Source organism: Aquarana catesbeiana, linkage group LG07 (genome assembly GCF_042186555.1).
Source record: "Aquarana catesbeiana isolate 2022-GZ linkage group LG07, ASM4218655v1, whole genome shotgun sequence".
NCBI classification, from domain to species: domain Eukaryota; kingdom Metazoa; phylum Chordata; class Amphibia; order Anura; family Ranidae; genus Aquarana; species Aquarana catesbeiana.
This window is the reverse complement of record NC_133330.1, coordinates 161,804,430-161,948,608: the sequence shown is the minus strand read 5'-3', so window position 1 is coordinate 161,948,608 and position 144,179 is coordinate 161,804,430. Positions and strand designations below refer to the sequence as shown.

The following is a 144,179-nucleotide window of genomic DNA, read 5'->3' as shown; positions in this document are numbered from 1 at the left end:
CTTTTGGTTCGAGTTACGCCAGCTGCATGTGTTTACAAGCCAGTTGAGTGCAGTGAACTATTGGCCAGCACAACATTGTTCATTTTTAATTTCTGATAGTAGTAAAAGTTATTAAAAAGTGGGAATGGCTACCTTTAAGCCATACCTATGCTTGTGTATTCTAGTCCTTTGTGTGCATTATAACACAACCAGGGCTGATCCTAGGGTCACAGGCGCCTGGGTGCAGAAATATTTCTGGCGCCCCCACATGGGCGTGGTCATTTTAGTAACTCCTCCCCTTTACAAATATTTCTATGGCAGCGACTCAACCACAGAGATGCTCCACCACGAAGTCTTCATTACCCTGGGATCCTTACAGGTACAATAAACAAATTACAGGAAGAGAAGCAAGAGTACTTTATTGGGACCTGGAGGGGGGCCTCTCTGATGGAGACAGAGAGCGCTTCTGTTAGAGAGTCTGTTAGAAAAAGCCCCCAAAAATACTACAGACATCATACAGGAGATGATCAGAGACTGCAGACATAGTACAGGAGATGATCAGAGACTACAGACATAGTACAGGAGATGATCAGAGACTGCAGACATAGTACAGGAAATGGTCAGAGACTGCAGACATAGTACAGGAGATGATCAGAGACTGCAGACATAGTACAGGAGATGATCAGAGACTGCAGACATAGCACAGGAGATGGACAGAGACTGCAGACATAATATAGGAGATGATCAGAGACTGCAGACATAGTACAGGAGATGGTCAGAGACTGCAGACATAATACAGGAGATGATCAGAGACTGCAGACATAATACAGAAGATGATCAGAGACTGCAGACATAGTACAGGAGATGATCAGAGACTGCAGACATAATACAGGAGATGATCAGAGACTGCAGACATAATAGAGGAGATGATCAGAGACTGCAGAAATAGTACAGGAGATGATCAGAGACTGCAGACATAGTACACTAGAAGATCAGAGACTGCAGACATAGTACAGGAGATGGTCAGAGACTGCAGACATGGTACAGGAGATGGTCAGAGACTGCAGACATAGTACAGGAGATGATCAGAGACTGCAGACATAGTACAGGAGATGATCAGAGACTGCAGACATAGTACAGGAGATGATCAGAGACTGCAGACATGTTACAAGAGATGGTCAGAGACTGCAGACATGGTACAGGAGATGGTCAGAGACTGCAGACATGGTACAGGAGATGGTCAGAGACTGCAGACATGGTACAGGAGATGGTCAGAGACTGCAGACATAGTACAGGAGAGGGCCAGAGACTGCAGACATAGTACAGGAGATGGTCAGAGACTGCAGACATTATATAGGAGACGTTAGAGACTGCAGACATAGTACAGGAGATGGTGAGAGACTGCAGACATAGTACAAGAGATGGTCAGAGACCGCATACATAGTACAGGAGATGGTCAGAGACTGCAGACATGGTACAGGAGATGTTCAGAGACTGCAGACATAGTACAGGAGAGGGTCAGAGACTGCAGACATAGTACAGGAGATGGTCAGAGACTGCAGACATTATATAGGAGATGGTTAGAGACTGCAGACATAGTACAGGAGATGGTCAGAGACTGCAGACATAGTACAGGAGATGGTCAGAGACTGCAGACATTATATAGGAGATGGTTAGAGACTGCAGACATAGTACAGGAGATGGTCAGAGACTGCAGACATGATATAGGAGATGGTCCGAGACTACAGACATAGTACAGGAGATGATCTGAGACTGCAGACATAATACAGGAGATGGTCAGAGACTGCAGACATAGTACAGGAGATGATCAGAAACTGCAGACATAATACAGGAGATGGTCAGAGACTGCAGACATAGTACAGGAGATGATCTGAGACTGCAGACATAGTACAGGAGATGGTCAGAGACTGCAGACATAATACAGGAGATGATCAGAGACTGCAGACATAGTACAGGAGATGATCAGAGACCGCAGACATAATACAGGAGATGATCAGAGACTGCAGACATAGTACAGGAGATGATCAGAGACTGCAGACATAGTACAGGAGATGGTCAGAGACTGCAGACATAATACAGGAGATGATCAGAGACTGCAGACATAGTACAGGAGATGATCAGAGACTGCAGACATAATACCGGAGATGGTCAGAGACTGCAGACTAAGGGTGAGCTCCGGCGTGTTCGCAAGCTGCACGCGCCAGGAAGTCGGCAATGCGCTGCGCTAATCACAAGCAGTGAGACATTTCCCGATCTCTGCAGCCGCCCCTTAGGAAATGTCTCACTGCTTGTGATTAGCGCTGTGCAGTGCCCAGTTCCTGGCGGGCTCGGCACGTGCAGCTTGCGAACACGCCGGAGCTCATCCTTACTGCAGACATAGTACAGGAGATGGTCCATTAGACCCCTTTCACACTGGAGGCGTTTTTCAGGTGCTTTAGTGTTAAAAATAGCACCTGGAAAAAGCCTTATCTGCAATCCCACTGTGAGAGCCCGAATGCTTTCACACTGGAGCAGAGCACTGGCAGGACGTCCAAAAAATTGCTGCAAGTAGCTTCTTTGAGGTGCTTTAGGAGCGGTGTATACACCACTCCTAAAGCGCCCTTGCTCATTGAAATCAATGGGCAGCGCCTGCAAAGCGCCTCAGCAGTTGCGCCTTTGAACCCTTTAGTGGGGGTTAAATGTACCTCTAAAGTGACGGTAAAACGCCACTAAAAGTAGCAGCGCATTACCACCGATGCCCCTGCACTGTCAGTGTGAAAGGGCTCTTAGTACATCTCATTAAACATCACATCTGTAAATAAACTACTGAGGTGCAGGAAGGGACAGGGTCTGTGTATCCTATGTAATCTATCATTCCATAAAACATCTCCTAGCAGGGGCAGCCCAGAGCACATCTAAAGGTGTGTAGGGGATGCCATTCCTACACACAGCACACTGACTCACCTCAGTTCTCTCTCCGTGCAGCCCGAGATAGAGATGGGAGGGGGAGGCATTCCAACTGGAGTTGGTAGAGACAGTGCGGGATCCCAGTGTGAGGAATTTATTCCAGCACATCAGCATCCACTGACTAGAACCCTCATGTCAGGAAGAGGAGCGCCCTTCCCCCGAGCACTGCCAGGCTGGACGGGCTGCCCTACGCTCACACTGGAGTTCTGGACGGACACTCACAAGGAGAGAAGGAGGGAGGGGAGAAGTCTGGCTCTTCGGCGCCCCCACCTCTGCAGGCGCCTGGGTGCAAAGCACCCTTCGCACCCTGGGTAGGATCGGCCCTGAACACAACAGTCAAATCTGTGCTTTTCCTGGTGTAATCTGCAAAGGGGGTCCTGTTTTAAGTATGGCCTCATTCATTACTGTAATGTTTCAGAATTTATTTTGTGTTTTTTTCCTTAGCATCCCCTGAGGGCAGCAGGCAGATGGATAGCCCAGAGGAGGTCTAGTCCAGTGTACCATGGCAGAGAGTGTCTCCTGTCTAGAATTTGTCACCTTTTGGCACAGTCAAAAACTGCGTTTTTCACCAGGCATCACTTACATTTGCATGGGAATGTAGGCTGTACAAAAATAAAACTATCCAGTAAAATATATAAAGAAATAATTCAAAGACACATACAATTATGAATTTATATATTTATTTAAATATTTATTAATTGTATTTATTTATTTATTTGGTAATACAAATGGCCACGGCACCTTTATTGGTATAAATAAATTAATTAATTAATCTTACTTTATTAAATTCATAAATAATAGAAACTCCAAAACTTTAAAATATCAATCAATATCTCGCTCAGTCATAGAACTCGAGCTAGTACACTAAATAAAAAACATTCAAAAGTCCCCCCTTGATCCAAGGGTGACAAACCACATAAAAGTGCTACGACAGGGTGGGAGGGAGGGGAGCTTGCCAAATCACTCTGGGTCACACTCTGACAGGAGCCTAACTGCGGGGGTCTTATATAGCCCTCACTCACATGTAATTCTTTTAAAAAACATGTGTTTTTCCCACCCGAAGTCACGTTGTTCCTGCCCGAAAAACTCGTGTCCTGTCATGGCTACAATTAAAGGGACAGTAACACAAATTTTTTTTTTTTTTATTATTTTTAACCGCCACAATCCCATGCTGTGGGCATCTAATAAAATGCCCACTTTTCTCATGGGAATGTAGGCTGTACAAAAATAAAACTATCCAGTAAAATATATAAAGAAATAATTCAAAGACACATACAATTATTAATTTATATATATTTATTTAAATATTTATTAATTTTATTTATTTATTTATTTATTTATTTTGGTAATACAAATGGCCGCGGCACCTTTATTGGTATAAATTAATTAATTAATTAATCTTACTTTATTAAATTCATAAATAATTGAAACTTCAAAACTTTAAAATATCAATCAATATCTTGCTCAGTCATAGAACTCGAGCGAGTACACTAATTAAAAAACATTCAAAAGTCCCCACCAGCCGCTTTTTGTTAATAAAACAAAAAACGGCCTATCCCATAACCGCGGCCATTTCAATCATATTTTGCAGACCCAGATTAAAAATATCTAAGCCAACATCAGACAAGTGAACTCCATCTTGTCTATAAAGGCCAGAAAAACCACCTTCTAAATCTACATGTCAAAATGAAAAGCCATTTAAAAGAGGCATGAATTCCTCAATAGAATGGTTCACACGTCTTCTCATCTATTCCAAAGGTTTTTTCCCTGAAGAGGATAACCAAACAAGACGCGGAACCATTTCTGAAAAAATTACACGAGTACCTGGAAAAGAAAGCTGTATGCGATGTAAATCATTTTTAAACATAAAAAGTAAATCCAACGTTTTAAGTTTACCTACATCATTACCACCTAAATGGATAATTAAAACTGCAGGAGTAGGCCACAGCTGAGCCAAACTGGAAAGGTGAAGATTTAGATTCATCCATTGGAGCCCACGAATGCCTTTCCAAAGAACTTGAAAAGATTCAGGAGATAAAGATAAGTTGGAAGTATAACAGCATCGGCATGCTCTTTTATGGGCCCAATGAACAAACGAGTGTCCAATTATCCAAACGTAAAACTTGGAACCTAAAGGATCAGAGAGATAAATTAGGACGAACATAAATATTAAATCGTTTTGATTCCCACCTCCCCAAAGGCATAATAACTGCATTATTAAGGTCCAATCTAGCTGCTTCTGTGGCAGCTCCAATACGGAATGAATGGGTCGAAAATTTTAGGTGAGAAAGGCCTAAATAAGACAAGCATCGTTTAAAAATGGCTGAAAATTTAAATTTAGTGAGGGGAGAAAAGTCTAAATGAACAAAAAAATTATCCGAACATGAAGGCCTGGAAGATAGATATTTTGAAAGTATCCCATAAGGGCAGCTAATGGAATCACCACAGGCATGTAACGTCAGCCAATGCCATTTACCAGTAAAGTCGGTCTTGGATCTGCTGATAAAAACCCCCACATCACCCAATGAAAATGAAACCTCCTCAAATTTTAAACCTGAATTACCACTCTTATTATTTGGAACTAATTCTGAAATACGAACTATCTGAACTGCACAGAAAAGGAGTTGCTAAACAAAGCCTTTTTAAGAGATCCAAGGAAACTGGCCTACGTAGATCAGGTGTAAACGTTTTTTTTCTATATCCTTTTAGCTCTTGACGGACAGAGAAAAAACTTTTACAAACTGATAATTTATAAAATTTCAAGAAAAAGGAAATTCCTGCTAAACTCTTAGGCCTCTTTCACACGGATGATCCGTATGTCCGTTTTTCATCCATCCGTTTTCGGATGAAAAACGGACATACAGTCATCCCTATGGAGCGTCGGATGTCAGCGGTGACATGTCCGCTGACATCCGACCCGCTCCGATCCGAAAAGTGTAACGGAGGAAAAACCTACTTTTTCCTCCGTTTTCGGATCGGATCGGATGACGACGGACACTACGGACCGTCATCATCCGATCCCCCCATAGGGGAGAGCGGCGCTCTGACAGGTCCGTCGCTGCACAGTGTGCAGCGATGCACCTGTCATCTTCCTGCTCAGCGGGGATCGGCGGAGCTATCCCCGCTGAGCAAGCGGATGTTCACGGGGCGGATCATGACTGATCTGCCCCGTGTGAAAGAGGCCTTATTAATATGGTGAAAAGAGAGCTTTTGTTGCATGAGTGAACAAAGGAAAGCCAAAACCGTTTGTTCTGTAGGATCATAACCACAGAAACCCAGTTCTTCATGAAATAAAAGCCACCTTTTCCATGCAACCGTATACTTGGTCCATGTTTTAGGTGCAATAGAATATTTAATAGCTGAAAAAACCGGGGCTAGACCAAATCCCACAGATGACTCGGGCAAGAGTGACCAACTAGATCCGCTTCCGGAAAAAAATGCCTGAAACAAGCCATCTGGAAACGAGATAATGCGTCAGCTATTACATTATGTTTACCAGGAACATATTTTGCTTTAACCCAAATATTGAATTTTAAGCATAATAAGACAAAATAACGCAGAAGCTTTATTACACATACCGATTTTGAAGAGAGACAATTCAATGCAAAAAGCACTCCTTTGTAGTTTGAGTGTACTAAAATCCTTTTGTTAGCAAAAAATTCACCCCATAGCTCAAAGGCTACTACGATGGGGAACAATTCCAACAAAACAACATTTTTTGTTGCTTTGCTGGAAACCCAAAAATGAGGCCAAGAGCCACAGCACTGACATTGACAATGACAATCTCCTAGAAAAAATTCCGCCGACGGGCAAATCCGGAGGGCCTATAAAAAGGAAATCATCCAAATAATGGATGATGCCCTCACATCCAGATTCATGCATAACTACCCACTGCAGAAAGGTAGTAAAGTCTCAAAATGCCTGCAGGATAATGAGCATCCCATAGGTAAACACATGTCATAGAAAAAAGCACCTTCAAAACAAAAACCCAGGGAATTAAAAGATTCTGGTGCAATAGGCAATAACCCGAATGCAGATTGAATGTCAGATTTTGCTAATAAAGCGCAGATTCCAAACCGTCTTATAATCGCAATCGCATCATCAAATGTAGCATATGTCACAGATGATAATGAATGATCAATTTCATCATTCAGGGAATTGCCTTTTGGAAAAGAAAGATGGTGAATCACTCGATAAGAATTAGGTTCCTTCTTTGGAACCAATCCTAAAGGTGATATGCGAAAATTTTTGAAAGGAGGAGATAAGAAAGGACCCACCGCTCGACCAGCTGAAATCTCTTTAATCAATTTATTTCTAACCACCTGACTATGGGCCTGAACTGATTTAAGATTATCTACTATATTGCAACCAGAACCAGAAAAAACTGGGAGCTTAAAACCTAAAGAAAAACCTTTAATTAAAATTTCCGCTTTCACTCTGTCTGGATATAAGAAGTAGCCAAGGGTACATTTTTTCCAACTTCACTGGTGTGAACACTTTTGGAATTGTCCCTGTTTTGGGTATGGGAATAGGTCCTTTTAAAACATTTAGATAAGGGATGAGTCCCAAAACAAAAAGAACACTCATGTTTATAACGACACGACGTAGACCATTTGCACTGGGACTCATTAAAGGCATAACACACACTCTTCTTATAAACTGAAGAAACATTTTGATTACCAGTCGGTTGTTTAGTGAAAACTGGTTTTGGGGGAAGGATAAGGTTCAACCATAATCCAACATCTTTCATTCCCCATTTGAGCATAGGATAAATAGCCATTTTTTGACGGAATGACTCGTCATAACTATACCAGCCAAAACCGCCAAAATTCCTATAAGCTTCTAGAATATGCTCAAGATGTTGAAATAAACCACTACATTTATCAGGGAACTCCCCCCCCCCCATTATAGCTGAAAAAATACAAAAGGCTTGTAACCAATTGTAAAAAGATTTAGGTGCTGTACGACGCCTGTCTTCAACATCCTCAGATCGTTTGTTATTTTTAAGTGGAAAATCCTTTGTGTTAGGAAGCAATGTTAAGAAATCAACAAACTCACCTTTCCAAATTTTGTCTTTTACAGTGGACGCTAAATGAAAACCCAAAGGTGAAATATCACATGGTAGAACTTCCTTATAACATATTTCAGGAACATGAGATAAAACAGGCGATACACCAATATGTTCTGGAATATTACTAACAATAGCAGTATTAACAGAAGCAATTGGATTCACAGGCATCGTATGGTTAACCGTAGTAGAACAAACATTAGCAGGAGAAGAAACAGGGACTAAGAACTGAGGGTTATTTAAAGAATCAGTGAATTTAGAAAATGAATGAAGTAACTGTGTAAAAAAATGCTGTTGTGTTGACTCACCAGTCTTAATGAATCCACTAGGTGACTGATCGCTGAGTGTACTACTGCTCTGTGTTTGTGCACCTGAAGCAGCTGCAGGAAATTCTGACGTCTGAGGAGCCATCGCAGTGTCCAGCTGTGACAGCCTAGATACTTGCGACGCTGTTGGCATGGCAACTGCCGATGCTGACCCCTGATTCACCTGTAACGAAAGAGGAAAACTGCTATCTGTAGGCGGAGACTGCCGCGCTCGCTCCCGCCCATCTCTGACGTGAATAGGGGAAGGAGAGAATGCCCTCTTCTTTCTTCGCACATGCTGCCCACTGCGCAGCTGTGTCGAGCCGACATCAGCCTCTTCGTCACGTGGGCGGGACTCTTCTTGTTCACGCGAGGCACTAGCAGATCTCGGACGCTCTGGAGGTAAGCTGCGCTGTATCTTTCGGGGTTGAGAGTTCTGGCTGAGAGTGGGTGGAATAGGTAGCGGTAAGACCGGCTCCCCATCCCTTCCAACATTAGAAGGATATGCCGATAGATATTCTGCTCTGGCATCCGGCGCTGACTCCAGTTCCAATTCGGACAGGCATCTCTTCAGCCACTCCTCCCCTCCTCCCGATGCCGCTCTATCCAGGACCCATCTTACGAGAGTCTTCATGACCTCACGCGATAGGCGAGCTCCCGTATTATAGCTCTTGTATTATAGCCTGTGGAGCTCGCCAAATCACTCTGGGTCACACTCTGACAGGAGCCTAACTGCTGGGGTCTTATATAGCCCTCACTCACGTGTAATTCTTTTAAAAAACATGCCTGTCATGCCTACAATTAAAGGGACAGTAACACAATTTTTTTTTTTTTAATTATTTTTAACCGCCACAATCCCATGCTATGGGCATCTAATAAAATGCCCACTTTTCTCACTGGTGTTTGTTTATCAATGGAATATAAAAAGAGAAAAAGGACTCACAAGAAGCGGGAGGAATGCTGCTCACCCCTGATATTAACAAAGGAAAAAGAGAGAAAAATCCCCCAAGGTGGGGTTTTATGGCAGCATAAATGAAAATATAAAGTCAAAGTATGTAAACAATTGAAAAAGTTTATTATACAATGAATCACATATCATGAAAATTAAGAAATGAGCTCCAGTACGAAGTATTTTGAACCTTTAAAAACAACATACACTATACAGACATATTTCCATAATAGCATTAGACAAAAATGTCAGCAATATGAGAAAATAAACCTGACGCGTTTCAACCCATATACTAGGGGTCTTCTTCAGAGGGTCAGTCTGTTGAGAGATATATGATATAAGTACACATGTAACAGGGCACTTGCATACGATGACAGTAATATACAACGTATACACCTGATATAATAACCCAACAGTGTATGTCCAGTAAGGAAAGAGGAGACTTCCTACATATAGGTTCCTTTAAAAGCTGCTCACTCTCTCACCCTCAGAGAGTCCCAGGGCTCCTCCACCGGCACCACAACCAGAAAGAGGGGGCAGTAGTCCGCCGATGTGGCTTACGAGAAGTCACACTAAGGGGTCGCCCCTCATAGGGCCAAGTGATCGGTCAAGGGGAAAAAGCCACACCTGCAGCGGAGATCCAAAAAGAACAAACTAAACAATATGTCCCTATATATAAAAAAGGATTATTTAAAAAAATATATATATATAGTTAGCCAAAGAAGTGGTCAATTGACCGGCTACCAGGTACCAATCTAACTGCATTCCGTATATGCAGCTAGCAGCCTCTAGGTATTTAGCAACTATATTTATGCTAAACAATAATAAATAAATATAGAAGAATAAATAGGTAGGTAAATTTGATGCTTAAACGAGGTAATGGATTGAAGGGTCCTAATAAAATGCCCACTTTTCTCATTGGTATTTGTTTATCAATGGAATAGAGGCAGCTTACTTTGTAAAGTGAAAAAACAAATAGATTAGTGCATAAGGTCAAGCTATGTGTGGATTTTAGGTGGCTAAGTGTACTACCTAGACTTCTTTCTTATAATAACACAAATGTTAGGCAGTATTGTAACCTTAACCCCAGCACTGGTTAGGTTGAAAGTGAGAATAATAATATGTTATGATAATATATTAATAATATTTAATACTTGTAATGTCCTTTTTTAAATTTCCCAAACATATTTGCTAAATTGACTCCTCACGAGCTTTTGGAGTGTATCCTGTGGCAGCACCGCTGGATCTCTGACCTGGAAGGAAGGCTAGGGATTGGGCCTTCTCGTCACCTGTTGACATTCATTTTCTTTAGATTTTCTTATGTATTTTTTCGTGATGCAAATCATCACCTTATTCACTAAGTTCAGTAAAAATTCCCTTGCAAAGCAAAATTACCTTTGCAAAGTGAAGATACTCAACTGTTTTAGTAAACAGTAGGTCTGTCATAACTCTATTAAGTACTGCAAACAAAGGATGAAAGAGTGCCCCACTGCAAAGTAATCACAGGATATAGAATTATTAGATAACACCGTACACCTAACAAATCAAACATTGAAATAACTAGTTTCGGTCCAATGTTCCTTCCTAGGTTACCTACACTTGTCTCACACAGACCATAGGATAACATCCGCATTCTTCCAGCTACATCCAGAGCACATTGATGTTACCTCATCTTCCACCAAGCTTATTAAGGACAGAGTGGGAGTGTTTTGCATTTTTGGAAAATATTTGGGAGCCATTAGCAGTTCTGGGATATGGCTTGAAGAACTATGATATCACAAAGCACTGATGACAGCACATGGATGTATTTTGTTTTAGGGGTACAAATCCAGGCTTAAAATAAATGTCATACAATTTTTTTTTTCTTTTTTTGCAGTGGAGCAGGAAAGGTCTTTAAGTCCTCTGTGCCTTTTACTGATATGGCTTAGTTAGCAAGATTTCCCATCTCTTCCTGTTTTGCAATGTTCTTAACAGGACATGGGTCACACAGACAGCAAACAAAATCTGATAGGATTTCTGCCTTTCCCTACCTACCGGTAATTTAAAAATATATAACTTTATTTCTGTGTTTTACTGTTAGAAAAGTGTCTAATAAAAGTAAAAGCCTGGGAAGGAGCGGGGAAGTTGGGTAGTGCACCAACCAGAGAGAGGATAGGAGTAGAAGTGCTAAACTGTGTCAAACTGTGCTGTGTTTTGCTGGATCCTGAACCAGGTGGCTGGATCAAACTGAGTCCACTGCACCATATGCCTTCTTTGAAATGCCAGTCTGTGACCCAGGCTGCCACCCCCAGCCCGCTGGGGAAACGCAGGGAGTAAAACGTCAAGGCACTCGCCATTTCTCCTGCCATCCGTGATGTTCATTTGCAAAAAGGGTGGCCCCCCTCCGTTCATCCAACCAACTGCCACAAAATAATTACAGAAGTAGAGAGAGAGAGAGAGAGAGAGAGAGAGAGAGAGAGAGAGAATGGTGAGTGGGTAACAGACCCACAGTTAAGAGGAACCCTTTTTGATGTTGTCAGTCCTCATTTGCAAGGAACTGCAGATATAACCCTGCACCCATTGTTGTACTCAAACAGTTGCTAGGCTAGGTCAGCCGAGTTCCCTCTTCTGCCCAACAGGGTGCTGAAACACTCTACCATCAAACTACTGCCACTGCGCACACCCTACCACTTAACTGCTGCAACTGTGCACATCCTAACATCCAATCGCTGCTATTGGGTCTGCCTCTGTGTAAAGTAATAATCTGCAACCCCCCCTTTGCTAAGCCAATCTCTCGGTTATAATACTGTAACAGTATTATAGTCTAAAGACGCACCCCTTATTTCACTGCATGCCAACACTTTTAAAGGGCCCCAACATAGTCTGCAGAAGATTCACCTCAAAGACTATACCCAGATTACTTTTTCCTGAGGACAGATCTGTGTTCAACTTTAAACTTTAATCTCTCAGATCTTGAGAGCTCTCAAGTGGCATAGCTGATCCACACTGAAACTTTGTTGGCCACTTGGGGCGTTTCATCTAATATGAAGAGCTATCGTTTATGCCCTTGGGGGTCACAGTATATGCTGGAATCTGAAGCCCCTGTAAGGGACCTGGTGAGGCTAATTGTGTATTCATTATTGTGTCCATAGTGGTTGACTTTAGCATGCCAATATAATCTGTGATACTGGTATAACTTTAAACTGCTGTAAGGGTCCAGGGCTTACTACGCATGCACCAATGGTACGTTGCCGCAAGAGGAAATCCATGCCAAATGAGCATGCACCAAAGACGCCTCAGGGCGCCAACCCGCACCTGCGCAGAAGACTTGATGGAGAAGGGCAGGAAAATGCCCAGGACGCGCACAGGAAGTGACCTCAACCTGATGGAAAAAGCTGGGAAAATACCCAGGAGGCGCACAGTAAGTGACCTCAAACTTCCCTATATAAGCCCAGCCCAGAAACTGCCAAATTGCTGGATTATCTTCAGTCCCCCTTGTTCCTGTGCTAGTGTGTGATTTGTCTGAACCTGTTGTGACCTGGAAACCTGTTTGACTACTCTTGATTGCTGCTTGCCTTTGACCTCGGATTTGTACCTTAACCATTCTACTTCTTTGCCCCTTTTGTACTCAGCTGCCAGATTGGAACCGCCCCCTGCTTGGATCCCGACCATTCTTCTTGTGATTAACCCTTTTATGCTTCGTTGCCCAACTGGACTTGGCCTGGGCTCGGATCCCGGACTAAGGCTTGCACGGTTCTCTGCACCCTTGGCACCCCTGCCACTAAGTGTCCCCACCAAGTCTCTGTCTCCATCTTCAGAGGCTTTAAGGACCCGAGGTGCAAGGAAGGCCTCCCCACTACTTTGGTCTCACATCAGGTACGTGGCCCTTATGACACCTGCCAATATAGTCTGTTATTCTTTTATAGAGTTGTGAGTCTAATTCTTGTATGCCTGTTGAGGGTTAAATAAAGGTATACTAGTGGTGTCAGTGATGTTGAGGCCTCACATAGGGCTGGACAAGAATAGAGGACCCAAATCTGCTAGTGGCTCCTGTGGGCGTAACGCTGCATGTGGGGGCTCGTCTGGGATTCCTCTGTTCCAAGTGCCAGTGAGTCAGTTAACGAGCCAGAAGAAGGTGTAATGGACCCCAAGGTAGCTGCTTAGTGGTGCCAAGAACAAAATTACCAACCTGAACTAAAATGTGTGATGCTTGATATACCTAGGAGCACCTGGTCTGAAGAGAAATTGAGACAGACATTTGTAGCATTGGTTTCAGGCCACTTGGTGTTTATCCTTGATGCAAAGACAAATCCAGATACCCTTTGTATGACGCGTTTCTTCACGATAGGACATCGTCGGGGGATTGGCTGCTGCTTTGTTTGTCTAATATTTTTTCCTGTTTTAAAAATTTTTTGTTTTTGCATTTGAACAATCCATATGAGTGATTCTTTGTGCAAATTTTGGGATCACTTTTTTGGTGTGTATTACCTCATATTTTGTGACACCTCATCTTAATATTTGTGACCTATATTATTCATTATTGTTATTTATAGTATTTGATTCTTCCATTTTTATTCATATCACTTTTTACTTTTTCATATGATTTGATTCACTGGACTGCTTTTGTCATTTTCCCTGTTTTGAGATGTAGGGACTTTGCCTTAGTTTTCCATTTACACTTTTCACCACTACTGAATGGTAATTTATTTAGTTTTTGTCTTTTCACTTTTTGATCAACATATTTAGCGCTGCACCCACCCCATGTTTTTCACTGATTTGAGTTTTGTATTTAGGACTTCTGGTGTCGGCAGCTTTACATAGCTTTTCATTTTGCATTTTTTCATATATATTGTTTTCTAGTGCAGCGTTAACCATTTGTTTTTTTTACAGAGGAACACTGATCGGTCTCCTCCCCTTGTGAATCCCCTCCCCCTACAGTTAGAATCAACTCCCTAGGTAACGCATTTAACCCCTTGATCACGCCTAGTGTTAACCCCTTCCCTGCCAGTGACATTTATACAGTAATCAGCGCATTTTTATAGCACTGATTGCTGTATAAATGTGAATAGTCCCAAAATAGTGTCAAAAGTGTCCCATGTGTCACTGACTGGACTCGGTGTGACCAAGCACAAACAGCCTGGGGATTTCCTTCAGCTGTGACCCCTTCCGATGCTGAAGAATCCACCGTCCGACCTTTTGTCATGATGTGTCGTCTTTACCTTCTGATTTTGTAAGTGTTTTTAATCCCGCTGGGGATATTAAACTTTTTCAACTTCTACACTTAGAGGCGCCTTTTTTTTTTTTGCTAGAGGAGACCCCAGCTCCAGGCTGGGCTCAGGCTAGGGTGACCACGTGTCCCAGATTTCCCAGGACAGTCCCACATTTTGCAGGTCTGTCCTGGGTCCCAGGCACCAGTGTCCCGGAATGAAACTGACTCAGCCACCCTGCACAGTGTATTCTGTGCCCTGATTGCGCAAAGCTTTGCCCGATCAGGGTGCCGTAAAACTGGTTGTTAAGGTGCGGGACCGGGAAGCTGGCTGCAGTGTCCTTAACAACCAATGAGTCTTCCCTGCAGACAGCTGTACAATGCCTCAACAATGGCCAGTGGTTGTGATGGTCTGCCCCCAGATCCCTCCCCCCATGTGAATAGAATACATTGTACCCCTACTCATTCACAAAAAAATTTAAAAGTGAATAAAGACAGGAGGCAGTTTTTGGCAATTCCTTTATTAAAAATCAAAAAATAAATGTCGCCCGATGTAGATCCATCGTCAATCATGACGTCGGCCAAACTGAAAAAAAGGACAAAAAAAAAGTCCGCTCCCGACGAACGGTCCCGTGGTCTGCCTGCTCCAGCGTGTGACAGATCTTATATAGGGAAGGGGCGAGGCCACCCGGCGACATCACCTGGTGGCCCCCTTGTGACGTCACAGACCAGTGCATGCAGGGTTGGTGACGTCACAAGGGGGTTGAGGGCATGTGGCCTGGTATGGCTCAGGAGGGGGGGGCGTGTGCTTGCCCCCCCCCTTTCCGGACCTGCTGGGCTGCATGCTGGGATAGGGGTCTGGTATGGATTTTGTGGGGCCCCATGTTTGGGGTTCCCCTTAAAATTCATACCAAGGGTTGTCATTTTTTTTTACATTCAGCTGTCAGCGGCTTCACAGCTCGCTCCTTAGCCACCAGCTATTTGTCAAAAAACGCCCCCACGCTGTTTTTTGACAAATACCGCATGTGAGCACCCAGCAAAACACTGGTGGTAAATTTCACATTTTTTTTTTACTCTCTGGTCCGTTTGTAAATTGGAGTTAAGAGCTTTTTAAATGATATTTACTGACACATTTTTTTTCAATTGTTATTTTTTTTTTTCAAGAATTGGACCTAATTTTCCGCATTCGATAATTTCTGCAAATGATTCCCGTGAGCATGTTTTTGCATGCGGTAAACGTTAGTGAATTGACCCCTTAGTTAAAGCAGGTGCACATTGTATACCATCTGTCTAAACTAGTGACCACTGTTTTCTTTCATTTTTCCAAAAATTGGCAAAAAAAGGTATCAAAAATCATCTTTTTTTGGGAAGGGGGGGGGTCCCTGAATGGCAGTTTGGAAATGTGGTCACCCAAGCTTAGGATGGCTCAGGGGGACCCATTCAGCAGAGTAGTTTGACATGGTGGATCTGGGAGCAGAGGATGTACTCCTGCATGCAGTTTGCCTCACTAGTGTGCTATTTCCAAGAGGGGCTAGGAGCTCCTAGTCTGTAATGGACTTTTGCTATTGATCCACAAAAGACTGTGTGTGTGCAGGAAGGAAAGCAGCCAGGAGGGCTGGTAGTTTCTGCAGGCAGTAGAGCTGGGATCAGTGTCTACAGTGAAGTGGGAGATACTCCTGTATGCAGCTTACAACTCAATGTGCTACTTTCTAAAGGGACTGAGAGTTCCTAGTCGTTAAAGTGATTTTAAACGATCAACTTGTAAAACAACCCATTCAATTTAAAATATAAAAAAAGGCTCAACATTTTTGTATAGATATAAAAATACATTATAAATACCTTTTTTCCATTTTTTATAAATGATTCTATTCCCTCTGTTCCCAGCTGTATAAGAGCTGGGGGAGGAGCAGCACACTGAGCTTGCCAGTGAATGGCTGTGTAGCTGGGGCGTGTCAGGACAAGTCTGATCATTGGAGGAGAGTACATTGAGTTCCCAGGAGAACTGACCACGGTGTGTTCCCCTGCTTAGTGTGATCAGTTTTTAATAGGAAAGCAGAGGGACTGGCAGGAACACCAGGGATTTCCCAAAAAGGAAGCAATACAAAAAAGAACAGGATACTTTCTCATACAAGTATATGGTACAGCAGGCACATATCAGGAATATGAAGTCTTGGGAGACTGATAGTGTCCGGAAAGAGGACAGTTCAAGATCTTTTATGGAGGGAAGAAATTCAAGTTGGGAATCCCATAAATCCCTTCACCCCATCCAAGTTGTTAGCCCTAATAAAACATAAAAACAAAGCCAAGGGACTGACTTCTTGTGTTTGGATGCAAGTGGAGAATGTGTATTGCATGGCTGCGCAGGAGTAGGGGAGCCAGTAACCAGCAGCCCTTGGGGGGGGTAGTGCTACACTTATTGATGATTTCAATCGCTGGTTGATTTCTAATCATTGTGAACTTCATTTTGAACTATTTCTGTGTGAATGAAGGCATAACTTCCAATTCAGAAAATGTTGGTATATGTCAGGGGTCTTCAAACTTCCTAAACAAAGGGCCAGTTTACTATCCTTAAGACTTTAGAGGGGCCAGACTGTGGCTAGTGAGAGTAAAAAATGTCCTGGCATCAGTAACAATGCCCCATCATTGGTGTCAGCGGAAGGAATAGTGCCCCATCGTTGGTGTCAGTGGAAGGAATAGTGCCCCATTGCTGGTGTCAGGTGGAGGATTAGTGCCCCATTATTGGTGTTGGTGGGAGGAATAGTGCCCCATTATTGGTGTCGGTGGGAGGACACAGATCCCCATAAACGTTTACTGTTCAAAATAAGGTCCGTTGGCATGGACCATAGGGTGAGTACATGGATTGAAAACTGGCTACAAGGGCGAGTTCAGAGGGTGGTGATAAATGGGGAGTACTCGGAATGGTAAGGGGTGGGTAGTGGGGTCCCCCAGGGTTATGTGCTGGGACCAATCCTTATAAATTAGTTCATAAACGACCCGGAGGATGGGATAAACAGTTCAATCTCTGTATTTGCGGACGATACTAAGTTAAGCAGAGCAATAACTTCTCCGCAGGATGTGGAAACCTTGCGAAAAGATCTGAACAAATTAATGGGGTGGGCAACTACATGGCAAATGAGGTTTGATGTAGTAAAATGTAAAATAATGCATTTGGGTGGCAAAAATATTAACGCAATCTACACACTGGGGGGAGAACCTCTGGGGGAATCTAGGATGGAAAAGGACCTGGGAGTCCTAGTAGATGATAGGCTCAGAAAAAATATTAACGCAATCTACACACTGGGGGGGAACCTCTGGGGGAATCTAGGATGGAAAAGGACCTGGGAGTCCTAGTAGATGATAGGCTCAGCAATGGCATGCAATGCCAAGCTGCTGCTAACAAAGCAAACAGAATATTGGCATGCATTAAAAAGGGGATCAACTCCAGAAATAAAACGATAATTCTCCCGCTCTACAAGACTCTGGTTCAGCCGCACCTAGAGTATGCTGTCCAGTTCTGGGCACCAGTCCTCAGGAAGGATGTAATGGAAATGGAGCGAGTACAAAGAAGGGCAAAAAAGCTAATAAAGGGTCTGGAAGATATTAGTTATGAGGAAAGGTTGCGAGCACTGAACTTATTCTCTCTGGAGAAGAGACGCTTGAGAGGGGATATGATTTCAATATACAAATACCATACTGGTGACCCCACAATAGGGATAAAACTTTTTCACAGAAGGGAGTTTAACAAGACTCGTGGCCACTCATTAAAATTAGAAGAAAAGAAGTTTAACCTTAAACTATGTAGAGGGTTCTTTACTGTAATGCCCCGTACACACGGTCGGATTTTCCGACGGAAAATGTGTGATAGGACCTTGTTGTCGGAAATTCCGACCGTGTGTAGGCCCCATCACACATTTTCCATCGGATTTTCCGACACACAAAGTTTGAGAGCAGGATATAAAATTTTCCGACAACAAAATCTGTTGTCGGAAATTCCGATCGTGTGTACACAAATCCGACGGACAAAGTGCCACGCATGCTCAGAATAAATAAAGAGATGAAAGCTATTGGCCACTGCCCCGTTTATAGTCCCGACATACGTGTTTTACGTCACCACGTTTAGAATGATCGGATTTTCCGACAACTTTGTGTGACCGTGTGTATGCAAGACAAGTTTGAGCCAACATCTGTCGGAAAAAATCCTAGGATTTTGTTGTCGGAATGTCCGAACAAAGTCCGACCGTGTGTACGGGGCATAAGAGCGGCAAGGATGTGGAATTCCCTTCTATAGGCGGTGGTCTCAGCGGGGGGCATCGATAGTTTCAAGAAACTATTAGATAAGCACCTGAGCGACCGCAACATACAGGGATATACAATGTAATACTGACGTATAATCACACACATGGGTTGGACTTGATGGACGCGTGTCTTTTTTCAACCTCACCTACTATGTAATAGTGCCCCGTTATTGGTGTCAGCGGAAGGGATAGTGCCCCATTATTGGTGTAGCGCCCCAAGGGCTGGATAATTACAAACAAAGAGCCACACTTTGGAGACCACTGGTATATGGCACACATCTTCAAAGGAACATTTTCACATTCTATTTGCAGCTCCATGAGAGTGTGACCATTACACAGCACATTTTTACTGAGCTGAGACTGAGAAAAGCTGGAGTGACTCAGCATTAACATCTGCTTAATGAGACATGAGTTGATTTATTGGCTTCCTGTTGAAATGTTGATATCAGTTTAGCTCCTTGGGAACAGTAATGTGTATGCATACTCAGCCCTTTACTGCAAAACTGTGGGAGGTTGAAAAGAGAAATCTGAGCAGACACACACTGCAAAGTAAAATAAAATCTCAAAATGAAAGCATGACAATGCAGATGGTTGAAGAAAGAGTCTGTACAAGCTTTAGACATCTGAAGATCTTGTTTCTCTGCAGAGTTTTAGCAAAACTTTTTTCCCTTATCAGTCTCAGAAGAATCATGTAGTGTTTAGCTTTACTCAACTACAAAACAGCACTGGGATTCAAACGCTAAAAAGGAAGAGGTCGAAAGCTGACCATACACTGATAAATTATTTCTTTTTTCAGCCTACAGACTGATCAACAACTTTCTCCATCCATGCTATAAAACGCAGATGGTGAATCTCCTGCTGCGCCTATTGTATTCTGACAGCTGCCGACTGATTGAATGCAACCACTGCTTGGCCAAATATTTTCCATCCGGCTCCTCTGAGTTTTTCAATTGGAGGGTGTTGGGTGGGAGGGAAGCGACAGGGCCACCCACTGGGTGAATTTTGGTCATTTCATTTCAAACCAAAGGAAATTTGCATAGTGTATGGCCATCCTTACCCACGGTGCATGTGGCTAAGGCCCCGTTCACATCTAGTGATTTGGGATCGTGGGCGGAATCGCCATGATTCTGCCTGCGATTCCAGATCGCACTGCAATGCTGGCAAAACACAGCACATGATTGTCACACAATTTATTGCCCAGCAAACCGTATTGCTCTAACCTTGTCGCTTCAAAAGGAGCAGGAGCTTCTTTTGGGAGACAAGCTTTGCCACGAATGCCGCCTGATAAATCGCACAACAATTGCAGCAGAACGGCACTGCATTTTGGTGGCATTAAAAATGAATGTCACACAAACACGCGTGATGTGTTTTGCCAGCTTTGAAGTGCGATTTGAAATCGCTGGCAGAATTCTGCCAGTGATCTCAAATCGTTAGATGTGAACAGGGCTTTATAGGCTACATATTGGCCACACACTATTAGACATTACATTACGTGATAAGTAAATATTGTCTGAATACAAGAGGCATGTGTATTCTGGTGTGCATTGTGCATTGTGCATTACTTCCAATCCACATATGTAGTAATCCAGTGTAAAACCTTGCCTCTGTTTAGGAGCTTCCAGTGAGGCCCGGAGTGAGACTGACTAAAAGGAGGGGTAGTGTAGGACCGGGCATGACAGTGTGTCTAATGGAGACACTGAAGGGGTTAAAAGTTAGGTAAAAGGTAATATGGGAAAAGGGGAGGTAAGAAAGTTAACTTGGAGAGAAAAGGGGAGTGATATTTAAGGGGGGGGGGAGTAAGAGAGGTCAGTGTGAGGAAGAATTGATCAGAGGAGGCAGTTTTTTCACTACTGCTCCTCCATAATGGCCGCCGTGGAAGAAATCCTGGAGAGACTGAGAAGGGCGGCAGCGCAGAAGGGACCCCAATGGTTGCAGCAGCAAGTAGGGGATATTGGAGTGGAAAAACCGAGCGGTTCGGCGGCGGGTGAGGTGTCCTGGTGTTTTTCGCCAGGGCCTGCATCTAGGCCCGTTCAGAGCACCAGGAGCCCGAGGGAGGTGCGGTCGGTCCCCCGGTGAAGCGAAGGCAAGATTCTGCGGCCCCCGGGCAGTCCACACGCCGCCGGCCGAACTCGGGGGGGGCAGGGCCACAGGCCAATATGGCGCCGGTTCCCTGCCTGGGGAGCGCAACAGATGGGATAGTCCGGCCAGGGCGAGGAGCGGAACTCCGGAGGGGACTGTGAGGAGAGAGGGCGAGCCGAGAAGAGCCATAGGAGATGGCCCCAGGCATTCAGAACGGAGCGGGAGGGGGCGGAGCCTAACGGAAGAATGTGTGACCGGAGTGAGTAGCAGAAAGGGTCGGGGGAAGACCAACCAGCAGACAAGCGTGCAGAGTGGAGAAAAGGTCAAGACTGCCGGTGCACAGGCTGTCAGGACAGGTCAGCGACGCCTGTCTGATAGCAGCAGTGCTTCGGAAGTGAGAATGGCCCCATCGCTATCTCGCATCACGGCCTCTGGGGCTGCACCACTCGGGCAGCTTAACAGTCCAGAAAGTGGAGCGCGGGATGATCGGTCGGAAGGGGAGCTGTCGGAGGAGGACGAGCCAGTACTACCAGCGAGAGTGAACACCGCGACGGCTGTGGGGAGAGTTCCTGGTCAGCCCGGTAAGACGATCACTTCAGTTTCATTGTCTGGGGCAGTACAGGGCTTATCAGGGGGGGTTACAGGGGGTACTGTAGCGCCAGTGGGTCAGGGGACGCAGTCGGGAGGGGACAGGCCGGAACTGCAGCTGGCGGGGATCACTCCTGCCAGTGCGGGGTCCGGCCAGCAGATGACGGAATTCTTACAGGGACTGCGGAATTTAATCGGTAGATTTGAAGGGGGACATGGGCAGCTCCCCCAGGTGGCCCCGTGGACAGCACCGGTGATAGAGTCCGGGGAGGTGAGTAATGGGGCGGGGGGGTAGGGGTGCCCCCGGCAATCCCGCCCCCTGGACAATCAGGGGTCGGAGGAATGGCAGATGAGGCGGAAAAATCAGGGTCCGCAGAAAAGGCAGAAAGGTCCGATTTGGTCAGGTTGGCGGATGCCGCGAGGTGTGAGGTTTACGTCTGCTTTGAGGGCCCCTTGGGAGCACATCTGAAGCAGGAGGTCCGGGAGAAGATTCAAAAAGGTGAGTACGTGGAAATTTTTTCTCTGCTACCATTGGAAAAATTTAACTTGGACAAGGTAAAACCCGATTCTTCCAAGAAGGAAGATGAGGAAAAAAGGAGATACTGGCTGATCCCGCGTACATTTGTAAACTGGCTTCAAGCGTTTGCCATCATGGCGAGCGTAATTGGTGAGAAGAGCCCCGAGCATTGCTCGGCGTTATTCTGTTACATGGACGCTATTGGAGAGGCACATAGGGTTTACGGGGCTTCTGCTTGGCTGAGATATGACGAGCAGTTCAGACAGCGGATGGCGGTTCGCCCGTCCTTGCTTTGGGACCATAAGGATATTAGCTTATGGATGAGGCTTATGTCATCGGCGAAGGCCCCGTCTCAGCCTTTTCAAGGGGGGGCCGGGGTGCGAACTCCTCAGGACTGCCGGCCGGAAAAAAGTGGGGAATGTGCTGGCAGTATAATGACGGTGCCTGTAAATTTGGGGGGACATGTAAGTTTAGACATGAATGCTCAGGGTGTGGGGGAGCTCACCCGTTGTCAAAATGTTTTAAACGAGGAAAGCGTGCCAGTGACGCTGTGCCGAAGAGGGATGACGCGGGTGAGAGTGGAAAGAATGCTCCCTTTTCTAAGTAAGTATCCGGATCGGGGAGCAGCAAGGTTGTTGGAGTCGGGTTTCACGGAGGGGTTTAAGATTCCTTGCTCATTGGCGATTGTTCCCCCTATAGCAAGGAATCTCAAATCGCCATGACAACATCAGGAGGTAGTTGGGGAAAAATTGAAGAAGGAAGTGGCGTTAGGACGCATGGGAGGGCCATTTGCCGACAAACCTTGGCCGGACTTAGTGGTATCACCTTTGGGGGTAGTGCCCAAGAAGGAACCTAACAAGTTCCGATTGATACACCACTTATCTTTACTTAGGCAGTTATTGGCAGGGGGCTGGGACTCAGTGGCTTGTGCTCTGAGCTTCCTCGTGGGGCTGTGACTCACCTCCCTGGAGGCCTGGGCAGTGGAGGGTGCCTTCGGCGCTCGGGACCGAAAGATCTCCGGAATGCTGCCGGTAAGCTGTGTGTCAGTGTCCCGTGGCGAGCGGGAGTGGGTGCCGATGGATCCCGATCCGTTTTACCCATGTTGGTGGGGTATGAACTCCCTTTGAGGCTAATGGAAGGACTGCGGAGTAGCGGAGCAGGAGGTTTAAGCTGCCATCTTCATCCGCGTCCAGGCCACGCCCCTATTTACTGTTTATTTCATTTAAGTGCAACATACTTGTTCATCTATTTAATTTTTGTGATAATATCTCACTTGATTGTTGCAGCTGCAATTTTTGTTTTTGTTTATCATAAGCGCAGTTTATTTTAGATTCTTTAAAGGTGTACACATGCTGCAGCAGGAATTAAACCCTGTGTTGTTTTGGTGGGTGCTACCGCCTGCCAATCGCGACCAATTCAAGTAAATGGGGCCACTCTGCAAGCGCCACGCAACTGCATGCTTCTGTGGGGTCCAAGGGGTTAAAGCAGGGGGTGAGAAAGCAACACAACACTGCCTTCTTTAACTCCTTATTTGCTGTACTGCACAAGGTTGCAGGGTATTTGCAGAGTGGTCTCAGTCACTTGAATGGGTCATGTTTGGCAGGTGCTACACCCACCAACCATGACAGGTCTGTATAACTCCTGCTGCAGCTGCGACATGTGTACACCCCTGGCCACTACAGCTAAAGGGAGTGCAGTTGGGGCGGGGGATTGTAAAAACACCACCCCCAAACTGAAAATGTAAATGAACCCTTACTGTTCTGAGCCCCTTATAACGCTGCTGGGTTAGCTGCGCTTTGCCATAGACTTCTATTATATCCTGTTGGTGTGGTGCCAGTGGTGGTGCATCCATTAAGGGCGCACGGTCCGCAGCCTCTAACCATCTCTTGTCTTATATCATGTCTGCAGTCTCTGAGAGAGTCTGGAGAGGAGTCAAGAGTGGGAGTGCCGCCAGGATAGGGGTCATGGGAGAAGTCAGACGTGTGTGGACTATGGAGAAGAGACTATAGGATAAAACCAGAGCCACCAAGCTGGAGTCGACTGACTAGGCCCTGCATGGTGCACCTGAGAGGAGGTCAGTGACAGCACCACCGGGCCAGTCTGAAGGGGGGGCACTGATGTAAGGGGGGGTGAATACAATAATGTAAGGGGGTACTAATATGAAGGTTCCCCCCTTAGATCAGTAACCCACCCCCCCTTACCTTAGTGTATTCTTTCTGCGGTGGTCTCTTGTCAACAGAGCCCCCCCCCCCCCCCCACGTTCCCAGAGTTCCTGGGGTCCCCCTTGATGATTGACCACTTTTACCACTTTTAACTGGAATTTTCTTTTTTGTATATAATGCCCTATATGCTTTCATATCTGTCTTTGTATATAATACACTCTTCAAATGTGCTTGGTTAAAATGCATGGTTTTCTCTTTCATGAACAAGAAAATAATGACACTATGATGTTGGGCTGGTATAGTGATGCTATGGGGCTGGTATGAAATTTTTTCCAGGGCTGGTTTTTATTCCCAGTCTGGCCCTGTGTAGCCATGGTCAGGTAAAAAAATATTGGTTCTGCATTGCATGATATTTCTCCTTAAAGCGGAGCTCCACCCAAAAGTGGAAATTCCGCTTTGAGGCCTCCTTCCCCCCCTTCTCTTTTCTCTTTACGAAATGGCACATTTTTTTGAGGGGGCGGTGAGAGTGGAAGTGGGAGCTGGGTACCTGTCAAAACTAGGTACCTGCCCCCCCCCCCCCCCCAAAAAAATGACATGCCAGAGAGCGAGGAGTGCTTAAAGCTGAACTTCCACTTTTGGGTGGAACTCCGCTACAAGCATTTCCAGATTTTTCATAATATTTATACATCTGTTTTAAATTGTAATAATGATGTGATAAACGCCCTTAGCTTCCTAAATTAGTATGTCTCCATCTAGTGACAAAAAGTAAAAATCACGTATAAAGTCCTAGGTTAAAGGCCAACTCCTGGAATGATAAAAGAGCTTCCTTGCATTAGGAACTGCTCGTTTCTGTCTAGGGATGGAAAAACAGTTTTACTTCCCCAGCAAAAGACACTTTCCCATTGCTCCAGCAGTGGACTCTTCTTAAGTGTGTTCATGTCCAATACAGGGCTATGAGCTCTAAATCAGCCTTGATGAATGATGCAGTGCCGGGGGGTGAAGGGGAAAGGAGGCTGTGGGGACTGGAAGAGCTAGGATTGGGTAAGTAAAGATACTTTTCCAAGTCTCCTAGACAGAAATTAGCAGTTAACACTTACAGTGCAGGCAATGTTCAATTCTATCCAATATTTGAATATATTTATACATTACAAATATGGTTTTAGTTAATAAATTAAGTTCAGGGATGTGATTCTGACTCCTATTATTCACATGATTTCAAAACGTAACATGGATAGGCAAAGATTAGACAGACCGACAATAATGTTCACACAACTTTATTTTTATCAGTAATGCCAAACAGAGATATGTACTGACAATGCTGCTATTATTAGATCTCAGAAAAGCATTTGACTCTCTTTCATACTCACATACTATACCAATGAGGCTTTGCACCAGACTACTCCCCTCGTGCTTACCTTAAAGAATATGTAAATCCAACATTTCATATAACTGATATGTACCTGTTGTACCATATACTTGTATGAAAAAAAATAATATCTTGTTCTCTTTCCGTGTGAGATACCCGGCGCTCCTGCCAGTTTCTTTGCTTTCCTAATAAAAACTTACCACACTAGGCATGATATTGGTCAATTTTCTGGCTGTGCTGATATACACGCTCTAAAGCTCCATTCACACCAATGCGTTTTTTGATGCATTTTGCAGAAATGTATGGGAATTTTTTAACATGGGTTCCTATGGAACATGTTCACATCAATGCTTTTTTGTGCCTCTGCATTTTTGGAAAGGGTCGGGGACTTTTTTTCATGCAAAATGCAGCATTTTGTATGTAATAGAATTCAATGGACCCGCATCCAAAAACGCAAGTACCGCGTTTTTACCGCGTTTTTGCGTTTTGCGGTTTTTTTCCTTTAATTTTTTTTAACACTGTATACAGTATAAAAAAATGTAAAAAAAAAAAAAAACGCAAAACGCGGCAAAAACGCGGGAAAAGCGCATGTTCAAAAACACGGCAAGCACCGCAAAAAACACTGCAGAAATGCTCAAAAGCAACTTGCATAGATGTGAATCGAGCCTTAAACATGCCAGCACCAGGGGCTCAAAGATCAACATAGGGTGAGGATGGAGCTAGATCCCTGGACAGGTAAGTGTCCTTTTATTAAAAGTCAGCAGCTACTGTATTTGTAGCAGCTGACTTTTATTTTATTTTGGGGGAGGGGGGTGGGGACTGAAGATCCCTACTGCCAAATTGAGTAGTTTGGGGATTTATACCGGCACCATGGCTGCATCTACTCTCCCATTACACCGGGGAGCCTGGGACTCAAGCTGGCTGTTGCACCGGTTTAGCATAGAGGTGATCAGGGACAGGTACTTTCTCGATCGTCTCTATGATATAGGAAACTGTAAACGATGAGTATTTTGTCACTTCCGGGTTCGCCAGATGTAAACATCTGATCACAATGATCTTGGTGTGAACAGATGCTTTTAAGGGCAGATAGTCTAATAGACCGCAGATGTCTCAGTAAAAAGGACCTGTCATGCTTTATTGCGATCACAAAGGATGTTTACATCCCTTGTGATCGCAATAAAAGTGATGAAAAAAAAATGAAAGAGGCAGTGTAAAATTTCTTTTTAAAGTGCTCCCATCCCATTGTGCTTACACACAAAGGCGAACACACACGTCTGTCCCTGTTGGTACGAAACGGCAATCGCACCACACATGTGAGAATCGAGGGCGGTAATTCTAGCACCAGACCTCCTATGTAAAACTAAATTGGTAACCTGTAAAGGCTTTTAAAGTGTCACAAATGGATAATATAATGTACGTAGTTTATCGCCGTTCCACGGGCACGGTTTTAAAGCAGGACATGTTTGGTATCTATTTACTCTGTGTAACATCATCTTTTTTATTTGATCAGACAATTACATATTACATTGTGTTTTTGTGCATTGAAATGAATTCAAGTGTATTTTTTAAAACAAAATTGCTTTTGAAAACAGCTGCGTAAGTAAGCTAAGTAACGTGTGACATAAAAAAATGCAAAACCCACCATTTTATTCTCTAGGTAGGGCGTCTGGTTAAAAAAATAAATAATGTTTTCTAGCAAAAAAAAAAATACAGATTTTTACATGTAGGAGAGAAGTCTCATACTAGGCCTGGTCTTCAAAGTGGTTAAGTAGGTGGGTATTCGTGCTGCCTTTAAAACATAGCAGGTTCCAGCACATTGCCCTGTGCTTGCCATGGGAGTGGTGAGCACAGTTTACATCTGGGGTTAATAAATAATGTGTAAGTAAAGGCTGCTGTGTGTGTGAGAGGCAACCTAAGGTTGGGTATGGATAATTATTTAGCTTGCTGTGGGCAGTAGTCTTGGCTGCTGAATGTCTGAACAAAACTCCATCTGGCAGATAGAAATGCGGCAAAACTGCCTGATCAGCTGACAGCTTCACCAGGGTTGCCAACCATCAGTAAATTTACAGACAGTTTGTGAAAATTTTTTACAACTGTCTGTAAATATTAGGGGCTGACAATTTGTCATGCTGTGTTGACTTTTTAGTGTAAACCAGACAAATAACTTGTTATGGGCAGGGCAATGTAAGTGTTTTCATACTGTGTTTATACTGTTTAAATATCGGTTGTGATAGTTTTTGATAGGAGGTCTGTTATGTTTCAGGTTTTCAGTAAAAAATGTGCTCCATCTGTAAATTCTCCATGTTTTCTGTTCTGTATTAGTGTGTTATACTGCTCTCCATCCAGCAGGGGGAAGCATTGTAAATATGTTCACTTGTGTATATTTCTGGTAGAGCTATGTATTTCTTTAGCATCTATGGTTCCTGTATCCCTGTGTGGATTAAGTAAAGAAGTCCTGTGAATGTCTGTACGTGTCTATGCTTCAAATTCATTTTAAATACACAAAACTGGCGATGAGAATAGGATTTCAGTGAATGGACACTGAAGAAACTCATGAAATCAGCTTGAGTGAGGAATTGAAACTTGTGTTTTAGATACACATCTATAAATATCTCCAGCATGGCTTCTCTGGGACATATGGAGGATTTTGATGTGGCTAACCCATCCTCATGGGACTATTATGCTGACAGGTTAGAGTTTTTCCTGGAAGCTAATAAGGTGGCCGATGCTGTGCAGAAAAGAGCTGTGTAACTGAGTGTTATTGGATCTAAGACTTTTGATCGTGTCCGCTCCTGCTAAACCAAAAGACTGCCCATATGAGGAAATACTGGCCCTGTTAAAAAATCATTTTTTACCCACTGCATCTGAAACAGTGAGGCTTTTCTTTTTCAACATACAAAATCAACAACCGGGTTAGTGCATTGCATCATATATTGCAGAACTGCGCAAACTATCCAAAAATTGCAATTTTGGTGCCAGTTTAGAATCCTTGCTAAGGGACAGGCTAGTGTTTGGAGTACAAGATGAAGCACTGCAGAGGAGCCTTCTAGCTAAACAGAACTTAACTTTTATTACTACACTTACAGCACTTGCATATGAGGTTGCATACCTTCATTCAAAAGAATCTTCCTCCAGCCAAGTTAATTCACCAGATTTAAATCAAGTGGCAAAGGTAAATGTTAAATCAAAGGACTTTGCACCACACACTGATGTCGCAGTTCCATATACAGGATAGTGTTACAGCTGCGGCGGGAAACACAGGCGTAATACATGTCGTTTTAGAAATGCAGTTTGTCACACATGCAAACGTAGAGATCACATACAAACAGTCTATCAGACTAAAGATCAGTCTACAAATGTGAATACAATACCAACGGCAGCACACTCCATTAATGTGCCAATTGTTGTTCCGAATGATGAAACCTCTATAGGTGTTTATACAAATGACTATGTGTATAAAGTGGAAAACTCTTCATCAGGACTGAAGATTTACACCGAGATTGTGTTACAAGATGTTTCATGCAAGATGGAAGTAGATTCAGGGTGTGCATATTCCTTGATTTCAGAAGAAACATTTACCACATTATGGCCTCACAATGCGCATCCGGTGCTATCCAGTTGGTAGACTACAACAAACAAGTTGTGGAAGTTGAGGGTGCTTGCTTTGTTCCAGTGAAATATGGAAATTTCAGAGGATGCTTACGCTTAAATAATTACTAACGGACAAAGAGCAAGTTTGTTGGGTAGAGAGTGGTTTGAACCCCTTGGAATTTCATTATCGGGAGATCATAATGTATCTCCAGTTACTCTGCAGAATGTGATAGAGGACTTTAGTGCAGTTTTTGAAGAAGGCCTTGGCATGTATAAATCTGCGCTATACCTTGCCATGCACCATAGTAGCTGCTCCACGTGTACACTGCATGGAGGACGACACCACACCAGCCCTGCCTGTCTTTCCTACTCCGTCGACTGACCCGGACCTCTTCCCAGGAACATCGACTGCCTTTAGCTCGGACATGGCTGGGCCCTCTCAATACTCCGGCAGCCTTACTGAGGACCTCCATACCATGCTGCAGGCCCTCCCTACCAAATCGGACATCGAGGCCCTTATCCTCCGCATTGAGGAAGCTCATACCTGGGACATACAGGAAGTGAAAGCGGAGATACACTCACTTTCTGACCGAGTGGACTCCGATGAGACCTCGCTTTCCTCCTTGGAACACCGGGTGCCATCCCTGGAGTGCTCTGACCTCCCATGTAGCCACGGCCGTGGACATGCAGCTCCACCTGGAGGATTTGGAGGACCGCAGTCGCCACAACAACTTGCAGTTGCAGGGCCTCCCAGAGGCTACCGGAACGGAGGACTTAGCGGCGACAGTTACAGCCATTTTCCAGGATGTACTGGGGGAACCACCACCATCACTGGAGCTTGACCGGGTCCACAGAACCCTCTGGCCTAAAACATCTGACCCCTACAGGCCCCGGGATGTACTCTGCAGGCTGCATCGTTACTCCCAAAAAGAGCTTATCCTCCGCAGAGCCTGGGAACATGATGCTGTAGGATTCGATGGGGCCACTATCAAGATCCTCCCTGATCTCTCCAGAGCTACACTACAGAGAAGAGCCCTATTGAGACCTGTCCTGGATCTGGCCAGGAGACAAGGCTGCACTTACCGATCCACTAGCGGTCACGTTCCGCAAAGCAATGGCTTCCTTTACCCTACGCACCCCAGCAAACCTGCCTGCCCTCTTTACCTTCCTGGAGGCGGATCCCATACAGGTGCCGAATTGGCTCCAAATCATCCCTCGCCCAGCGGGCCACTCAGGACTCTCCGCTACCTGGAACAACCAGCCAGCCCGCCCGCAGAGGTCCAGAAGGAGATCCCGGGCCCCCTCCGCTGAAGGGTCACATGAGTCATAACTGTTCTGCCTTGTGACTGTCTCACCTTAATGCACCACACAGGTTGACTATTTATTTCAAAATATTTATTGGTTTTCCAACAAAAAGGTTGAACAAAACATAAGTCATGAAGATAGTTTAGTCATAACAGGTACAGTTGGACCACAATGGGGTTAAGCTATTCAATAAACAACAATTGTTAGGAATCAGGCTCCGGTCTGTGACTATAACAAATTTTCATAGAGATTATGACCATTGGCCTAATAGGGGAAATCCCTAGACCATCCTTGGAGAAGTTGGAGGAGACCTGAGAGAATCCGTCGGCACCCCAAGAGGGAACAAACTGTGACCGGCAAGCTCTCAATCAGCTCCCCCCAACCCCCCCAAAATTATGGCTGGAAATGTAGGTATTCCTAGTAGGGAATCACTACCTGTGTAAATTTAACCCCTGAGGCTATCTACCCTCTGAGGTCTCAAGTGTAACTAAAACCATCAAACTGTATGCGACTAAAAACGAAAGGTAGACAAAGAGGAAGGTGGGAGAGAGAAGTTGAGAGGGGGGGGAGAAGAAGGAAGGAGAGGGGTATAGAGAAAAGAGCCATCCCGCGGGAGGGAACCCCGCACCCCTACAACAGCCATATGTATTATGTCTGCATTCCCGGAATCAAGGAAATACCAATGAATTTTGCCCAAGGCTCCCAAATAGCTTCAAATTGTTCTTTTGTGTTGTTAAGGATGCTGGCGAGCTTCTCTTGGGCCATAATCCAGGATACTTTCCGGATCGCCGCCTTGAGGGACACTTTGGGTTTTTTCCAGGCCTTGGCCATGGTGAGTTTAGCGCCCAAAAAAATAAAGTGAATTCGTTTACGGGCAAATTTCGGAGCCTTGGGCAAATTATCATTTAGGAGCGCCATAGCTGGGGTTTTCGGGATTTGGACATTAGTGATTTTCCTGATCAGGAGGAAAATCCTATTCCAGAATGTCCTCACTCTCGGGCATTCCCAAAATATGTGGGTCAGCGAGCCCCTAAGTAAACAACCCCTATAACACCTAGGGTCAGCCGAGGTGAACATTTTGGTTAGTCTGTCCGGGGATAGATACCACCTGGTAATAACCTTGAGACTAGACTCTATCATGGATATATTCCTAATGCCCCTGTAGGCCCTAAAAAAGGCAACCCTCCATTTATCTAGGTCCCACTGTATGGACAGGTCCGACTCCCATGCAAGCATGTAAGGAGTCTTGGTAGACTGATTAGCGAGTGACTGATAGATGATGGTGATGCCACCCCTCTGCTCTGTAGACCGCCCACACCATAGTTCGTATGGCGTGAATGTGTGGGGAGCGGATTTTGCCTCCCCAATATGGGCGAGGAAATGACGTATTTGCTGAAATCTGAATCGCTCAGAGCTTGGCATCTCCAAGTGGCTCACACAACAGCCAGGGTAATAGGGCCTACGTTCGTATAAAAGTGTCCGATCCGGTACATCCCCTTATCCAACCACCATCGAAATGCTTTGATGTCTAGACCCGGGACAAAGTCCGGATTGTTAAAAATGTGAGCAAGTGGGTGGCAATTGGAAGTTAAGGCCCGGTTATTTCGTAATGAGTCCCATATTTTGAAGGATTGTGAGAGAGTCGGTGAAAGAATCGGGGGGTGCTTTCTGGGAGGGACCCACAATAGGAAGTCTATAGTGTGAGAGGGTACAGCCTGTCTCTCTATTTGGATCCAATCTGGCTTCTCTGTCTTCACATACACTACCGATATCTGGGCAAGTCTGGCAGCTTGATAATACCAGAAGAGCTGAGGGAGACCCAAGCCCCCCTGAGATCTGGATAAGAATAAGGTGTTTTGCTGGATTCTGTGTCCCTTACCCCCCCAGATGAATTTTATGACTTTTCTTTGGAATGCAGATAGGTGAACTTTTACGATATGTATTGGGAGGGCTCTGAAGAGGTAAAGGAGTCTAGGGAGCAATGTCATCTTGACTGCATGAATTCTTCCTAACCAGGAAATTCCGCCCTTTGCCCAGTTGCCTAAGTCTGCCTCTAGTTTGCGGTATGTGTGAGGGAAGTTGGCCGAATAAAGTAGCTCCGTTTTTGCAGTGAGCTTGATTCCTAAATAGTCAATAGAAGTGTCGCTCCATTTAAATTCAAAGGCATTCTGGAGGGAAGAGACCACATTTGATTTGAGGGAGATGTTCAAGGCCAACGATTTTGAGTAGTTTACCTTTAAACCCGAGATCCATGAGAATTCCTTCAGGAGTCTACACAGGTTTGGGAGGGAAGTAGTTGGGGAAGTGATGAATAGGAGCATGTCATCGGCAAATAGCCCGCATTTGTGGACTTGATCGCCGCATGTCACTCCTAGAATATTGGGATCCGATCTGACTGCAATTGCTAGGGTTTCGATCGCGATAGCAAAAATTAAAGGGGAGAGAGGGCATCCCTGCCTAGTGCCTCTTGCTATAGGAAGAGGTTAAGAGTATTGGCCTTGTAAACGAATTACCGCTTGTGGTGTGGAGTATAGAGATCTGAGGGTCCCTAGAAAACTAGGTCCAAATCCCCATTTCTCCAATAAGGAGAAGAGGTAAATCCATTCGATGGAGTCGAAGGCCTTATGGAGGTCTAACGAGAGGAGCATTCCTTCCTGTTTGGGCCCCCCTTCCCAGTTTGATTGGAGAATGTAAACAATATCTATTGCTCTCCTGATTTGGTCCGGGCCTTGTCTACCCGGTATAAAACCGACCTGATCCTTGTGTACGTAAAGATTAATAAATGATGAGAGACGATTGGCAAGGATTTTGGTAAGAATTTTGAGGTCATTATTAATCAGAGAGATTGGCCTATAATTTTCCACTTCCTCGTGATTTTTGTTGGGTTTGGGGATCACAGAGATAAATGCAGTATTTAGTTGTGTGTCCAGAGGGGAGCCTAATTTTATGGAATTAAAAAATTTAGCCATATAAGGAGCTAAAATTTCACAGAATTCTTTGTAGTAGGGAACTGAAAGACCATCTGGCCCTGGGGCTGAGCCGGGCTTCAGGCCTTTTATAACCTCCCTGACCTCTTCTGCTGTAAATGCTCCTTCCATTAAATCTCTGCAATCTTTTGAGATCGAGGGAATCTGCTAATTCTGCAGGAACGCACTGGTAACGGGGCCTTTTTCTGATTGGGGGGGTTTATAGAGATTTTCATAAAAGTCATGAAAGGCGGACATTATTTTGTTCGGGTTAGCTGTTGGGGGTTGTCCTGCTATCCTTAGTTTAGGGAAGGAAGAAGAGCGGAACCTTGGGGTAAGTTTAGAGGCTAACATTGAGCCGAATCTATCTTTATGACAGTAAAATTTGGCTCCACTCCACCTAATGTTTTTCTCTGCTTTGGCCGTTAAAGCAAGATTCAGCTCTAGTCTAGTCGCGTCTATCCTTTCTAAAATAGTCCTATCTGGATGTTTTTTGTGTTCTACTTTTAAGGAAAGGAATGATTTTTCAAGGCGTTGAATATCAATCATGCGCTCCTTTTTATACTGGGTCGCAATCCTGATTAGAACACCTCTAATGGTAGCCTTGTGGGCGGCCCAAAGGGTCTCTGGGGAGATATTATCGATGTCATTCAGGCTAAAGTATTCTTTAATGGAGTTTGCTATCTCCTTAATATAGCAATGGTCAGATAGAAGGGACTCATTTAAACGCCATAATGAACCTCCTTGCCCCGAGAGCACATTTCTCAGGGTGAGGAGGACTAGTGAATGGTCTGACCATGCTGTATCCAACATTGCGGCTTTTTTGGAGAGGGGTATGAGGGAAGAGGGAATAAGTATGTGGTCAATTCTTGCATATGATTGGTGGGGGGAGGAGAAGTGTGTGTAGTCCCTGCTTTTGGGGTTCAGTTCCCTCCAGATGTCAATAAATCCATGGGAGTGGAGAAGTTTGGCTATTCTGGTGCTTAATTTCGTGGGGCGTGTGAGCTGATCCTTGGGGGGCTTAGTTTTGTCCAAACCTTGGTCAAACGCCAGGTTTGAATTGCCTCCCATAATAACCTTCCCTTCCAATAGCGGCTCTAGTGTAGTGAGGAGTCCCTGGAAAAAGGCTGCTTGACCCTTATTCGGGGCGTAATACGAAACAATCGTGTATAAGACTCCTTCTAGGGTACCCTTCACCAAAATGAATCTACTCTCTGGATCTTTATAGTCCGAGATATAGGAAAATTTGCTGTTTTTGGAAAATAGAATTGCCACTCCTTTAGTTTTGTTAGGGGCATTCGCTAAGAAGAAGGATGGGTAGTAAGAGTGAAGGAACTTGGAGGTGTACCGGATCGGAAAGTGAGTCTCCTGAAGAAGCACTACATCAAGTCTTAAAGATTTGTAGTGGTCTAGAGCTAGTCTCCTTTTCTTAGGGGAGTTCAGGCCCTGAACATTATGAGAAGCCACCTTGAGATCATTTCCTAGCATATGTGAGTCAGTCATGAGAGCAGAGGGGAGGGAGGCCAACGATCAAGCAGTCACTTACCATTTGAAGTCTTCTATAGCTTGCCTGGCATGATAAGTAATGGGTATCTTCTGAGTCTATCCCAGAGGAGTGCGGGGCCCCTCCCTGCCGGATGGCTAGAAAAAAGAGAAGGGATGAGCGGGAGCAGAAAGTAGTAAAGGACAAACAAACATAGAAGAACAAAAATAGCGACATGGGTCTCCAAATAGGACCCTTGGGTTATTGCGGAGTAATTTCCGCAATATTCCCAAATTTTAACCTTCAGTCCACCTGAGAGGTCGACTGAAGTCCCAAATCCAAAGGACACTAACGGTTCTTCGGAAATGAGTGGAGGCACGAGGGTTCCACCCCGGACCCTATCTATGTCAAGATAGTACATTAACACTTACACACTAATGTAAAAAACTATAGTAAGGTTCAAACAGCCCTATACTCACGGCACTTCGTGCCAAGTTAACTAATTAGACACAGTTATACTGTAAACATTAACGAAAACTCCCCACCCGCCGTAGTTCCCCCTCCCCCTACCTACATTCTGGCTTGGTGGTCCTCCTAAACGACCCGGGCTCGAAAGGATAGAGGTGATGAAACCCCTACTATCTAAACATATCCTAAACAAAGTGGGTCATTGGTAGCTAGAAATACAGGTGACCCCAACCTATACTAGAGCGGGGCTAGATATCGAAGTCTCAGTAAATCTAGACCAAGTTCAGCCCTCCTAAATGGGAAAAAAGCTTGTCACTCAAAAAGGGCTACTGTCGTTAGAATCCAGGCCTCTGCGGGAGGGCATCTGAATCCGCTGAACAGTTCCGCTATAGGGAGGGATGAGGATATTCTGTTCATAGACGGTTGCACCCCTCCCCCCATGGAGGGGGTTTTCGTCGGGGGAAACTGTAGTAACAAGGTGTGCGGGAAAGAGTGTCTCGGGTAGTGGGTTCAGCAAGCCATTTGTTTACGAGGGGGTATGGAGCTCCAGCTCCAACAACTGTTGGGACTACCGCCCCAAAAAAGAGTCCCTGAGGGGACAGAGAAAAGTGGAGATACCAGCCGACCCTTATGGTGGTCTACCGTCTTTGCTCCTCTTGGAAGTGCTCTTATTCCACAGGGGGGACACAGGGCTGCCCGGAGGGGGACGTTTGGTCGAGCCTGATGAAGATGCAGAAAAGTCCATTGGCGCTTCCTGAGAAATAAACTTGAGAGACAGTAACAGTCTTTCCCCCTCTGGGAGACTGGAGAATGAATGGGATTTGCCCTGAGATGTAAATTTTACCGCAAAAGGAAAGGACCAGCGGTATTTGATGTCCCTTTGTGAGAGGACCGTGAGAAGGGGTTTTAGAGTTCTGCGTCTTTGAATGGTGGAAGGAGCTAAATACGCAAATATCTGAATCTGATGCCCCCTGTGTTGCAGATTGGGGATCTGACGAGATTGTCGCATGACCTCCTCCTTGATCGCAAAAAAATGCGGTTTCACAATTATGTCTCTGGGTGCACCATCTTGTCTGGGGGGTCCGAGAGCTCTGTGTGCCCTGTCTAATTCGAGGCGTTGAGGGGGGATATTAGGTATGAGCTCAGATATAATGTCCTGTACCGTGGAGGGGATATCTGTGAAGGTTTCTGGGAGGCCTCTGATTCTAACATTATACCTCCTGGACCTGTTCTCGAGTTCGTCAATCCTGGAAAGGGCCACGTCGAGCTGTTCTTGAATAGTCTGGAGGTGGGCTGCATTTTGGTTTGTTCTGGAGACTGTGTTCTCAACTTTATCCTCTATTGCTTCTATTCTCGAGCCTATACTCGACAGATCTGCTTTGATTGTATTGGTGATCTGCTGTACTGTGCTGGCCAGACCTTTCTCCAGTAAAGAGGAAAATTTAATAAACATGTCTTCTTGCATCTGTGTGAAGTCAGTGACTGAGAAGCCTGAGGACAGGTTTGCAGCCCCTGGGAGTTGGGCCTGTATTGAAAAGGCCTGGGGAGACACCTCCTGGTGTGCATGGCTCGAGGGGCCTGTGGAGGCCTTAGCAGAGGCCTGGTGCTTTAGGGAGCCTTGATGGGGGTTCTGAGGGAGGATTGGGGGCCCCTGTGCTGCCTGGGCATAAGTAAGTGTCGGGGGGGTTAATACCGGCCTGTGTTCTGGAGCCTTGGGATGCTGGGCTGCATGTGGCTGTGAGAGGTCCGTGCTGGCGGCCATCTTGGGACTCCCGTCCGTTCCCGCAGTCTCAAATTGCGGGCCGAGGTCTCGTCTTACCGGGGGACCGGACATCTCCGCTGTGTCCCCCGAAGGTCCCAGGCTCGGATGGAGTAGCGGGGTGCCGCGTTGTGGGCTATAGCGGCTGTAGTGCGGCTCTGCGGTCCGGGGTGGAGCGGAGCTCCTGGCTCAGGCAGCCATATTCGAACTCTCGCGCATGCGCACTGTCACAGGTTGACTATTTTTTCCCCCAAGTTGCTTGTTCTACTTGTCCCCCCTCACCGATCTGCCGATGGATTATGCATGACTTTCTCACTGGCATCACTTTCGCACTGTGCTCCTCTAGCCTGCTAAACAAGTGTGCCCACTTTCCTGATGAACACTGTTGATCTTGGGTCTTTCCCTGCCAGCCTGGATATTTGGCTTGTCTGAACAATCCGCCTACAGATGCCTGAGGGGGTTTTGCTCCCTAATGAGTGTGCGCCTACCTGTGTTACCATCTGATCAGAACTCTGTGATGCTGTTCTAGCAAGACATATTCACAGATGATTTTCTTATGATACGGTACTCTGACCCTAACCATGATGATAAAAGTCCTCTACTTTTTGTTTACAGGGCTACTGTTCACTACTTGTTTCTAATTAATCGTTATCTGGCTGGGATAATGTCAGAAACCATGAATGAGACCGAGACAGAAGTACAGTTAATCACACTTGTTTAATAATAATAAAAAGGGGCGTCAGCAGCAGCAGATGCCACCGCGGCACATCTGAGGAGGTTCTCTTCCCTGTGTAAAGCACCATATTTTGCTGCGGATGGTCTCTGCCGGAGGAGACAGAGGAGCATACCTCCTCCACCACCCCGGTGGGGAGAGGGTGCAATCCCCGGGAGCGGACAGACCCTCTGCTCGGTGGTTTCTGTACCCTATTGTTTTTATTTTATTTAATTGATAATATGTTTATACATTTATTCCCTCTGTTTTTCACATTCCCAGTTCATCTGATTTTGTTTTGTCAGTTTCATTTTTATTTTTATTTTCATGTCACATATTAGAGACATCTTTTGTGCCTGCTGTATATAATGTTTGTGACTACCTCCGGAGTTTTAGATTACTTCCGGCTGGATAATTAAGCATCTCCCTTTATTAGGTTTGCTTCCTTTTTCCGTCGTCTCCTTGATACACGGAGGTTATATATTTTTTTGCCCTTGTGTGAGTTCGGATGACCGATCATTTTTTCGGCTGTTCCGATCCTCACATGTTTTATAGATTTATAGTCCTCTTGCTTTGTGTTATATTTTGATTTCTTTTTAGCCTCGGACATGTGACATCGTGTGACCTTAGAGCTCGTCACGTGACCCCAGGGCCCGCTTTCGCGGGCTTTGTGTGGTGGATTCTTTCCTGTGCGGTCATGTGTCGTGCTCTTCGTTTGTCACGTGACTCGTGACCCGCATTTTTGCGCGCTTTTTGGTATGACGCTCCTAACCTAGTCTGTCAGGTGACCGCTCGGTCACATTAGTGTGTATTCTTTTGGTTGGGTAACACCAACATGTCTTCCGAGCTCCTGATCTCTTATTGGACTCCATAGTGAGGCTTGGTTTGTGTCTGTCATGTTTCCCTGTAGCCATTTTCACTGATTGGTCTTGCATTGCAAATTTGATTTAATATTATTTATATATATAGGCAGTGTGGAAGAGTGATTTATGCCCCTGTTGAAGGACCATTGGTTGAAGCGCGTAGGGCCGTTATCACTCTCTACATTGCCTTCCATTTTTATCTTTTTGTGATCACTTTTATCTGTATGGTGGTTTTTAGCAATAAACAACCTTTTTGACCTGCACTATGTGGAAGCACATTATTTTTTCTCCACATATCATCTGGATGTGAGTGGATGTTTGTTCTCTGAACTGACTTGGTTAAATTGATGATAGGCAACTCCTATCCTCATATTGATTAGTGGTTCCAAATTAATAATAACTACTGCAGTAGGGAACAGACACAAAAGATACGCTCAGCATCTTTCCAAATAACTGTTCTGCTTTATTATGACGCAATTGAAGGTTTTTATGCACATGATTACGTAGGTATCACATTAATATTACAATTGTACGTTTATGGTAACAAGGGGCGTTACATAGGCAGGCTAATTCTAATCAGGACTCGAAAGAATGTAAACATTTACTGAAAACATTATTAGTGCTGTGTGCACAGTGAGGGAAGTGTGCAATACATACAAAATACAATACAATTATATACAGAACGTACAAATTTCCATTACAGTCTCCCCTCTTTTGATCAATATTTTGATCACTAACCATACCTGCTATAACCTTTAACCTGGAACCTCCACACGCTTAGGTGGAGGTAGTCCTGGCCAAAGAGGCAAAAAAACTCCATTGTGGAGAAAATAATAGCTGAGCAACTTTTTTCATTACCAAATGACTTTTCATTGTTAAAAACAAATGATTTATAGGACATATTTACAGAGTACTGGCTGTACACTCCTGTGGCCAGAATGGCCTTCTAGCTGAATTGTTGGCATGCTGACTTATTAGCATATGTAAACACAGACAATTCTACATAAAATGGAAGACAAACAAAAGACAAATATGACTTCAACATGGCTAAACTACTTTTCAAATATATATATCCCTTATAATTAAAGTAATTGAATCAAAAAGTACCATAGACTGTGATCACAAGAGGGAAACAAATCAAACACAGAGATTTCTTTAATTTAGTCATTTTTGCAGTGTCTGGTGTGGATCCAGGTGACTTTTCCTTCAAGTTTTGCAAAAACTGTACATGAAATAGATGCTGTATTGAGTCTCCAAACATTTCCTTATATATAAATGTCTCTTAACAATCCACAAGTCACCTGGCTTTAGTTTTAGATCCTTCCAAACTTTTAGGAACTGGAATTGGGGAAAAAACACATAAATGAGTTTGTCAAAAACCTTAAAAGATCAACAACATTCTCTGTGAGATCTGAATGAAGGACTTCAGCTGCCGAGACAAAGTATAAGCAAGTGAGTAACACACTCCCAAACCAAATCTCATAGGGAGAGAGTCCAATATCCCCTTTAGGGGCTTCATAAAATATAAGAAAACATTCAGGCAAAAGTTTTCTAGTTTCTTACTCTACTTTGCCCACTACATTGTTCTTCCTCTGTTACTCTCTGTACTTTCTGGCACTCTGTACTTACAAACTACTTCTGATAACACTTTTTACTGTGGCCTTTGCCAGGAGCATTTGCCACTGGACATCAAAAAAACATGTCCATACAGACAAAATGCATACTCGTAAAATCCTAACTTGGGCATCTGGATATATCTTTTTGTAATCTCTGGAAGGGATGTTCAGCTTTTGATAACACCTTTGGTAACAGGTAAAACAAGAAGTGGTATGTTATTAAAACAACTGTGGAGAACCCTGGCTCTATCCCATGCTCATTTACTAAGGCAGCCATAAATGCTTGTGACTGGTGACACGGCCCATGTGTCAAGCTGGAGGGAAAAGAGTGGCTGACAGACATAAATGATCACCTTTTCCAAAGTCCTGTTTCATAAGAAGTTGCCCCCTGTGGACCACTTGTTCTTCTCGTTCTGGGGTCCTTAAAGTTGAATTATTAATCCCAGCTATACTGGGCCAGAACTAGGGTGGAATCCGTGAGTTGCACAGACCTATCAAGTGTCCGGGGCTGTAAATGCAGCATCCTTAGTGCATCCTGGTCTGCTTCCATGTGTGAAAGTTAATATGGCTACCTCAGTAAGAACCTGGAAGGCTGAAAACAGCCAATCAAATTAACTTGGCATGCTTTATTGGTTTACCTGCCGAAGTAAAAACAAACTTCTGGCCCTTCAAATGGAAGCAAAAGCTCTCTATATCTCGACTATCTATATAAATATACACTCTTTTTATAGCTCACAGGCTTTGCTAAAACATGGAGCTCTGCTTCATGAGCTGGGGAAAAAAGATCCAATGACTTTGAATACAGAGTATCCTTCTGGTTGATGAACTACATACTCAAATCTACAAAAAATGTAATATCTGGGTCTTCAGGGAGTGTGTCCCGCACTGGGCTCACAGCAGCTGATTCCTACACCATCAATTTAACACACGTGTCTTCCTTTGTCTCCAGCCTCCTCCAATAGAGGCAATAAGGTGGCTGGATTCAAATGTACGCATTTTTCATTGTTAGATATGTACATAAACAAACTCATATTTTAAACCTTTCATTAGACAAACATTTAGTTAGCTGTATATTTGCTGCACAGAATGTCGGACCATTAAAAATTAAATGTTTGACCAAAACAATATCTAAATTTGTCTAATAGCACTTTTGCATAAAAGCTACAGCTCTGATATATCAGGATGAACCCTTCATTACTGGGTCCAGCTTGCATAAATATATTACAATGGCTTGTTTTCTATCACGCTGTTTGTGTAAGAACTCCAGTTTCATGTTTCAAAAGACAACTTTTTCCTGGCAATATTATGATAAATGATAACAATACCCTGCGGTCATGCAGAGATGCCCATAAATCCAAAATATTCTTCTGCTTATACCACGGCACTTACAAGGAAAAGGGGCACATCATTTCACAATCCACACATTCTGCTTTGGATTTCAAAAATAAAAAAAAATAAAAACAAAAGGATCAACAATCTGTATGATGGACAAGAAAGCATCAAAAACTATAAAACAACTTGCTGCAGGTGGCATCTATCCTAACAGGGTGTGTGGACTTGATGTGATGGGTCTGTTATATTTAAATTGTATTTATTATAACTCTCACATCATGGACCGCACATCAAGTTATTATCAAGAACCTTGAAATTTCATTTTTGTAGAAAAACTTCTTATGTATCCCATCCATCTTGGCTTTGTTAAATATTATGGCAGCTGTATTTCAAATAACAACCTCATCTTAATCTTTTTTTCTCTCAATAAGGGCTTATTGTATAAACGTAAAATTACAAAAATTGTTATCTTAATCTAAACTAATCCCATTTTTACAAATTTCCCCAATAACCTGGATTTCATTTCCAACCAAAGGTTGTCTAAACCAGTTTCAATATATCTATATTATTAATAAAATTGTTAAACTCATATTAGAAATGAATACTCATTACTTAATTTTATTTAATTTCCCTTTTTTTAATGCACTGTTTCCACTCTCAAAAGATTTTCAATTTGTATAATACACGGTTAAATGTAACCTTCATTTTACAATGTTTGGAAAACAGATTCAAAATAATTGTGATCATATTGTTTACCATTAGATTCGTTAACCCGGCACATTTTGTTATAAATGTTTTGTCTAAAAAACTGGAATTGGCATGGTGTCCTTCCAGCTTATCACTGACCTCTCATCCCAGCCACATTTCTTTCATGAGAGCGCAAAGGAGGGGGTCACATCTGCGTACATGAAACACACAAGCAATAGAACTAAAGGTCCCAGCAATCGCACACACATACACCAATATCTCTCTAAAATCGCTTACTTTTTCCCATTTGTACACAACACATGCATATCATTTTCTCACTTTCTTTTAACTTTTTAATATTTACCTGCCTAAATTCTGCTTTCCTTATTTTGTTCAGATATCTTTTATTTCTAGCTTCTATGATCAGACAGGGAGCCAGAGTACTCATCCCATCTTCCCTCTCTGACAACATATAAAGTATTCTGTTTTACCTCTCATTTCTCTGTTTCTGATTTTTACAAGTTGTAATGCCTGACCCCAAATTCATCCCACAACTTAACATGAAAATGTCCCTTTCTGTCTAGTGTTAATGTCACCCTTGATCCATCCTGCTCACATAGATAACTGTTTCTTTAGCTATTTACTCTGCATGACTCTTAGTCCCTGTGGACCTTGGTAACCCAGTTACCCATTGTGGATCCATGTCCACCTTAACCATTAATCTAGGGGCTCAGCATAGGCGGAACCGCACCTTCGGTTCATATATAGCGCTCCTCTTGCGCTGGGCATTTTTGAGGGTCTCTTACCCTTCATTCCCTTACTTAATTCAATGCCCATAATGACTGGCCAGTCTTCTCTCTTCTCTACGTGTGCCTATACCCTCTTGCCTCTAAAATACTTTATCTAGCAGATTTACTATGTATACCTGTGAACAGCACTATTCTTCCCTTTCTTATCTATAACACTCTGATGGACAATAGACAGGGACAACATAACATATAACCACCAATCAATACAGTTCGATTAAGGGGAGTAAAATAGGTACCCTTTGTCCTGAAAATGCCTTACCGATCAAGGAAGTCTGATAACTCAAATGTAAGCAACAGGCTTACCTCAGCCGGCTGATTATCAGAAATTCCCGGATCGTCTCAAGCTCCTCGTTTCGGATACTCAGGGTCACCTGGAATCCCCTCCTAAGGCAAAGCTCGCCATGCTGACTTGGTTAAATTGATGATAGGCAACTCCTATCCTCATATTGATTAGTGGTTCCAAATTAATAATAACTACTGCAGTAGGGAACAGACACAAAAGATACGCTCAGCATCTTTCCAAATAACTGTTCTGCTTTATTATGACGCAATTGAAGGTTTTTATGCACATGATTACGTAGGTATCACATTAATATTACAATTGTACGTTTATGGTAACAAGGGGCGTTACATAGGCAGGCTAATTCTAATCAGGACTCGAAAGAATGTAAACATTTACTGAAAACATTATTAGTGCTGTGTGCACAGTGAGGGAAGTGTGCAATACATACAAAATACAATACAATTATATACAGAACGTACAAATTTCCATTACAGAACCTACCATCAAGATCCAGCCCTGACGGTCTGGAGATTGGGCTGACCCGGAAGCTATCTTTAGTCCCCCTGGATCCTTCTCTGGAGGCTTCAACCACCTGGCTACACACTTGCCCCATGTGGCACACTGCCTGTATGACTCTATGTCGCCGACATTAGAGTCCACCTTTTCCAGTAAGAGTGCCCATATCCTATTCAGTGTTTGATGATCCTCTTATTTGATGTTTGAGTTGTGTTCCCGTTTCACCACTCCTGCACCTACACCATTATATTGGACTTTCCGTTTCTACTTTTGGACACTATTTATTTAATTACATTCTTATTTGAGGTTTATACCATATACATTTTTTGGTTTATTGTTTTTTTTGCAGATGGACTTCTTTACAAATTATTCATTCATTCATACACACGGTGTTCATTATTTGTGTACATTTGTCAGCGCTACATTTTGCAGTTTTCTGTATTTACATGTTTGTCGCATTTGTATGTAGCTGCTTTTTGCCTTTTCTTTTTTGTTTTGGGGTTTAGCGCAGTAATCATTTCCTATTTCACACTGGTTAGTACCTGGATGGGAGACCGCCTGAGAATACCAGGTGCCGTAGGCTACTTTTTTTTTTTTGGAGTTGACTTCTTTTTTTTTCTTGTTTCCCATGGTGACCATCTTGGCGTTTCTCAAGAGGCCTGAGGGTGTTAAAGGAGGTCGCCTACATCACATCACCCTGAAAGCGCCCAATCTCATCTGGTCTCGGAGGATAAGCAGGGTCGGGCCTGGTTAGTATACCTGGATGGGAGATTGCCTGGGAATACCATGTGCCGAAGGCTTCTTTTTTTTTTTTTTTTTTTTTGGAGTTGACCTATTTTTTTTTTCTTTTTTCCCATGGTGACCATCTTGGCGTTTCTCAAAAGGCTTGAGGATGCCAAAGGAAATTGCCTACGGCCACATCACCCTGAAAGCGCCTGAACTCGGAGGCTAAGCAGAGTCGGACTGATTAGTACCTGGATGGGAGAACGAATAGAAATACAGGGGCCGTAGGCTTCTATATTTTTTCGGAGTTGACCTATTTTTTTTTCTTGTTTCCCATGGTGACCATCTTAGCGTTTCTCAAGAGGCTTGAGGGTGTCATAGTAGATTGCCTAAGGCCATACCACACTGAAAGTGTCTGATCTCGGAGACTAAGCAGGGTCAAGCCTGGTTAGTACCTGAATGGGAGATCCCCTGGGAATACCAGGTGCCATAGGCTTCTTTTTTTTTTGGAGTTGACCTTTTTTTTTTCTTTTTTCCAAAGGCGACCAGCTCGGCGTTTCTCAAAAGGGTTGAGGGTGCCAAAAGAGATTGCCTATGGCTACCTTACCCTGAAAGCACTCAATCTTATCTGGTCTTGGAGGCTAAGTAGGGCCAGGCCTGGTTTGTACCTCGATGGGAGACCACCTAAGAATACCAGGTGCCGTAGGCTACTTTTTTTTTTGGAGTTGACTTCTTTTTTTTTTCTTGTTTCCCATGGTGACCATCTTAGCGTTTCTCAAGAGGCTTGAGGGTGCTAAAGGAGATCGCCCTACGCCACATCATCCTGAAAGCGCCCAATCTCGTCTGATCTCGGAGAATAAGCAGGGTCAGGCTTGGTTAGTACTTGGATGGGAAACCGCCTGGGAATACCATGTGCCGTAGGCTTTTTTTTTTTTTTTTTTTTTTGGAGTTGGCCAATATTTTTTTCTTGTTTCCCATGGTGACCATCTTGGCGTTTCTCAAGAGGCTTGAGGGTGCCATAGTAGATTGCCTAAGGTCACATCACACTGAAAGTGCCCAATCTCATCTGATTCTCGGAGGCTAAGCAGGGTCTGCCTGGTTAGTACCTGAATGGGAGATCGCCCGGGAATACCAGGTGCCATAGGCTTCTTTTTTTTTTTTTTTTGGAGTTGACCTTTTTTTTTTCTTGTTTCCCAAGGCGACCATCTTGGCGTTTCTCAAGAGGGTTGAGGGTGCCAAAAGAGATTGCCTACGGCCACATCACCCTGGAATCACCTGATCTTGGAGGCTAAGCAGGGTCATGCCTTGTTAGTACCTGGATGGCAGACCGCCTGGGAATACCAGGAGCCATAGGCTTTTTTTTTTTTGGAGTTGACCTGTTTTTTTTCCTTGTTTCCCAAGGTGACTATGTTGACGTTTCTCAAGAGGTTTGAGGGTGCCAAAAGAGATTGCCTATGGCCACATCACCCTGGAATCACCTGATCTCGGAGGCTAAGCAGGGTCGGGTCTGGTCTGGCTAGTACCTGGATGAAAGACCACCTGGGAATACCAGGTGCCATAGGCTTTTTTTTTGGAGTTGACCTTTTTTTTTTCTTGTTTCCCAAGGCAACCATCTTGGCGTTTCTCAAGAGAGTTGAGGGTGCCAAAATAGATTGCCTACGGCCACATCACCCTGAAACTGCCCGATTTCGTCTGATCTCAGAGGCTAAGCAGGGTCGGGCCTCGATGGGAGACCGCTTGGGAATACCAGGTGCCATTGGCTTTTTTTTTTTTTTTTTTTTGGAGTTGACCTGTTTTTTTTTCTTGTTTCCCAAGGTGACCATCTTGGCGTTTCTAAGAGGGTTGAGGGTGCGAGAAGAGATTGCCTACAGCCACATCACCCTGAAAGTGCCCGATCTCGTCTGATCTAGGAGGCTAAGCAGAGTCGGGCCTGGTTAGTACCTGGATGAAAGACCACCTGGGAATACCAGGTGCCATAGGCTTTTTTTTTTTTTGGAGTTGACCTTTTTTTTTCTTGTTTCCCAAGGCGACCATCTTGGCGTTTCTCAAGTGAGTTGAGGGTGCCAAAATAGACTGCCTATGGCCACATCACCCTGAAAGCGCCCGATTTCTTCTGATCTCAGAGGTTAAGCAGGGTCGGGCCTGGATGGGAGACCGCTTGGGAATACCAGGTGCCGTTGGCTTTATTTTTTTTTGGAGTTGTCTTGTTTTTTTTTCTTGTTTCCCAAGGTGACCATCTTGGTGTTTCTCAAGAGGTTTGAGGGTGCCAAAAAAGATTACCTACAGCCATATCACCCTGAAAGCGCCCAATCTCATCTGACCTCGGAGGATAAGCAGGGTCGGGCCTGGATGGGAGACTGCTTGGGAATACCAGGTGCCATTGGTTTTTTTTTTTTTTGGAGTTGACCTGTTTATTTTTCTTATTTCCCAAGGTGACCATCTTGGCGTTTCTCAAAAGGGTTGAGGGTGCCAAAGGCACTCACCTATGGCCACATCACCCTGAAAGCGCCCAATATCATCTGATCTCAGAGGCTAAGCAGGGTCAGGCCTGGTTAGTACATGGATGGGAGACCACCAGGGAGCACCAGGCGTTGTAGGCTTTTTTTTTGGAGTTGACCTGTTTTTTTTTTTTTGTTTCCCAAGGTGACCATCTTGGCGTTTCTCAAGTGGGTTGAGGGTACCAAAAGAGTTTGCCTACAGTCACATTGCCCTGTAAATATCTGATCTCAGAGGCTAAGCAAGGTCGGGCCTGGTTAGTATCTTGATGGGAGACCGCCTGGGAATACCAGGTGCCGTAGGTTTTTTTTTTTTTTTTTTTTGGAGTTGACCTGATTTTTTCTGGTTTCCCTACGTGACCATCTTGGCATTTCTCAAGAGGATTGAGGGTGCCAAAGAAGATTGCCTATGGCCACATCACCCTGACAGCGCGCGATGTCCTCTGATCTCAGATGCTAAGCAGGGTCTGGATGAAAGTCCGCCTGGGACTACCAGGTGCCATAGGCTACTATTTGTTTTTGGAGTTGACCTCTTTTTTTTTTCCTTGTTTCCCAAGGTGACCATCTTGGCATTTCTCAAGAGGCTTGAGGGTGCCAAAGGAGATTGCCTATGGCCACATCACTCTGAAAGCACTTGATCTCGGAGGCTCAGCAGGGTTGGGTCTGGTTAGTATGTGGATGGGAGACCACCTGGGAATACCAGGTGCCGTAGGCTACTTTTTTTTTGGAATTGATCTATATTTTTTTCTTGTTTCCCAAGGTGACCATCTTGGCATTTCTCAAGAGGCTTGAGGGTGCCAAGGAAGATTGCCTATGGCCACGTCACCCTGACAGCGCCCGATGTCTGATCTTGGATGCTAATCAGGGTCGAGCCTGGATGGGAGTCCGCCTGGGAATACCAGGTGCCATAGGCTACTTTTTTTTTTTGGAGTCGACCTCTTTTTTTTTCTTGAAAGCGCCTGATCTCATCTCATCTCGGAGGCTAAGCGGGGTCGGGCCTGGTTAGTACCTTTATCGGAGACTGCCTAGGAATACCAGGTGCCATAGGCTTCTTTTTTTTTTTTCTTCAGAGTTAACCTATTTTTTTTCTTGTTTCCCATGGTGACCATCTTGGCGTTTCTCAAGAGGCTTGAGGGTGCCAAAGGAGATTGCCTATGGCCACATCACCCTGAAAGCGCCTGATCTCATTTGATCTCGGAGGCTAAGCGGGGTCGGGCCTGTTTAATACCTGGATGGGAGACTGCCTGGGAATACCAGGTGCTGTAGCCTTGTTTTTTTTTTTTTTTGGAGTTCGACAATTTTTTTTCTTGTTTCCCATGGTGATCATCTTGACGTTTCTCAAGAGGCTTGAGGGTGCCAAAGGCAATTGCCTATGGCAACATCACTCTGAAAGCGCCCAATCTCGTCTGCTCTTGGGGGCTAAGCAAAGTAAGGCTTGGTTAGTACCTGGATGGGAGATAGCATCGGATTACCAGGTGCCGTAGGCTTCTTTTTTTTTGGAGTTGACCTATTTTTTTTCTTGTTTCCCATGGTGACCATCTTGGCGTTTCTCAAGAGGCTTGAGGGTGCCAAGGAAGGTTGCCTATGGCCACATCACCCTGACAGCGCCTGATGTCATCTGATCTCGGATGCTAAGCAGGATCGAGCCTGGATGGGAGTCTGCCTGGGAATACCAGGTGCCATAGGCTACAATTTTTTTTTGAAGTTGACCTCTTTTTCTTGTTTCCCAAGGTGACCATCTTGGAGTTTCTCAAGAGGCTTAAGAGTGCCAAAGGAGATTGCCTATGGCCACATCACCCTGAAAGCGCCCGATCTCGTCTGATTTCGGAGGCTAAGCGGGGTCAGGCCTGGTTAGTACCTTTATCGGAGTCCGCCTGGGAATACCAGGTGCCGTAGGCTTCTTTTTTTTTTTGTTGGAGTTCACCTATTTTTTTTTCTTGTTCCCCATGGTGACCATCTTGGCATTTCTCAAGAGGCTTGATGGTGCCAAAGGCAAATGCCTACGTTCACATCACCCTAAAAGCGCCCGATCTCATCTGACCTCAGAGGCTAAGCAGGGTCGGGCCTGGTTAGTACCTGGATGGGCAACTGCCTGGGAATACCAGGTGGCATGGCCTTCTTTTTCTTTTTTTGGAGTTCACCTATTTTTTTTCTTGTTTCTCATGGTGACCATCTTGGCATTTCTCAAGAGGCTTGACGGTGCCAAAGGCAATTTCCTATGCCCACATCACCTTGAAAGCGTCCGATCTCATTTGATCTCGGAGGCCAAGCAGGATTGTGCCTAGTTAGTACCTGAATGGGAGACCGCCTGGGATTATCAGGTGCCGTAGGCTTTTTTTTTTTTTTGGAGTTGACCTGTTTTTTTTTCTTGTTTCCCAAGGTGACCATCTTGGCGTTTCTCAAGAGGGTTGAGGGTGCCAAAAGAGACTGTGGCCACATCACCCTGAAAGCGCCCAATCTCGTCTGATCCTGGAGGCTAAGCAGGGTTGTACCTGGATGGGAGACTGCCTGGGAATACCAAGTGCCGTAGGCTTTTTTTTTTGGAGTTGACCTGTTTTTTTTTCTTGTTTCCCTAGGCGACCATCTTGGCGTTTCTCAAGAGGGTTGAGGGTGCCAAAATAGATGTCATACAGCCACATTGTGACGGGAGGGCCCGTGGAACTCAGAATACATCTTATGTCTAAGTCACCCTGTGCTATCCTGGCACAGGGTGAGTGAGAAAATATATCTTGGACTACTTAAAATGGGACAGTAATATTTGTCCACAATATCTCCCAGGATGTATGTAGAGACTATTATTGGTTTGGTTGATTCTGAACTCAATCTGTTAATTGAGTGAGCTGATCACATTAGCCTCCAGGGCTGGCTAGGAGCCGAACTGTTGATGAATAGGCTGAGGAGGGGGGAGATTGTTGTTTGTATTGTTAATTGTAATTAGCTCCAGCTATTGTGTTTATACTACTGTGTGAAGTTTGGTGCCCACAAGTCTGTCATCTGGTCTAGGTAAATTTTTTAGTTAATTAGCTCATGTTAATTATGTTAATTAGGTTACAGATGTATTGTTAGAGGAGGTTCCAACGGCATATAAAGTCTTGTAATTTTGATTCTAAATAAAAAACAGTTCATGGTAGCAACAAGCAAGTGTCGCCTTGTTTTGTGCTCAGAGAGGTTGGAATATCTGATATCTGTATACAGACTGGGAGGAAGTGGTATATGACGGAAGCACTCAAGCGGAGTGTGGGACGTTCCGTGACATTGGTGGCAAGCAGCGGGAAAGCTTCCTGCAGTCTGGGACATCCAAACTTCCATCTGGATCCAAGGTCCAGATAGCAGGAGAGGAGAGGTACAGATACCAGCCGCCATGGATGAGGAATTCAGAAGGAGGTTGCGAGAGATACAGATACAGCACAGAGGACCAGTATCGGAGCAGGTCCTGCTGGGATGGTGTGATTCTATTCGCTGCAAACTCTGGAAGGAAGCGCTAGCCCGTGAGCAGCGACACCAGGGAAAAGTTCTCCCCTCCATCGAGGAAAGGTACTGGTCGCAGTACGGACTGTGGGTGCGGTTTTTGGGAGAAAAACCACACAAGAAGCAGACAGCTGAATTAAGCAGGCTGGTCTGGGCAGAGATAAAGCTGGATGAGAGCTACAGAGCCCTCCGGTGGTATGTATCCCAAGCATGTCCCTGGATAGCGGATGACAGCCCAACGGAAGGCTTAAGCTACGGCGGCTTGGGACTGTTGTATGTGAAGCTGACAGGGGACTCTAACTTTGGGAGTGATTTGGAGTGGTGGGTGGACGAAATCATGGATTTCAGAGAAGGGCTACTGAACATTTCGGAAGTGCACTGGGCACAGGAAGATTTGGAGTTTCTGGCCGTTCAGGAATGGGAGCTAGAGATCGCTTACAGACGGCTGCTAGACATTGCTCAGTGCCAGGGCTGGGCTCCCTTTGCCTGGGACTATCAGGAAATACCAGCTGACAACCCGGAAATCCTGGCTGAAGAGTCGGCAATGTGGCAGAGCAATAGAGTGCCCCCACAGCTAGGGAGGCAAAGGTCTTATGGCGGATGCAGCAAGTGCTGACTGACCTTGATGATCCTGTTTCTGCATGGGATGATCTTGGATGGAGGAATGTGCCTGTCCAGCAGCATGTCAGAGAATCTGCAGCGGAAAATCTGGAGATTGCCATCCCCAAACCTGAAGTGTGGACAACCGGGCAGAGCTCTGCTAACCTCTGCCCAGCACTGATAGCATCTTCTGGATTCCATGGACAGGAGATGGTGAACCTCCATCCCCAGACACCAGTTGCAGAGACAGGGGATTTGATAGACTTTTCTGCTGAGGAAGAACCATCGGGTGAGCCCCCAGCAGAAGAGTTGGGATTAGGGCCAAACTTCATTGCGCTCTGCTCAGCACTGATGGCATCTTCTGAGTTCCACGGACAGGAGATGGTGAACCTCTATCCACAGACACCAGTTATAGAGGTAGGGGATTTAATAGACTTTTCTGCTGAGGAAGAACAACCTGATGAGCCTCCAGCAGAAGAGCTGCTATTGGGGCCAAACTTCACTGTGCTCTGCCCAGCACCAACAGCAGTATCTGTGGAGTTACAACAAACTTCTCCAGCTGAAGATCTGACAACCGGACAGAGGGTCCAAGACCTCTGCCCCACACCTGTGGCAGTTTCGGAGGCCCAGGGTGAGAAGGTGGCAATCACTTCCCAGCAGCAGATACAGGGGGAGAAGGGAGAGGGGGTGTGTGTTGTCCCTGTCCAACAGTTGGTCAGGGTGGAGGAAGCGGCCTTCCCTCCCCAGCAAAGATCAGTGCACCTGGGAGACAGTACCATAGACATGTTGTCCAAGCAACCAGATGAGGGAATGGAAAAGGAAGCAGCCGGCTCACCTCCCCAATGGCAGCTACACAGTTTGGGAGTGGAGGAAGCCAGCCTCCTGCCCCAACGGTTAGCCGGAGCGGAGGATGCGGAGTCCCCAGCAGAAGTGCTGGCAACAGGGCAGAGTGTTACCAACCTCTGCCCAGCACCGCCAACAACTACAGAGTTCCAGGGAGGCGGGGCAGTCGGTTTCCCTCCCCAACAGTTAGCCGGAACAGATGGTGTGGGGTTTCCAGCAGAAGGGCTGGCAACAGGGCCGAGGACTACTGGAGAGGATGGATTTCCTGTGAAGGTGGATGGGACTTCAGTCTCCACCTGTATACTCCAGGGATGCTGGGCAGTGGGCCCAGATCCCCAACAGCATGACAGAGTGAGCCCAGACACCCTGTCTTCTCTCCAGCGGCAGAAAGGATTCCAGGTAGAAGGGCCAGTCCAGGCCTCTCCCCAGCGGCAGATATGTTCTCTGAGAGAGGCAGAGGTTGGCTGGGTGAGTAATGCTTTGTTTGGAACAATTTATTTGGGGTACTGTGTGGGTACAGGCAGTAGAGGACTGGAACTACTTACTAACTTCGGAGTCAACCCGTCTGGGGTCTCCTCCTGTGTTAGTCTTCTGCCGAAAGAGGAAAGATGTGACGGGAGGGCCCGTGGAACTCAGAATACATCTTTTGTCTAAGTCACCCTGTGCTATCCTGGCACAGGGTGAGTGAGAAAATATATCTTGGACTACTTAAAATGGGACAGTAATATTTGTCCACAATATCTCCCAGGATGTATGTAGAGACTATTATTGGTTTGGTTGATTCTGAACTCAACCTGTTAATTGAGTGAGCTGATCACATTAGCCTCCAGGACTGGCTAGGAGCCGAACTGTTGATGAATAGGCTGAGGAGGGGGGAGATTGTTGTTTGTATTGTTAATTGTAATTAGCTCCAGCTATTGTGTTTATACTACTATGTGAAGCTCGGTGCCCACAAGTCTGTCATCTGGTCTGGGTAAATTTTTTAGTTAATTAGCTCATGTTAATTATGTTAATTAGGTTACAGTTGTATTGTTAGAGGAGGTTCCAACGGCATACAAAGTCTTGTAATTTTGATTCTAAATAAAAAACAGTTCATGGTAGCAACAAGCAAGTGTCGCCTTGTTTTGTGCTCAGAAAGGTTAGAATATCTGATATCTGTATACAGACTGGGAGGAAGTGGTATATGACGGAAGCACTCAAGCGGAGTGTGGGACGTTCCGTGACACACATCATCCTGAAAGCGCTCGATCTTGTCTGATCTTGGAGGCTAAGCAGAGTCGTGCCTGGTTAGTATCTGGATGGGAGTCCGCCCGGGAATACCTGGTGCTGTAGGCTTTTTTTATGGAGTTGACCTGTTTTTTTTTTGTTTTCCTAGGCGACCATCTTGGCATTTCTCAAGAGGGTTGAGGGTTCCATAAACAATTTCCTACGGCCACATCCTAGGCGACCATCTTGGCATTTCTCAAGAGGGTTGAGGGTTCCATAAACAATTTCCTACGGCCAATCACAAGAGGATTGAGAGTGCCAAGGAAGCATGCCTTTGGCCACATCACCCTGACAGCCCTGATGTCGTCTGATCTTGGATGCTAAGCAGGGTCGAGCCTGCATAGGAGTCCGCTTGGGAATACCAGCAGGTGCCATAGGCTATTTTTTTTTTTGAGTTGACCTCTTTTTTTTTCTTGTTTCCCAAGGTGACAATCTTAGCATTTCTCAAGAGGCTTGAGGGAGCCAAAGGAGGATGCCAAAGAAGATTGCCTACAGCCACATCACCCTGAAAGCGTCCCATCTTGTTTGATCTCGGAGGCTCAGCAGCGTCGGGTCTGGTTAGTATGTGGATGGGAGACCGCCTGGGAATACCAGGTGCCGTAGGCTTCTTTTTTTTTTTTTTGGAGTTGACCTATTTTTTTTTCTTGATTCGCCCGATGTCATCTGATCTCCGATACTAAGCAGGGTCGAGCCTGGATGGGAGTCCGCCTGGGAATATCAGGTGTCATGGGCTACTTTTTTTTATTGGAGTTGACCTCTTTTTTTTTTCTTGTTTCTCAAAGCGACCATCTTGGCATTTCTCAAGAGGCTTGAGGGTGCCAAAGGAGATTGCCTATGGCCACATCACCCTGGAAGCGCCAATCTCATCTGACCTCATAGGATAAGCAGCATCGGGCCTGGTTAATACCTGGATGGGAGACTGCCTGGGAATACCAGGTGCCGTAGCCTTCTTTTTTTTTTTTGGAGTTCACTTATTTTTTTTCTTGTTTGCCACGGTGACCATCTTGGCGTTTCTCAAGAGGCTAGAGGGTGCCAAAGGCAATTGCTTACGCCCTCTTCACAGTGAAAATGCCCAATCTCATCTGATCTTGGAGACTAAGCAGGGTCGGGCCTGGTTAGTACCTGAGAGACCGCCTGGGAATACCAGATGCTGTAGGCTTTTTTTTTTGGAGTTGACCTGTTTTTTTTTTTCTTGTTTCCCAAGGTGACCATCTTGGCATTACTCAAGTGGGTTGAGGGTGCAAGAAAAGACTGCCTATGGCCACATCACCCTGAAAGCGCCCGATCTCGTCTGATTCTTGGAGGCTAAGCAGGGTCGTGCCTTGTTAGTACCTGGTTGGGAGACCGCCTAGGAATACCAAGTGTCGTAGGCTTTTTTTTTTTTTTTTTTGGAGTTGACCTTTTTTTTTTCTTCTTGTTTCCCAAGGCGACCATCTTGGCGTTTCTCAAGAGGATTGAGGGTGTCAAAATAGAATGCCTACAGCCACATCACCCTGAATGCGCCCAATCTCATCTGATCTTGGAGGCTAAACAGGGTCGTGCATTGTTAGTACCTGGATGGGAGACCACCTGAGAATACCAGGTGCCGTGGACTTTTTTTTTGACTTGACATGTTTTTTTTCTTGTTTCCCAAGGTGACCATCTTGGCGTTTCTCATGAAGGTTGAGGGTGCCAATAGAGTTTGCCTGTGGTCACATTGGCACATCTGATTCTCGGAAGCTAAGCAGAGTTGGGCCTGGTTAGTACCTTGATGGGAGACCTCATGGGAATACCAGGTGCCGTAGACTTTTTTTTTTGGAGTTCAGCGATTTTTTTTTCTTGTTTTCCATGGTGACCACCTTGCGTTTCTCAAGACTCTTGAGGGTGCCATAGGCAATTGCCTAAGGCCACATCACCCTGAAAGCGCCCAATCTCAACTATCCTCGGAGGCTAAGCAGGGTCAGGCCTTCTTAATACCTGTATGGGAGACTGCCTGGGAATAACAGGTGCCGTAGCCTTGTTTTTTTTTTTGGAGTCTCAGAATTTTTTTTCTTGTTTTCCATGGTGACCATCTTGGCGTTTCTCAAGGGTCTTGAGGGTGCCAAAGGCAATTGCCTATGGCAACATCACTCTGAAAGCGTCTGATCTTGGGGACTAAGCAAAGTAAGGCTTGGTTAGTACCTGGATGGGAGACAGCATCGGAATACCAGGTGCCATAGGCTTCTATTTTTTTTCTTGGAGTTGACCTATTTTTTTCTTGTTTCCCATGGTGACCATCTTTGTGTTTCTCAAGAGGCTTGAGGGTGCAATAGTAGATTGCCAAAGCTACATCTCACTGAAAGCATCTGATCTTGGAGGCTAAGCAGGGTCAGGCCTGCTTACTAGCTGGATGGGAGACTGCCTGGGAATACCAGGTACCGTAGGCTATTTTTTTTTGGCGTTGACCTATATTTTTCTCTTGTTTCCCAAGGTGAGCATCTTGGCGTTTCTCAAGAGGCTTGAGGCTGCCAAGAAAGATCGCCTATGGCCACATCACCCTGACAGCGCCTGATGTCATCTGATCTTGGATGCTAAGCAGGATCGAGCCTGGATGGGAGTCCACCTGGGAATACCAGGTGCCATAGGCTACAATTTTTTTTTTTTGGAGTTGACCTGTTTTTTTTTTTGTTTCCCAAGGTGACCATCTTGGCGTTTCTCAAGTAGCTTGAGGGTGCCAAAAGAGTCTGCCTACCCTCACATCACTCTTAAAGCATCTGATCTCGGAGGCTAAACAGGGTTGGGCCTGGTTAACACCTGGATGAAAGACCACCTGGAATACCAGGTGCCGTAGGCTTTTTTTGGGGGGTTGACCTTTTTTTTCTTGTTTCCGAAGGCGACCGTCTTGGCGTATCTCAAGAGGGTTGAGGGTGCCAAAAGGTAGTGCCCACGGCCACATCACCCTGAAAGTGCACAATCTCGGAGGCTTAGCTTGTTGGGCCTGGTTAGTACCTGAATGGGAGACCTCCTGGGAATACCAGGTGACGAACGCTTTTTTTTGGAGTTGACCTGTTTTTTTTTTTGTTTCCCAAGGTGACTCAAGACTTGACTTGGCGTTTCTCAAGAGGGTTGAGGATGCCAAAAGAGATTTCCTCAGGCCACGTCACCCTGAAAGCACCTGATCTTGTTGGATCTCTGAAGCTAAGCAGAGTCGTACCTGGATGGGGGACTGCCTGGGATTACCAGGTGCCGTGAGGTTTTTTTTTTTTTTTGAGTTGACCTGTTTCGTTTTTCTTATTTCCCTAGGCGACCATCTTGGTGTTTCTCAAGAGGGTTGAGGGTGCCAAAATAGTTTGCCTACACTCACATCGCCCTGAAAATGTCTGATTTCAGAGGCTAAGCAGGGTCGTGCCTGGTTAGTACCTTGATGGGAGATCGCCTGGCAATAATAGGTGCTGTAGGCTTTTTTTTTTTTGGAGTTGACCTGTTTTTTTTTCTTGTTTCCCTAGGCGACCACCTTGGTGTTTCTCAAGAGGGTTGAGGGTGGCCAAAGAGACTTCCTACGGCCAAGTCACCCTGAAAGCACCTGATCTTGTCTGATCTCTGAGGCTAAGCAGAGTCCAGAGTCCTGCCTGGTTAGTACCTGGATGGGAGTCTGTCTGGGAATCCTATCTGCCGTAGGCTTTTTTTTTTTTCTTTGAGTTGACCTGTTTCTTTTTTTTGTTTTACAAGGCGACCATCTTGGCGTTTCTCAAAAGGGTTGAGGATGGCATAAGTGATCGCCTAAGGCCACATCACCCTGAAAGTGTCAAATCTCGTCTGATCTCAGAGGCTAAGCAGGGTCAGGCCTGTTTAGTACCTGGGTGGGAGACCACATGGGAATTCTAGGTGCAGTAGGCTTTCTTTTTTTTGGAGTTGACCTTTTTTTTTTTTCTTGTTTCCCAAGGCCACCATCTTGGCATTTCTTAAGAGGGTTGAGGGTGCAAAAAATAGATTGCCTACAGCCACATCACCATGAAAGCTCCCCATCTCATCTGACCTTGGAGGCTAAGCTGGGTCGAGCCTGGTTAGTACCTGGATGGGAGACTGCCTAGGAATACCAGGTGCCGTTCAATATTTTTTGGAGTTGACCTATTTTTTTTTTTTGTTTCCCAAGGTGACCATCTTGGCATTTCTCAAGAGGGTTGAGGGTGCCAAAAGAGCTTTCCTATGGCCACATCACCTTGAAAGCACCTGATCTTGTCGGATCTCTGAGGCTTAGCAGAGTCCTGCCTGGTTAGTACCTAGATGGGAGACCTCCTGGGAATACCAGGTGCTGTAGGTTTTTTTTTTTTGGAGTTGCCCTGTTTTTTTTTTTCTTGTTTCCCTAGGCGACTATCTTGGTGTTTCTCAAGAGGGTTGAGAGTGCCAAAATAGTTTGCCTACACTCACATTGCCCTAAAAATGTCTGGTTTTGGAGGCTAAGCAGGGCCGTGCCTGGTTAGTACCTTGATGGGAGACTGCCTGGAAAAAATAGGTCCAGTTTTTTTTTTTTTTTTTTTTTGGAGTTGACCTGTTTTTTTTTTCTTGTTTCCCTATCCGACCATCTTGGTGTTTCTCAAGAGGTTTGAGGGTGCCAAAAGAGACTTCCTATGGCCAAGTCACCCTGAAAGCACCCGATCTTGTCTGATCTCTGAGATTAAGCAGAGTTCTGCCTGGTTAGTACCTGGATAGGAGACCGCCTGGGAATACCAGGTGCCATAGGCTTTTTTTTTTTTTGGAGTTGACCTTTTTTCTTTTTCTTGTTTCCAAAGGTGACTATCTTGGCGTTTCTCAAGAGTGATGAGGTCTCCAGCAGCAGTTGCCAACATAACCCTGAAGCTGTTTGTTTTCAGAATCTAAGCAGGGTCGGGCCTGGTTAGTACCTGGATGGGAGCCCGCCTGGGAATGCCAGGTGCCGTAAGGTTGACCTGTTTTTTTTTCTTGTTTCCCAAGGTGACCATCTTGTTGTTTCTCAAGAGGGTTGAGGGTGCCAAAATAGTTTGCCTATGCTCACATCGTCCTGAAAACGTCACATCTCAGAAGCTTAGCAGGGTCAGGCCTCATTAGTACCTTGATGGGAGACCGCCTGGGAATACCAGATGCTGTAGACTTTTTTTGGAGTTGACCTATTTTTTTTCTTGTTTCCCAAGGAGACCATCTTGGCGTTTCTCAAGAGGGTTGAGGGTACCAAAAGAGATTGCCTATGGCCACATCACCCTGAAAGCGCCCTGACTTGTCTGATCTCAGATGCTAAACAGAGTTGGGCCTGGTTAGTACCTGGATGGAAAACTGCCTGGGAATACCAGGTGCCGTAGGCTTTTTTTTTTCTTTTAGTTGACCTGTTTTTTTTTCTTGTTTCCCAAGGTGACTATCTTGGCATTTCTCAAGAGGGTTGAGGGTTGAGGGTTCCAGAAGCAACAGCCTACGGCCACATCACCCCGAAAGCACCTGATCTCAGAGACTTAGTAGGGTTGGTCCTGGTTTTTGGAGTTGACCTTTTTTTTTTTTTTTTTTTTTTCAAGTTTCCCAAGGCGACCATCTTGGCGTTTCTCAAGAGTGTCGAGGGTGCCAAAAGAGATTGCCTACGGCTACATCACCCTGAAAGTGCCCAATCTCGGCTAAGCAGGGTCTGGCCTAGTTAGTACCTAGATGGAAGACTGCCTGGGAATGCCAGGTGCCATAGGTTTCTTGTTTTTTTTTTTTTGGAGTTGACCTGTTTTTTTTCTTGTTTCCATTGTGACCATCTTGGCTTTTCTCAAGAGGCTTGAGGGTGCCAAATGAGTTTACCTACGCCACATTACCCTGAAAGTGCCTGATCTGTTTGATCTTTGTGGCTAAGTGGGGTCTGGCCCAGTTAGTACCTGGATGGGAGACCGCCTGGGAATCCCAGGTGCTGTAGACTTTTTTTTTTGTGTTGACCTGTTTTTTTTTCTTATTTCCCAAGGTGACCATCTTGGCGTTTCTCAAGAGGATGAGGGTGCCGAAATAGATTGGCTATGGCCACATCACACTGAAAGCATCTGATCTCGGAGGCTAAGCAGGGTTGGGCTCTTTTTTTCTTGTTTCCCAAGGTGACCATCTTGGCGTTTCTGAAGAGGCTTGAGAGTGCTGTAGTAGATTGTCTAAGGCCACATCACACTGAAAGCATCTGATCTCGGAGACTAAGCAGGGTTGGGCCCGGTTAGTTCCCAGTATGGGAGACCGCCTGGGAATACCAGTTGCCATAGCCTTCTTTTTTTTTTTGGAGTTGACCTCTTTTTTTTCTTGTTTCCCAAGGTGACCATCTTGGCGTTTCTGAAGAGGCTTGAGAGTGCTATAGTAGATTGTCTAAGGCCACATCACACTGAAAGCATCTGATCTCGGAGGCTAAGCAGGGTTGGGCCTGGTTAGTACCTGAATAGGAGACCGCCTGGGAATACCAGTTGCCATAGGCTTCTTTTTTTTTTTTTTGGAGTTGACCTCTTTTTTTTCTTGTTTCCCAAGGTGACCATCTTGGCGTTTCTCAAGAGGGTTGAGGGTGTGTGTTGCATTTGTTAAAAATATGATTTTTTTATATTAATCAGACATAAGATACATGGGACAATATTACAATAGTGAGTTGATCAGATTACTGTCAGTTTTTTTGGCTTGAGTAGATTTCTCAAACAAATGCTGTTTCATACAATGGGGTTGAAAACGATTGTTGTATTCAATTGACAGTTTTCAACAGGCTATTGTCTCTATAGCTGCAGTAAGCAAGTAAGACATTACTCGTTTGAGATTCTTTCAGCTCTCAAACTGAAAGAATGACTGTTAGTCGGTTGTTATGGAAACAAGTTTGTAACCATGAATTTTTGGTAACAAACTTGTACAAATAAAAAGGGATGAGTAGAGACTGGGACACATCATCATGCTTTGTAAGATCAGAAGCCACTCATGATAGAAGAAAGGTGCCTGATGCTCCAGGAGTAACGTTGCCAATGGAGGTCACGAACATACAGTAACAGAAGATAAGTAACCTTTAAATGTATTTGTACTGGTATAGACCATAGGCTGTTCATTTGCTAGGCATTTTGCTTGTTATAGATATCTGTCAGTCTTGTATTGTATTCCTAATATTGTAATAGTTTTGTATGTACAGCATCTATGTATAGTAAAAGCACATTTACACACTGCAGAAATCTCAGCTTCCTTGCTTATACCACAGAGTAACCTTGGTAGATAGACGCAAGCAAAACATTTGGGGGCTCGTGCCACGATCTGTGCTATAATTCAATTGAAGAAGATCTGTTTTTCTGTAGTGTGTTGTGTAGCTTGTGATAGGTAAAATGCTCTGTAAGCTGTTTAGGAAAAGCAAGGCTGCAGAGGGTTCTGGTGGCCAGAAGGAAGTGTGCAGCTTACCTATCTGGGCCAGAGACAATGAGTGGGAGCCTCTTGCTAAAGAATTTGTGAAGTATGCTTCTCCCTTGAACCTGACTTGGGGTTATAAAGTCTCAGATCATTTTGTAGATTTTAGCCTTAAGGGGTAGGATTTAAGTAAAAAAGAGAAGAGGACAGTGTCCACAGTGGGCTGGTATTTTCTTCATGCTATTTACACCGAATCACATAGAAGGGAGAAGGCAGAGGCAGAAGTTAAGGTATTAAAAGACCAGCTAGCAGTTGTTTCAGAGTTTGTACGTTCAACTGCTGGTCGGGCTGATGATTTGCAAGAGCGGTGTGCAGCCCTCATGACCAAATCAATCAATGCCTTAAGAAAAAGGAAGCGCCGTAAACCTGTTAGTAAAGCCAGGGTACGTGCCACTATCACATCACAAAATTGGGATTGTGAGGATGTGTTCTCCTCAAATGATAGTGGGGATGAGGAGACAGAGTTTGATATTTTGCATGATGATCTGCTAGTGGGAAAGAAGAAGTATGCCAGACCTCTCATTACTAAGCATAGGAAACGGCAACAAGATAGAGAGGATATGGCAGATAGGGAGGTGCATTATCACAACCCCAGAGATGTTGAATTTGAAGAAGTACGGGAGTTTACACAAACTGAACTCCATGAGCTGGCAAAACAATACAAAAAAAGGTCTGGGGTGCCTCTATTGAGTTGGCTCCTACGCTTATGGGAGGAAGGGGCGGACAGTGTTGTTTTGTCAGGTAAGGAAGCAGTGACTATGGGAGTGTTGACCTGAGAGTTTAGCATGAATTTTTCACTGTTAGACCTCGTGAGAGATGGAATAGTCCGAGTATACGCTAGTCCTACTGACCTGTAAAATACCTACTCCTGGAGATCAATAGGAGAGGGTATTTCCAGGTTACGTGAGATGGGTTGTATAACCGGATTAAATACATTTACAGAATGGATGGGTCCAGAGATGGAACCCTTTACGTCTGCTCTGCGCTCTAAGCTGATGAAGTCTGCGCCATTTAATCTCAGGGCTCCATTATTGTCCTTTTTGGGAGGCCTGGGATTAAACAGCAAGATTCATGAAGCCACAACCCTTTTAAGCCAGTTGGGGGAGCTAGAGGAGGCTAAAACAAAACCTGTCAGGCAGTAGATAAGGTTAAGGCCAGACAGGAAGAATACAAGCAGAAAAGAACAGAAAAGACAGGGAATGGGGTAGCGAAGACAGGAGGTGAAGAGAAAACCGGGCTAGTTATTTCTAGGAAAGAAATGTGGGTGGACCTATTAAAGGCAGGAGTACCTAAAGATGAGATAGATGGGATTTCTACTGCAAGAAATGCTGAAGAGGTGGAAACTATTAGTAGGGAAAACTGTCAGGGTTAGAAACACTACTCCTAGTGAAGATAACATCAGTCTAGACTTAGAGGAAACAGAACAGACCCCTCCTGTTAGCCCCAAACCAATCCCCAAAACTGAACATGAACCCAAACCCAAATCCCTTTATCCCGGGGAGGAGTTAGAGAGAATCAGAAAAGGGGATTGGGAGGTTCCTTATCCTTTATGAAGAGAAGGTGAGTCTCCTGTAATAGCCGTGAGAGCAGTGACAGCAGGAGACCGACGCCCATATGCACCTGTCACTGTATGGTGGGTGAAGTCATTTACTCCTACACATGTAATGGCTTTAGTTGATAGCGGAGCCGACGTTACAATTTTGCAAGGAAATCCTTCCCATCACAAAGGAGAATTGATTTATGTAGAAGGTTTGGGAGGGTAAACTACACCAACAGTTAGGATATGGGTGAAATTGGCTATTGGCAAGGGTTCATGATTTATGACAAATGTTTTATCAGAGTTACCCGAAAATATTCTTGGGATGGATGTACTTCAAGGTCAGTCAGTTCAGACTGAAAGAGGTACATTCACATTTGGGTATCCTGATAAAGCGTATCTGGTAAGGGCGGTGAAGGCTGTGGTCAGAGGACATGCGAAATGGACCCCTGTCTACATTCCTCCACCAGAGAAGCCAGTCTGTCTCAAGCAGTACAGACTTCCTCGAGGCCACAAATAAATTGGGGAGACCATTCAAGAACTGTTGAGAGTAGGGATCCTTAGACCTACTGTAAGTCCTTTCTCGTCTCCGGTGTTCCCAGTAAAAAAACCCGATGGAACATATAGAATGACTGTGGATTACAGAGGTCTAAACAAAGTGGCACCTCCATTGAAGTCAGCTGTACCAGATATAATCTCAATTGTTGAGAAAATTGCTAAAAATGCAGGAGAATATCATGCTGTGATAGACCTGGCTAATGCTTTCTTTTCAATTTTGATAGACCCAGAGTGTCAAGACCAGTTTGCTATGGTGTGGGACGGCCACCAGTATACTTTCACTGTCCTTCCGCAAGGCTATCTTCATTCTCCAACGATTTGTCATGGACTGATTGCTCAAGATTTAAGTACCCTGAATTTGAAAGTCGCTGTGTTTCACTACATTGATGACATCATTATCTCTGGGACAAAAGAAGATGTAACTAAAGCACTGCACCTGCTGATAGAGCACTTGGAGAAGAGAGGGTAGGCTATCAACAGAGACAAAGCCCAAGGACCTGCCACAGAAGTGAAATTCCTAGGAATGATGTGGACTGGGCAACAGAGGAAAATTCCAGAGACAGTTGTGCAAACTATCCAGGCGCTGTCGCCCCCTACTACCAAAAAGGAGGCACAGAAGTTCATTGGAGTTGTGGGGTTCTGGAGATCATTCATCCCACATCTTGGACTGATTCTGAGGCCTATATATAATGTCACCAGAAAAAAGACTGAGTTCTCATGGGGTACAGAGCAGCGGACTGCATTCCTGGCTGCTAAAGAAGCTATTTTGCAGCATCAGGGATTAGGACCCGTGAGACAAGGAGTACCATTTCACCTGGATGTAGTGGAGCAGAATGGTACCATATCTTGGAGTCTATGGCAGCCAAATGAAAAGAAAGAACTGAGGGTAATACCCATTGGATTTTGGTCCAAACAACTGACAGGGGCACAGAAGAGATACACGCCCCTAGAGAAGTACCTGTTTGGGGCCTACACAGCACTTCAACATGTAGAGACTGTCACGGAACGTCCCACACTCCGCTTGAGTGCTTCCGTCATATACCACTTCCTCCCAGTCTGTATACAGATATCCCAACCTCTCTGAGCACAAAACAAGGCGACACTTGCTTGTTGCTACCAAGAACTCACTTTATTCAGAACCAGAATACAGTCTTATATACACAGGAGAAGATTACTCTAACAATACAAACGTAACCTAAGTAACATGAGCTAATTATCTAATCCTTTATACAGCCTAGGTGACTGAGACATGACCTTTCGCCCAGACTTGTGGTCACCGAGCTTCACACAGTTATATCAACACAATATCAGTCGTCCCGTCTCCTACATTGTATAGAGGACAATGTCATTAGCTCATTCAATTAACATAAACACAGGTTGATGACACCAGCATCTCCTCACAGGATGTGTCCCAACAGAATGAATCAGTCTTATCAGCAGGGGGCTGCTGGAGGAACCCCCCCTCCCTCTTCAGGGACACAGATCCACAGCAAGGAGTCCCCAACAGAATCAAACAACAAACAATATATACATATATACACGACTGAGTCCGATTAATACAGTTCAAACCGGACCTCCAATTCACCCCACAAAGAGCACCGTTCCATTGAAAATCCAGGGCCCATAATCAAAAGGCAACAGGCTAGCGTTCAGTCCCCTCCAATAGCCTCTGTCTCGGGTGAGTCTGTCACATTTCTCCCCCATCAAAGGTTGACTAACAAGGTCCCAGACCTCCACCTGGTCTGGACATACGTTAGTCAGGCAGAGTGAACTCACATAGTCTTCCCGCATGATTTCCATTCTTGGCTGCAAGGAATAGTTGACCTCAGTAGGTGTGGGGCAGAGGTCATTTACTCTCTGTCTGGCTGCCAGGGCTTCAGCTGGATTGTTTTTAACATTCCTGGGCTCGGTCTGCTGCTGGGCAGAGGGGCCAATCACCCCTGCTTCTTGAAGCTGTAGAGGGACACTAGGTGCTAGGCAGAGCCCAGCGGTGCTCTGCCCTGTTGCCAGCGATTCAGCTGGGAGTAGCAGCTCCACTACACCAGCTTGTCGTCGGAGAGAGGGGCCAACTGCCCCGGCTCCCTGGAACTCCACAGTGGTTGCTGGTGCTGGGAAGAGGTTGGTAGCACTCTGCTCTGTTGCCAGCACTTCTGCTGGGGACTCTGCTTCCTCCGCTCCAGCTAACCGTTGGGGCAGGAGGCTGGCTTCCTCCACTCCCAAACTGTGTAGCTGCCATTGGAAAAGGGAGCCAGCTGCTTCCTTTTCTATTCCCTCATCTAGCTGCTGGGACGACATGTCGATGGTACTGTCTCCCAGGTACACGGATCTTTGCTGGGGAGGAAAGCCCTCTTCCTCCACCCTGGCCAACTGTTGGGGAGGGACAACACACACCTCCTCTCCCTTCTCCCCCTGTATCTGCTGCTGGGAAGTGATTGCCATCTTCTCACCCTGAGCCTCCACAATTGCTGCAGGTGTGGGGCAGAGATCTTGGACCCTCTGTCCGGTTGCCAGCACTTCTGCTTGGGGTTTGCCAGGTGGTTCCTCCTCTACAGAAACGTCTATTAAATCCCCAGTCTCTGGAAGTGGTAAAAGTGTGGGACAGAGGTCTTGGACCCTCTGTTCAGTTACCAGATCTTCAGCTGGAGAAGTTTGTTTTAACTCCATAGATGCTGCTGGCAGAAAATCACATGTCCCTGTCAGTGTTGTGGGAGAAAGGCCGACTACCTCTTCTCTCAAGAAGGCTGAAGCCACTGTTGGTGCTGGGCAGAACACAGTGAACTTTGGCCCTGATAGCAGCTCTTCTGCTGGAGGCTCATCAGGTTGTTTTTCCTCAGCAGAAAAGTCTATCAAATCCCATGTCTCTGCAACTGATGTCTGGGGATAGAGGTTCACCATCTCCTGTCCATGGAACCCAGAAGATGCTATCATTTCTGGGCAGAGGTTAGCAGAGCTCTGCCCTGTTGTCAGCACTTCAGGTTTGGGGACGGCAATCTCCGGATTTTACACTGCCGATTCTCTGGCATGCTGCTGAACTTGTTCTAGCAGTTTCCTGTATGCCCTTTCCAGATGCTGTTCCTTCCTTAGCAAATGGTCCAGATCAGGTTTGAGCTCTGAGACCCCTGCAAGACCGAGCATAGACTCTCTATATTCTCTCAGGTCCTCAAGGTCAGGTTCCCCTTCATCGCCAAACATAAAAAGATCTGTAAGGTTCTCCCACAGCAATCCAGGGCCGCCAAAGTCATATCCCTCCGGAGAGCATTCTGTCGTCTCCCCTAAATATCCCTCCTCTGCGTGCCATTGCAGAGCCCGATAACGATTGTCCAGCTCTATCTCCTGCTGGACCAACCTGTCCAACTCAGTCACCCATTGCTCCTGGGGCTGCTCTCCCAGGAATGCCATCCGCAATGCCCGTTGGTCACTGGCCCGTTGCTCTTGGGTTGGAAAGCACTTGCCCTGTTTTATACCAGCGAGACGGAGGGCTGCAATCCAGAGCTCCACCCGAATTTGCTGCCTAAGCTCCAGGTATTCATCCTCAGACACAGTCCTGGTGTATGTTGAAAGGATGATTCGCAGCAGCCCCGGGAATTCTGATGCCAGGTCCATATCTCCGCTGGGGTGACTGAAGTCTGCTATCCTGATCTTGGATCCAGGTGGAGGTTTAAATTTCCCAGACTGCAGGAAGCTTTCCCGCTGCTTGCCACCAATGTCACGGAACGTCCCACACTCCGCTTGAGTGCTTCCGTCATATACCACTTCCTCCCAGTCTGTATACAGATATCCCAACCTCTCTGAGCACAAAACAAGGCGACACTTGCTTGTTGCTACCAAGAACTCACTTTATTCAGAACCAGAATACAGTCTTATATACACAGGAGAAGATGACTCTAACAATACAAACGTAACCTAATTAACATGAGCTAATTATCTAATCCTTTATACAGCCTAGGTGACTGAGACATGACCTTTCGCCCAGACTTGTGGTCACCGAGCTTCACACAGTTATATCAACACAATATCAGTCGTCCCGTCTCCTACATTGTATAGAGGACAATGTCATTAGCTCATTCAATTAACATAAACACAGGTTGATGACACCAGCATCTCCTCACAGGATGTGTCCCAACAGAATGAATCAGTCTTATCAGCAGGGGGCTGCTGGAGGAACCCCCCCTCCCTCTTCAGGGACACAGATCCACAGCAAGGAGTCCCCAACAGAATCAAACAACAAACAATATATACATATATACACGACTGAGTCCGATTAATACAGTTCAAACCGGACCTCCAATTCACCCCACAAAGAGCACCGTTCCATTGAAAATCCAGGGCCCATAATCAAAAGGCAACAGGCTAGCGTTCAGTCCCCTCCAATAGCCTCTGTCTCGGGTGAGTCTGTCACAGAGACCATTACAGGAAAGGACACAGTCACCATCCATACTGCATTGCCAATAGCAGGATGGGTGAGAGATAATGGACTGACCACTAGGGCAGCTGTAGCCCAGAACCAGACACTGATGAAATGGAAGTGGTACCTTTGAGAAAGAGGGGGTATTGCAGCTGGGGATGTTAGAGACATTTCAAATTTGTCATTTATCTGGATTTCAAAACAGTTGGCAGGGCTTGTTACTTTTACCAGCACCTGGCCAGAAGAAGAAAATCCTGTGCTGCAATCATCCCCCATTCAAGAGGCTCCACCCTTTGAGTCTCTGTCAGAAGACATGAAGGAGTCAGCGTGGTTCACTGATGGTTCAGCCATAATCGCCTCGTCTGGGAGTAAATGGACAGCAGCAACCTACAACCCAAGTACCGACACAGTCCTGCAGGAGACCGGAATTGGAGGGTCCAGTCAGTATGCAGAGTTGAAAGCTGTAGTGATGACTCTTCAGGAGGATCCTTCTTCCCATGTCACTATCTACACTGACAGCTGGGCGGTTTTTAAAGGACTGACAACTTGGATACCCACGTGGAAGTCCAATGAATGGATGATTCATGGAAAGGTTATGTGGGGAGGCAAGGAAGTCTGGGACTACATCTGGAAAGAAGCTCACTCCCGCACCATAAAAGTGGGGCATGTTGATGCACATGTGCCCCTAGTCCCAGACTTTGAGAACTATAACAGAGCTGCAGATGAAATCGCCAAAGTGAAGGCAGTTGTGCCAATCGATCCTGTCTTGATGAACTTGGCCAACTGGGCCCACAAGCAATCTGGACATTTGGGGCAGAAAGCAACATATCAATGGGCACAGCAGAGAGGATTGCCTATATCCATTGACATGATAAAGACTGTAATAGGGAACTGTACACTATGTGGAGAAGTGCAACAATGGCCATTGCAAAAGTACTCCACTGGGTCGATTAAGAGGGGTGAGAGGCCTGCAGAGATCTGGCAGATTGACTTCATCAGTCCCCTGCCCCGGGGAAACAATGGACTGAAATATTGTTGCACTGCAGTGGACACCTATTCAGGATTTATGCTTGATCATCCTTGCAAATGTGCAGATCAAGCCGCAACGCTTCAACTGCTCCAGAAACTTTTCGTTGCTTATGGTTGTCCGAAACAAGTCCAAAGTGATAACGGCTCACACTTCACCGGATCAACAGTACAGCAGTGGGCCAAAGATTCTGGAGTGTACTGGTTGTGCCATATCCCATACCATCCACAGGCAGCTGGTTTGATTGAAAGATACAACGGCTTTTGAAGGACCAGATACGCAAACTTACACCAACACATACACTAAGGGGGTGGGATCGTGTCCTCACACAGTCAGTCATGTTGTTAAATTCCAGGCCAATAGCCAAAAGCACACCATATGAGAGGATGGTAGGGGCTGGGGCACAGATTCCACAGCCGGAGTGCAGAGTTCAGTATTTATGTAAGGTTCCTGAAAGAACAGGGCTAAAAAGATACCATGTTACTGCTTGGCATGACATAGAAACCAAGAGTGACGTATCTGAAGCTGAAGCCTATCTTGGAATGAGAGGGAATCTGGCAGGAAGGTTTGCAGTTATATTTGCATTGGCAGATGAGCTCAAGACAGTGGCTGGGACTCTGACTGGTTAGTGGACACTTCTCAGCAAGAGTGTAAAGTGAGGCTACATAACATCAAACCTTCCAAAATAAACAGCAGTGATCTTCTGGGAAATATCACTATATTTCCTCTCCTCCCTATTGATGTTCTTTGAGAGGGTCAGAAGTGGGTACAGGCAGGGGGCAAAGTGTTAGTCAGATATCCAGGCAAGAAGACATTTAGAGGAGAGAGTGTAGCTGAAGGGCTTGGATCTACTGTTTATGTATTATTAGAAGGAACAGATAATCCGCTTTGTTTTCCACTCCACAGGCTGAATCCGATTTGATCCATAGGACATGATGGAAAGAATGACGGAAGATCGCAAGAGCTGTGGAGAGCAAGGCCTTTGATGTATTACAAGCCTGGACTTGTTTCTAAAGAACTTTAGAATGGACTTTCTAATGAACAATTAGTTAAAGACTGAAAACCTTCTGAATGACAGAAATATGGGAAGTGTTGCATTCAAGGAAAATGAATGTTTAGAATGAGTTTTCTTAGTAATGAATGATTTTATGTATGGAGTGTGAAAGAAAAAAAATCTAGGGCGGAATGTGTTGTGTTTGTTAAAAATATGATTTTTTTTATATTAATCAGACATAAGATACATGGGACAATGTTACAATAGTGAGTTGATCAGATTACTGTCAGTTTTTTTGAGTTGAGTAGATTTCTCAAACAAATGCTGTTTCATACAATGGGGTTAAATACCATTGTTGTATTCAATTGACAGTTTTCAACAGGCTATTGTCTCTATAGCTACAGTAAACAAGTAAGACATTACTTGTTTGAGATTCTTTTAGCTCTCAAACTGAAAGAATGACTGTTAGATTACTGTCTTAGATTGAGTATACAATGGTTTACATAGATGCCATTGTTGTATTCAACTGACAGTTTTCAACAGTCCATTGTTTCTACAGCTACAGTAAACAACTTGTTTGAGATTCTTTCAGCTCTCAAACTGAAAGAATGACTGTTAGTCAGTTGTTATGGAAACAAGTTTGCAACCATGAATTTTTGGTAACAAACTTGTACAAATGAAAAGGGATGAGTAGAGACTGGGACACATCATCATGCTTTGTAAGATCAGAAGCCACTCATGATAGAAGAAAGGTGCCTGATGCTCCAGGAGAATCGTTGCCAATGGAGATCACGAACATACAGTAACAGAAGATAAGTAACCTTTAAGTGTATTTGTACTGGTATAGACCATAGGCTAGGCATTTTGCTTTTTATAGATATCTGTCAATCTGTCAGTCTTGTATTGTATTCCTAATATTGTAATAGTTTTGTATGTACAGCATCTTTGTATAGTAAAAGCACATTTATACACTGCAGAAATCTCAGCTTCCTTGCTTATACCACAGAGTAACCTTGCTAGATAGACGCAAGCAAAACAGGGTGCCAAAGGTGATTTTCTATGACCACATCACCCTGAAAGCGCCCGATCTCATCTGATCTCGGAGGCTTAGCAGGGTTGGACCTGGTTAGTACCTGCCTGGGAATACCAGGTGTTGTAGGCCTTTTTTTTTTTTTTTTTGAGTTGACCTGTTATTTTTTCTTGTTTCCCAAGGCGACCATCTTGCCATTTCTCAAGAGGGTTGAGGGTGCCTGAAGAGATTGCCTATAACCACATCACCCTGAAAGCACCCAACACGTTGTCTGATCTCATAGGCTAAGCAGGGTCAGGCCTGGTTGGGAGAACGCCTGGGAATACCAGGTGCCGTAGGCTTTTTTTTTTTTTTTTGGAGTTGACCTGTTTTTTTTTCTTGTTTCCCAAGGTGACCATCTTGGCGTTTCTCAAGAGTGTTGGGGGTGCCAAAAGAGTTTTCTTACGGCTACATCACTCAAAAAGCACCTCATCTTGTCTGATCTCGGAGGCTAAGCAGGGTCGGGCCTGGTTAGTACCTGGATGGGTGACAGCCTGTGAATACCAGGTGCCGTAGGCTTTTTTTTTGGAGTTAACCTGTTTTTTTTTCTTGTTTCCCAAGATGACCATCTTGGCGTTCCTCAAGAGGGTTGAGGGTGCCAAAACAGATTCCCTATGGTCACATCACCCTGAAAGCATCTGATCTTGGAGGCTAAGCAAGGTCAGGCCTGGTTAATATCTGGTTGAGAGACCCCCTGGGAATAGCAGGTGCCGTAGGCTTTTTTGTTTTTTTTTTAGGAGTTGATCTGTTTTTTTTTCTTGTTTCCCAAGGTGACCATCTTGGCGTTCCTCAAAAGGTTTGAGGGTGGCAATAGGGCTTGCATACGGCCACATCACTCTAAAAGCACCCGATCTCATCTGATCTCGGAGCCTAAGCAGGGTCGGGCCTGGTTGATATCAGGATGGGAGACTATCTAGGAATACCAGGTGCTGTAGGCTTTTTTCTTTGGAGTTGACCTTTTTTTTTTCTTGTTTCCCAAGGCGACCATCTTAGCGTTTCTCAAGAGGGTTGAGGGTGCCGGAATAGATTTCCTACAGCCACATCACCCTGAAAGCACCCAATCTCGTCTGATCTCAGAGGCTAAGCAAGGTCGTGCCTGGTTAGTACCTGGATGGGAAGCCGCCTGGGAATACCAGGTGCAGTAGCCCTTTTTTTAATTTTTTGCAGTTGACCTGTTTTTTTTTGTTTCCCAACATGGCCATCTTGGTGTTTCTCAAGAGGGTTGAGGGTGCCAAAGGAGATTGCCTACGGCCACATCACCCTGAAAGTACCCGATCTTGTCTGATCTCGGAGGCTAAGCGGGTCTGGGCCTGTTAAGTACCCGGATGGGAGACTGCCTAGGAATACCAGGTGCCGTAGGCTTTTTTTTTTGGAGTTGACCTGTTTTTTTTTTCTTGTTTCCCAAGGCGACCATCTTGGCGTTTCTCAAGAAGTTTGAGGGTGCCAAAAGAGATTACCTACGGCCATGTCAACCTGAACGCGCCCGATCTCATCTGCTCTCAGAGGCTAAGCAGGGTTGGTCCTGGTTAGTACCTGGATGGGGGACCGCCTGGGAATGCAGTGTTTTCTCCAGGAAGGGTCATTTCTCCTGTAGCACCCTCCTAGGTTAGGTTGCTAGTGAGAGCTAGAGAGTTACTGTGTCAGGCTTAATTTCGCACCCCTGTGAACCGCCTCACGGCCGATCCTAGGGTCACAGACGCCTGGGTGCAGAAATATTTCTGGCGCCCCCACATGGGCGTGGTCATCTTACCAACTCCTCCCGTTTACTAATGATTCTATGGCAACGACTCAAACACAGAGCTGCTCCCCTAAGAAGTCTTCGTTACCCTAGGATCCTCCCACGATCTCTTAACAATAAACAAAATACAGGAAGAGAGAATACTAATGAGACCTGGAGGGGAGTCTCTCTGGTGAACACAGAGAGAGCTGTCTGTTAGAAAGAGTCCCCATACATAATAGAGGATGTGGTCAAAGACTGCAGACATGATACAAGAGACAGTCAGAGACTGCAATCATAGTATAGGAGATGGTCAGAGACTGCAGACATGATACAGGAGATGGTCAGAGACTGCAGACATGGTACAGGAGATGATCAGAGACTGCAGACATGGTACAAGAGGTGATCAGAGATATCAGACATGGTAAAGGAGATGGTCAGAGACTGCAGACATGATACAGGAGATGATCAGAGACTGCAGACATGGTACAGGAGGTGATCAGAGACTGCAGACATAGCACAGGAGATGGTCAGAGACTGAAGACATAATACAGGAAATGGTCAGAGACTGCAGACATAGTGCAGGAGATGGTCAGAAACTGCAGACATGATACAGGAGATGGTCAGAGACTGCAGACATGATACAGGAGATGATCAGAGACTGCAGACATAGTGCAGGAGATGATCAGAGACTGCAGACATGATACAGGAGATGGTCAGAGACTGCAGACATGATACAGGAGATGGTCAGAGACTGCAGACATAGTGCAGGAGATGGTCAGAGACTGCAGACATAATACAGGAGATGGTCAGAGACTGCAGACATAATACAGGAGATGGTCAGAGACTACAGACAAGATAGAATAGATGGTCAGAGACTGTAGACATGATACAAGAGACAGTCAGACACTGCAGACATGGTACAGACACTGGTTAGAGATTGCAGACATGATACAAGAGATGGTCAGAGACTGCAGATATACTACAAGAGATGGTCAGAGACTGCAGACATGATACAAGAGATGGTCAGAGACTGCAGACATGATACAAGAGATGGTCAGAGACTGCAGACATGATACAAGAGATGGTCAGAGACTGCAGACATTATACAAGAGATGGTCAGAGACTGCAGACATGATACAGGAGATGGTCAGAGACTGCAGACATAGTGCAGGAGATTGTCAGAGACTGCAGACATAATACAGGAGATGGTCAGAGACTGCAGACATTATACAAGAGATGGTCAGAACAAGAAGATGGTCAGAGACTGCAGTTCCTATGGACGTTAGTAGATAATGGCCGATCGGCCCTCTCACCTGACCCAGCAATACAGCAACGGTTCCTCTGATCAGGAGTCAGCTCACTCTGAATTGCCCGTGGCGACTCCGCTGGGTAGCACCCAGATCTGTATTCCGGCAATGACTCCATTCCTTTCCCCACCAGGGATGGCGCTAGGCTGTGTGTCTTTCCTTCTGGTGGTGCAGGGCAGTGGGGTTCCCTCTCTGATGGTGTTCCCTCAGCACTGCCCTCTCCCTCTGGAATCCAGGGTGTACTTCCCTGAAAGCTTTCCCAGGCTCCTGTCTCTCTCTCTCCCATTCAGCTGAGCATGCTGTGTGGGCTGCAGTTTCCGTGTTACAGTGGGGCTGTCAGTCCTCGGGACTACATGTCCCACAATCCTCTTCTATGCTCCTTTTTCTATTCTATTTTTTCCCTGTCTGATATGAAGGCAGGGGAAAAAACATAGTGGGAGGCTGTGCCGGCCAGCACCGCTCACTAGTATAGCAGTGCACGTGCGGAGGAGAGGGAGGGGAAGGAGAAAAAGAAGAGCCCGCAGCTGCAGTGACGTCACTAAGCCCCCTCCATTAGTACAGACCCCCCCAGGAGAACCCCCCCTCCACTAGTACAGACCCCCACAGGACAAACCCCCCCTCAATTAGTACAGACCCCCCACCAGGACAAACCCCCCTCTATTAGTACAGACCCCCCAGGACAAACCCCCCTCCATTAGTACAGACCCCCCCGGACAAACACCCCCCCTCCATTAGTACAGACCCCCCAGGACAAACCCCCTCCATTAGTACAGACCCCCCAGGACAAACCCCCCCTCCATTAGTACAGACCACCCCCCAGGAGAAACCCCCCTGCATTAGTACAGACCCCCCCAGGACAAATCCCCCATTCATTAGCACAGACCCCCCAGGACAATCCCCCTTCATTAGTACAGACCCCCCAGGACAACCCCCCTCTATTAGTACAGACCCCCCCCAGGACAACCCCCCCTCCATTAGTACAAACCCCAACAGGACAAACCCCCCCTCCATTAGTACAGACCATCCAGGACAAACCTCCCCTCCATTAGTTCAAACCCCAACAGGACAAACCCCCCCTCCATTAGTACAGACCCCCCAGGACAAACCCCCCCTCCATTAGTACAGACCCCCCTAGGACAAATCCCCGCCATTAGTACAGAGCCCCCAGGACAATTCCCCCTCTTCATTAGTACAGACCCCCCCCAGGACAACCCCCCTCCATTAGTACAGACCCCCACCAGGACAAAGCCCCCTCCATTAGTACAGACCCCCCCAGGACAACCCCCTCAGTAAGTGCAGACCCCCCCAGGACAAGATCCCTCCATTAGTACAGCCACCCCCAGGACAAATCCCCCTTCATTAGTACAGACCCCCCCAGGACAACCCCCCCTCCATTAGTACAGACCCCCCAGGACAAACCCCCATTATTAGTACAGACCCCCCAGGACAACCCCCCTCCATTAGTACAGACCCCCCCAGGACAACCCCCCCATTAGTACAGACCCCCCCAGGACAACCCCCCCATTAGTACAGACCCCCCACCAGGACAAACCCCCCTCCTTTAGTACAGCCCCCCAGGACAACCCCCCCATTAGCACAGACTCCCCCAGGACAACCCCCCCCATTAGTACAGACCCCCCCAGGACAACCCCCCCTCGATTAGTACAGACCGCCCCAGAGACAAACCTCCCTCTATTAGTACTCTAGCTAGAGACCCATTAAAACCCGGGCGGCAGCTAGAGAGGACAGTGTGCAGCCGTGCCGCCTGGGTGAAGAGCAGTTGTCTAGACAGGCTTGGGCGGGCCGCGGGAGTGAGAGACAGAGGAGGAGAACCTGTGTGTGTCAGCCTGTCAGGCTGCAGGCACGGACCGCTCTCCCCTCAGCGAAGTCACTGAGCGGCTGGTCTCTCTCCACACAGAGACCAGCCGCTCCGATCTCCGACGGCTGCTCTCCTTCTCTGACAGGAGAAGGAGGGAGGGGGGAGGAGGGACGGGCTCTAGCAGCAGCGAAAAATACAGCGGCCGCTCGGCGGCCGTGACCTGCGGAGAGAGCCTGCTCTGGACACGGAGAGCAGGAGGAGGAGGGAGGGGAGCTCTCTGGCGCTACAGCGCCCCCACCTCTCTGGCGCCCGGGTGCACTGCACCCTGTGCACCCGCCTGGGATCGGCCCTGGCCTCTACTCACCATCCAAAGCAAACAGGAGAGCGAGGACACCAGACGTTTCATCAGTCCCCCACAGAGGGTTAATTTGTCTGACTGTATGGCCCTGCGCTGGAAGGGGTCCACCTTTTCTGGTAAGGGTTACTACATACAGAGTTTCACCTCGAGATTGTGATCCGTCTCTCCATCATCTATGATTCAGGGAGGTGGAGACAGGGACTCCCGAACCTCACCTGTATTGACCCCTACTGTCAAATACATCCATCTGTGCACACATCTATTTATGTTATATTTGTGCCACATTGAGGACATTGGTTTATGTTTGGTTTACTTTACCTTCGGTGTGGATAGATTTTTCATGTTTATTCGTTCATGATTTATTGTTCAACACATCTTATTTATGCACTTCAGGTTTATTTGTGTATACATAATTTTTTTTTTTTCTATTTATGATTTTTCATTGGAATATCATATTTGCAATTTAGCGCAACTTTATTTATTTATTTATGTTTTTCACCATAGAGATATTAGATGTTTTTTTTGTTGCTGCTTCCATATACAATTTAGCGCGGTATTTCTTCTATTTATATTTATATGACCGCCTGGGAATACCAGGTGACATATGTTTTTTTTTTTTTTTTTTTTTTTGGAGTTGACCTGTTTTTTTTTTTCTTGTTTCCCAAGATGACCATCTTGGCGTTTCTCAAGAGGGTTGAGGGTGCTAAAGCCAATTGCCTACGGCCACATCACCCTGAAAGCACCTGATCTTGGAGGCTGAGGTAGTTTGGGTCTGGTTAGTACCTGGATGGGAGACCGCCTGGGAATACCAGGTGCCGTAGGCTTCTGTTTTATTTTGGAGTTGACCTTTTTTTTTTTTTTTTTGTTTCCCATGGTGACCATCTTGGCGTTTCTCAACAGGGTTGAGGGTACCAAATAAGATTGTCTACGGCCTCATCATCCTGAAAGCATCCGATCTTGTCTGATTCTCGGAGGCAAAGCAGGGTTGGGCCTGGTTAGTACCTGGATGGGAGACTGCCTGGGAATACAGGTGCCGTCGGTTTCTTTTTTTTTTGGAGTTTACCTTTTTTGACCTAGATCTCGGGCGCAGGGACTATTGTTATATATTGCTATACTTTGCTATATATTGTTATATATTAACAGAATTACAGTAGGGGGTTTTCCGTTTACCATTGTTAATGTTTGTTTCAACCTGTGTGTCCCATATGACATTTGTTCTGTTCTCATACATGCCAGATAATAGAACCTGTCGTTATTATACCCGCTATTTCATTAAGCGTCGTGGTCAGGGGTAGCAGATGAGTCCCTTCCTGGCTATTTCTTTCCACATCCTCAAGTAGGCCAGCGCTCGATTACCAGTGAAGAACTGGTGAGCATGTTAGAATTCTTGTGCTAGCACTCTAGTCTCTGCAGGTTGCACCCTCTAGGAGCAACCTACTTTTCTGATCTTTCCCTTCTGAGAATACCCTCTCCCGAGGTGTTCCTTCTCCCCTGTCCTCACACTTCTACATCCTCTCTTTCTCTTCTATCATACTGACCTTTCCTCCTTCCTTCTTACCCAGCTTCCCTTCTCCCCTCTCCTCTTCCCCCCCTTTCGAAACCTTTCCTCTTATTCCCTTCTAGCACTCCCTTGTTCCCATTCCCTTTCCCCTCCCCCCCTTTTTCTTCCCCTCCTATATTCCCGCTTGGCCTCCCTACCTTTTCTCCCCTTCCCTTTTCACCTAGGGGCCATGGAGGTGGTAAATGTGCTCTCGATAAATGTGAAAGGCCTTAATGTCCTTGAAAAGAGACGCATGCTGTTACAAGATCTATGTCGCCTTAAGACAGATGTAGCGTTCGTTCAGAAGACTCATTTTAGAGAGGGCAATCCCAAATACAGAATGAAATATCTTCCCAACATTTTTTTTGTTCACCACCATGTATTGACCTGGCATACAAAGGACATCATGGTCATGCTTCTGACCAAGGGAAGTATCAACCTGCCTCCATCTTCCAGCTTCTTTGATCATATGTGGGCAATTAGCCTCAAACGCAAGAAGATAAGAATCCCCAGTCAGTAAGCCCATTAATGCCACCAAATATACAGACCGAGTCTGCACTTCTGTATTTGAGATCATACAGCATAACACCTTTCACAACCCAAACTGGTACAGCCCATCCAGGCAATCGACCACCACTTTGAATCAGTGTAAGCGACATGTTTGGCAAAGTCTTACTGAGCGGTGATGCTAACTCATAAGGCCTCTGTCCCTCATATGGAGACTGTACATTCAGCTCAATGCTGGTTGACACCTCCACCTGCCACTTCATGCACGCAAGAGCCAATGACAGATTCCTGTCCTATACCATCACATTCTCTACCAACCTCTCAACATGCTTGACAAAATCTTGAGCCACTTTAACCTGGGTATTTATGTGACTTTGTTGAATGTTATTAAGGATGCCACCAATCTCTCTGAGTAACAAAGCCCCGCTTATTCTCTGAAGCTATGGCTGCGAGTTTGTTCCTCAGGAGGCCGATGTCCACCCCATTAACAACACCCATCCCAGCTCCTATTCCCCCAATATAGTGCTGAATACATCCCTCCTCTTTCGGGTTACTCCTCAGAAATACAAGCCCTGCATGAACCTCATTCTTTGTCCACACATCTCTGTGAGCAAGTCACTGGTATACTGACCGAACTTGATTCAGTGTATATTCAGCACTAGGGATGAGCCGAACACCCCCCTGTTCGGTTCGCACCAGAACATGCGAACAGGAAAAAAGTTCGTTCGAACATGCGAACACCGTTAAAGTCTATGGGACACGAACATGAATAATCAAAAGTGCTAATTTTCAAGGCTTATATGCAAGTTATTGTCATAAAAAGTGTTTGGGGACCTGGGTCCTGCCCCAGGGGACATGGATCAATGCAAAAAAAAGTTTTAAAAACGGCCGTTTTTTCAGGAGCAGTGATTTTAATAATGCTTAAAGTCAAACAATAAAAGTGTAATATCCCTTTAAAGTTCGTACCTGGGGGGTGTCTATAGTGTGCCTGTAAAGGGGCGCATGTTTCCTGTGTTTAGAACAGTCTGACAGCAAAATGACATTTTGAAGGAAAAAACTCATTTAAAACTACCCGCGGCTATTGCATTGCCGACAATACACATAGAAGTTCATTGATAAAAACAGCATGGGAATTCCCCAAAGGGGAACCCCGAACCAAAATTAAAAAAAAAAAATGACGTGGGGGTCCCCCTAAATTCCATACCAGGCCCTTCAGGTCTGGTATGGATATTAAGGGGAACCCCGGCCAAAATTTAAAAAAAAAAATGACGTGGGGTTCCCCCTAAATTCCATACCAGACCCTTCAGGTCTGGTATGGATTTTAAGGGGAACCCCGCGCCAAAAAAAAAAAAAAAACGGCGTGGGGTCCCCCCAAAAATCCATACCAGACCCTTATCCGAGCACGCAACCTGGCAGGCCGCAGGAAAAGCGGGGGGGACGAGAGTGCGGCCCCCCCTCCCTCCTGAACCGTACCAGGCCACATGCCCTCAACATTGGGAGGGTGCTTTGGGGTAGCCCCCCAAAACACCTTGTCCCCATGTTGATGAGGACAAGGGCCTCATCCCCACAACCCTGGCCGGTGGTTGTGGGGGTCTGCGGGCGGGGGGCTTATCGGAATCTGGAAGCCCCCTTTAACAAGGTGACCCCCAGATCCCGGCCCCCCCCCTGTGTGAAATGGTAAGGGGGTACATAAGTACCCCTACCATTTCACGAAAAAAGTGTCAAAAATGTTAAAAATGACAAGAGACAGTTTTTGACAATTCCTTTATTTAAATGCTTCTTCTTTCTTCTATCTTCCTTCATCTTCTGGTTCTTCTGGCTCTTCTGGTTCTTCTGGTTCTTCCTCCGGCGTTCTCGTCCAGCATCTCCTCCGCGGCGTCTTCTGTCTTCTTCTCCTCTGGCCGCTCCGCACCCATGGCATGGGGGGGAGGCTCCCGCTCTTCTCTTCTTCTCTTCTTCTTTTCTTCTTTTCTTCTCTTCTTCTCTTCTTCTTCATTTTCTTCTCCGGGCCGCTCCGCAATCCATGCTGGCATGGAGGGAGGCTCCCGCTGTGTGACGGCGCTCCTCGTCTGACAGTTCTTAAATAAGGGGCGGGGCGGGGCCACCCGGTGACCCCGCCCCCCTCTGACGCACGGTGACTTGACGGGACTTCCCTGTGACGTCACGGGGAATGCCACAGGGAAGTCCCGTCAAGTCACCGTGCGTCAGAGGGGGGCGGGGTCACCGGGTGGCCCCGCCCCCCCGTTATTTAAGAACTGTCAGACGAGGAGCGCCGTCACACAGCGGGAGCCTCCCTCCATGCCAGCATGGATTGCGGAGCGGCCCGGAGAAGAAAATGAAGAAGAAGAGAAGAAGAGAAGAAAAGAAGAAAAGAAGAAAAGAAGAAGAGAAGAAGAGAAGAGCGGGAGCCTCCCCCCCATGCCATGGGTGCGGAGCGGCCCGAGGAGAAGAAGACAGAAGACGCCGCGGAGGAGATGCTGGACGAGAACGCCGGAGGAAGAACCAGAAGAACCAGAAGAGCCAGAAGAACCAGAAGATGAAGGAAGATAGAAGAAAGAAGAAGCATTTAAATAAAGGAATTGTCAAAAACTGTCTCTTGTCATTTTTAACATTTTTGACACTTTTTTCGTGAAATGGTAGGGGTACTTATGTACCCCCTTACCATTTCACACAGGGGGGGGGCCGGGATCTGGGGGTCACCTTGTTAAAGGGGGCTTCCAGATTCCGATAAGCCCCCCGCCCGCAGACCCCCACAACCACCGGCCAGGGTTGTGGGGATGAGGCCCTTGTCCTCATCAACATGGGGACAAGGTGTTTTGGGGGGCTACCCCAAAGCACCCTCCCAATGTTGAGGGCATGTGGCCTGGTACGGTTCAGGAGGGAGGGGGGGCCGCACTCTTGTCCCCCCCTCTTTTCCTGCGGCCTGCCAGGTTGCGTGCTCGGATAAGGGTCTGGTATGGATTTTTGGGGGGACCCCACGCCGTTTTTTTTTTTTTTTTTTGGCGCGGGGTTCCCCTTAAAATCCATACCAGACCTGAAGGGTCTGGTATGGAATTTAGGGGGAACCCCACGTCATTTTTTTTTTTAAATTTTGGCCGGGGTTCCCCTTAATATCCATACCAGACCTGAAGGGCCTGGTATGGAATTTAGGGGGACCCCCACGTCATTTTTTTTTTTTAATTTTGGTTCGGGGTTCCCCTTTGGGGAATTCCCATGCCGTTTTTATCAATGAACTTCTATGTGTATTGTCGGCAATGCAATAGCCGCGGGTAGTTTTAAATGAGTTTTTTCCTTCAAAATGTCATTTTGCTGTCAGACTGTTCTAAACACAGGAAACATGCGCCCCTTTACAGGCACACTATAGACACCCCCCAGGTACGAAATTTAAAGGGATATTACACTTTTATTGATTGACTTTAAGTATTATTAAAATCACTGCTCCTGAAAAAACGGCCGTTTTTAAAACTTTTTTTTGCATTGATCCATGTCCCCTGGGGCAGGACCCAGGTCCCCAAACACTTTTTATGACAATAACTTGCATATTAGCCTTTAAAATTAGCACTTTTGATTTCTCCCATAGACTTTTAAAGGGTGTTCCGCGGCATTCGAATTTGCCGCGAACACCCCAAATTGTTCGCTGTTCGGTGAACTTGCGAACAGCCAATGTTCGAGTCGAACATGAGTTCGACTCGAACTCGAAGCTCATCCCTATTCAGCACATATAGGGTAATGGAATTTTACCAACCATTGTGAGACATTGAAGTGCCATGTGGTGAAGGCATACTGTGCCCTGGTAGCCAGCGTTTTGTTCCCTTTATCTAACGGAGCATGCTCCTGTGTGTATTCACTGGCCTTCCCTGTGCCGGGTTTCAAACTCTCAGGTGAGACATCAGCCAGGCGTATCTCCCCATACAAGGACATTTTCACCCCATTGATGTGTCACCTGGCCAACCTCTAGTCTGGCCAACCAACACCTTATTATGTATAAGCGCCAGTCTCCTGGGTACCTGCACCATATTACTTCCGTTATGTCAATACATGTCATACATTAAAAACCTTTTCTTTCAATTCCTCCCTTCAACAAAAAAAACATATTTTACATTTCAGGTTCTGACAGATTGGATGTGTATATTACTTCCCCAACCTCCAACCCATCGCACATGTATTAATAGCACGTTTGTATTCATCAGGAGTGAATCCGGCAAAAATGTCTCACAAGTGTCTTTGATAGGCACAGTCCTTCAGATTCAGGATTAGGATTAAATTGTCCATAAGCAAAAACAAGTATTAAACTGAATCTTTTTGTTTGTCCTTTCTCTACTGATGTTTATCAGAACAAATTTGCAGTGTGGTACGGCACAGTCAAACTGCCAACCAGATGAACATCTGTCATCCATGTTCCAGAGACCCCTCCAATCTCGCTCCACCAGGACTCTGGAATTGAAACACAAGAGCAGAATCAAATTCTTATCCATAATATCTGCTCGCTTACTACGTTTACTTATAGTTCCTTCCTTGGAACCCAGGAACTTAGTGTTCCTGGTTTCTGCAACTCTGACCAACCTATCAAAACAACCATGACCTCTTTAGGCTGAACCCACTCTAAAATGGATCCCCATGGTATGATCAAAAATTTTAAAAACATGAACTTGAACGTTGCTTCTCAAAAATTCAAAATTTTAAGCATTAAAAAGACAATGCATTATCTGTACTTTCAGACCTATGCACCAACCCCCCTTTCAGGTGGTCAAAAAATGAACTCTAGAAGCTAGAATGGCCTCCTACCAACAACTCTTGTCTTAAATCAACAAAATGTATTCAGCTGCAGGACATATCCCATGACCATCTATTCAGCTGTTAATTGATGGGCTGGCAAATTACCCCCCTTTCAGGTGGACTAAACAATAATTTCTCCACCTGAACAAACAAAAATAAAATGGATGACTATACAAATACCAAAAATATTAAAAAAATTTAAAAACTTAACAAAAAAATTAAAATTCTGGCCATTATTACACAAAAACAACATGACAAGACAACCACCATAAGACAATGACAAACACTCAACTTTTAACTAAAGACATCCATGGATTTTCCTCCTGAGAAGAGTAAGTGCTCATTTCCATCTGAAAGACAATTAGTTAATGGGAAAAACAAAAAAACAAAAATTCTGTACCTCATCACAACATTTGTAACTTCACTTGTAACACTTGAAACCCTTAATGCCTGACCATTGTTTATCTTAGTTTTTCATTGTTTGCAAACAATTACTAATTAATGAGCTCATGGTACCATTTGATAATCGATTATGCCTTTCCATAACCTAACCCAGGTTTTGCTAAATGTGCCCACTGTTGTTCTCTCTTTGAAGAACCTGCAACCAAACACAGACATTAGTTTTCAAACCAGTTTTATCTTCTTCCAAGGTCTCTGAAAAAGGAACACAAAGACAGTGATTACACACAATTATCATGACAATTGACTTTTTGAGTCCCCCAAGCCTTTTCCCATTAATTGCAATGCCAGGGGAACAATTGTTATGAATACGGTTTAGATGTGAGCGTCATATTTAAATAAAATATCGCAAGGAAACATTGACCATAAAATTCTTAGCAACCATGCAGCTCACTAAGTGCTGCTAACATTGTTTTCCCCAGTGCTACATTTGAATAACCATGCGGCTACCTCCATTTTGACTTTACGTAACTGTTCTCCATACTGACGATTCTCAGTCTGTAGTCTCCGCATTTGGGTCTTTAAAGGGAAATGGGTTTGATTACTATGGCCTCCATGCTTTGGGTTGCCACCCCATCAGGCAGAATACACTTCATAATGCCTTGGGGTCGTTTTGGGGTACTGCGATCTTCTTTTGATACCATTATTCACCGCCCAACAATATTTGACGATGTGACCCCCCCTTTTACACAAAAAACATTTGAGGGCTGGTCTCTCTGTATAGGCCCTTCTTTGAGCATACGGCAGTGGAAACTCACATTGCTGGACATTATTACTACGATTACTATGCTTGGAATAAGCAAAATTTATACTTTCATCGTCTGAGGAGTCATCAGAAGTTTAAACTCCTGAATCACTTTCAAGCACAGTTATCGCACTTTTATTTACATCTCCACCATTGATTTCTGTCATAGCAACATCACTTGCAGCAATAAGAGCGTCTGTTTTTTCTGCATGCTTGACTTCTATCTTTGCTGAGCACTGTGCATGTGCGGAGGGTACCTCCACCATTGCACACTCGGCTATTGCATGTTTGGAGGATAACTCCGTTAAGGCTGCCTGTGCACCCTGTAATTCTGGAGTTTCCTGCTCCATGCTAGCAATGTTAAGGTCTTTACAAAATCTATGTTCATGCCTATTCCATTTAGAACGTCTGAACTCTGATACACCTGCCTTTGACCCATATTCCCTATCACTGGACTCTTGACAGAAGTCTCGCAGGATATTGACAAAATTTTCGTAGAATCTAGCATTCCTCAGAGCCATTCTAGTGGGATAGCTAACATAACACTTATTGGCCATTGAGTATATGAAACTTGTATCATCCTCCAATAAGTCAGGACAGTTGAACACTTTTGTATACAATGCAAGATACTCACTGCAGAACAAAATTGGGTCATCTCCTCTCCTAAATCTCATTCGTTGTAAATCACTCATACCATTATCACGACTGTCCACAATACGCTGCAACTCTTTCCTCCGCACCTCTGCATCTGCTAAGTTATCATTAAGAGCCCTTGCACACTGGGGCGGGGGGCGGCGTCGGCGGTAAAACGCCGCTATTATTAGCGGCGTTTTACCGTCGGTATGCGACCGCTAGCGGGGCGGTTTTACCCCCCGCTAGCGGCCCGAGAAAGGGTTAAATACCACCTCTGGAGAGGCGCATTGCCGGCGGTATAGCCGCGCCATCCCATTGATTTCAATGGGCAGGAGCGGTATACACACCGCTCCTTCACCGCTCCGAAGATGCTGCTGCAGGACTTTTTTTACCGTCCTGTCAGCGCATCGCTCCAGTGTGCAAGCCCTCGGCACTTTCGGGGTGGTTTGCAGGCACTATTATTAGCGCAATAGCGCCTGCAAACCGCCCCAGTGTGCAAGGGCTCTAACCTGTGCAAACAACTGGCCTGCCAAAGGTCCTGGTAGCCATGCTCTCAGAAGAGAACATGCATCCTCATTACTCAAATGAAATTTAAGGACTAGAGCCTCAAATTTATTGGACAGACTCACTGGTGATTCCAGGGCATTAAATTCACCCAGAATCTGGCACAAAGTAAGTCTCTCTTGGATTGTAATCAAACTGTTATTCTGCTTCGAAGCTATGGGTGCAATAGCAGAATGTGTTTCATCACAGCCCTTCTCCTCATTGACTGTGCAGATATTGGCCAATTGGCATGTTCCTTTGTGCTCATTGAGCGATACTATACATTGCTCTTTAGTAAGAAGCTGGGAGTGTGCATTTGCTAAGTTTCTCTCTAAAGACATAACCAACTCTTCCATCTCTGACAACTTTATTCGCACTGAATCTAAAAGTTTGCTCTTCATATCACAGTCCATGCTGCACCTCTGAAGCTGTTCTTGTAGCTCACTGTTTCTTTCTGGCAAATTGCCTGCTTTTGTCCGCCATTCATCCATCTCACTACTGGAGGCTGTTGCAATCTTTAGAAGGTTTTCACAGATTTTCTCTATGTCCTCCCCGAGACGTCTCCTCTCTGCTTCCCACTTCCCCTCCATTTTCTCAGATATAAATTTGATTCTGAGCAACACTGCAATTTCATTTGCCAACCTTTCTTTTTTAACTTTCTTTTTTAGCTGTTTACCCAATAATCTGCTATTATGTTGGTGACACTGAGACAATATTACATTACACTGGCTTTTAAGAGGTTCATCTGCACATGAATGATAATTGGCAGAAGCGTACTTTTTAACATATGTATACACAAGTTCCATTTTACAACCATACAATCCACACAATACACAATTCTATTTGTACTAGCGGTCCAAACACTGCACTGAGTAATAAACCAAACTTAATTATCGTTAGCTCTTACAACTCACGAAAAAAAAACTGAATCGCTCTTCTAGCATTCAATATTCTTCATTCATTATCACTTTTACCTGATATCCTTCAAAACCATTAAACTTTTGCATATCCATAGAAAAGACCCACTACACTTACTGTGGCATTATCAGCTGCCTTGTATATGAGCACTTCTGTCCTGTAGGTTCTATGTGGCTTTTAGGATTACCACATGCTTACTGGGGAATATCCATTGATATGCTAATTAGCCTACCCCCACTGAAGCTCGTCTGACCTGCTTTTACCAGAGTTGCTTACCATGCAAAGATAAACAAACAAAAAAAAAACTGATACAAAGCCATTTAAACCTAACAGTGACTTGTAGTTCTACAGCCTACCAGACACAAGGCACATTCTAAGACACAAGGCAGACTCTCAATCAATGCCTTCCCGTTAGGTTTCAGGCCACATTGATCTCCTATTGGAACCAAGCTATTTCACTCTCACGTGGGTAAAAAAAAAAAGTAAAAAATTAAAAATTAAAAATAACAATCTATATTTCTCCCACTTTTTCCTCAAAGATGTATGGTAATTCCTGTCAATCTCTAACCAAGGGTGATCAGCCCTTTTACTCGCCAGCACCTTTGGCTGGTTACAGGCCTAAAGCATATTAATGATACAAACGTTTAACATATATACATATATCAGCGAAAGATCTCACCAGGTTCTACGTTTCCCTGATGAAATATTTCACAGAATCTTCATGACCATCCAAGTGTGGTTTCAGAATTCGCAAGCCAGCGCCAATCTTGTCCACACTAGAGATGATTTTGAGTTCTGGGTGTAGTTTAGGATTAATACTTACAGGGACTCAAGACAAAAATACATTAGGTTTTTGTGGATTCTGTGTAAAAATAAAATTCACACTCTCTCTGGGTGCCAATTGTAATAATCGATATAATTATTAATATTATATCTGTGTATTAATTTATCTAGTCCCTATAATTAGTTGGTCTATTAAACTCTGAGCATATGCTATTGTTAATATCACAATAATACAAGGTTAGCTATGAAACCAAACACACGGTGCTGCTAGTAAAACAATATCTTATTTTATTTCCCAAGGAGTTAGGAAACTATCATAAAAGTACTAAAAGGGTATTACAATGTTACATAGCTTACAATCAGAACACACTTTACTAACAGCACATCTCTACAACATATAACAACAATGAAATATCAAAGATACTTATCACACATGGCTTCCTCTGCGGGTTCTGGATGATAAAAGGGGTCTGGGCCTCATGGAATATAGGCCCAAGCCCTCGGTCAGAGCAAGGTCCCAAGATAGCAGAGGGACAACCTTACAGCAGGCTTCTCAGCAACCAAGAGAAAAAAACAAAAGCCTGTGTGCTCCTTTCATTCAAACATACACGCCCACTCGTAGCCACCCCCATTTGCCTTTTATCCAATATACATTTCCGAGAGGTATCCCTCCCACATGTCTGCCCATTCTCCAGGAAGCATGCTATATTGTCCATCAGGGCCAGCGTCTCTATTAGCCCTGTGTCAGATCTTCAATAGACATCTTGGCAGCAGTGGTCTCTTTGAAACTTTGTACTCACACATGTCACAGCAGGTGGGCTTCAGCCAAGGCATTGTTCTTCTGATCACAAAGCTTTGATGTGTTTCATTCCTACCTGGCTGTGTCAAACAGGAAGTGAAATACCAGAAGTAAGATATTAAACCATGTTGCTATCCAACACCTGGCCAAGTCCCTGAAAGAACAGGTGCTCGTGAACTACATACAACACATAATATCACCCTCAGGCTAGAAGATTTCCCTTCCCAAAAACATAGCAAGGGAATTTCAAGGGTTCTATGCATCCCTTTATAACCTCCAGAAAGACTCTCCCTCACAGACCCAAGTTCTGGATTACTTAGCCAACTCTCACATGCCAAAGTTATCCACCGAGGTAAGCAAACTGCTGGATGAGCCTATCACACTAGATGAGATCTAAAGCGTGATAGGTACCACTAAACTAGGGAAAGGCCCATACGGTCTTACTATTCAATACTACAAGACCCTGCTGCCATCCCTCTGTAAATTCATGCATACATTTTTCAATGCCTTCGGATCCGTTACAACGTTCCCCCGGGACACCCTCTCGACACACATAGCAGTGATCCCCAAAGAAGGCAAAGACCCCTCCTCCTGCGGGAGCTACAGACCGATCTCGCTGCTCAACACTGACCTTAAACCGCCATGAAAAACCACCCTCTGGTGGTTCTAACTACGCAGATTTGCTCGTCCCTTTTCCTCCGATCATCTCTTACATCAGTTCACTCCCCTCTTCACCCGATACTTGGAAACCCATTGTTCACCCCCAGATCTCAGAACCTGTCTTTCGTTCCTTGAGGAATTCTGGTTGCTTCCAAGCATCCCATTTCCTCACTTATGTTAGGTGGCCGTCCCTATCCAAACTCATAAACTCATAAACCCAGACGGTTTGTTTTGATTGGACTACAGGAGGGCCCTCCAAAATAACCATTTCCTCAAGTCATTACCCCCCCCAGACAGTTTCTGCCAAACCCCTACCACTTTCAAGACTTATGCCACGTACACACGATCGGAATTTCCTCAAACAAAACCGTGGATTTTTGTTTGAAGGCTGTTGGCTCCAACTTGTCTTGCATACACACGGTCACACAAATGTTGACCATATATATTTAACATATATTGCAGGTATTATTGTATTTTCGTATGACAGTTTGAACAATAAACAGTACATGCCTCCCTACGGGAGATCTGGCATTGCTTGGACTGGTTTTGGATGCAAGGGAATGGGGACATTCAGGAAATTTTTCCAATTGAACTTACTCCCATGCCTAATCATGAGGTAGGGAGTTTTTGCTTTTGGGCTTTTGGTGTGTGTGGGGGGTTAACTCGTTTTGTGGGTGACTTATGGCCATGTATGTGCAAGATGTACTGTGTTAACTTGTTGATATGTTACATACTAATATTCTCTCTCTCTTTTTTGTTCACACCTAAGGTTGAGTGAATCATGCTCCTTTATACTTAATAATTAAGTCCTTACGTCCTTTTTCCTGACGAAGCCACTTCGGCGAAACATGTTGAAACATTTGGACGTGATACCATTCTGTATGTGATTACAGTATTTCGTTGTCAGTGATAAGAAGTGTGTGTATACCTATGACTGTGATTAAATTGTATTACTTACATTTTTTTTAATGTTTTCTTAAATAAATTATTTATATATATATATCTTTATATTAAACTTGAGTGATCTTCTATGCGATGTAACTTTAAAGTCCCATATCTCTAATCTATTTGTCTCATAGATGCTGAAGAAATACATAGCTCTACCAAAAATATACACAAGTGAACATATTTACAATGTTTTCCCCTACTGGATGGAGAGCAGTATAACACACTAATACATAACATTACTTCCCCGTAGACCTCAAAGTCTTTGAGATAACTGGGAGGGTGAATATTTCTCCTTGGATGCCTAAGGACCACTGTTTGAGACAGTTCCCTGGGACCTTCGTTTGGGTGCAGTTCTTCTTCTTGTGCTGTGTCAGATGGACTGAGGGAAACTGGCAATGCAACATTTCCTGGAGGAATACCACCTGTATCAACCAATGGTTCACCATGATCTGGCATCACTGGAATCCCAGTACCACTAGAACCAGCAGCAAGTACAATTTCACCACTTCTTTCTCGGATCTGATCAATGTGCCTTCATAATATTCTACCATCAGTAATTTTTACTTTGTATGGCAAAGGTCCTGTAGCTACAAGCACCTTTGCCGGTATCCAACGAGGCCCAGCAGCATAGTTTATGACATAGACAGCACTGTCAGGCTCACTCTCACAGAAACATTAGCATCCTTTTTAAAATGCAGTTCTTGTTTTTCTTGTAACTCCGATGTCAGATCAGGGTGTAAGCGATCCAAAAACGTTTTTAGACGACAGTTCATTAAGAGCTCTGCTGGGCTACAACCAGTGCTTGAGCATAGTGTCACATACTGTTGCAGAAGGAAATTTGCAAGTCCCTGATTCCAAACTCCTTGAACAATTCTCTTCAATGAGTCTTTGGTGGTCTGAACCATATGTTCAGCTTGATGATGGGTGGAATGGTGCAATCGTAACATGTTGAATAAGATTGTTTGCCGTAAAGGTTTTGCATTCCAAGGAGGTAAATTGCGTTCCATTATCAGACACGATTGTATCTGGCAACCCATGTGTAGCAAACAGCCTCCTTAAAACTCTCATGGCAGTGGCTGAGGTGGGGGATGTAACTGATACAACTTCCAGCCATTTTGAGAAGGAATCGACAACTAAAAAAAACATCTGTTCTTGAAAAGGCTCTGCAAAATCTATATGCAACTGTGACCAAGGTGACCTATTCACTTCCTAGTGATGTACTGAGGCTTTAGGTGGAGCATAATGGGTGGATTGACATGGTACACAGTTCTGTACCCACTTCTCAATAACTTCATCCATGTTAGGCCACCAAACATAACTTCTGGCTAACACTTTCATGCGGACTATTCCAGGATGTCCTTCGTGGAGAGCATGCAGTACTTGAGCTTGTCCTGCCTTTGGAATTACCACTCTGTTTCCCCATAATAGGCAACCTTTATAGGCAGACAGTTCATGTTGGTGCACTAAAAATGGTTTGAACTTCTCTTCAACTTTTGATTTGGGCCATCCCCTCCACACCCAGTTGAGCACACGGGCCAGCACAGGATCTTTAGCAGTCATACCAGCAATGTCTCCAGCATGTAATGGAGGGTTTGGAATGGATTCCAGCATGAGAACCTCAGGCACAGGAGGGACAAGGAAATCAGGAGAACACAAAGGCAACCGGCTCAACCCCTCAGCATGAGTGATATTCTTACCAGGACGATATTCGAAATCACAGTCATAAGCATTCAGCATGAGTGACCATCTGAACATTCGTGGGGAAAGAATTTGAGGAGTGGGAGTACTTCCGGTGAACAGACCCAGCAAAGGCTTATGGTCTGTTACAATGGTATTCCTCCGCCCATACAAATAGCCATGAAACTTTTTACCCCGGACACAATAGCTAAAGCCTCCTTGTCAATTTGAGCATAATTCCTCTCTTTTGTAGATAAGGTCCTTGATTAGACTGCAATAGGAGCCTCAACACCAGTTTCCAAAACATGACTCAAAATAGCTCCAATGCCATATGGAGAAGCATTGCAGGTAAGAATGAGTGTTTTTTGTAAATCATAGTGTACAAGTACACTGACAGAAGGTAACAGTTTTTTTGCAGCATTGAAAGCTGTAGACTGAACGTCAGTCCACTTCCATGGAACATCTTTATCTAGTAAACACTGCAGGGGTTCAGCAACAGTGGCTTTGTCAGGCAGAAAAGAATGGTAAAAATGAAGTAACCCTAGGAAAGCTTGCAGCTCTTGTTTGTTTGTTGGGCCTAGAGCTTTATGGATGGCTTCAACCTTAGCATCAGTTGGATGAATTCCATGTTCATCAATTCTGTATCCAAGGAAATCCACGCTGTTTACCCCAAAAACACACTCTTCTTTTTTTTCAAATCTTTTATTTATTTAAAGAGTCAAAGAAACACGAAACACAGCATCCACACTTACATAAAAGAGGTACAGTGGTATAGGATGAGGTTAATCAACATAGTGGGGGTTATTTACGAAAGGCAAATCTACTTTGCACTACAAGTGCAAAGTTCACTTGAAATTGCATTGAAAGTGCACTTGGAATTGCAGTCACTGTGCATCTGAGGGGTAGATCTGAAATGAGGGGAAGCTCTGCTGATTTTATGATCCAATCACGTGCAAGCTAAAATGCTGTTTATTTATTTTCCTTGCATGTCTCCCTCGGATCTACATCGACTGCACTTCCAAGTGCACTTTCAGTGCAATTTCAAGTGCACTTTGCACTTGTAGTGCAAAGTGGATTTGCCTTTCGTAAATAACCCCCATTGTGTCATAAACAGAATTTCCAATTACAATTAAGCATAGCATGTCAAACATGTCTATTGATCTTCACGGATAACACTTGACTTTCATGCAGTTAATCTGGTCCTTCTGCTATTAGATCCCCATACAGACGCTTAAGGGTGTGTAATAGAACTAGTGCCTTACCTATCATGGGTGGCATTGTCCTGTTGCATGCCCGCCCTGAGGGACCCTATCTGTCAGGGCTTTCCAGAAACAGAGTGCGTAATCATTACACCACACACCCTTGGACTGGAGATTTGTCTACAGTCCAGGAGTGTCTACACTGGATGAATACCGTGCAGTATTAGATTGCGTACTGGAAGCACATTGGCACTTCCGGTTTCCGGATGTCAGTCCATGGCTCGTGGACCTCCTTTTTTGCATCCACGGGGCGTCATTACGGCGTGACATCACATACTGCGTTTTGGCGCCACGGGGAGGGATATTTAAACCCTACTTGGTGGAAGCCATGTTTAGGTTTTCTGGGAGCTCATGAACAACACGGACGACGATTTCAGGTAATCATCTGACTGGTGGGATGGCACTCTCTCTTTTTTTTCTCTTTTTATATATTGATGCAACTCAAACGGTGGCCTTTTTGTTCCTTCTTTTGTTTCATTTTATGAATAGATACGAGTCAGCCACCCTTCTTCCTATGGGGTTTGGCACTCTGGCCTTGCACCCTTCCAGCTTTGTTGTCTGAGTGACCGTTGGATGGGTTTCCCATACAGCAGCATTAAGACCTACTGAGGTGAGAAGTTTCCCTTGGAACTACAAGGGGACGTTTGGGATGATTTTATGGAATGGATGGAATGGTATTTGACATATATATATATATATATATATATATATATATATATATATATATATATATATAAATATATATATATATATCTTTAGAATTTTTCAGATGGGTGAAACTGTTCGATATATAAACATATGCCAATGCTTTCCCCATATCGTTTCGTCCACATGAGCTCCCAGTATATATATTGAGGTGAGTACAGTTCACTTATTAGAACCTGTTATAAACTTGTGCTCTCTCTCCTCAAATTATATATATTTAACATATATTGCAGGTATTATTATATTTTCATATGACAGTTTGAACAATAAACATTACATCCCTCCCTACAGGAGATCTGGCATTGCTTGGACTGGATTTGGATGCAAGGGAGTGGGGCTATTCAGGAAATTTTTCCAATTGAACTTACTCCCATGCCTAATCATGAGGTAGGGAATGTTTGCTTTTGGGCTTTTGGTGTAAGGGGGGGGTTTAACTCGTTTTGTGGGTGACTTATGGCCATGTATGTGCAAGATGTACTGTGTTAACTTGTTGATATGGTACATACTAATATTCTCTCTCTCTTTTTTGTACACACCTAAGGTTGAGTGAATCATGCTCCTTTATACTTAATGATTAAGTCCTTACGTCCTTTTTCCTGACAAAGCCACTTCGTTGAAACATGTTGAAACATTTGGACGTGATACCATTCTGTATGTGATTACAGTATTTCTTTGTCAGTGATAGGAAGTGTGTGTATACCTATGACTGTGATTAAACTGTACTCCTTACATTTTTTTAATGTTTTCTTAAATAAATACCGTATTTATCGGCATATAACACGCACCGGCGTATAACACGCACCCCAAGTTTAGGAGGGAATTTTAAGGAAAAAAAAACTTTTAGGAGGGAAGTTGAAGGGAAAAAAACTTACATTTAAATGCCCATCATTGCAGCCTTCTCAGTGCAGCCTTGCCCCAGTGCAGCCATGTCAGTGCAGCCTTGTCAGTGCAGCCTTGTCAGTGCAGCCTTCCCCAGTGCAGCCTTGTCAGTGCAGCCTTACCCAGTGCAGCCTTGTCAGTGCAGCCTTCCCCAGTGCAGCCTTGTCAGTGCAGCCTTCCCCAGTGCAGCCTTCCCCAGTGCAGCCTTCCCCAGTGCAGCCTTCGATCCCTGTCCCTGCCATCCTAGGCTTCAAAAATCGCGAACCGCGATTTGAAAATGGCGCCGCCGGCGCCGAAATACACAGAGCCGGTCCTCGGCTCTTTCCGGCGGCTCTCGTTCATTTTCGGCTCTACTCGTAGTCCCGAGCGGAGCTATCCGAACCTAGCCGAGTAGGTTCGGATAGCTCCGCTCGGGACTACGAGTGGAGCCGAAAATGAACGAGAGCCGCCGGAAAGAGCCGAGGACCGGCTCTGTGTATTTCGGCGCCGGCGGCGCCATTTTCAAATCGCGGTCCGCGATTTTGAAGTTGTAACAGCTCCGGATCGCAGGGGATCGGCGTATAACACGCACCTGCGACTTTCCCCTGATTTTAAGGGGAAAAAAGTGCGTGTTATACGCCGATAAATACGGTAATTTATATATTTTTATATTAAACTTGAGTGATCTTCAATGTGATGTACCTTTAAAGTCTCATATCTCCAATATATTTGTCTTATGAATTTTAGGGATGTTGGTACCATATTATCATTGGTTTGTTTGGAGCTGACCTCTGCCCATACTTTTTGACTTCAGCATCTATGGTTCCTGTATCCCTGTGTGGATTAACCACTTACCCACTGGGCACTTAAATCCCCTTCCTAACCAGACTAATTTTCAGCTTTCCGTGCTCTCACATTTTGAATGACAATTACTCAGTCATGCAACACTGTACCTATATGAAATTTTTGTCCTTTTTTCACACAAATAGAGCTTTCTTTTGCTGGTATTTAATAATCGCTGGGATTTTTATCTCTTGCGCTATAAAAGAAAAAAAGACCGAAAATTCTGTAAAAAAAATGCATTTTTCTTTGTTTCTGTGATAAAATTTTGCAAATTAGTAATTTTTCTTCATATATTTTGGCCAAAATTTATACCGCTACATATCTTTGGTAAAAATAACCCAAATCGGTGTATATTATTTGGTCTTTGTGAAAGTTGTAAAGTCCACAAGCTATGGTGCCAATCTCTGAAAATTGATCACACCTGAAGTACTGACGGCCTATCTCATTTCTCGAGACCCTAACAAGCCAGGAAAGTACAAATACCCCCTAAATGACCCCTTTTTGGAAAGTAGACATTCCAAGGTATTTAGTAAGAGGCATGGTGAGTTTTTTGAAGTTGTAATTTTTTCCCACAATTCTTTGCAAAATCAAGATTTTTTTTTTTTACAAAATTGTTATATTAGCAGGTTATTTCTCACACACAGCATATGCATAGCACAAATTACACCCAGAAACACATTCTATTATTCATCCTGAGTATGGAAATGCCACATGTTTGAGACTTTTACAAAGCATGGCCACATACAGAGGCCCAACATGCAGGGAGCACCATCAGGCGTTCTTGAAGCATAAATTACACATATAATTTCTTGACTACCTCTTACATTTTTGAAGGCTCTGGAGAACCAGGACAATGGAAACGCCCCAAAAATGACCCCATTTTGGAAAGAAAACAACCCAATGTATAATCTATGAGGCATATCGAGTTCCTAACATATAGCATGTACATACCAAAAATTACACTCCAAAATAGATTCTCCTAATACTCCTGAGTATGGCAATACCACATGTTTGAGACTTTTCCACAGCGTGGCAACATACAGAGGACCAACACGCAGGGAGCACCATCAGGTGTTCTAGGGACATAAGTTTCAAATCTAATATGACTACCTATTACACTTTTGTGAGGCACTGTAGTGGCATGGATGTGGCATGGATGATAACTGATGTGGCATGGATGAGCATGAATGGGGATGGATGAGCCGTGGATGGGGATGGCTGAGCATGAATGAGTACGGCTGAGTATGGCCGGGTACGGCTGAGTACGGATGGGTACGGCTGAGTATGGCTGGGTATAGATGGGATGGCTGGGTATAGATGGGATGGCTGGGTATGGCTGGGATGGCTGGGTATGGCTGAGTATGGCTGGGTATGGCTGAATATGGCTGGGTACGGCTGAGTATGGCTGGGTATTGCTGGATATGGATGGGTATAGATGGGATGGCTGGGTACAGCTGAGTATGACTGAGTACGGCTTGGTATGACTGGCTGGGTACTGCTGAGTACGACTGAGTATGGCTGGGTATGACTGAGTATGGCTGGGATGGCTGGGTATGGCTGAGTATGGCTGGGTATGGCTTAGTATGGCTGGGTACGGCTGAGTATGGCTGGGTACGGCTGAGTATGGCTGGGTACGGCTGAGTATTGCTGGGTATTGCTGGGTATGGATGAGTATGGATGGGTATGGCTAATTATGGATGGGGCTGGATGGGATGGCTGAGCATGGATGGATGGATGAGTATTGCTGAGGATGGATGGCTGAGCATGGATGGATGGCTGAGTATGCTGAGTATGGATGGCTGAGCATGGATGGAAGGATGAGTATGCTGGGTATGACTGAGTACGGCTGAGTATGGCTGGGATGGCTGGGTATGGCTGGGATGGCTGGGTATGGCTGGGTATGGCTGAGTATGGCTGGTTATGGTTGAATATGGCTGGGTACGGCTGAATATGGCTGGGAACGGCTGAGTATGGCTGGGTATGGCTGAGTACTGCTGGGTATTGCTGGGTATGGCTGAGTATGGATGGGTATAGATGGGATGTCTGGGTACAGCTGAGTATGACTGAGTACAGCTGGGTATGACTGCGTATGGCTGGGATGGCTGGGTATGGCTGGGATGGCTGGGTATGGCTGAGTATGGCTGGGTATGGCTGAGTATGGCTGGGTATGGCTTAGTATGGCTGGGTACGGCTGAGTATGGCTGGGTATGACTGGGTACGGCTGAGTATTGCTGGGTATTGCTGGGTACGGCTGAGTATTGCTGGGTATTGCTGGGTATGGCTGAGTATGGATGGGTATGGCTAATTATGGATGGGGGTGGATGGGATGGCTGAGCATGGATGGATGGATGAGTATTGCTGAGGATGGATGGCTGAGCATGGATGGATGGCTGAGTATGGATGGCTGAGCATGGATGGATGGATGAGTATGCTGAGTATGGATGGCTGAGCATGGATAGATAAGTATGCTGAGTATGGATGGATGAGTATGCTGAGTATGGATGAGTATGTTGAGTATGGATGGCTGAGCATGGATGGATGGATGAGTATGCTGAGTATGGATGAGTATGCTCAGTATGGATGGCTGAGCATGGATGGATGAGTATGCTGAGTATGGATGAGTATGGATGGGTGAGCATAGATGAATGGATGAGTATGGATGGGTGAGCATGGATGGATGGATGAGTAAGCGAGGATGGATGAGGATGGATGAGTATGCTGAGTATGGATGGGTATGCTGAGCATGGATGGGTGAGCATGGATGAATGGATGAGTATGCTGAGTATGGATGGCTGAGCATGGATGGATGAGTATGGATGGGTGAGCATGGATGGATGAGTATGGATGGGTGAGCATGGATTGATGGATGAGTAAGCTGAGTATGGATGGGTGAGCATTGATGGATGGATGAGTATGCTGAGTATGGATGTGTGAGCGTGGATGGATGGATAAGTATGCTGAGTATGGATGGATGGATGAATGAGTATGTTGAGCATGGATGGATGACTATGCTGAGTATGGATGAGTATGGATCGGTGAGCATGGATGGATGTATGAGTATGGATGGGTGAGCATGGATGGATGAGTGTGCTGAGTATGGATGGATGAGTATGCTGAGTATGGATGAGGATGGATGTATGAGTATTGATGGGTATGCTGAGCATGGATGGCTGAGTATGGATGGGTGAGCCTGGATGGATGAGTATGCTGAGTATGGATGGCTGAGCATGGATCGATGGAAGAGTATCCTGAGTATGGATGGATGAGTATGGATGGGTGAGCATGAATGGATGAATGAGTATGCTGAGTATGGATGGGTGAGCATGGATGGATGGATGAGTATGCTGAGTATGGATGCGTGAGCGTGGATGCATGGATAAGTATGCTGAGTATGGATGGATGGATGAATGAGTATGTTGAGCATGGATGGATGACTATGCTGAGTATGGATGAGTATGGATCGGTGAGCATGGATGGATGTATGAGTATGGATGGGTGAGCATGGATGGATGAGTGTGCTGAGTATGGATGGATGAGTATGCTGAGTATAGATGAGGATGGATGTATGAGTATTGATGGGTATGCTGAGCATGGATGGCTGAGTATGGATGGGTGAGCCTGGATGGATGGATGAGTATGCTGAGTATGGATGGCTGAGCATGGATCGATGGAAGAGTATCCTGAGTATGGATGGATGAGTATGGATGGGTGAGCATGGATGGATGAATGAGTATGCTGAGTATGGATGGGTGAGCATGGATGGATGGATGAGTATGCTGAGTATGGATGCGTGAGCGTGGATGGATGGATAAGTATGCTGAGTATGGATGGATGGATGAATGAGTATGTTGAGCATGGATGGATGACTATGCTGAGTATGGATGAGTATGGATCGGTGAGCATGGATGGATGTATGAGTATGGATGGGTGAGCATGGATGGATGAGTGTGCTGAGTATGGATGGATGAGTATGCTGAGTATGGATGAGGATGGATGTATGAGTATTGATGGGTATGCTGAGCATGGATGGCTGAGTATGGATGGGTGAGCCTGGATGGATGAGTATGCTGAGTATGGATGGCTGAGCATGGATCGATGGAAGAGTATCCTGAGTATGGATGGATGAGTATGGATGGGTGAGCATGAATGGATGAATGAGTATGCTGAGTATGGATGGGTGAGCATGGATGGATGGATGAGTATGCTGAGTATGGATGCGTGAGCGTGGATGCATGGATAAGTATGCTGAGTATGGATGGATGGATGAATGAGTATGTTGAGCATGGATGGATGACTATGCTGAGTATGGATGAGTATGGATCGGTGAGCATGGATGGATGTATGAGTATGGATGGGTGAGCATGGATGGATGAGTGTGCTGAGTATGGATGGATGAGTATGCTGAGTATAGATGAGGATGGATGTATGAGTATTGATGGGTATGCTGAGCATGGATGGCTGAGTATGGATGGGTGAGCCTGGATGGATGGATGAGTATGCTGAGTATGGATGGCTGAGCATGGATCGATGGAAGAGTATCCTGAGTATGGATGGATGAGTATGGATGGGTGAGCATGGATGGATGAATGAGTATGCTGAGTATGGATGGGTGAGCATGGATGGATGGATGAGTATGCTGAGTATGGATGCGTGAGCGTGGATGGATGGATAAGTATGCTGAGTATGGATGGATGGATGAATGAGTATGTTGAGCATGGATGGATGACTATGCTGAGTATGGATGAGTATGGATCGGTGAGCATGGATGGATGTATGAGTATGGATGGGTGAGCATGGATGGATGAGTGTGCTGAGTATGGATGGATGAGTATGCTGAGTATGGATGAGGATGGATGTATGAGTATTGATGGGTATGCTGAGCATGGATGGCTGAGTATGGATGGGTGAGCCTGGATGGATGAGTATGCTGAGTATGGATGGGTATGCTGAGTATGGATGGCTGAGCATGGATCGATGAAAGAGTATCTTGAGTATGGATGGATGAGTATGGATGGGTGAGCATGGATGGATGAATGAGTATGCTGAGTATGGATGAGTGAGCATGGATGGATGGATGAGTATGCTGAGTATGAATGGGTGAGCATGGATGAGTATGGATGGGTATGCTGAGCATGGATGGGTATGGATAGCTGGAATGGGCACTGAGCAGCGCTGTGGGCTCTACACATCCAGCCCACAGTACTGCTGACACCGATCTCTCCCTCGCACTGTACCAATAGGTATGGGGAGGGGAGAGAGGAACCGGACGTGACACCGGTTTGTTTACTAGTGATCGTTCTGTCATTTGACGGAGCAATCACGTGGTAAATGGTCGCTATCAGCGGCCGTTTAGCATGATCCGTGATGCAGAGGACCCAGCGGTCACGGATGTTCTCGGGTGCATGCCCCAGGGGGCACGCGAGAGCGGGATTCTGGGAGGACATCATAGTACTCCCTCCCAGAGTTATCCCACCGCGCTGCAGCCGTCATTCGGCTATAGCGCGGTCGGCAAGTGGTTAAGTAAAGAAGTCCTGTGAATGCCTGTCCATGTCTATGCTTCAAATTTATTTTAAATACACAAAATGTTCTCAGTAAGAAATGCTGCAGGAGGTTGGTAACACTGACTGACACACAGTGGCGGCTGGTGCTCAATTTTCTTGGGAGGGCGGTCGGCCTGCAGCTCCCAACCAGCCAACCAACCAACCACCCCCCAGCCAGCCAACCACCCCCCACCCACCCCACCTCCGTGGCTCGATCGATTGCCGCTTCACTCGCCTGTCGCTCGTCAGCCTCGCACTTACCCCATCCAGGTCACGTCTCCTCCTGAGTCCCGGCAGTCACTTCTCTTCCAGGCTAATCGGGGCTTAGAACTTGCGGCCAATCGGGTCTTAGGACTCCCGGACAATTGGGTCTCAGGACCCGCTTCCTGATTGGCCGGGAGGAGAAACAGGAAGACATTAGCGAATAATAATTCACTATTGTCACACAACTGGGTGGGCTCTAATTGTGCGCAAAAAAAAAAAACAATGAAATTCATGCATCTGGCACCCTGCATGTAGTTTAGGGACCGAGCACATTGATTAGGGGAGCAGTGCCCAGTATGAGTGGCCACCACTGCTGACAGCCCGACACATGATTGTATTATTTCTACAGACAGCTTATGATGGGGATTTTTTCATGCAGGATGCTACTGCACTGATAATTTTTAGAGTAGCAGTGCTGTATAGGAACCATGAAAAACGTGTGTCTTTTAACTGCAGCATGAAGGTGAATGATAGAAAGCCTCTTTATACAGACGGCCAGTAGGAGTCGCTCTTAGCCATCTGAATAGCTGTGCCTTGAAAGCAGAACACCACGTGACATCAGTCCATGTTTACATTGGATAGAGTTTTGCTGTACGGAAATGAATGGAGCGATGAAGGCAGATCATAATAAAGGGACAGGGCACCGATTTCTGTATTCTGCGCATTTATGTGATCGTTGTGTGTTGATGATGTAGCTGAGGTGTATGAGTTCAGTGGTGAGCTGTTATGTCCAGGATCTGCCCTCCAGGAGAGCTGTCAGTGTGGAGGCTGCAGGATGTATGCTGAGATGATGTGACAGGCAAGTGATCGGTGATTAGATCTCATCCTCTGTCATCTGTTACGATTCCTTTTCATGTTCACACAGGAGAATTTGTCATAGAGAGCTTCTGATACTGGAATGGAACTGATTTGTCTCATTTAATTTGTTTTTCTCTAGAAACTCTCTCAAATCCTACATTCTGCTGTCATATGAGGGGCTTATTCATTCCTTGGCCTTTATAGGTTGGAACTGCGATGAATGATCACTTTATATGAGGTTATGTATGAGAGGTGAGTAGGAACAGAGCAACAAAAATATTGACATTTGTTTTATATTAAAGCTGAACTCCGGAAAGTACTCAAGACTGTATAGTGTAGATGTCCGGTAACTCCTATGAGATCTGTTTATATGAGTACCGATATGAGAACCAATATGAGTACTGATATGAGAACCAATATGAGTACTGATATGAGAACCAATATGAGTACTGATATGAGTTCTGATATGAGTACTGATAATGAGTTCTGATATGAGTACTGATATGAGTTCTGATATGAGTACCGATATGAGTACCGATATGAGTACCGATATGAGTACTGATATGAGTTCTGATATGAGTACCGATATGAGAACTGATATGAGTACTGATATGAGTTCTGATATGAGTTCTGATATGAGTACCGATATGAGAACCGATATGAGTACTGATATGAGTTCTGATATGAGTATTGATATGAGTTCTGATATGAGTACTGATATGAGTTCTGATATGAGTACCGATATGAGTTCTGATATGAGTTCTGACATGAGTACCGATATGAGTACCGATATGAGTACCGATATGAGTTCTGACATGAGTACTGATATGAGTACTGATATGAGTACCGATATGAGTACCGATATGAGTTCTGACATGAGTACCAATATGAGTACCGATATGAGTTCTGATATGAGTACCGATATGAGTACTGATATGAGTACTGATATGAGTACCGATATGAGTACCGATATGAGTTCTGACATGAGTACCAATATGAGTACCGATATGAGATCTGATATGAGTACTGATATGAGAACCGATATGAGTTCTGATATGAGTACCGATATGAGAACCAATATGAGTACTGATATGAGAACCAATATGAGTACTGATATGAGAACCAATATGAGTACTGATATGAGAACCAATATGAGTACTGATATGAGAACCAATATGAGTACTGATATGAGTTCTGATATGAGTACTGATATGAGTTCTGATATGAGTACTGATATGAGTTCTGATATGAGTACCGATATGAGTACCGATATAAGTACCGATATGAGTACCGATATGAGTTCCGATATGAGTACTGATATGAGTTCTGATATGAGTTCTGATATGAGTACCGATATGAGAACCGATATGAGTACTGATATGAGTTCTGATATGAGTTCTGATATGAGTACCGATATGAGAACCGATATGAGTACTGATATGAGTTCTGATATGAGTACTGATATGAGTTCTGATATGAGTACTGATATGAGTTCTGATATGAGTACCGATATGAGTTCTGATATGAGTTCTGACATGAGTACCGATATGAGTACCGATATGAGTACCGATATGAGTTCTGACATGAGTACTGATATGAGTACTGATATGAGTTCTGATATGAGTACCGATATGAGTTCTGACATGAGTACCAATATGAGTACCGATATGAGTACCGATATGAGTACCGATATGAGTACTGATATGAGTACTGATATGAGTACCGATATGAGTACCGATATGAGTTCTGACATGAGTACCAATATGAGTACCGATATGAGTTCTGATATGAGTACCGATATGAGTACTGATATGAGTACTGATATGAGTACCGATATGAGTACCGATATGAGTTCTGACATGAGTACCAATATGAGTACCGATATGAGTTCTGATATGAGTACTGATATGAGAACCGATATGAGTTCTGATATGAGTACCGATATGAGTTCTGACATGAGTACCGATATGAGAACTGATATGAGTACCGATATGAGTTCTAATATGAGTACCGATATGAGTTCTGATATGAGTACCGATATGAGTTCTGATATGAGTACCGATATGAGAACTGATATGAGTACCGATATGAGAACTGATATGAGTTCTGATATGAGTACTGATATGACTTCTGATATGAGTACCGATATGAGTACTGATATGAGTTCTGATATGAGTACCGATATGAGTACTGATATGAGTTCTGACATGAGTACCGATATGAGAACTGATATGAGTACCGATATGAGTACCGATATGAGTTCTGATATGAGTTCTGACATGAGTACCGATATGAGTAATGATATGAGTTCTGACATGAGTACTGATATGAGTACCGATATGAGTACCGATATGAGTTCTGACATGAGTACCAATATGAGTACCGATATGAGAACCGATATGAGTTCTGATATGAGTACCGATATGAGTTCTGACATGAGTACTGATATGAGTACTGATATGAGTACCGATATGAGTACCGATATGAGTTCTGATATGAGTTCTGACATGAGTACCAATATGAGTACCGATATGAGTACTGATATGAGTTCTGATATGAGTACCGATATGAGTTCTGACATGAGTACCGATATGAGTACCGATATGAGTACTGATATGAGTACTGATATGAGTTCTGATATGAGTACCGATATGAGTTCTGATATGAGTTCTGACATGAGTACCGATATGAGTACCGATATGAGTACTGATATGAGTACTGATATGAGTACCGATATGAGTACTGATATGAGTACCGATATGAGTACTGATATGAGTTCTGACATGAGTACCGATATGAGTTCTGATATGAGTACTGATATGAGAACCGATATGAGTTCTGATATGAGTACCGATATGAGTACTGATATGAGTTCTGACATGAGTACCGATATGAGAACTGATATGAGTACCGTTATGAGTTCTGATATGAGTTCTGATATGAGTACCGATATGAGTTCTGATATGAGTTCTGATATGAGTACTGATATGAGTTCTGATATGAGTACCGATATGAGTACTGATATGAGTTCTGACATGAGTACCGATATGAGAACTGATATGAGTACCGATATGAGTACTGATATGAGTTCTGACATGAGTACTGACATGAGTTCTGACATGAGTACCGATATGAGAACTGATATGAGTACCGATATGAGAACTGATATGAGTACCGATATGAGTACTGATATGAGTAACGATATAAGTACTGATATGAGTAACGATATGAGTACTGATATGAGTACCGATACGAGTACCTAAACAACTCCCAGAGAAGAATGGTCAACTGTTCTTGTTTTGTCTTGAAGCAGAGAAGAGCAATATCTCACATACTGTCTGGGGGTTGGGTTTTATGACAAATTAACAGAGCAGTTAACATTACAACACAATTATGAGGTACAGTGACTAATACCAGAACACATAATATTATGCACTCTTGACTTCATATAATATAACTGCAAATAACTACACATTAGGGTAGATTTACTAAAACTGGTGCATACAGAATATGGTGTAACCAAGCTTAGTAATCAATCGACTACTAACTTCAGCTTGTTCAATTAAGCGTTGGCAATAAAACCTGGAAGCTGATTGGTTACTATGCACAGCTGCACCAGATTCTGAGTGCACCAGTTTTAGTAAACCCCCCCCCCCCATTATATCTCTCCTAAACATGCAAACAGTCTTTGAAATGGGCTTAAAGGGGTTGTAAAGGTAAAAATTTTTTCACCTTAATGCATTCTATGCATTAAGGTGAAAAAACTTTTGACAGTACCGCCGCCCCCAGCCCCCCGTTTTACTTACCTGACGCCTCGAATCTTCGCTCCTCGTCCTCGTCAGCTTCATTGCAGCTCAGCCTGGTCGCTGATTGGCTGCAGTGGATGGATTGAAAGCAGCGCAGCCATTGGCTCGCGCTGCTGTCAATCACATCCGATGACACGGCGCGCCGGGGGGCGGGGCCGAGTGATACAGCGAGCGGCTATAGCCGCCGGCTGTATCACGGGAGCGCGCCCGCAAGCACTCACCACCGTGCGAGGGAGCTCGCATGAAGGTGGTAAATGCTTGCGGGGAAGAGCTGAAACAGCCGCCGAGGGACCCCAGAAGACCAGGTTCGGGGCCACTCTGTGCAGAACGAGCTGCACAGTGAAGGTAAGTATAACATGTTTGTTATTTTAAAAAAAAAAAAAAAACATCTTTACAACCCCTTTAAAGTGGCACTAAACCCATCAATTTAATTGTTTCCCAAAACAGTTATATTGAAGGTATGCTATGAATGATAACTGTTACATTTGCTTGTGAACTCAACAGAACTGTTAGACCAGGGGTAGGCAACCTTTTGAGCGCAGTGTGCCGAAAAATGTTTTCAAAGAAATTGAGCATGCCGATTTTATAACAAAAAAATGTTAACTTCACACTCTCAATCACAAAAAGGATTTTTTATAAAGTAAATGCTGTAAACTATTTGAGTAATAGTGACTAATTAACATTCAGCAAGCTCATGCCTTAGATCAGCCCCAATTCCTTTACCTCCAGTACTCAGATCAGCCCCAATTCCTGCACCTTCACACCTCATATCACTGTACCCCCTGCAAATCTTTCCCCCCACTGTACTACCCTGCGCACATGTCCCACCACTGTAACCGCCTTTCTCATCTGCCCCACCACTGTATCTACCTGCAAATCTGCTCCACCGCTGTATCCCCATGCTCTTCTGTCTCACTGCTGAACCACCTTCTCACCTGTCCTAACACTGAACCCATCTGCGCCACCACTGTAATCCGCTTTCTTATCTGCCCCACCACTGTTCCCCCTGCTCATCTGTCCCACCAATGTACCTCTTTTCTTCTCTTCCCCGCCACTGTACCCCTGCACATCTGCCCCACCTCTGTACTCCCCTGCTTTTCTGCCCCACCAGTGTAACCCCCTTCTCATCTGTACCACTACTATAACCCCCTTCTCATCTGCTCCATCACTAAACCCCCCCCCCCCCCCGCTCATCTGCCCCATCACTGTAACCCCCTTGCTCATCTTCCCCATCACTGTAATCCCCTTGCTCTTCTGTCCTACCACTGAACCCCCTTCTCATCTCTTCCACCACTGTACCCTCTGCGCATCTGCCCCACCATCGTACCCTCCTGCTGTTCTGTTCCACCGCTGTACCATCCTACTCATCTGCCCCACCACTGTACCCTCTTCTCATCTATGATATGTGTGATATGCAGAGTGGTACAAGGAAGCAGAGATGAGACACATCTACCTGTTCTGGTACACTCATCCCCGCTGATCCACCTCTCGCATCCATCCAGCCCCCGTGCTTGTATGTGATGTCACAAACAAGCATCTGGAATGGATGTGCAATGATAAGCTCAGGTCAGGGGTATTTTCTGAAGCAATGGGCCTTTATCCAAGATCGAGCCCCCTCAGCTGAGGCTTAAAGGGACACAGAGTGCTGGGGTTCAGCAGTAAGTGACGCAGAGTTCAGAGGCTGGGAGTATGTGATGTAGAGGTTGGTAGTTTTTGTTTTTTTCAACAAAGTTCCCAGAAGCTCAACAGTAATTTCACAAACTGTCACCTGATTGTGGTTTCTCAATCACAGTGAAATCCGTTATATCTGAGATTGGTAGTAGGAACCAAGCGAGTCATCTTCCACCAGATGGTGGGTGGGGCTAGCAGGACTGTGATTGGCTTTGGCAGTGGCCAATCACAGTCTTCCTCCTCCTGGAAACAGGGACCGCCCCCTAGCAAAGCTGCACCCAATCTCTTCCCTATCACAAGAGCTGACGATCGCAGCTACAGCAAAGTTAGATAACCAAAGATGTTTCCCATCTTTTACAATGTGTGGGGGCACAGTGCCTCCCCCTCAGTGCAGGTACGGCATGGGGAATTGTGAGATTGGAATGCATTAGTGTCTCACTGACACTTCCCTGCACTGCTCTGCTGATGGGGAGGGAGTCGAGTGTTGGCAAAAAAGGCTTTGCATGCCGGTTGCAGCACCAGTGCCGGGGGTTGCCTACCCCTGTGTTAGACCATCAAATGGCTGGTGTCATATTACTTTAATTGTCCCATTACATGGATTCTGATAGTAAGGCATTCTCAGTTCCACCCACTGTATTCTTTTAAAAATATGTCAAAATTAGTTTATATAGTGTGATTTATTGGTGGATAGGAGGGTTTAGCGCATTGTGGCAGTGCACACAGGGTAATGTGCATTGGGGACAGAACAGGCTGACTTAGGGTGACAAATACCACGTTTTGGATGAGGTCAGATGTCTAAAGGGGAACATTCACACATCAACTGTAGGCAGTATGGGGTTTATTTACTAAAGGTAAGTAGTCGCTTTGCCTGGGAATTTTCCTACAGCTTAATGAATGAGGTGAAGCTGTGCTGACTTCCATCATTCAATCATGCTCTAGCAAAAAATACTGTTTTTGTTTTCCTTGCATGTTATTGGGTATTCTTTGCAAAGTCAATTTTGATCATATTCACTAAGCTAAGGGAAAATTCCCTTGCAAAGTGAGCTGCCTGTTTGCCTTTAGTAAACCTACCTCTTTATACTATATGCTGATATCTGTGTCATCAGAAAACCCTACAAGGTGAAATGAACTATAGAAAATGTTATCAGGGACAAAGTTTGTCCAATGCAGTACTGAACAGTGGCTTCTGTTATTCTAGCCACTATAGGTATATTCCATGAAAAAATATACATATAGCTGGCATGGCAACATTTTTGATACAGGCATATTGTACATACAACTGAACAGATCCTGAATGTCTTAAGTATAACATAAAAGATAACTGGCTGTTTTTTCTGATCAATCATAAAAAATAAAAAGACATGTATTTCTTGCAAAGACTAGGTGCTTTATTACATGCTTTTGTGTGTGTGTTTTAAAGTGGTTGTAAACCTCAGACATGAATTATGAACACAGCATATGCCTCTATAGTGTGTTCTTGTCTCAATTAGGAGCACTAAGTGTCATTTCTCTATGCTACTTCATTCTTCTGCTATCAGCATGAATCACTTCTGACAAGTTTTCCTGACACCAAAAGAAAAATGGTGACAGGGGAGGGATCTCTAGTAGGTTGACAGCCTCAGCTCTGTTCCTGTAAGCTGTGTGGAGGCGGGCGTGTCTCTTCTCTCCAATAAGCCCTCAGTGTTCTCCTCACTGAGCTCTGCAGACTGTAATTTCAGCTCTCCACCCCTTTTTTTCTGAACTCTCATACAAGCTGTTTAAATTCTGCACTTTCAACACATGTGGAAAAGAGAAGACTGCAGATAGACTGGTACAACGTATGTAGGGGGATTTGTTTCATCTCTGTATATCACCTGAGGCCAGTCAATACAACCACTTTAAAGTCTAAATGTGGCCAAAACATAAAAATCAGCTCAAGGGACATTACTTCCAGTCAGTAGTATGTATTCCTTGTGCTGTTGTCTATTCTGTTAGCAGAAATCCTCCCTATCCATGACCCCCCTTAACCCCACACCCCCACTGTCATAATCTTCCAGTGCGGTGGGGGTATTAGAACTGTGGTAACTTTCACAAGCGCTCATCAAGAGAGTCCGACGAGTGCCTTTTCCATTCAGCTGCTCCGTTCAAATTTGACATACTACAGCTCCTATGGATGAAACAGGATCTATGAATAAATGACAGCAGATGACAGCCCTCTCCATTGAAAGATCCTGTTTCATTCATAGAATAGATCACTCATAGAGAGCCTGTTACAGCCCCTTTTATTAACCCTCATCACTCTTGAAGATTATGGCAAGGTAATGGATGGAGGAGGATTTGTGCTAACAGAAGAGGCATCAGCCTACTGACTGTAAGTTACGTTTCTTGAGCTGATTTTTCAGTTTTTTCTTTTGACTGCACTTAGGCCTTAATGCGTAAACAGTGCATGATGTCATAAGAGGGGCATATCAATTGCTGTTTTCTCACTGAAAATAATATTCACATTTCAAGATATTTGTGTGCTGTAACTTTACATTTTTTATTGTGCAGAATGCAGTTTATGCAGATGGTATTTCTTTTAAGCCTTCCACCGGTCTTCTCAAAGCTACACTCCTATGATTACTGTGTCCTTGGAGCTGGTCCTGGAGGGCTTCAGATTGCAAAGTTTCTTGAAGATTCTGAGAGGGATTATGTAGTCTTTGAAAGGAACCATAGACCTGGTAGCTTCTTTTTTGATCTTCCACGGCACCGTAAATTAATCAGCATAAACAAACAATTTACTGGCCGGAAAAACAAAGAATTTAATTTTCGTCATGACTGGAATTCTCTGCTAAGCAAAGATGAACGGTTGCTTTTTGGGAAATATTCACATGATTTCTTTCCGCATGCGGATGATATGGTCAGGTATTTACAAAATTTCAGTATTGGAATCAATGTGCGTTATGGAACAGATATCAAAAACATCAAGATAGAAACCAACCCAGAAGCATGGAATGGACATGTATTTCTACTTATGGATCAAACAGGACAACAACATGAGTGCAAGTAAGCTTAAACAAATAAAGCCTAGAAAGTCAAATGATTGAAATAATATAACTCTTATAAGTGAAGCTCTGCTATATCAGTTATTTTAATTATAATTAATTAATAAAAATAATATATATAAAAATAGATATGTAGGCTTTGAGCAGTGTGTTTTTAATATGACATGTCTTTTTTAGCTTCAATGCTTCCAGGATAAGGGTCTAGTATAAGTGAATAGAATTCCTGGCTGCTTTGTTTACAAACAGAATAAAGTGACAGGGAGCTGTCATTTTGCCAGCAATTTAACCACTTGCAGACCACCCGCCTGCAATGTACTACGAACAGGCTACCTGCATAAGCAAAGTGACGTACCCGTACATTGCTGCCTGCTTCTGGGTTTAGTGCGCCCCCCTGCCGACACCCACTGTGATTGTACACAGCGGAAGCATGTGAGCAAGTCCTGGCCAATCATTCATGGCCGTGACCTGCTGATCGGCAGTGTGTACTCCCAGCCCAGAGCCCTGTGTTGGGCTCTGTACAGGGCCCTTAAGCATACATTTAACCCTAGATGTTAACCCCTTCTCAGCCAATGTCAATAGAAGAATGACAGGTTATAGTATTAGCACTGATCACTGTGTTAGTGTCACTGGTGATGTCAGTGGCAGCTAGTCAGTTCTTCCCCCCCAGTGTCTGTTAGTGTCAGATTGTCTGCTGTACTATCGTAGTCCCATGATAAGTCCCTGATCACCGCCAATAGTTGTATAAAAAAAAAATCGAGTATACTGTATTGTTTGTAGGTGGTATAACTTTCACCCAAATATCAATATACACTTATTGAGATTTTTTTTTTTTATCAAAGAGATGTAGCAGAATACATTTTGGCCAAAATTTATGAAGAAATGAGATTTTCTTATTTTTTTTTATTGGATGTGTTTTGTAGCAGAAAGTAAAAAATATTGTTTTTTTTTTTTTTTTCATAATTTTCTTTCTTTCTTCTTTTTTGTTTGGTTATAGCGTTGCATGAGCACGCAATTACCAGTTAAAGTAGTGCAGTGCTAAAAAGCAAAAAATGGCCTGGTCATGAAAAGGGTAAAACCTTCCTGAGTTCAAGTAGTTAAACAAACTTTTTTCCTTGTAAATGTCAGTGTTGCTGTAGTAAGTTGTATACATCATATAAGACAACTCCAGTGGATGACCACACACTGGTAAATGCCAACTTCTTTATTTCATCAATTTAAAATATAAAACCACATCCCCAGCACAACATGAGAGGAAAAGCTGTTAACATGTTTCATGCCGTTTAGTGCCTAATCATAGCTGCTACGCTTAGGCATTTGAAATGCAGCTTCTCTTCTCTTGTTGCACTGTGGATGTGGTTTTACATTTTATATGGATGGAATAAAGAAGTTGGCATTTACCAATGTGCAATTACAGTATCTCACAAAAGTGAGTACACCCCTCACATTTTTGTAAATATTTTATTATATCTTTTCTTGTAACAACACTGAAGAAATGACACTTTGTTACAATGTAAAGTATTGAGTGTACAGCTTGTATAACAGTGTAAATTTGCTGTCCCCTCAAAATCACTGAACACACAGCCATTAATGTCTAAACCACTAGCAACAAAAGTGAATACACCCCTAAGTGAAAATGTCCAAATTGGGCCCAATTAGCCATTTTCCCTCCCCGGTGTCATGTGACTCTTTAGTGTTAGAAGGTCTCAGGTGTGAATGCGGAGCAGGCGTGTTAAATTTGGTGTTATCGCTCTCACTCTCTCATACTGGTCACTGGAAGTTCAACATGGCACCTCGTGGCAAAGAACTCTCTGAGGATCTGAAAAAAAGAATTTGCTCTACATAAAGATGCCCTAGGCTATAAGAAGATTGCCAAGACCCTGAAACTGAGCTGCAGCATGGTGGCCAAGCAGTTTATCCGGACAGGTTGCAGTCAGAACAGGCCTCACCATGGTCGACCAAAGAAGTTGAGTGCACGTGTTCAGCGTCATATCCAGAGGTTGTCTTTGTAAAATAGACTTATGAGTGCTGCCAGCATTGCTGCAGAGGTTGAAGGGGTGGGGGGGTCAGCCTATCAGTGCTCAGACCATACACCGCACACTGCATCAAATTGGTCTGCATGGCTGTCTTCCCAGAAGGAAGCCTCTTCTAAAGATGATGCACAAGAAAGCCCGCAAACAGTTTGCTGAAGACAAGCAGACTAAGGACATGGATTACTGGAACCATGTCCTGTGGTCTGATTAGACCAAGATAAACTTATTTGGTTCAGATGGTGTCAAGCGTGTGTGGCGGCAACCAGGTGAGGAGTACAAAGACAAGTGTGTCTTGCCTACAGTCAAGCATGGTGGTGGGAGTGTCATGGTCTGGGGCTAGATGAGTGCTGCCGGCACTGGGGAGCTACAGTTCATTGAGGGAACCATGAATGCCAACATGTACTGTGACATACTGAAGCAGAATATGATCCCCTCCCTTCGGAGAGTGGGCCGCAGGGCAGTATTCCAACATGATAACGACCCCAAACACACCTCCAAGACGACCATTGCCTTGCTAAAGAAGCTGAGGGTAAAGGTGATGGACTGACCAAGCATGTCTCCAGACCTAAACCCTATTGAGCATCTGTGGGGCATCCTCAAATGGAAGGTGGAGGAGCGCAAGGTCTCTAACATTCACCAGCTCTGCGATGTCGTCATGGCGGAGTGGAAGAGGACTCCAATGGTAACCTATGAAGCTCTGGTGAACTCCATGCCCAAGAGGGTTAAGACAGTGCTGGAAAATAATGGTGGCCACACAAAATATTGACACTTTGGGCCCAATTTGGACATTTTCACTTAGGGGTGTACTCACTTTTGTTGCCAGCGGTTTAGACAATAATGGATGTGTGTTGAGTTATTTTGAGGGGACAGCAAATTTACACTCTTATACAAGCTGTACACTCACTACTTTACATTGTAGCAAAGTGTAAATTTATTCAGTGTTGTCACAAGAAAAGATATAATAAGATATTCACAAAAATGTGAGGGCTGTACTCACTTTTGTGAGATACTGTATCCATTGGAGTTGGGTGCTGCAGTGATGAGCTGGACCTGCACTTGGACTGTGTGGTACAAGCTGCTCATGGCACCACATGGAGCGGTACTTTCTATTATAAAAACAATACAGATGCGCCACTTCACAGGCAGGGTGAGGGCATCTCCCAGATATAATATTTAATGAAGTTTTGCATTTTTATTGTTTCACTTTAAGCATTAAAATCACTTCCCTCAGCCATACAAAATTTTTAAATTTTTGCTTTGGTAAATATTCCCCATGGCAGTACCCAGCATCCCGTGCCATTTGACAGTTCCCTGTCTTTTAAGCTAGAAAATAGTCAGAACAGTTGTTTCACATTTGGTTCCCACTGAATTTTATTGGGGTTCGGAATTGGCACCCTAACTTTAGCCATGTTCCCTGAACCCTGCTCAAACTGAACCCGGGTATGTTCACCTCATCAGTAGTACTGATGTCACTGTTGTAATATATAACACAGCTACCGTGTCTTGTATTAAAGTATGATTTATTTCCCAGTGCTAATACATACCTACTGGTATACTATGCTCACACAAAGATATGCATGTAATAATATTTGCTTGTTTTTATATGTATTTATGAATAATTAACTTTTTGTTGATTTTGTCAGTGTGGATTATCTGTATAATTGTTGGTTTCTTACTGTCTGTTTCAGTGTTTTGTTGGTGGCCAGTGGCTTATCTCTGCCTAATGTGGTAAACTTTCCTGGTGCAGAATATACGGAGGGTTATGAGACTGTGTCTGTAGACCCTCAGAATTTTACGGGACAGAGTGTTCTTATTCTGGGGCGTGGGAACTCTGCATTTGAGACAGCTGACAATATCCTGGGATATACCAATTTTATACATATGCTTGGTCGCTCAAGAGTTCGTCTTTCTTGGTCTACACACTATGTGGGGGATTTAAGGTGAGTGAATAAAATGTCATTAAAGTGGATGTAAACCCAATGTCATCCTTTCTAAACTACTGCAATAGGGGTTATCTATAAGGAAATACACGCCTCCTGTATGTATCTTTACCTGTCAAATGTCTCCCCTCTGTCTGTTATTAGACCCGAAAAACTGCATATTCTGTGGGTGGGTCTGTTGTCTGGAGCTCGGTGGGTGGAGTCGTGATGTCAGTAGACTCCCCGCCCACCTCTACACTCCCCTTGTCAATATGCATTTTCTCTGTGTATTTCTAACACTGAACTTCTGCTGAACTTCTGCTATGATCTCTAACATCCAGTGAAAAGACAGGAAAGTAACCACATGACTTCAGCATGCCAAATCATGGTGAGGTGTGGAACAGCCAATCCTTGCAGAGCCTGCTGAAGAAAGGAGTGGGGGAGGGAATTTAAAAATACTGCATGTCTCTTAGGCTAATACTTGAGATGTAACTCACCTGTCACTCACAGCAAGGGGGAGTATTTGACAAAGTTTTTCTCAGTTTGTCAAGAATTGTCTCACTGAACAATAAAAGAGGATTGCTCAGAGATGGATTAACTCTGTGTGGCAAGACTGGGCTCAAATGATAGCAAATCTTATACTCTACAGTATGATAAAAAAAAAAAATCGGGTTTACATCCACTTTAAGTAAATAACTGAACACTTTTACTAATTGCAGTGTGTAATAATGTACAGAAATCACAACTTTTTTCCATGGCAGTCATAGATAACAGAACCTTCCAAAAAAAATTCTTCTTTTGTGCTTCTTTCTGCAGAGCTATTAACAATGGACTTTTGGACACATACCAGCTGAAGTCCTTGGATGGGCTTTTAGAAGGCGATATATCTGACCTGGCATTAGTCCGCGATGGGTCTGGGAAACTCTACATAACCCATAAGCATTATCTAAAAAATGCTATTAACTCTACAAATAATGACACAATTAATCCTCCTACCTTGCTTCCAAAGGATGATCTAGATAACTTTGCAGCTCGAGAACCATATGACCGTGTCATTCGTTGCTTAGGATGGAGATTTGATTTCTCAATATTTGATAAGTAATAAAGAATTATTTCTTCTCTTTATTGATACAGAGCAGGATATAAAAAACATTGTGTGTTTATTTTTTATAAATATATCCTACACACACTCTTCACTGGTTAGAAAGTGACAGCATTTTTAATATCAATCAATTCTAAAATGGCTTGTGTGGCAATTTTGTATACTATTTTTCCATGAAAATGGAATTCCCCTTTAAAACATTTAGATATGAACTATATCTCCCTGGCACAAGAAGTTATATAATGTGTGATTTCTTTGAATTTGCTTAATTTATTTTTACAAATTGTATTGTAAAGGTAAACACTTATTTTTTGCTATAGTATGATGTAGATTGAAACAGATAACATAGATTGATGCGCTCTGATACAAAGTTCAATCAATGTGAGAAAGTCACGTGTCAGTGATGTAACGCGTGGGAGGAGCTTAGGACACAGTCTGCTGAATTCATTGTATCAAGCAGCAGCAGCTTGCGCACCAAGCCTTGTCCCTACAAGCCAGCTGAGATCTGCTTATCTGCATGCCTAAAACAAGTCAGGCACACGTGAGTTTATCACTGTGCTGTTTTGCCTGTGAACTTTTATTGTAACAATATTGCGCAATGTTTTCTCTCTTTGTTTATTTTACATAAAACCACTTGATACTGAGAAAATTACCATTCATTGTGGCTGTGGAAGAAATAGCTCAGAGGGTGAACAGATAAGTGCTGCAGGTGTCCAGATGTCCCAGATTGCTGGGGATTGAGCTGTCGCCTGTTACTTATCCTATCTCATGAATTTAATCATCTATATTTAATCAGATTCTATTGGCACTATTTATCTATTTATACTCATCAATTGTATATGTATTGCACCTTTATAAGCATATCATTTGTTTATTTTTTATTACGGAGGATTCAACACTTATCACAGGGAATGTATCTAATTTGTTTATTTATTGGCACTAATTTGGATTGATTACTATTTGCAAACGCATTTTTAGTATAGCTATACACAATTGTTGCGTAGTTTTACTTTGGAGATATCGCACCACTTCCAGTGGATTTGCATAACTGGAGGAACACAGTTTTTAAATATTTGCGATTTTTTCATATATTTGCGATTTTATGTATATGCGATTTTTTTAGCGATTTGGTAGCAATTTTTTTCACATTGGTTTTTTAGCACAAAAAATTATTTTCTCACATTGATTGAACTTTGTATCAGAGCGCATCAATCTATGTTATCTGTTTTAATTTTTAGGGGATTCTGACCACTATATAATTGATAGTAGCTTGATATCATTGTCAATCTAACAATTTTTTATTTAATTAATTGCACGTGCATTCACATACATTTGATTTACACTTATTTGATTGTATATGTCACGCTAGAACATTATTGCGCTTGGTGTTTTTGTTTATTTACATGATGTAGATTGGCAATGGTAAACATTTATAGACAGCTTATTATATTTGCGTATTTTTGTGCAATAACTTACAAGCTTTAAAGTTCAACTGAACCCTTGTTATTTATTACTGTGATGCAACCATGTGATGCATATACAGTAATACATGAAGAGCTTGTTTACTTCTTTTTTTGCACTACTAAGTACAGCAGCAAGGGTTAAAATACCCTGTCAAATAGTGTTCCAAGTTATAGTGCTGCTCCGGAAATAAATGTGCTGTTGATTAGAGCCGTGTTCCTGCAGGCATGTCAGGCCTCTGGAGAGTCAGACTGCTACTGTGTGTCAGAGAGCCACGGTCAGACTCTCCTATGCCCTGGCAGCACAGAGTATTTTTAAAAAAAGTAGTAGTTTAACAAAAAATAAAGTAAAAAGACCTCTATATGTATTACTGTATATGCAGACTGGCTGTGTTAGCGTAATGAAAAACTAGGATTCAGTTGAGCTTTAAACATTTAGAAAGCAACATGCTGCTGAACCACAAGTAGGTGTGATGCTGCTTTCCAGAATACTAAACACCATTTATTATAACTTGCGCATTGCTTGTAGATTATCCATTTGTTCAGGTTCTAGCGCCTTTCCTGTGGTTTCAAACTCCCATGGGCATACATGCAGCTTCCATGAATATGTGTGCAGATGGCGGTACCTTCAGGTGTGTGTAGGTGCTTAAAAAAGCCTAAAATGGAGAGATGCAACTCTTGTTGGACCTCAGGTACTAGAGTACCCGTTTGTGGATTTCCAGGGCCACACATCTGGTGCTGGGAGTATCCTGCCATCTGCAGGACAGATTGGGGAGGACAATGGTGTCAGTAGATGAAGTGGTGGGCATTTGTTTGAAGAACAGAACACTTCATTTTAATTAATTGGGGACACTGGTGCATGGGGACCTTTTTGGTAAACATGTGTAAAGGGGAGCTTTTGATGCGCTGTTTAGTGTAGTGTAGTGTAGTAGAGATTTCAGTTGGATTTTGCCTGCACAACTGAATGTCCTCTAATGTGCATTTTCAGGCTTCGGCAACCTCCAAACAAGCTTTAGCACATTTCATTATAGGTGGTGTACAATATAACATTGAAAATGACAGATATATAGATAAGTTCACTTGCTTAACAATATATATTTTATCACATTTTATTTGTGCTATTCATTTATATCATGTAAACACATTCTGTAGAATTTTACAAACTGTTACAGAACTCTTCTCTGCCATTAAGAGAGTTTCTACATGAAGTAAACATACATGCAGTTAGTGTCCCTGGTGTCAATTTTAACCTGAAGCACATTTACTACATGTATTATTACTCTCAGTTATTAGTATGTCTGTTTTTATGCTTTGTAGTTAAAGACTTTTGTCATATTATGTTTGTTATAAGATATTGTATCTGTTCTTCAGGTCTATTAGACTAAAGTCTGGTATTGGCCTAAAGAAAAAATATCCCTTGTTAAATGTGAACTATGAAGCGAGACATACTCACGGTTTGTTTGTGGTGGGTACTGCTAGCCATGGTATTGACTTTCGCAAATCATCCGGTGGATTTATCCATGGTTTCCGTTATACTGGTGAGCAAATTGACTTTGTTGTTTCTTTTACTGATTTCTTCACTTAAAACATACAGGTATATTTATAAAGCAGTGACTGTGACATTCAACAAACATTCACTGCAGGTTAAATCACAACATGTTAACTTGTACTTTACATTTTTTTAAACATGTTTTACATTTTTACACATTTTTTTCAAAGACAGAAGTATGTGTGTTTGTAAATATAACAATTTTTTATAAGGGTCAGTCTGCCTAAAACTAATTTTTGATGGATACTGGAGAGTTAAACTACCTGATAAGTGTATTTTGCCAGGGTCTGCATATTTGTTGTGACCATTATGAGGGGTTCCCACTTTCCTTATTGAATGCAGCAGGAGTTTCTGGAGCATGCAAAGGTGGGTGGGAACACCCAACCCTTACCTGGTAGACTCCCTATAAAAAACAAAAGCATTCTAAGAAAAGTCACATAATTATCAAGGTAAGAGTAATACTGTTTTATAGATATTGTTAGGTTGCAGGTTGGTAAAAGTCTACTCATTTAAATGGGTATATAGTGCATCCAGAAAGTATTCACAGTGCTTCACTTTTTCTTCATTTTGTTATGTTACAGCTTTATTCTAAAATGGATTAAATTCATTCTTTTCCTCAAAATTCTAAAATCAATACCTCATAATGATAACGTAAAAGAAGTTTGTTTGAAATCTTTGCAAATTTATTAAAAATTTAAAAAAAATCCCATGTACATAAGTATTCACAGCCTTTGCTCAATACTTTGTTGAAGCACCTTTGGCGCCAACTACAGACTCAAGTCTTTTTGAGTATGATGCTACAAGTTTGGCACACCTAATTTTGGGCAGTTTCTCCCATTATTTTTTGCAGGGCCTCTTAAGTATCATCAGGTTGGATGGGGAGCGTCGTTACAAAGCCATTTTCAGATCTCTCCAGAGATGTTCAATTGGGTTCAAGTCTGGGCTCTGGCTGGGCCACTCAAGGACATTCACAAAGTTGTCCCGTAGCCACTTGTTATCTTGGCTGGGTGCTTAGGATCATTGTCCTGTCAAAAGATGAACCTTTGCCCCAGTCTGAGGTCCAGAGCACTCTTGAGCAGGTTTTCATCAAGGATGCCTTTGTACATGGCTGCATTCATCTTCCCCTTGATCCTAACTAGTCTCCCAGTTCCTGCTGCTGAAAAACATCCCCACAGCATGATGCTACCACCACCATGCTTCACTGTAGGGATGGTATTGGCCAGGTCATGAGCAGTGCCTGGTTTGCTCCAGACATGACGCTTGCCATTCAGGCCAAAGAGTTCAATCTTTGTTTCATCAGACCAGAGAATTTTGTTTCTCATGGTCTAAGAGTCCTTCAGGTGCCCTTTGGCAAACTCCAGGTGGATAGTCATGTGCCTTTTACTGAGGAGTGGCTTCCATCTGGCCACTCTACCATACAGGCCTGATTGGTGAAGTGCTGCAGAGATGGTTGTTCTTCTGGAAGGTTATCCCTTCTTCACAGAAAAACGATGGAGCTTTGTCAGAGTGATTATCGGGTTCTTGGTCACCTCCCTAACTAAGGCCCTTCTCCCCCGATCGCTCAGTTTGGCCGTGCAGCCCGCTCTAGGAAGAGTCTTGGTGGTTCCAAACTTCTTCCATGTACAGATGATGGAGGCCACTGTGCTGCAGAAATTTTTCTGTACCCTTCCCCAGATCTGTGCCTTGATACAATCCTGTCTCGGAGGTCTACAGACAATTCCTTGGACTTCATGGCTTGGTTTGTGCTCTGACATGTACTGTTAACTGTGGGACCTTATATAGACAGGTGTGTGTCTTTCCAAATCACGTCCAGTCAACTGAGTTTAACACAGGTGGACTCCAATCAAGTTGTAGAAACATCTCAAGGATGATCAGTGGAAACACGATGCACCTGAGCTCAATTTTGAGTTTCATGGCAAAGGCTGTGAAAACTTACAGTATGTACATGTGATTTTTTTTTTTTTTTTTTTTATGAATTTGCGAAGATTTCAAACAAACTTCTTTCACACTGCCATTATGGGGTATTGTTTGTAGAATTTTGAGGAAAAGAATTAATTTAATGCATTTTGGATTAAGGGTGCCCACTTGGAAAAAGTGAAGCACTGTGAATAGTTTCCAGATGCACTGTATACTGCACGATTCCTAATTTCGAATAAAAAAAGCTTAGTTCCATGCGCAGGCATAAACATAATTATACTACTTATAAGTACAGTACCACTATAACATGAAAATATATCTGTTCTTCTAGCTCAGTCTGTCCATCGGTTGACTGAAAATCGTTACCATAATATTCCATGGCCAGCAACTCGTTACCCCATCTCCCATCTCCTGAATTTACTGGTCAAGCGTATGAACGAAGGATCGGGTATTTACCAGATGTTTGAAACCTTAGCCGATTTCATTCTTCTCGGGGAGTAAGACATTTTTTAATGAATGTATGATTGAAGTTATTTGTGGGTTGCAATGTTTATTGTAAGTATCACAGTACAAATTTGATTGAACATATGGGGATTTGGATCAGGAGGTACCACTGTTGAGAATCCAGAAAGAAAGAACTCCCCACTTAGCATCAGATATTAGAAGAAAAGCTTTGTAATCAAGGAAGAATACTTCTTTAATTCATAAAAAAATCAATCAGAATTCACTGTGATAAGGTTATTCAGAACATGATGGAGTTTGAGAATGAATGCCAAGAATTATCACTCTGTATTTTAAGGTCTAATGAGCAGGGCCCTTCTATCCTTTCTGTATTTAATTGTATTGTAACTGTACTGTGTCCTCCTTATTTTGCAAAGCAGAGTGCAAACTGTGTTGGCACCATTTAAATCCTGTATGATAATAATAATAAGACTGCGTGTCTCCCAAAAGATCTTCTGACCCTAATACATGCTTATGTTACATCAGAGATTGCAATGCACACTACCTATACCTTCCAAAGAAAGATCTTCAGTTGGCGCTGATTGCAGCAGCCAGAACATTAAAATGGACCTAATATCAGATATTTTTTTTGTTTAATTTATGTTTGTGCTTTACTATGTAATGTATAAGGATAACATTTACTAGTGTTTGTTACCTCTCACCAAGAGTACATACGCTCCCTGATAATGCCAGATGGTTCCGATCTGTGTGTTGTGGTGCTCTGCCATTCATGTGCCTTCACTAAACAACTTGCCTCTACCCTGATTCATTGGGGTGTGAGGGCTCTTGAGAGGAGTACTAAGGCAGGATGCTGAGACGTTTCCAGGAAACTTTGTACAGTACCCTCCTGGCCCTTCCCACCGGCCATGCTCTGCCTATATTGCATAGAGAAACACTGAGGCTACTTTCACACTGAGGTGCTTTACAGGCGCTACATCACTAAAAATAGCACTTGCATTGCGCCTGTAAAGAGCCTCTCCTGTCGCTCCAGTGTAAAAGCCCGAGGCCTTTTATACTGGAGCGGTACGCTTGCAGGACAGTAAAAAAAGTCCTGCAAGCAGCATCTTGCTCCTAAAGCGCCCCTGCCCATTGAAATCAATGGGGCAGCGCCGCCAAGGGTTTTAACCCTTTTTCAGCCACTAGCAGGGGTTAAAACCACCCCGCTAGCGGCAGAATAGCGCCACTAAAACGACAGTATAAAACAAAAGATTTGCCCCGGGACTTTAAATGGAGTGGGTACCGTTTCCACCAGTAAACATAACAGTAGTAAATAGAGTATAAGGTTTATTCAAGTAAAATTGTTTACATGCATAGATAAACACCAACAGTTACCAATTTAAAAAAAGATACATAAACAAGAGATATTGGTACATAGCTGTTATGGCAGTCATAGTACACGGGCATCATACTACCCGACTAGTTTCACGAGATCCAGCTCGCTCTTCAGGGGTGGATGTGTGTAACAATGTACCTAGGATGAAAAAAAGTATATATTTTTGGCAATATGGCACAGTATTGATTATAAAGGTACAGGGTAGGAGGGGTCATAGGTCCCCATACTTACCACTGAGCTTGACCATGGCTAACAGGTGTGCAGCTCCAAGACGGCAGCAGCAGGTGCCTCACCAGGGAGCTGAGGGGGCGGAGTCAGATGGGACCCGCCAGGGGCCAAACGGAGAGCAGGCATGGCATGGGTGTAGTAATGTATCCCAAGAGACCTCGTTGGTCCATAAAGAGTATAGGCTGTGAACATAAGTATGTTTGTCAGGCATCTAAAGTAATAAAGTAGAATCAACAAGTATTGGCATAAAGATATGTATGCATGAATGAAAGGCCTGGGCCAAAGATGGTAAGGACATGGAGATGATAAGAAACATAGGATAACAGAGGGATACTGACGGGTGGCTAGATAGGAAAGAAAAGAGAGGAGAGAGAGGTGAAATGTGATTGTGCAGGAGTGGTGTAATGATGTATCCCTAGAAACCTTGTTAGTCCATAAAGAGTATAGGCTATAGACATGGGTATGTTTGTCAGGCATCTAAAGTAGTAAAGTAAGATCAAATGAGTATATGCCTAAAGACATGTATATATAAGTAAGAGACCTGAGTCAAGGATAGTAGGGACATGAAGATGGTGGAAAACATAGAATAGCAGAAAGATACTAGCAAGTAACCAGATAAAAGGGAGAGGGGAGAGAGGTGGATTGTGAATTGTGTAGTAAGATGTAAAATAAATAAAAAAAAATAATAAAATAAAAATAAGTTCTCAAAAAATGAACTATGTATGGGATGTGCAAGTGTGCCTAAATGTAGTAACTATCAAAAAGTGAATATGGTAAGTACCTGAGTATGGTGAATATCTTGAGTATAAGTGTAATGAAACACAGCAGGCAACCTCCACAGCTGTGTGTGTCCTCAGTGAAGAGTGAAAACAACAGTAAAGCGGCGCTAAAAATAGCGCCGCTTTATCGCCGACGCCCACCCGCCCCATCGTGAAACTAGCCTTAGACATAGTGATGACTATGCTGTGTCCAAAATATGGCATGTAATGAAAATAGAAAAGTTTGATTCAAAAATGTCAGGAGCAATCAGGGAACCATCATTAACCCCTTTGCTACTATGAGCACCGTCCAATTTTTCCATTGTTTACATACGCTTATAAGTAGGGGTGCAACGGATCGTCATCGATCTATGATCCGATCCGCGGAGGTTGATCCGTACGGGACACCCGCGATCCGCGGATCGCTCTGTGGCCTCGGCCATAGGAAAGGCCGCGGCTTTGTCCTAGCTCCGGAGCGGCGGCCATCTTGGTACACCCGGCGGCCGTTTAGCACGTGATCTCTCCCCTCTGTGTACTGATCTGTACAGTGGAGGAGAGAGATCGGATGGCAGCAGTGCCAATACTCTGCAATGCCCTGCCAATACACTGCAATGCCCTGCCAATACACTGCAATGCCCTGCCAATACTCTGCAATGCCCTGCCAATACTCTGCAATGCCCTGCTGCAATACCCTGCCAATACTCTGCAATACCCTGCTGCAATGCCCTGACAATACTCTGCAATACCCTGACAATACTCTGCAATGCCCTGCCAATACTCTTCCATGCCCTGCCAATACTCTGCCAATAGTCTGCCATACCCTGCCAATACTCTGCCAATATACCCGCCAATACTCTACCAATATACCCGCCAATACCCTGCCAATATACCCGCCAATACTCTGCCAATAGGGAGATTGTGGATATTACAGTGGGGGAGATTTTTTTTTGTTGATCCGATAATGATCCGATCCGTGACTCCTTATCCGAGGAACGATCCGAACCGTGAGTTTTTTGATCCGTTGCACCCCTACTTATAAGACTTGAGAGCCATGTACTTTCTGAAAGTACAGGACCCTAAAGCAGCCCATACATGGAGCAAATTTATTTTCCTGCAACCACGGGTTGACAGGGGAATTAGTTCCGCGGAGCCATTGTATTCTCCCAGTGGGGGGGCTGTCCCCACCCGGAGAAGACAGTGATTATTATAGTGGCTATAATAGCTATAGGCTCTCATAAATTTACAGGAGTTAGGATTGCAGAGACACTCTGATGGGAGGAAGATCCTGCAGACAGAGGACCCTCATGGGAGAAAGAAACTGTATTTTAGGCATATTATATATGAGGATCTGTGGAGTTCAATATCCAGAGGGAGAGGTAATCAGGAGGTGCGGTGATGGTATTTATGGACTGAGTTTGTACATTAACGCTGATTAATCCTGATTGGTGTGGAACACTCTAGGACTCATATGGTGTAGTTCACTTTTAAAGGCACACAAGGTGATATTCACCTGAGAAGCGCTGCTAATGCTATTAATGAAGAGGATTTAAGGCATATGATAATATGGAATATATATATATATACATGTCTATATGTCTTCTATATGGTAACTGCATACAACAATCATCATTTTTTTCTTTTTATTTCCAGGGACGCCAACACATTTGAATATTTAGAGGAATTGCCAGTAGGCATTCTTCCCATGTTTGAGAAAAGCACTGGCAGGAAGGTATACAGCGCAGGTTTTTTTGTCCTTATTATGGAATATGGAAAGAATTTTTCAGGAGCAGACAAAGACGTCTTTCACTACAATCGTGCTATAGGAGATGCAAAAGCAGCATGGCGTTCCAACTTTCTTCATCCTGTGATATATTTTTACAAACAATTGCCAACAGGTAATGAGAGCTTTGACATTGCTTCTGTGATTTGAAAATTTTATTTTGCTTCTGTTAACTCAAAAGGTGAGGACATGGCATGTAATTCCTGCACAAACGTGTGTACTTTAAAGTGACCCTACTTACCTTCCCTTTACTCCCCCTGCTACAGTGCTAGAGAAAGTAAAATGCCTGGTATAAATAGTGGTAAAGGTAAGAGAAACACTCCTGATATTTCCAGGCAGTAAACTCTGCCCTTTGGCAGACTACTATATATAGGCTTTTATAGGAATAGGCTCAATGTTTCTGTTTAGTCATACCTGAGAGCATTTAAAAAACAACCTTTTAATATGTTATGTTTTTAAAACCTTTTATGTTTAACATCTCTGAAGGCATGCAGTGTATACAAAAAAGGTTACAAAGTGTAGATATACAAGCAAAACCATTAGAGTATTTGAAAATAAAAGTGTATTCAAATTCAAATCAAGATTCGTATGTTTTCTACCAAAAGCACCTAGAATTGTCAACACAAGAACATGAGTATTGTAATCTGTGGTATGTCAAGTGTCAGATGCATGTTAGTGAGGTGTAGTCACTTTTTTAAACTTGACACTATGGGGTGGATTTACTAAAGACAAATAGACTATACAATCTACAAGTGCAGTTGCACTTATTTTCTTTAGTAAATATAAATGTAGTGAAGCTTCATTTTGTAAAGAACACCCAATCAGGTGCAAGGAAAATAATAAAACAGTATTTTTGCTTGCACGTGATTGGATGATGGAAATCAGCGTAGCTTTACCACATTTACTAAGCTCTGGGGAAAATGAGTGCATTTGCAGAGTGCACAGTCTATTTGCCTTTAGTAAATCCACCGCCACAGTATGTCTGTCAACAGTTCTGGTTTTTTATCAGGCATTATACAGTTATACAATTCATACATCTTTATTAACTTAACCCCTTCCCGCCCGAGCTATAGCCGAAATACGGCTACTGCGCAGGCTTAAAATGCCAGGAGGGCTGCCTGCACGCCAGTGCGATCTATCAGTGCTGCCAATCAGTGCCCATCAGTGCCTCATCATCATTGTCACTTATCAGTGTTGCTTATCAGTGCCGCCTATCAGTGCCCATCAGAATCTGGTGCAGCTGTGCTTAGATCAGCTTCCAGGTTTTGGGCCCCTTTCACACGGGCACCATCGCTAAGCAGAATCCGCTTGCTCAGCAGGGAATCTCTCCACTGATCTCTGCTAAGCAGGAGGATGACAGGTCCGAGTCCACTTCACTATGCGGAGTGGACTTACACAGGACCCCCCCCTGGTCCTGCTGACCTGCACGCGGCAATCTCCCGTTCTAAGCCCCAGTATATCCGCGTCAGAAGTTTGGGGCTTAGAAATCCCCTGAGCTGAATGTCCAAAACGTACCTTGTCAGGAGGGACATTTTGGAGCATTCTAATTGGTTAGCGCCGTCACAGGGCGGCGCCAACCAATAAGCAGCCGCATAGCCTGTCCTGTCAGCTATGGAGAAGACGCGTGGATGCAGAGGGGATTTCTAAGCCCTGGACTCCTGACGCAGGTATACCGGGGCTTAGAAAGGGAGATTGCCATGGTCCAGGTCAGCGGGACCAGGAGGGCAAGGAGGGGGTCCTGTGTAAGTTCACCTTACAGATTTTTCTGTAAAGGTGAACTTACACTTTAATGAACAAGCTGAAGTTAGAAGCTGATTGGTTACAATGCACAGCTGCACCAGATTCTGTGTGCACCACTTTAAGACCCCTTTCACACTGAGGCAGTTTTCAGGCGTTTTAGCATTAGAAATAGCCCCAAAAAAGCGCCTGAAAACTGCCTCCCATTCTGTGCAGTGTGTGCTTTCACACAGGGCAATGCGCTTGCGGGACGTTAGGAAAAGTCCTGCAAGGAGCATCTTTGAGGTGGCATGGGAGCTCTGTATGTAGCACTCCCAAAACACCCCTGCCCATTGCACTGAATGGGCAGCGCTTCCAAAGCGTCTTAAAAGCGCTTTGAAAGCGCTGCAATACAGAACTTTTTACCTTTTTTTTTAAAGGTGAAAACCTCTCCAGCTAGCGGCTGAAAAGCGCTGCTAAAACACCGCAAAAATGAGCGTCACTTTAGCGCCAAAAGCACGGCACTGCAGTGTGAAAGGGGTTTTAGTATACTAAACTTCAAGATTTATGTTTGGGTGTTGGTATTGGTATTTATGTATTTCTGTATTAAGAAATTGTATGTTTGAACTTGGCGGCGCTGCCCCATTGATTTCAAGGACAGGGGCACTTTAGGAGCGGTGTATACACCGCACCTACATCGCAGCAAAGATGCTTGCAGGACTTTTTTTTACCATCCTGCCAGTGCACCACTCCAGTGTGAAAGCACTCAGGCTTTCAGACTGGAGAGACAGGAGAGGCTCTTTACAGTCGCTACGCAGGCACTATTTTTAGCGCCTGTAAAGCGCCTGTAAAGCGCCTCAGTGTGAAAGTAGCCTTACTTTATTCCAGTTTATTTTACACATATTTTGAATTGGCCCCTTTGCCACTTGGACCATGGAACATGTGTTTGTATTCCAGAGGTGACATGTATATATTAATAAAATAGTGCAGCGCTAAATCTAAAAATATCAAATAACAAATCACAAACACCAATGATAAGTGTCCATATAAAGTGCTGAAGTTGAACAATCATGTAGGTGACTTTGTGAAGAGCCTCCACCACTGGTAGTATTAGCAGCTCACCTCCCAGAGTGGACCCCTGTAGAAATAGGGTCACAAGCGCTTTCCCCTAGATGGGGTAAGTAATGCTGTGAAGATGGGTGGAATCACCAGGATGGGCTAATAGGAGAAACAAATCCTCTGCACGCTCGGAATTCCTCCAAGCATAAAGGACAAAAGCTCCAGTATCATGATTAAGCATGATATGCTCTCTGCCAGAATGGGTATTTATTGCATATAAAAAGAGAATAAAACTTACAAGCGCGGCACTGTAACCGAGTGCCAAGTATACAGGCATGTACGATAAGAATCAGCGATAGCCGCGGGTGACATCACGTGATTCCATTCCGTCCGTACGCTTTACGTCCCAGGGGGTGGGACTTCGTCAGCGGATGCGGAAATTACCTCGGCCACCCGCTTTAAATGGTAAAGGCCATTTACTGTGGAAACAGAGATCATCATCATATGGTATACCAGGTCAGCTCTCTACTAACCCGAAAACTCCCAGGAAGTGTCCACACATACCGAAATTAGAAGAACATCCGCAGTTTGAAATCCCACAAGACATTCTGTTTGCTTAACCAATAAGCATGATTCAATATAAAAAATTAATTAGAATATGGAGAACTTTTCCCCATGCCTTAAAAGACTATATATTAAAACCATTACCATTATCATGGCATAAATTTGAAATATAAAAAATATAATTAAAATTAAGGAATTTAGAAATGACGTAACATCAATTCGCGGCCATCCACAATAGAACACTTTAAACAATGAATTATATTATATTAAAAACAACAACAGCAGCCAAATACACATTTAACGATCAGATATGAAAGAATTATTATCAAAATCAACGTTTAAGCCTGCAGGTACTATGACCTTTGTCTCATGTATCCAGTAAGATTCCCTGCGGCTTAGTTGATGTAAAAAATTACCCAATGTTTAATGACCCTCTCTATGCCCCAAAATCTAAGGCCATGAGGATCCTGATTATGAAATAATTTAAAATGCCTAGAGACATGAGTCTTTAACCCTTTTTTTGATGTTCCCCTAAACCAGTGGTTCTCAACCTGGGGGTCAGGACCCACTCGGGGGTCGAATGACGATTTGCCAGGGGTCACCAAATCCTGGGCTGTTCCTGAAGCCCGCACCGCTCTCCCAGCCTTTTCCCGGCCACCCAGAAGGGCTGACCCTGAAGCCTGTGGCCACCCAGCTGTGCTGTTCCTGGAGCCAGTGGCCGCCCAGTCAGCCTCTTCGCAGCCGCCCATTCAGTTCACGGCTGGGGGGAAGAGACTAGAGGTCAGCTGACTGGTGAGGAATGTGAAGTTGGAGGGGCTGGAGGAGACCCCAGCTCCTGATTTCGGCATAGGTGTCACTGCTACGAGACACCACAAAGTCGGAGACACAGTGAAGCCAGAGACACAGTGAGTAACACTACCTGTGATTATAGTTGCCATTAAAAGTCCCCACTACAGTTCTCAGATCAGCAGATGACCTAAATCAAGAGCACCTAAGTTGGCTGGTCAGAACTCCCCCCAGCACTGGAAGGGAGAGGAAAAGAGAGGGAGGAACAAAGAAACAGGGAGAGAAAGAATAAGAGAAAGAACAAGAAACACGGTTAGAGAGAGGGATGGGGGGGGGAAAAAAACAAGAAATTAGGATAGAGAGAGAGATAAGAGGGAAAGAAAGGAGAACAAAGACAGAGTGGTACATCCTAAAATGTACCATGAGGGGTTTTAATACTGTACGAGTGGAAGGGAGCGCTAAATGTCCGTGGGTTAGGGGCGCAAATTACTTGTCTTGCCTTGGGTGCTGACAACCCACACTACGAAAATAATTTTACTGTTAGGGGTCGCAACTTGGGAAATTTTATCGTGGGGTCACGGCACTAGTTGGGTTGAGAACCACTGCCCTAAACAGACATGTAAAGGTCTGGAGGTCCTACCAATGTATTGCAAACTGCCATCACATTCAAGCATGTAAACAACACCAACTATTTTACATGTAATCAATTGCTGAATAGAATAATTTTTATTGGTAACTGTGGCAACAAATTCTTTACGCTTTTTATTGTTAACATTCGAATGCCTACAGGCTGTACAACGCCCACAGGCATAGAAACCACTAAGCAAAGAGAATAACCTATTTTCAGACTGAATAGCGGGATTAACAACTCCTGGGGCTATACGATCCTGCAACGTGGGAGCTTTTCTATATATAAATTGTGGTCTTGCTGGCAGCACCGGGCCTAACACCTTATCCTGTTTGAGTATAGACCAATTTTTTGACACTATCTTTTCAAACTTCTTATATTGGACATTATAGTCCAACACCATTTTAAAATTATTCACATCATTTTTAAGGTCCCTATTTATATTAGACACTAACACCTGTCTGTCAGTAGTCCTCACTTTCTCAATTTCTCCAACCAGGGTATCTTTATCATACCCCTTCTGCTCAAACCTAGAGGCTAAAACCTGCGACTGAGAGACAAAGTCCCCTTCTCGAGTACAATTTTGTCTTAGTTTAAGAAACTGCCCCCTGGGGATGTTGTACAACCACAGCCAGTGGTGGCAACTCTTCAGGGGGATGTAGGCATTCCGATCTGTTAGTTTAAAATAGTTACACATCTTAAAATACTCATTGTCCATAGAGATTTCCAAGTCCAAAAAGACCATGCTTTCCATATTAATCCATGTAAGGGAGATGTTCTTTGTGTTGTTATTCATTGTCTGAATAAACTTATCCAAACTAGACATCTCTCCTTCCCAAACCGTAATGAGATCATCAGGAAATCTCCTGTAACAGACAAGTTCTGGGGGGCGATTCTTGAAGACTGCCTCCTCCTCCCAGTGGGCTATAAATAAATTGGCCACATTGGGAGCAAGACGGGCTCCCATCGCAACCCCCTGGTTTGTAAGTAAAACTGTCATACCAGAAATAATTCCTGGATAAACAGAAATTCAGACTTTTTTAAATATTTTTTTTGTGTTTCCTGGGGAGCACAGAAGAGGATAATGCCCACTGCACCGATGCTAGAACATCCTTATGCCCTATGATATATAACGAGCTTACATCTGCGGTAACAAGGATACTAGAGGGAGTACACTTCAGAGATTCCAAAACCTGAATGATGCGTTTCGTATCTTTAAGGGAGGCATCTGTTTTTACAACTAACGGTTGAAGAAAGGAATCTAAATATTGACCCAATCTAGCACAGACCGATTCAATCCCATTCACGATTGGTCTGCTTGGAGGGTTGACACTGTCCTTATGGATTTTTGGGAGAAAATAAATAATAGGAGTTCTACAAAAAGAGGATCCAGATAAGCAGCCTTCTTTTTACTGGGAATACCCTTAACCTTCCCATCTTCAACTATGGTGTGTAGTTCATCTTTGAACTCCATCATAGAATCCTTATTCTATAATTTATACGTGTCATGATCATTCAAAAAGCAACCCATCTCTGCTTGGTAGTATGACTTACTTAAGACAACTAAACAACCTCCCTTATCCGCAGGGCATATGATGATTTCCTTTTGCTTCTCTAAAGACTTAATGCCATTCCTAATGTACTGGGGATCTACCAATTTTCTCACTTTAAGACCATCCAGATCCTTAACCACCATATTATTAAACACCTCTAGAAATGTATTATCCATGTTGAGAGGTTTAGGGTTGAAAATGTTTTTATTGTTATAAAGCAACAAAAGAAAATAATGCATTTGACATAAAATATGGCATGTAAAGAGAACAACCAGCGAGCAAAATGGCTATCGCCCACAGCTAAGCTGAGAGTTGTTAAGTGAATTATAATATAAAACAAATCATGTCAAACATTTTTATTTATTTTTTTAATTTATTTCAGGTACTTATATAGCGCTGTCAATTTACGCAGCGCTTTACATATTCATTGTACATTCACATCAGTCCCTACCCTCAAGGAGCTTACAATCTAAGGTCCCTAACTTACATTCATACATACTAGGGACAATTTAGACAGGATCCAATTAACCTACCAGCATGTCTTTGGAGTGTGGGAGGAAACCGGAGTACCCGGAGGAAACCCACGCAGGCACAGGGAGAACATGCAAACTCCAGGCAGGTAGTGTCGTGGTTGGGATTCGAACAAGCGACCCTTCTTACTGCTAGGTGAGAGTGCTACCCACTAGACCACTGTGCCGCCCAATGTATCAAAATATCAAAATAATAGAGCGGAAGAAGGGAGGTAAACAGGGAGAGGGAAAACAGAAAGGAGGAGAAGGGAGGGGAAGGGAAGGGGTGGGAGTGGGTTCTGCCGGCTGGAGGAAGGACCCCAGATCCTCAGATATAGTCAAGGGATCAGTGGGTATTCAAAATTGTGGGGGAAGCTGTAATCGGAGTGGCGGGGAGCAAGGTAACCACCGTGTCTGAGGAGGAGAAGCGTTGCCAGACCGACCATAATATTGTGAATTTCTCGTAGGTGTCATTGTCAAGCGCCAGCATCTCCTCCATACGCATAATATCATTCATGGTGGAGGTCCAGAGAGACAACGGGGGAATGGTCGTTGTCTTCCAGAAGAGGGGTATGAGTTGGCGAGCCACAGACAGGAAGAAACGTAGAAGATTACGCTTTTGAGAGGCTATTGAACCTGGCAGTATAGATAGGAGGGCTATTTCAGGAGTCAATTGCAGAGAATCATCGTAAATTTTTTCATATACCTGGGATACCTGATTCCAGAAGGGCCGGATCCGATCACACTCCCACCAGATGTGCAAATACGACCCTGTTGTAAGAGAACAACGCCAACAAATAGATGAAGTTGAGGGGAAAAATTTCCGCAGGGAGGCAGGGTCCCTATACCACCTCGCCATGACCTTAAAATTCTTCTCTTGTGAGTAACATGAGATTGAGGACTTATGCGCAAAATGGAACGCGGTTTGCCAGTCCGCTCTGGAAATGATCTTTCCCAGGTCTGCCGACCAAACTCTAGTGTAGGTGGGCAGGTCTTTCTGTGTAAGAGATTGAATCAGACTGTAAATATGTGAGAGCAAGTGTCTAGGTAGTTCTTGAAGAGAGCTGAGGTGTTCAAAATCAGTCAAGCGGCGATGTACCTGAGAGGAAGTGAAAAGATGTTTGGTGAAGGTGGAAAGGTGTAGGGAAGTGAGCCAGTCTCGGCTTCCTGGAGGGATATTTGGTGTTCCATTGTCCGCCTGGACAAAGGAGTGGGCTTGAGGCCAGGAGGAGCGGGGGAAAGAGCCTATAGCGAAAGCCCCTATACCCTGTGGAAAGGCAGGATTATCAAAAAGTGGTGATAAGGGAGATGTGTCTGAAGATAGAATCTCACATAGACCTCTCTTATACCACAGCACGAGGGCAGCTGTAGTCAGGCGTGAGGAGTCAGCCAAAGCTGACAAGTTACGTTTATAACCCTAAAGTAAAGCCCTGAGATCAATGGGGGACATATCCTGTTCAACCATAACTGAGGCTTTTTGGAGAGGTCGTGGGAACCATTCAAGGATACGTGCTGTTACTGTGGCTTTGTAATAAAGCTCAAAATCGGGTAAACCTGTACCACCTTGCAATTTTGGCCGGGTAAGTAGCTTAAATTTAATTCTCGATAATCCTTTATTCCACAGAAAGCGAATAGAGAGAGAACGCAGAGTAGAGAAAAAGGATTTGGGTATTACAGTCGGAATGGTCTGAAACAAGTAAAGCAATTTGAGTAAGGTGTCCATTTTAAGGGTGTTTATGCGTCCAAACCAGGGTATGGGTTTGTCCCTCCAAGAGGCAAGATCTTTACGGAGACGGGAAAGGAGGGGGATGTAGTTCAGTGTAAAGAGGAGTGAAAGGTTAGCCGGTATGGTTACGCCTAAATACGTAATGCCCTTAGACTGCCAATGAAATGTGTAATTGGATTTGAGGGAGGATAGAGTGGAAGCAGGGAGAGAGATATTAAGCGCCTCAGTCTTGGAGATATTGAGTTTAAAATTACTCAGCTTTCCAAAACGTTGAAATTCCAAGAACAAGGAGGGGAGGGTAATATGTGGTTGGCGTGCGTAAATAAGTAGGTCATCAGCGTATAATGAAAGCTTATGGTGTGCAGATGGCGTGCGTATGCATTGTATGGAATAATTTTGGCGAATAGCACACGCTAGGTGCTCCATTACTATGACAAAAAGAAGGGGTGAAAGGGGGCATATCTGGCGAGTCCCGTTGGATATATCAAATGCTGCCGAGGAGGTACCATTAACCAGGACCGAAGCAGAGGGGTGGGAGTAGAGTGACATAATTTTGGAGATGAAGGGAGATCCCAACCCGATTTGCTCGAGAGAAAGTTTCAAGAAACGCCAGTTAATCTGGTCGAAGGCCTTCTCGGCATCGAAGGAGAGAACATGTTGAGAGGTTTAAATGTCGCTTTATTGCGAAGTTTAGAATGAACCCCTTCCTCAACTGCAACATTCCTAATAGGATTTGACAAAAAATATTTTTTGATATTAAGGTTCCTAATATATTTTTGTATACTTACATACGTCTGAAATTTATTGAGATTTTTGGTTGGGGCAAACTTAAGGCCTTTATCCAAAACATGTATCTCATCATCATTCAGAGAGATGCCACTCAGATTATATATTCCTGTTCCTATTGGGGTTTTGACATTTTGAAATCGCCTACCCTCTCTCCTTCTTCTCTTTCGCGTTGTGGGCCATTTTATACAGACATTTGTTGAGGAGAATGTCTCCAACAATCCCTCACGATGGGCTGGTATGGTGGAGGACCCTTCCCTGGTCCGCTCTGGGCCCCTGAAAAATCCCCTCCCTAATAGGAAGCATGATTTTGTAAAGGCGCAAATCTATTATGGATGGGCACTTGCCCACCGTGGGGATATGGTGATCTCCCTCTACTGGAATAACTCCCATGAGATTCTGAATAGTGGCGAGTATTTTCCCAATTTCGGGATGATTCATTATTGTAAGGCAAATGTGGTTGAGAATTATCTCGATAAGTGGACTGCTGGTATCCTCCGCTCCTGCCTCTACCTCTCCTATTCCTCCCTCTCTTATTATTTCCTCTAAATTGATAGTCTGTCTTGGGTGTATGATATCCTCCCTGATTGGGCCAATCATACACATTGGCAGGACCTCCTCTGGGGGTAGGTATTGGGGAGTCTATATTTAGTTGTTTCGGGGGTATTTTGTCAGAGCCCTGACTAGGCGGATTAACAGCATTCTGCCATTTAAATATTGTACCATTACCAAAATCATCCAAATCTCTCGTAAAATGTTCTTTTTTTCTTAGATTGAATTTCTAGATCCCATTTAGTAAGTTTATTTTTTAATGCAACAGACAATTTGAGAAACTCTTCACTATCTTTTTAGATTCTATGCGATTTGTGATATCTCTAATCTGTGAATCTAAAATATTAATTTTTCTGTGTTTACGCAAAAATTCCAACAGCTCAAAACCTTTTTTAGTAAAAAAGTCACCCCATTCCTTCATGGATTCATCATCTAATAATACATCATTTGGGGGTACATCCCACCTGAGACGTCTAGGAATGAGTTTGGCTGATAAATATTGCACGAATGAAGTGATATCCCACCATGCTTTAACCTTCTTCTCAAAGATGCGTCCCAGTTTTTTAAAGGAATAAGATAAATCATTAGCATGATCAGTGGACTGGTTCCTTGAGAAAATCTCTCTGATTTTAACCTCACGTTTTCCAAATACTGGAAAACATCCATAATTGCTGCTTGATTTGGGATAAGTTGAATGTGTAAATATAAATAAATATCAATCAGTGCAATTAAAATTCTATACCAACAAGCTGCTGAACACTCAGGGTCAAACTATCAAATCCCTCAAAGTAATTATATTAATAAAATAGAGCAGCACTAAATCTAAAAATATCAAATAACAAATCACAAACACCAATGATAAGTGTCCTTATAAAATGCTGAAGTTGAACAATCATATAGGTGACTTTGTGAAGAACCTCCATCACTGGTAGTATTAGCAGCTCACCTCCCAGAGTGGACTCCTGTAGGAATAGGGTCATAAGCGCTTTCCCCTAGATGGGGTGAGTAATGCTGTGTAGATGGGTGGAATCATCAGGATGGGCTAATAGGAGAAACAAAGCCTTCTCTGCATGCTCCCAATCCCTCCAAGCAAAGGACAAACTCTCCTGTATCACGATTAAAGTGGATGTAAACCCCCCCAATTTTTTTTTTTTATATCATACTGTAGAGTATAAGATTTCCTATCATTTGAGCCCAGTCTTGCCACACAGAGTTAATCCATCTCTGAGCAATCCCCTTTTATTGTTCAATGAGACAATTCTTGACAAACTGAGAAAAACTTTGTCAAATACTCCCCCTTGCTGTGAGTGACAGGTGATTTACATCTCGTGCATTAGCCTAAGAGACATGCAGTATTTTTAAATTCCCTCCCCCACTCCTTTCTTCAGCAGCTCTGCAAGGATTGGCTGTTCCACACCTCACCATGATTTGGCATGCTGAAGTCATGTGGTTGCTTTCCTGTCTTTTCACTGGATGTTAGAGATCATAGCAGAAGTTCAGTGTTAGAAATACACAGGAGAAATGCATATTGACAAGGGGAGTGTAGAGGTGGGCGGGGAGTCTACTGACATTACGACTCCACCCACCGAGCTCCAGACAACAGACCCACCCACAGAATATGCAGTTTTTTGGGTCTAATAACAGACAGAGGGGAGACATTTGACAGGTAAGGATACATGCAGGAGGCATGTATATCCTTATAGATAACCCCTATGGCAGTAGTTTAGAAAGGATGACATTGGGTTTACATCCACTTTAAGCATGTATATACCCTTAACTTAGGTTAGTGTTGGAAAATAGAGCGTAAACCTTTTTTTTAAATCACACTGCAATACAGTGCATGACTCTGAACCGGCAGCACTGAAAACACTTTATTTGACTTTGATGTTTCCATGTGAAATAAGGTATGCGTTATTATACATGTATGTGATCAGGGCCTAAGACTTGACCAATCTATATATCTTAAAGTAACAGGATAAAGTCATTTCTCTGAGACTAGAGTACTGGTAGAGGGTGGGATCAAGTATTTTTGCATACATTCACGGTAATCATGTGTGTATTATCTTATGTTGATAAAGCTGAACAATGTGTATTTTATTGGTATATGACATGTTCCTTCCTATCTTTTACACTACAGAGGAGCAAATGGAGGCACGTCCAGAAAAGTGGTCTTTGCCACGTCCTGAAAAGATTCATCATGTGGTAGAAGATTTCCTTACAGACTGGACTGCACCTAGTGCTCACTTGTTGCCACTTCGTCGTTTTCTAGAAAACTGTCTACAAACAGACCTCAGAGCTTTCTATGCAGGTCTGTATAAGGAATGTATGGGAAGCTGCAAGTGTGCGCTTATTGCGCAGTGGTAAAAAGTTTCAGAATTCTTGGGAAATTTCTGGATTCCTATTTAGTACAGTTTTGCCTTGTTTAATAATAATGGATTTTCTTTAGGGCCCATTCACACCAACAGCTGTGTTAGAACATAGCTCCTGGTGTTCCATCTGATGACAGTGGTGCTGTGCATTATTTACATTTTTTCTGTGAACATTTTATTGAATTGTCACATGGAATGGCCAAGATGCTTTGATTTGTGGGCGCAGCAAATTTAATTAGGCTTGTCAAGTTGACAGTCTACACCACCTGCCAAACTCACCCATCAATTTTGTTTGGACTGAGCCACAATTGTTACAGTTACAGTACATTAGTTCAATGCAATCACAGTTTAGTAAAAAAAAAAAATAACAGCAGAGCCTGGAAGCCACTCTTCTACCACCCTTTGAAAAGCAGTCCACTGCAGATTGGCTTTCAAAGACTGCTGGCGTGTGAAGCTAGCGTTAAGTTTCTGATTTAAGCAGAGCAGTTATTAACTCTGACCTGTGCCTCATAGGCATGCTGCATATCTTGTCGATTTAGGGGAGCAACTGCTGCTATCCTATCCTGTGACTGATCAATGTGCTTTTCAGGGTTCTATTAAACCGTTCCATCAACCTATCAGTTTGGGGGTGGTACACTAGGGTTTATAAGTAAGAACTTTGAACTGGCAATGCAGCTCTTGGGTATTTTGAAGGGGGTTCATTGGTCCATCAAAATACCTATACAGGAAAACATGTGAAACGGCTATTTTTCTATAACCTTAGAGTGCTGTATGTGTATATGAGAGGGATTGCTTCTGGATACCGTGTGGCATAGCCAAGTAATACAGTACAGTAAGTCATGGGACACTACAAAATAAGGGGTATACCAGGGATTATGATCTGGCTTTTCTTGTACCCTGTCTATCACCTTTACATTTTTCAATGTATTTGCCAAATTAGGATCATGCAATTGTACAGTCCCAAAATCTTCCCTAACCACTGGTATATCTGACACTGAAGCCGTTTTCTGTGACTCCCCAACCGTGATCGCTAGTGGGAAATTGTCAGGTACCTCTGACATTTACTTCAGACACACATTCAGAACTGGCAACCTCCTTTTTTCCCATAGTTCCCAAAACAGAGGAAAATCACAGCACAGTATAATACTGTGAAAAAAGTTCTTAACCTTATTTATGACACGATTTACAGTTCCTCTAGGTGTCTCCTCTAACAGCACTGCAGTAGGATAGTCTTTAACATCGTCATGTATACAGATTACTCCTATTCGGTCTGAGCCAAGCTTTGTAGGTTCCCCCAGAATAGCAATAATAAAGGTGATGAGGCTTACCCAAGGTTAACTTTTTTCCTGTTTTCAAGGGCCCTGCCTTGGTGTGCATATTCTGCAGATATTGCTTGACAGCAATATGTGGCTCCACAGGGGACACAAGCTTGTCCACACTCTTGAGGTCTTTGTGCCTAATGCCTTGCTGTCTGTTATCTGACAAGGTTCTGATATAATGGTTTTACATACACTACTTGCTCTACAATTCGAGCAGGGTTGAGAACTCCTGGTTGGAATCTCTTGTTTGTAAGGTGAAATAAATCATACATCTCAGACCTTGTGGTCTGAGATACATTGGATCGCCATGGAAACCCTGTGCATGGCTAGAAATGTTCCTTTGAGTTTAGTATACTCTTTGACATTCTAAGGTTGCAAGCCCAAGGCTTTCTTGGGGGTCTTCTGTTAAACAGGGTGCTAGCACATCCACCTGCTGATCCTCAGGCAGCTTCTACCATTCAGAAACTCTCTCAAAAGATGACAAAATAGGCTTCTAAGTCAGAGATAATGTACGCAATGGACACATTCCCTAATGCACATTATACCAGCTGTTAAAGTGGAAACATCAGCCCCTAAGCCGCCATCTACCTTTCTGACAGGGCTTGTATCTACTGCTCGAGAGAGGTTCACTTGCTGTTAATTCTTTAGGGACGCCTGGTGGGCTTCAGTTACATGTTCGGTAGTTCAGCAGTTCACCTCTTGCTCAGTCTGCTATTAAGAAACAATGCACTGTTGCTGGTTATTCCTCCCCATTCAAGTCTTAGGCTACTTTTGCACTGGGGCGCTTTTTTTTTTTCAGGCATTTTTGCAAGATAGCGCCTGAAAAGCGTCTCTCAAGCCACCCCAGTGTGAAAGCTTTCACACTGGGGTGGTGCATTGCAGGACAAGGAAAAAAAGTCCTGCAAGCAGTATCTTTGAGGCGTTGCGGGAGCGGTGAATTCACTGCTTCAGAAATGCCCCTGCCATTGAAATCAATGGCCAGCGCTGCTGAAGCGCCTGTCCCAGTGTAAGAGGGCCCTTACTGTTCCCGTGGAGATTGCCATGATCAGTTCTTGCTTCTTCCTCCCCTTCACTCCTTGCCATGCTCAGCTTCTTAATTGGCTCCTTTTTTGCCCCCTGTGGTCCAGAGCCAGTTGCCATTGTGGCTCCTTTAACCACCCCTTCCCCCAAGTCTATGTTCTGCTGATATTCTGCCTTCTTTTTCTTCGATCATAGTGCATGATCAGTTTGAATTTTGCCCACCATGATCACTTTTAATGCAATGGCACACTTTACCAAATAATGTCCAGCTAATTGCCTAGTAATGCACACCACTGAATTGTGTACCACTCAAAAGCCAGAAATCATTCAACCAAAATGTGTATATATTGTGAGGCACTGGTAGGATTGTGGATGGTGCATATGCGTCACCTAGTTTTCTTGCCTATACATGGTGAGAGGCTCCAGGGTTTGTATCTGGTATGGAGGAAAAAAAGAGTTTGTTGAGTGATCTTGATAGTTTCCATTCCTGGAGCCCGGAGGTTTTGTAGAGCTTTGGGTGAGATAAGCCTCCATCCACATCTGACCTGCTTGCCAGACCTCATTATTAGTCTTAGCTGATCACATGTCTTTTTAAATGTAAGCTGACTGATGCTCGAAACTCTTTTTGTCTGCAGTGAGAGCCTGTTTTGGGTAAAAAGGCTACTGCTAACAGAATACTAAGAAGAAAAAAAATAGCGTAGGACAAACCCGCTTGGACTATTTCTAAGTTTCCCTGTCTTCTGGATGATTTACTGCTACCAATACCTGTTAAGTCCCACCTATATATATGCTCTTTCTTAGAGCTTTTGCCTGCTTAAAATTAGCCACACCACTGGCTAAAAAAAAAAGAAAACAGATTCGCCCATCCACACAAAGGATTGAATTCTGTTGAGCAGGGACAGCCACTCACTAATCATAATTTGCCCAGTCCCTGCTAAACCAGCTTAGTTCTGATTAGTGTATGGTCAACCTAAGGTCCTGTTAATGTTCAATCTTGCTGTGTTTGGCTTTTTTTTTTTTTTTTGTGAAAGAAGTTATCTGATATGCTCTTAGTTTTTACTTTCTTTCTTATTTTGTAGATTCATGCTTTGCACTTTCTTTGTTGCATGGGAAAATACCTGTGTTCTGCCAGCTGGGTTATCTACAGAACCAAGGACTTTTAAGAAAAGAGCATCAAGGACAACATTCTAATAAGACCTACACACTGAGAACTTACATAACAGCTGAAATACCATATAAAATGCAACAAAAGGATGAACTCTGACATTTACAAAAATGGAATTGGGATCTATGGACTTTCCAGCAGGCAGTACTATAAATGATAATTTGTTAAACTCAGGAAACTGCATTCATTATTGCTGAAGTAGAATCAAGGTTCTCATCTCTAAAAGAATTAATAAAGCATTAGACAGAACAATGAGGCTGTACAAATAGCAGTATACTAAAGCAACCAATCATTTATGCACTCTCTGCATAAGTAACCTTGTGTGCAACTAAAGGAGACCAGTCACTTTCAGAGGTTTAAATAGTCTCTTAAAGCCTCTTGAGGAAAGCAAAAGAAGGAAACATTAGAGATAGAGCTAAATAAAGATTTAAGAATAGATTTAAGATAAAGATAGAATAAGAGGCTTTCGGTAGTTAAATGTTCCTTTCACAGAGACAAATAATTCCACAGCAGTGCATTATTTATTTTTGTGAGCTGAACTTTTTGGTGCAGATATTATATAGAGATAATATAACAAAGGAATGTCAAATAAAGCATACGTTATATTTTATTCTGTACCCTTGTATCATACCTCAAGACATTGTTATCTACTGTGTAAAAAAGAGATTATATTTCTGGTTTACTGCATTAAAAAAAAAAAAATTATCCCTCTTAGGGTCACTATACATGTTACAATCTGACCATACAATTTTTAATCTAGCCAAACAATGGGATTGATTTACTAAAAGGCAAATATATTGTGCACCGCAAGTGCACTTGCTCCAGCGCTTAGTAAATGAGATAAAGCTTCAATTTGCAAAGAATACTCAATCACACGCAAGCAAAATGAAAAACAGAATTTTTGCTTGCACAGGATTGGATGACAGAAATCAGCAGAGCATCCCCTCATTTCAAAGCTTCCCCTCAGAGCAACTGCACTTGCAGTGCACAGTATACTTGCCTTACAGTGGAAGTAAACTTCCATTGCTAAATTTTCCCTATAGGGAAGCTTATAATAAGGCTTAACTATAGGTGGTGTAAATATCTCCTAATCGTACACCGTTTAGGAAATATTTACTGTACATGCAGCCAGCGACATCACTGGCACATGCACTCTGAATGAACAACCACGCGTGCCATTCATCCAGAGTCCTTTGTCGTGAACTGTGGCTCCCATGCGCATGTGTCATCGTGGCTATGGCCAGTCACAGAGCTGGAGTCTGCGAACCCGGAGGCAAGACGAGAAAAACTCAACCAAGCTCTACTGCTATATAGTATAGTTTGTGTTTAGAGTAGTCGGTGCTCTGGCTAAATAAGCTCACAAAAGATCCATAGAAAGTACAGGTCAGCAACTCGACAGCTTCTCCATAGAAAATATTTATTTGAGCATTACAGCAGTAACATCATCCAAAAATGCTGACACGTTTCGGCCTTAGGCCTTCATCAAAAGCATAAAAATATGAAATTAAAAACAAGTATATATAAGGGAAGCAGCCCTTGTGAGGTATGAAGGGCATAAATCACTTAATTAAAAAATCAACCCATTAATTGATTACAGGAGGAGATGGCCAGATCAACACAGAGCATGAAATGTTAACCATTACAGTCCCACTGATAAAATAGTGGAAAGTGGAAGATTTTCAATAAAAAAAACATTAATTGCTATACTTCAGAGCATTATTTCAAAAACAGGCTAACATCCATCCTATTGTTTATACCCAATGGCATTCTGGTAGTTAACGTGTGTATCCACCACACCTCCCGTTGGAGCAGGGTGTGATGGTTATCCCCCCTCTTGTAGACCGTTTAACATGTTCTAAGCCAAAGAAAGAAAAAGTATCAAGGTTACCTCCATACACTCTTGAAATGTTTAGATACATTAGAAATATTTCTGGCATTTAGATTGACAGTGTCATTATAGTGTTCAGAGACCCTGTTTTGTAGGTGGCGAATGGTGCAACCCACATAATGTATCTGACAAGCACTACATTCCACTACATAAACCACTGGTTTAGAGCTGCAATTAATAAAATGAGTGTAGGTTTTGCCTGTGGAGAAAGAGGTGACAGTTTTGGTTTTTCTGTGTCTTCTACATTGTCTACATGTGCTGGTGCCACAAGGAAAAGATCCAGTGGTACTTAGCCATGTCCATGGGGGATGATGAGGATAGGAGATAAGATAGATGCCAGTGTGGGAGCCCTTCTACTGAGAAAAACTATAACCCTGTTGTAAAATGTCATACAATGTCTTATCAGCATATAGAATGGGAAGGCACTTTTTGACAATTGCTACAATTTGATTATATTGTCTAGAGTAAGTAGTAACAACATGTATTTTATTTCTTTTACAATGGGACTGTCTTTTCATACTAGGGCTCTCTGCATTTATTAGCATGCTACCTCTATCCTTTTTCTCCGCCTTGATCCTGCCATTATCAATCAAATGTTTTTTATATCCTCGCCTCATTTAGTCTTTCTGAGACTACAACACATTCTTTCTCATAATCTTCATGATCAGAGCAGTTCCTTTTTGCTCGCACAAACTCCCCCACTGGTAGTGCATGTATGGTATGAAAGGGGTGACAACTCGTAGCAAGCAAAAGTGAATTGCCAGTACATTCCTTTCTGAAGGTTTTTGTAGTTACCCTGCCACTGTCAATGTGTCCAGTAAGTGTTATGTCCAAATAATCAATACTGACAGAGTAAAAGTGATGACTGAACACTTACTGGACACGTTGACAGTGGCAATATAATAATGACAATATAATCAAATTGTAGCAATTGTCAAAAAGTGCCTTCCCATTCTATATATGGATAAGACATTGTATGACATTTTACAACAGGGTTATAGTTTTTCCAGTAGAAGGGCTCCCACACTGGGATCTATCCTATCTCCTAGCCTTTTTCATCCTCATCATCCCCCAAGGACATGGCTAAGTACCACTGGATCTTTTCCTTGTGGCACATGTAGACAATCTAGAAGACACAGAAAAACCAAAACTGTCACCTCTTTCTCCACAGGCAAAACCTACAATCTTAAACATTTTATTAATTGCAGCTCTAAATCAGTGGTTTATGTAGTGGAATGTAGTGCTTGTCAGATACATTATGTGGGTTGCACCATTCATCACCTATGGATCAAGGTCTCTGAACACTATAATGACACTGTCAATCCAAATGCCAAAAATATTTCTAATGTCTCCAAAAACTTCAAAACAGTGCATGGAGGTAACCTTGATACTTTATCTTTGGTTTAGAACATGTTAAATGGTCTACAAGAGGGGGGAGGATACCCATCACACCCTGCTCCAACCGGAGGTGTGGTGGATACACACGTTAAATACCAGAATGCCGTTGGTTATGAACAATAGGAAGGATGTTAGCCTGTTTTTGAAATAATGCTCTGAAGTATAGCAATTAATGATTTTTTATTGAAAATCTTCCACTGTTGTATCAGTGGGACTGTAATGGTTAACATGTTGTGCTCTTTGTTGAAATCCCCTGTTTTTGTGTGTTTGTTTTGGCCCGGGTCTGGTCATGTCTACCTGTAACCAATTAATGGGTTGATTTTTTAATTAAGTGATTTATGCCCTTCATACCTCACAAGGGCTGCTTCCCTTATATATACTTGTTTTTAATGTCGTATTTTTATGCTTTTGATGAAGGCCTAAGGCCAAAATGCATCAGCATTTTTTGAATGATGTTATTGCTGTAATGCTCAAATAAATATTTTCTATGGAGAAGCTGTCGAGTTGCCAGCCTGTACTTTCTATAGATCTTTCGGAGGCAAGACGGGTGAAGATGGAAGCGACCTCCAGCAATGACATTGCATCGATACATACTAGCACAATATGACATTACCTTGCTGGTAAGAAAAAAAAAAGTGCCTGCTGTTTACAATCGCTAGTATATCAACCTCAATGTGTATTCAAGTTAGGCCGGACCTTGCACTACATAGTTGTTAGTAGATTTAAATGAGATTGTACAAGCTGATTTTAAAGTGTATAATGAGCTACAAAGCAGAGTAGCCAACCACACAGCCACATTTAAACACTGCCACCCTGTATCAATGAGCAGGGTGATGAATTATTCCCTAAGAAATTATAAGCTTTTTAAAGTGTTTTTTTTTTTTTTTCTTTTTTTATTGCATGCAGAAATTATCTAGAGGATCTCTGTACAACCAGCACTGATCATGTTCATTTTATAGAAAGAAGGAAAAAATAATTCATAGTGTAGGCACTACTTTTAGTAGTTTGCTGAATTTCAAAGAATACAGTTTACCCATACTTTAGGTTCACACTACTGCGATACGATGTACTGCGAGTTTGATTGTTTTTTTTGTCCTGTGTGAGGTGCGAATTTGCCTTGCGTTTTGAAGTGGACAGGTGTGAATTTACCGCGATTTTTACCGCAAATGTTTCAGGAGGCAGACAGTGAACAATTCACAGACGTGAACTGCGTGCTGCGAGTTTACTGCAAGTTCAATTGAAGCCTATGAAGACAAAAACTTGCACTGTACCATAAAAATTTGCATTGCACCCGCAGTCAACACGCACAGGACCCTTTTTTTCTCGCACCAAATTTACAACGCATAGATGTGAACCAAAGACATGGAATACTATGCTTTTTACATGACCTGCGAATCTGTGTGTTCCT

At 44.0% G+C, this 144,179-nt stretch overlaps 1 protein-coding gene and 17 pseudogenes across 1 annotated transcript; all 18 read left to right on the top strand.

Annotated features, from left to right (window-relative positions):
- The first annotated feature begins 45,163 nt into the window (after positions 1-45,163).
- Positions 45,164-45,282, top strand: LOC141104105 (5S ribosomal RNA; annotated as a pseudogene).
- Positions 45,283-46,436: 1,154 nt separating this feature from the next.
- Positions 46,437-46,555, top strand: LOC141104104 (5S ribosomal RNA; annotated as a pseudogene).
- A 1,119-nt stretch (positions 46,556-47,674) lies between these two features.
- LOC141104121 (5S ribosomal RNA) lies at positions 47,675-47,783 on the top strand (annotated as a pseudogene).
- A 435-nt stretch (positions 47,784-48,218) lies between these two features.
- On the top strand, positions 48,219-48,337 carry LOC141103940 (5S ribosomal RNA; annotated as a pseudogene).
- Positions 48,338-48,848: 511 nt separating this feature from the next.
- On the top strand, positions 48,849-48,967 carry LOC141104015 (5S ribosomal RNA; annotated as a pseudogene).
- A 99-nt stretch (positions 48,968-49,066) lies between these two features.
- Positions 49,067-49,185, top strand: LOC141104096 (5S ribosomal RNA; annotated as a pseudogene).
- Positions 49,186-49,282: 97 nt separating this feature from the next.
- Positions 49,283-49,401, top strand: LOC141104119 (5S ribosomal RNA; annotated as a pseudogene).
- Positions 49,402-54,498: 5,097 nt separating this feature from the next.
- LOC141104107 (5S ribosomal RNA) lies at positions 54,499-54,618 on the top strand (annotated as a pseudogene).
- A 102-nt stretch (positions 54,619-54,720) lies between these two features.
- LOC141104099 (5S ribosomal RNA) lies at positions 54,721-54,839 on the top strand (annotated as a pseudogene).
- Positions 54,840-57,405: 2,566 nt separating this feature from the next.
- Positions 57,406-57,524, top strand: LOC141104111 (5S ribosomal RNA; annotated as a pseudogene).
- A 303-nt stretch (positions 57,525-57,827) lies between these two features.
- Positions 57,828-57,946, top strand: LOC141104112 (5S ribosomal RNA; annotated as a pseudogene).
- A 474-nt stretch (positions 57,947-58,420) lies between these two features.
- LOC141104114 (5S ribosomal RNA) lies at positions 58,421-58,539 on the top strand (annotated as a pseudogene).
- Positions 58,540-70,183: 11,644 nt separating this feature from the next.
- On the top strand, positions 70,184-70,290 carry LOC141104122 (5S ribosomal RNA; annotated as a pseudogene).
- A 726-nt stretch (positions 70,291-71,016) lies between these two features.
- On the top strand, positions 71,017-71,135 carry LOC141104098 (5S ribosomal RNA; annotated as a pseudogene).
- Positions 71,136-71,226: 91 nt separating this feature from the next.
- On the top strand, positions 71,227-71,345 carry LOC141104108 (5S ribosomal RNA; annotated as a pseudogene).
- Positions 71,346-71,440: 95 nt separating this feature from the next.
- LOC141103941 (5S ribosomal RNA) lies at positions 71,441-71,559 on the top strand (annotated as a pseudogene).
- A 4,765-nt stretch (positions 71,560-76,324) lies between these two features.
- LOC141104113 (5S ribosomal RNA) lies at positions 76,325-76,443 on the top strand (annotated as a pseudogene).
- A 23,971-nt stretch (positions 76,444-100,414) lies between these two features.
- Positions 100,415-140,095, top strand: FOXRED2 (FAD dependent oxidoreductase domain containing 2). Its single transcript, XM_073592819.1, has 10 exons — positions 100,415-100,657; positions 100,796-100,908; positions 108,663-109,157; positions 112,875-113,126; positions 113,922-114,203; positions 117,039-117,205; positions 119,465-119,630; positions 123,604-123,848; positions 135,750-135,920; positions 139,400-140,095. The coding sequence occupies exons 2-10, from the start codon at positions 100,877-100,879 to the stop codon at positions 139,582-139,584; spliced, it is 1,995 nt and encodes a 664-aa protein (XP_073448920.1). The 5' UTR covers positions 100,415-100,657; positions 100,796-100,876; the 3' UTR covers positions 139,585-140,095.
- The last annotated feature ends 4,084 nt before the right edge of the window (positions 140,096-144,179 follow it).

Bases quoted from the DNA above. Each gene is read 5' to 3' on its own strand.
- FOXRED2 (XM_073592819.1), top strand. From the start codon at position 100,877: ATGATCACTTTATATGAGGTTATGTATGAGAG. The intron at 113,127-113,921 runs GTGAGTGAATAA...TTCTTTCTGCAG, and splicing joins CACTATGTGGGGGATTTAAG to AGCTATTAACAATGGACTTT. The intron at 114,204-117,038 runs GTAATAAAGAAT...TCTGTTCTTCAG, and splicing joins GATTTCTCAATATTTGATAA to GTCTATTAGACTAAAGTCTG.